Source organism: Nomascus leucogenys, chromosome 3, assembly GCF_006542625.1.
Source record: "Nomascus leucogenys isolate Asia chromosome 3, Asia_NLE_v1, whole genome shotgun sequence".
In the NCBI taxonomy this organism is placed as follows: domain Eukaryota; kingdom Metazoa; phylum Chordata; class Mammalia; order Primates; family Hylobatidae; genus Nomascus; species Nomascus leucogenys.
In genome coordinates, this window is record NC_044383.1 from 29396137 (window position 1) to 29540315 (window position 144179).

At 39.2% G+C, this 144179-nt stretch overlaps 2 protein-coding genes across 2 annotated transcripts; one reads left to right on the forward strand and one right to left on the reverse strand.

Annotated features, from left to right (window-relative positions):
• Positions 1 to 1157: 1157 nt before the first annotated feature.
• CFAP43 (cilia and flagella associated protein 43) lies at positions 1158 to 100618 on the forward strand. Its single transcript, XM_030807387.1, has 38 exons — positions 1158 to 1347; positions 2692 to 2945; positions 7946 to 8042; positions 19083 to 19250; positions 21360 to 21510; positions 25653 to 25812; positions 27447 to 27517; positions 29696 to 29827; positions 35317 to 35433; positions 36434 to 36514; positions 39374 to 39522; positions 41080 to 41183; positions 44941 to 45081; positions 45855 to 46027; positions 47219 to 47368; positions 48196 to 48326; positions 50523 to 50670; positions 53113 to 53205; positions 53931 to 54008; positions 60966 to 61091; positions 64667 to 64771; positions 65778 to 65894; positions 66797 to 67027; positions 69204 to 69410; positions 71111 to 71197; positions 71471 to 71551; positions 72350 to 72475; positions 76877 to 76996; positions 81587 to 81694; positions 83234 to 83320; positions 84014 to 84102; positions 86234 to 86447; positions 87480 to 87592; positions 88881 to 89040; positions 96410 to 96574; positions 98297 to 98377; positions 99008 to 99161; positions 100205 to 100618. The coding sequence occupies exons 1-38, from the start codon at positions 1283 to 1285 to the stop codon at positions 100369 to 100371; spliced, it is 5001 nt and encodes a 1666-aa protein (XP_030663247.1). The 5' UTR covers positions 1158 to 1282; the 3' UTR covers positions 100372 to 100618.
• A 3506-nt stretch (positions 100619 to 104124) lies between these two features.
• Positions 104125 to 108340, reverse strand: SFR1 (SWI5 dependent homologous recombination repair protein 1). The gene is made up of 4 exons (XM_030802343.1): positions 107734 to 108340; positions 107441 to 107562; positions 106421 to 106831; positions 104125 to 105005 (listed from the first exon to the last, which is right to left on the reverse strand). Exons 1-4 carry the CDS (start codon positions 107762 to 107764, stop codon positions 104814 to 104816), a joined length of 756 nt encoding a protein of 251 aa, XP_030658203.1. The 5' UTR covers positions 107765 to 108340; the 3' UTR covers positions 104125 to 104813.
• Between the last annotated feature and the right edge of the window lie 35839 nt (positions 108341 to 144179).

Genomic DNA, 144179 nt, shown 5'->3' on the forward strand with positions numbered 1-144179 from the left:
AGAGCTGTCTGCTTCCCTGAGGAAGCAAAAGGATACATTTCAAAATGTTATGTGGTACTTAAGGGCTTGGAGCTCTAAATTAGGCTAGACCTGCATTTAAGTCCCACACAGGGCCAGGCAAGGTGGCTCACGCCTGTAATCGCAGCATTCTGGGAGGCCAAGGCAGGTGAATCACTTGAGGTCAAGAATTTGAGACCAGCCTAGTCAACATGGTGAAATCCCGTCTCTACTAAAAATACAAAAAATTAGCTGGGCGTGGTGGCACGTGCCTGTAATCTCAGCTACTTGGGAGGCTGAGGCAGAAGAATCGCTTGAACCCAGGAGGTGGAGGTTGCAGTGAGCCAAGATCAAGCCACTGCCCTCCAGCCTGGGCAACAGAGTGAGACCCTGTCTCAAAAATAAATAAATAAATAAAGTCCCACTCAACTTTGTAGCCATGGACAAATTATGTGCTTCTCTTTTCCTCACGTTACTTATCTGTAAAATGGGGCTGATGGGAGATGTGAAGACGTTGCAACAATGTTTGGCACAGTCAGCACTCTAAATGGAAGTCTGTTTAGAAATTTATTAATTTTTTTAAATAATTATTTATTTAGAGACAGGTCTCGCTCTGTCGCCCAGGCTGGAGTGCTGTGGCGTCATCCCAGCTCACCACAGCCTTGAACTCCTGGGCTCAAGCGATCCTCCCACCTCAGTCTCCCAAGTAGCTGGGACTACAGGCGTGCACCACCATGCCCGGCTGCTTTTTAAATTTTTTTGTAGAGATGAGGCACGGGCTAGGCAGGTCTCGCTATATTGTCCAGGCTGGTCTTCAACTCCTAGCCTCAAGCGATCCTCCCGCTCTGACCTTTGAAAGCGTGAAGATGTAGGCATGAGTCTTACTTGCAATTATTGGCCCGGACCTGGAGAATTTTGTTAAAATGCAGATTCTGATTGAGTAGATCTGCTGTGGGAGCCAAGTTTCTGCATTTATAACAAGCTTCCCAGGTAGCACCAATGTCGCGGGTAAACAGACCACACTTTGAACAGCAAGGGGCCCGCCGCTCGCTTGGCTTGCCGCTCACCCATTGGCCGAGAGCGGCCGACCTTCCACCAATCTGCTCGGCCCAGGAGGGAGCGGGCCAAAGCGCAGAGCCAATGGGCGCGGGGCTTACGGTCTCCGGGATACGGGTGTACACGGCAGCGGCGTCGCGGCCAGCAGCCCCGCGGCGGAGGAAAGGTAACCGACCCGCCCTGGGGTGCTGCGTGCGCTGCCCACTCCCGCCTGAGGAAAACACAGCCCATGGCGCAAGGCCGGGAGCGCGACGAAGGCCCCCACTCCGCCGGCGGCGCGTCCCTGTCCGTGAGGTGCGGTGTCCACGGCCCCGCGACCGATCTGGGTCTCGCGGAACCTCCTGCCCCACGTCCCCTCCTCCCTCCTCTCCCTCCGGTTCCTTAGGGCGGCTTTCCCCGCAGCTTCGACCTCTCCCCCTCTGCCCCCAGTGCCTTCCCTCAGCCTCCCTCCCCGTGTGACCTCCCCTGTCCGCTCCCCATTCCCTTGTTCCTTGACCCCGTCCCCAGTTGTCTTTCCCACTCCTTATTCTGCTACCCTGACCCTCCCTCTCTTACCCAGCAACGCCCCCTGCACCCTTCATCTCTTCCTTCTAGCTCAGGATTCCCGCTAGTGATCCGGGTCTCCTGATCACATCCCCCCTCCCCCTCCACCGGGCGACAGCCCGGATCCCGTCCTTGCTACCTTTGGTGATTTTCCCCAAAGTTAGGACCCTGAATCCCTTCCTTTTAACTCCCATCCACTAGCTTTGGATTTATTTGCATTTATAGTGGCCTTTGAAAAGCATCAAGCACTGCGCAGATATAGGTGGCATTTTTTTTTTCTACATTCTAGAGTGTTCCTCCTAGCCCCCACCTCCACTCTATACAGCATCCCCTGCTAGTCCTGGACACTCTAATGTCTCGAGGTTTCACACCAAACCAGTGTCCTTCACTTGCCTTTTCCACCATCTTCAAGCATATCTTTAATATTTAAATAAAAATAGAATCTCCTTCATCTCCTCTCCTTCTTTCTAGCATACACCTAGCACGCACTCCTTACTTGAGAGTATGTTCTTTTTGTGTGCTAGCCTTTCATTCACGTCGCCTTCATTCCTTTTATTTTCTACATTTATCTGTATTTTTAAATCTAAAATATGGCCACATACTCTTCATCTGTGTAAATAAGCAATTTTCCTACTCTGCTTACAACCACAAAGCAGGCTGTCCTATGCAAAGGTGTTTTTTAAAGTTTATTTAAAAAATCAAACTAATTATAAAAGAATGGCCCAGGATGCCATTTTGTTGAGATCAAGCTCTTTTCTCTGTTATTTCACTTTTTGTCTTCCAAGTATAGAAGACCCCAGAAGTCCTTCTGAGACTTTCTCAGGTTTGGTCAGAGAGTTTCCTTTGCTGAAAAAGTTATCTGAAGAAGGCCTGGGAGACCTATGGAACTTTAGGTCTACATTTAAATTTCTATAATTCATTGACTCAAATAGATCTCACAGCCAGCATGTGTGTTCTTTTATCTTAGAAATTGGGGGCAGAAAGGACATGAAAACAGAAATATTTCAAAGATTTTGATGACCCTTTGCTTTGTTAAAAAAAAAAAAAAAGTATTTGAAATGTATTATATTGATGTTGACATATCTTTTCCCAAAGATGGGTGCAAGGATTCCCTAAGCAGAATGTTCATTTTGTCAACGACAACACCATTTGCTACCCTTGTGGGAATTATGTAATATTTATTAATATTGAAACCAAGAAAAAGACTGTACTCCAGTGTAGCAATGGAATTGTGGGCGTCGTGGCAACTAACATCCCCTGTGAAGTTGTGGCTTTTTCTGACCGGAAGCTAAAACCTCTCATCTACATATACAGCTTTCCAGGATTGACCAGAAGGACCAAATTGAAAGGTATTCTGGAGAACCCTTTCTTGGCCCATAATTGAAGGATTTTGTTTAAAGATTTGACTAAATCTATTATAAGTGAAGATTTATTTTTTGAAAGGTTTTTTTTGTTTTTTGTGTTTGTTTTGAGACAGAGTCTTGCCCTGTTGCCTAGACTGGAGTGCAGTGGTGCGATCTTGGCTCACTGCAACCTCTGCCTCCCAGGTTCAAGTGATTCTCCTGCCTCAGCCTCCTGAGTAGCTGGGATTACAGGTGTGCACCACCACGCTCGGCTAATTTTTGTATTTTTAGTAGAGACAGGGTTTCACCATGTTGGTCAGGTTGTTCTGGAACTCCTGACCTAGTGATCCGCCTGCCTCGGCCTCCCAAAGTGCTGGGATTACAGGCATGAGCCACCATGCCTGGCCCTGGTTTTTTGGTTTTTTTTTAATATACATTTTTAAAGAAGGAATCAAGCTGATCACTGAGGATTTAAATTATGTTAGCTAGAGGCTTGCTGTTCAAAGTGTGGTCTGTTTACCAGCAACAGTGCTACCTGGGAAGCTTGTTATAAATGCAGAAACTTGGCTCCCACACCAGATCTACTCAATCAGAATCTGCATTTTAACAAAATTCCCCAGGTGATTCATATGCACATTAAACTTTGAGAAGCACTGGGCTAGAAGACTATTGCCTTTTTCAGAACAATGATTTTTTTTCTTTCCTAATATTTGTTGAAAATCCAGGTGAATTGATGTTTGTATAGGTTCTAAAGTCAAGTCTCTAAGCCTCAATTTCCTCATTCATGAAATAGGGATAAAGATGGTGTCTAATTTGAAGGCTGTGGTGATGATGATAGATGAAATTATATAATATGCTGTATGTGTATGTATGCCAAGTGCTCAATGTTGCCTACCATTTGAATTATTACTGTTTATTTTATTTTAACAGAGTCTGGCTCTATCACCCAGGCTGGAGTGCAGTGGCATGATCTTGGCTCACTGCAGCCTCCACCTCCTGGGTTCAAGTGATTCTCCTGCCTCAGCCTCCCAGGTAGCTGGGATTACAGGCGTGCACCACCGTGCTTGGCTTTTTTTTTTTTTTTTTTTTCATGTTTGTGGCAGAGGATGGGGTTTCACCATGTTGGCCAGGCTGGTCTCGAACTCCTGGCCTCAAGTGATCCACCCATCTCCACCTCCCAAAGTGCTGGGATTACAGGCGTGAGCCACTGTGCCCAGCCTAATGACTCTTTCTTAGATACAGCTGACCCACACTGAGCTGCTGCACGTCTGCTGGAGCCACCAGCTAATGATTCCCTCATTTAATACCCCATGGGCAGAAAGCTCATGCTTGAGGCTGGACTTCGCTCTGTAGTCTTAAGGGTCAAATAAGTGTTTGGGTGAAGTCAGGGAACTTCACTATAATTTATAATACTTTGTTAGTGTTGAAATTTGCATTCTCAACAGTTTAAGACAACTTTTAAAACATAACATGTTGGGGACTATTATACCCCTTATCTTTAAAATTTCCCCAGGTTGGTTATTTGGCTGTAGTTCTGTTCAAACCAATTGAAAGTTAGTTCAAACCAATACCCAAGTGTCATACTGAATAATGAGGCCCTAAAGGAATTCCCAGTAATATTAATCAGTAATATTAATCAGAGAGACCTGTTATCACTATTATTTAATATCAACCTGGAAGTTCTAGCTAATGCAACAAAATATAAAACTGAAAAAATATATAGCTATGGGAAAGAAGATGATGGATAATGCAGTAGTCTGCTAGGACTAACAAAAGAATGCTCAGTGAGATGCTGGTTTTGAAATAAGTACCCATACAATTAGAAGATATACATACTTAGAAATAATTTTTAAAAAGTGTGAGTGACCTAGGTGAAGAAAACTACAAAAATCATTGATTTAAAATATTTAAATGTATAGAAATATATTCCTGGATGGAAAGTCTGGTTATTATAAATGTATTTCTGAGATTTGTCATAGAAAGTAATTTGTAGGTTTATCGTATGTTTTAGACAGCAAAGAGTACTCAAATGATTCCAAAATTCATCTGGGAAAATAAAACATAGAGAATGAGAATAATTTGAAAGAGAATGATGGCAAGGCAGAGGGTCATTTTAATATTATGGTGCCATAGTAATTAGAAGTATGGCATTGGTGCAGGCATCACCAACTCAGTGGGAGAGTTGAAGACTTGGGACAGAATCTAAAATATATAAAAGCTGAGTAAATGAAGAAAGAGGCTACCACCAAAAAGAAGGAGGAAGAGGAGGAGGAGGAAAAAGGAAGAAGAAAAAATATAGATTATTCAATAGTGGTTAAGAAAACTGCATATTTTAACAAAAGTATCAAGTTAGATACTCATGGTCTAGATCAGATGAAAATAAGCATTCAATATAAATAACAAATCCACTTGAAAATAGTAGAAAATATGGGCCGGGCGCAGTGGCTCACGCCTGTAATCCCAGCACTTTGGGAGGCCAAGGCAGGTGGATCACGAGGTCAGGAGATCAAGACCATCCTGGCCAACATGGTGAAACCCTGTCTTTACTAAAAATACAAAAGTTAGCTGGCCATGGTGGCGCGTGCCTGTAATCCCAGCTACTCAGGAGGCTGAGGCGGGAGAATCGCTTGAACCTGGGAGGCGGAGGTTGCAATGAGCCAAGATCACGCCACTGCACTCCAGCCTGGCAACATAGCGAGACTCTGTCTCAAAAAAAAAAAAAAAAAAGTAGAAAATATGGTAGAATAGAGGAGTGATTCCAGGAAGGGGAAGAACTTTTCACACAAAACAAAAACTTAGAAAAGACAGACATATTTGATTGTATATCTATTTTAAACTGATTAACATCAAAAACACCATGAAAAACTAAAAGGGAAATAATAAACCGGGTAAAATATTTGGAACAAATATGATCAAATATTTTCAGAGCATTAATGAAACAAGAACAAAACAAACAGCCTCTTAGAACAATGGAAAAGAAATTAACCCAGACAAATCACTAAACTCCAAATGACCAAAGACATCAAAAAATGTTTCATCTCAAGATTTGTTTTAAAAAGTGTGATTTAAACCAAGATGCTATTTTTCTGCCTATCAAGGTCACAACTTTTTTAAGATCATAATTGCTAGGTAGAATGCAGTGAAATTGGTAGCACTCTTACTTGCTGAAGGTGGGACTATAAATTGATAGAGTCTTTCTGTGAAGTAAATATTGACTCTATTTGACCCAGTGTACTCACTTCAAGATGAATTCAATTTTCAGGAAGTGGTTAGAAATATGGTCAAAGATTTACATGCAAAGGAGTTTAAAAAGCACTATGATAATAGCACAAGATTCGAGCAACCTACATCTCCAATATTATGGATATAGTTAAATAAAATATACTATAAAGGGGCATTATGCAAACATTGAAAGTCACACTTTTAAAAAAGAGTTAAGATAATGATAAAATGGTCAATATAACGCAAATAAAAAACCAATAGGAGGCAACACTATGTTCCAATTCCATTTAAAAATGGATTATCATATATTATATATATATGATGAGACAGAGTCTGCTCTGTCACCCAAGCTGGAGTGCAGTGGTGCAGTCTTGGCTCACTGCAACCTCCACCTCCCAGGTTCAAGCGATTCTCCTGCCTCAGCCTCCCAAGTAGCTGGGATTACAGGTGCCCGCCACCACGCCCGGCTAATTTTTGTATTTTTAGTAGAGACAAGGTTTTACCATGTTGGCCAGGCTGCTCTCGAACTTCTGACCTCAGTGATCCGCCTGCCTTGGCCTCCCAAAGTGCTGGGATTTCAGGTGTGAGCCATCTCTCCTGGCCTCATATATAATATTTAATCTATGGCTAGTATAGCTATAAAAAGCAAAGTTATATTTAAAGAAAAAAATATATATATATGTATTTTTTGAAGTAAACACAGAAGAAAATACTAGAAAGAAATTTACCAAGTTTGGTAGTAGGATTATAGAGGATATATTTTTCTCTCTTTTTTTTTTGGCATTTTCTTCAAATACCATATTTTCTAAGATTTAAAGAATATCTAAAGTTGGTCATCTTCAGTTGTGGGGGGAAACATCTGTTTAGCAAGCATTTAAAAATCATTAAGATCTCTGCCTACAGAAAAACTAGTTTTTGTAGTGAATGCTCAATAAATACATTTTTTCTTTGTTGATTAGACTATGCTAAATATATTCAATAAATGACAAAAGCAAAATTTTAGGATTATATTATGGTCAGTTAAAATGAGAATGAGAAAAAAAGCAGAAAACAGCTATTAAAAATCCACAGAACAAGCAATAGAGACACAAACATACAAAGACAGACTGAGATGAGGGCAAAGCTTGCATGAAAGAACCCCACTGAAGAACAGCAGATGAAGAAGAGGGAAAATCAGACCACTCTGTACTGGGAAGCAGAGACAGGCGCTTCTTGTTTTGGCCTCCCCATGATATGCATTTTAAAACATGTTGTTGCTAAGACTTTGGAATTCATGTTGCTTTTCGTCAACTATAGATACAAAGGAGTATGTCACTTTTTATAGCTGTTCCAAAACCTGGCAGATATTAAGCTAAGGGCCACATATGGCCTAAGATAATAGAAATAAGGAAGTAAGCTAGAATTATTACAACTTCCCAAGATATTTAAAGATGTCTAAATAACTATTCTAATTACAATGTCTCATATTTATGAGATTATTCTTGGGTCATTTCAGACCGTGCTGGGACATACATGGTGCAGTATGCTCAGTTCTGCATTGAAGTCTAGAGACAGTAACCTAATGGTCTTAATTCACTTTAATATATTTTACAAATGGATCTTAACTTTGCTCTAAGCTTTCTGTTCATGGTCTTAGAAATTAGCCAGGATCTTTCTTATTCTAACAGTTAAATGCTTTTGAATTACGTGAAAATCATTAGCAAAGGAAAATAAACTGTAAGACCATAGTTAACTGAACATGGTCTTAACATAATCAAATCCTGATAATGGATTTTATATTTCAGGCAACATTCTCCTGGACTACACTTTACTTTCATTCAGTTACTGTGGCACCTACCTGGCTAGTTACTCCTCTCTCCCAGAATTTGAACTGGCCCTTTGGTAAGTTTCAGCATCCTGTGGAATTCCTTTTACTGGGTTACATTTTCCTCTTACTCTTCTAGATTTTATTGAAGGAAATAGACATGAAAAATCTGAAACAAGGAAATATAGAAGGAAAAAATCTCAATCATAAGTTTTAATACAGTTGCTATGTGTAGGCATAAAATTTAGCAGTCAGAGCAAAAACTATATAAGAACTAAATTAGTTATTGTTCTCTTTTATTAACATGCTCTATGTATTCTCAGATAGAGAACATATTTATAAATACATAAAGTTTCACTTAAAAAAATAAATGGCATCTTGGAGTTGTTCGCATGTTTCCTGCTAATATTGAAATTCAGATGGTCTCTATATTAGAGTTCAGTTTAAAGTAATTGTTGTTAGAGACATTAGAACAATTATATGTTCAAAGAGTGGAACATTATACCACTTTTGCCCAGTGTATGGGAAATCCTGTAGTTAAGACACATTTCTGGTCTTTCCTGGATCATTTCACGTGGCCAACTTTAAGGCTGTACTCCCTTTTCTATCCATGATATAAGCCCCTTCAAGAGGATATTTTTCTTATTAAGGGGAAGTATAAAATATTCCAGAAATGATTAAAGGATAACATACCAACATTTCTTATACAAAAATGTAAGTACCTAGATTCAGGGAGCCACATTTAGTTTATGTAAAATTTTTTTTTTTTTTTTTTTTTTGAGATGAAGTCTCACTCTGTCCCCCAGGCTGGAGAGCAGTGGCGCGATCTCAGCTCACTGCAACCTCCACCTCCCGGGTTCAAGCAATTCTCCTGCCTCAGCCTCCTGAGTAGCTGGGATTACATGTACCCGCCATCATGACCTGCTAATTTTTTGTATTTTTGTAGAGACGGGGTTTCACCATTTTGGCCAGGCTGGTCTTGAACTCCTGACCTCGGGTGATCCGCCCACCTCAGCCTCCCAAAGTGCTGGGATTACAGGCATGAGCCACCGCGCCCGGCCCTAAAATTTTTTAAAAACAGCTTTATTGAGGTATAACTAACAGATAATGAACTGTTCATTTATAAAGTAAATACTTTGATAAGTTTTGACTTATGTATAAACCCATCACCGTAATAAAGATAATAAATACATCCATCGGCCAGGCGTCATGGCTCACGCCTGTAATCCCAGCATTTTGGGAGGCTGAGGTGGGCGAATCACGAGGTCAGGAGATCTAGACCATCCTGGCTAACACGGTGAAATCCCATCTCTACTAAAAATACAAAAAATTAGCCGGGCGTGGTGGAAGGTACCTGTAGTCTCAGCTACTCGGGAGGCTGAGGCAGGAGAATGGCGTGAACCCGGGAGGCGGAGCTTGCAGTGAGCTGAGATTGCGCCACTGCACTCTTGCCTTGGCGACAGAGCAAGACTCCGTCTGTAAATAAATAAATTCATCCATCGCCCCAAAAGTTTCCTTGTGTTCCTTTGGAGCTTCTTCATTAGCCTTTGTCAGTAATGTGGTTTCTGTCACTCCAGTTTGCATTTTCTGGTAGTTCATATACAGGGAGTCACACAGTGTATATTCTTTTGTTGGGCTGCTTTCGTGCAGCATAATTATTTTGAAATTATCTTATGTTGCTGCGTGTATGTGTCAATAGTCCATCCTTTCTATTCCATGGTATGGATATACCATACTTTATTCACCTGTTGATGGATGTACTGTATTAGCTTACTAGGGCTTCTGTAACAAAGTATCACAAACTGAGTGTCTCGAATAACAGAAATGTATTATCTCACAGTTCTGGATACACAGGATAGGAAGCAGCTGGGGAGAGATGACAAGTGCATAAATTCTGATATTTCCAAAAGCAGAAGGCTCCAATTGTCCTTACTAAGAACAATCTGTGAATATTAAAAAAGCAGTGAAGTGGAATGAGCACAAATATGTTAGTGTAACAGACTTAGACCTGAATCCTGGCTCCACAAATTACTAGCTGTGTGATCTTAGAAAGGCTGAGCCTTAGTTTTTTCCTCTGTAAAATGGATACATCAATATCTCCTAAATATGGTTTTTCTAATAATTCATTGAGAGTATGCATCATACCTAATAGTGTCTATTACATTATGTTTATTTAAGTCAGAGTTTCAAAAATGATGATTGTTAGGCTAATTCTGGGCCACCAATGTATTTTGTTTTGGCCATAAAATATTTTTAAAATTGGAAAAATTTAGAGAAAAAGTTATCTGTATAGCCTTTCTCAAACACAGGCAACCCTGGACCTGTATTCCCACATGGTCACAGTCTGGTTGGGCTAGTAAGTGGGTGCTCATTCTAGATGCCCACCACCTTGAGCAGGGGTCGGTAAACGATGGCCCATAGGCCAAATCTGGCCCACCACCTGTTTTCGTAAAGTTTTGTTGGAACATGTTCATTTGCTTATATATTATGTATGGCTGCTTGTGCTCTGTAATGGCAGACTTGAGTTGTAATAGAGCCCATATATGGTCTGCAAAGCTAAAAGGATTTACTGTCTGGTCCTTTATAGAAAGAGCTTGCCAACCCCTGTCCTAAAGGTGTTTATACTCAGTACATTTCATTCATTTACATTAACTTCCTGGCCCCTATAAGCATTTGAGTTTGCTCACTAGATTTAATTCATTCAATAGATTTGTATCTCCTGCTTCCTGCTGGATATAAAATGTGTCTCAGGTACATTTTAGGTGTATCTGAGCCTTCTGTAGAGGGCATTTTTGATAAGCTGAGGTGAGACTGAGACTATGGGTAGGTAGTATCTCCTCCCGGTCCCAACCCTTCCCCTAGATTTGTTTGCATGTCTTAATATTCATGCGCACTTCTATTTAGGAAATTTGAGTCAGAGGGGAGAGACAAGGGGGCAGGAGTGAGGAGGGCAGGGGAGGACAGGGTAGATGCTGTGCGGAGGACCAGACACTGCTCTCTCATGAGGAGATCCTCAGTGAGGCTCTGCGGCAGCAGAGGTGCCCTGGGGCCCAAGAATGAGTATGAACAGAGCTGGGAGACAGACACTCCTCCAGCCTCTGCTCTGGAAACTCAAGATCAGAAGCTTTGGGAGCAACCCCGATGGCACCCTCGGGTGCTGCATAGAAATGTGAGTGCCATTTAATCCTGTGATGAGGCCCGGTAGTCCTCTTCACCAAGTAGCTTTGCCAGCAGTGGGCCTAAATACGAGGGAGCTAGAAGATGAACAGGGAGGAGGATGCAACTCACTTGGTGACAGCAGTTAGTCCGTAGACCCTGGGGACTCCCAGAAATAATTTAGTAAAAGTTCAAAAGAGGTGAACTTCTGGAAGTCAGACCAGGAGGAGCTCAAGTGCCATGATTTGACTCCTGGAAGTAAATTGGTCTAAGAAGACTTTACCTTTAGTTCTAATGTTTTAAAAGAGCAGAATGGATTCGTATATTATTTGTGTAATTAAAAATAACAATTTTGAAAAAGAATCTAAAATAGGTGGGGAATGGTCTCATGGTTGTAGTCCCAGGCTGCTGGGGTCTGGGACATCTGGGGTTCATAAACAAAGACAATGTGCTATACACCAGCAATACTACCACCAGCAGTTTCATCAGAGAGGCATTCACTGAGATTTCCAATGGGTTAGTGCATTTAATCCTTGCCTCCCTGCAACAACCCCCATGAGACATCTATGATGGTCCTCGTTTTAAAGAAAGAGACTGAAACTTCAGAGAGATGAGATGTTAAAGCATAATTTTCAAACAGATTGTAAGACGTAAGATGGTTTTATATAACTCCTTAATAATGGAACCAGCAGGAAAACAAAAGAAGCTGGTCCCTATCTTAGTAAGCTGTTGCAAAATCCCGTGGACTGGGTGGCTTATAAACAGAAATATGTTTCTCACAATTCTGGAGGCTAGAAAGTCCAAGATCAAGGCACCAGCAGCTTCAGTGTTTAGTGAGGGCCTGCTTCCTGATTCATGGATGATAATTTCTACCATGTCTTCACATGGTGGAAGGGATGAGCTAGCTCTCTTGTATAAGGAGAGATGCTTATAAAAGCATCTCATCTCAATCATGAGGGCTCATCTCAATCATGAGGGCTCTGCACCCTTGACCTGATCACTCCCCAAAAGTCCTAATACCATCACCATTGGGGTTAGGATTTCAACATATAAATTTGCAGGGGGAGGCGGCACACAAACAGACCATAGCAATTCCTGAGTGCTTAAAAGAACACACACACAGCTGGGCATGGTGGCTCATGCCTGTAATCCCAACACTTTGGGAGGCCGAGGTGGGCGGATCACCTGAGGTCAGGAGTTCCAGACCAGCCTGGCCAACATGGTGAAACCCCGTCTCTACTAAAAATACAAAAATTAGCGAGATGTGGTGGTGGGTGCCTGTAATCCCAGCTACTCAGGAGGCTGAGGCAGGAGAATCACTTGAACCTGAGAAGCAGAAGTTGCTGTGAGCCAAGATCGTGCCACTGCACTCCAGCCTGGGTGACAGAGTGAGACTCAGTCTCAAAAAAAAAAAAAAAAAAAGAACACACACACACATGCTCATTCACATAGAGTTAGAAAAAGGAGTGGTTACATAAAATTTCTAGGTTAGATATATGAATGATTATCTTTCCAGAGGTCTCTAAAACCTTAGCATCTTAAACTTAACTATTCTGCCAGGGCATACAATCATAGCATTGTACATGTTCTAGAGTTTAACCTGTAAAAGCGTGCCTGCCTTTATCACATCGGGGCTGTTAGTATATATTATGACAACAAAGTTACATTCCCCAGGAGTGTCAGATACAGGGGCAAAGCAAGGTACAAAGTCTGGTTTTTGTTCAAGGAGGCTTGTTGGAAAATGTTTCCCAGCATGATATGAGAAATCAAGCCAACACAATTTTTCTTTTTTCCAAGTTTCATTTTTTTTGTTGTTCTTATAGCTACTTGCCTAAACTTATATAGTTGGTGAGTTGCTGACTGGGCTTTAAACTCATTTGGTTTCTAAGCTCTTTTATAGCTTTCATTGATCTAAGGCACAATGGGAACATGTAATAGGGGCACCTCACGTAGTCTGATGGTGGAGGGGAATGGTCAGGGAAGGCTTCCTGGAAGGAGAGGTAATGTTTAAGCAGATACTTGTATTAATTAGCTAGGCCTGCCATAGCAAAGTACCACAGACTAGGTGGCTTAAACAGCATACATGTATTGCCTCCCAGTTCTGGAGACTAGAATTCTGAGATCAAGGTCTCAGCAGGGTTGGTTCCTTCTGAGGGCTGTGAGAGAGAATCTGCCCCCACGCCTCTCACCAACTTCTGCTCACTTGTTTGCTGGCAGTCCTTGGCTTACAGACACATCACCCAGATCTCTGCTTTTATTTTCACATGGCATTCTCCCTGTGTGTGTCTGTCTCCAAATGTTCCCTTTATATAAGAACACCAGACTTACTGGATTAGGGCCCATCCTAATGACTTCATTTTAACTTGATTACCCTCTGTAAAGACCATATTTCCAAATAAGGTCACATTCTGAGGTGCTGGGGGTTAGGATATTAACATGGGAATTTGGGGGAGGCACAGTTCAACCCATAGCAATACCTAAAGGATGAGCAGGGATCAGCCTTATGACGAGAAGAAAGAACATCCCAGGCAGAGGAATGGCATATGCAAAGGCCATGAAGTAGAAAACGCACAGCAGGTTTCAATGAAAAGGTCATAATAACGGGAACAAGAGATTTGCCATGAGAGAGGAAAGCTTGGAGGGACAGTCAGAGGTGAGCTCATGAGCAGCCCTATATGTAGGTGACCATGTGGTTTATCATCCAAATCAGCATGCTTTTGAGAGTGAAAGAGGGTATTGCTGATGAATGCAGGGCACTTTAGCCTAAACTGGGTTTCTCCTAGGCATACTGGGAAGGATACTCACACTCCATATAAGCTATGCTAATGGACAAATTCTTTATCCTAAAGGCAGTGGGGAGCTACTAAAGGTTTTAAGCAGGGATGTGACACAATTATATCTGCATTTAAGAAGACTCCTTTCAGCCAATTATTTCCAATGAAAGTATCTCCAATACTTTCATACTGTGGAAGGCATATTGGAAGGAAACAAGGCATGAGCATCAATTAGGAGGCTGTGGTGGTCCAGGTGAGAGATGACTGTGTCATGCACTAGGGTGGGAGTAGGGATGGAGGGAAGTGAAACTGGGAGGTGTTTAGGAGCTAGCATCATGGGACTTGTAACTGACTAAATGTTGGGTGTCGTGCCGAGGAAGAGGGATGGGTCTAGGGTTATACCCAGAGTTGTGTGTGACTTGGGCAACTTAGGGACACTCTGGTGCTATTCAGAGAGATACTGAGGGCTTGGGGGCAGGGAATTTAGGGGAAGCAATGGGGGAAGATGAGCTGGGGGACAAACTGAACTGAGAGTGCTTGAGATGAACAAATGGAGATGTCTAGTTGGCAGCTGATATATCATTTAGGACTTAGGTTCATTTGTGGTCACAGAAACCCAAATCACCAACACATGTTTCCTTCTGTCACACGCAGTTGTCTGGGCACGAGCAGCTGTGGATGGTGTGGTGGCTCCTCGGGGTCAGCGTCCAGTCTCCCGCTGTCATGCTGCTCTGCTGTTCCTAGGGTGTTGCTCTCATCTCTGGTCTATAATGGGGTAAATAGTAGAGATGAGGGCAGCACCCTAGGAACAGCAGAGGAACCCTAAACCACTGGTGTATTTTGGGAGCCAATGGGGAGGGAAAAGGATGAGGGGAAGGGCACAAACCTTCTGTTGAAATGCATGAAAGAGATCATTGCATGACTCAGGGACTACCTCAAGGGCTTTTGGTGAGGACAAGTGACAGTAGGAAGATGCAAGAGCCTTTAGTACCAAGGTTCTGAACACTGACTACATGCTGGAATGACTTGTGAAGCTTTTTAAAAATGTTAGTGCCCACTCTTCTCCTCTCCCCCTGGCCAGTTAAATCAGAACCTCAGACAGCAATATGCCTTGAGATGCCTTGACCCACTGCTTTAGAAGGAAGGACAAACACATTATTACCTTGGAAGAATTGCATAAGGCTTATGACTTGAAAAAAAATTCTTTTTGGGAACACAAGCATTTCCTTTTTTTTTTTTTTTTTTTTTTTGAGATGGAGTCTCGCTCTGTCACCCAGGCTGGAGTGCAGTGGCGCGATCTCAGCTCACTGCAACCTCCGCCTCCCAGGTTCACACCATTCTCCTGCTTCAGCCTCCCGAGTAGCTGGGACTACAGGCACCAGCCACCACGCCCAGCTAATTTTTTGTATTTTTAGTAGAGACGGGGTTTCACCGTGTTAGCCAGGATGGTCTCGATCTCCTGACCTCGTGATCCGCCCGCCTCGGCCTCCCAAAGTGCTGGGATTACAGGCATGAGCCACTGCGCCCAGCCTTGGAAACACAAGCATTTTTTTAAGAATGACCAGATGTTGCCATATGTATTTATGGCACAAGCAAGTGTTGTCTAAGCAGTTTCTCTGTCTGCTTGTCATAGTGGCATTTAGAAACTCGAACATGCTTTCATTTATGTAAATGGTTTATGAAGCTTTGACAACAAATGTAAACAGAAATGAAATTATAAATCTGCTAAATTTGTATTAAGGGTATTCATTATTGAGAGAAAGTCCCCTTCCTGCACACTCAACTCCTATGGCAATTATGAACTCCATTTTACCCAGAACACTGAAGTGCCTCAGCATCTGTATGTTGTAGTGGAGCAGGTGCTGGCATAGGTACCAGCTGACATGATGTATCACTAGCCCCTGCAGGATGATCGCCACATACATGGAACACCTGGGAGTGCTGGAAATGTACCAGGATCGAAGCTACAAAGTGTGTTTTCATTCGCAGTGGAGGCTATGTCAAGCAAGGGAAGGTCTAGCCCTCTTGCGAGTGTGGTGAGAGGCTCTACTAGCAAAGACACGGGTGCTGGAGTGGGTCCCATGTAGCATGCGAGTGCTGTAGAGAAAATTCAGTGATGTACATGGCTCTGATCCTGGACACAAAATCTATACTGGAGAGGAAATGACTGCTGAAATAAGGAAATTGTATGAATATTTAAAATGCCTGGAACACTAAAGTAATGATATTTCAAAAAAAAAGAGAGAGAGAGAAATAAAGGAAGGAAGGAAAGAAAGAGAAAGAAAGAGAGAGAAAGAAAGAAAGAAAGAAAGAAATGCAAGGCTTGGAAGGTGCACACATGACTATCACTTACATTCATTGACTGGCTCGGCCATAAGCCACAGCCAGCTTCAAGGGCGGCTGGGTAATATTAGGTCCTCATTGTGAGTGGCCATATGTGCCTGGCTAATATTCAGGGGGTTCTGTTACTCAGAGGGAGAAATGGAGAATACATGTTGAGGGACACATGCCTTTGCTACAGATATCCAGGACTGGTGCTCAGAAGAGAGGGCTGGAGATAAACATTTGGGAATAATTAAGTCAATGGATAGCCAAAATGCTAAATGTAAGTAAGAACACCTCAAGAAGAGCCCAGGGTGGCACCTAGAGGAATATCAATGGAAGGGACCCACGTAGAAGACTCATAGGAGTAGCTATGAAAGGAGGAAAGACACTAGGCAGGGAGGGTTCCAGAATGTGCCTCAGCCTGGGTTCCACGGAAAGCAGAGGCTGAGGCAAGAGCTCATGCACCCCACCTTTAGCAGGGTGTGTGATCCCAAGGCAGGAGAGCCAGTATACGGGCGTATTACCTTGCTGGCCACCACTTGGTACCAAGTGCAATTGGTTACTCTATCTTGAAGGTGGTCTTCTGAGAGGTTCTATGAACTGCTGTGAATCAGGACAGTCCTCAGGCAGTGACAGACTGTGGGTGGGGAAGGGGAGAGGAGGAGATGAGAATTTATCCACCAAGTCCTGTATCCCATCAATCAAAGCTTCACTGCACAGGGTGGTAATTCCTTCACACTTTCAGGTTTGTCGTGATTGTCCCCAGGAGCCCCAGTGAAGCCCCAGTGAAGCCTCTGGGCCTGTGAAGTGGGTGTGAGGCGAGGCACAGGTGGGGTGTGCCTACATGAAGTTAGTCAAAGTGCACACACAGTTGGACAGCCATTGAGTCAGCGAGGCAGAAGAGGTGGTCAAGGGCCCAGACACAATTGAGAGGATCTGTGGTGTCCCATAAGAGGTGTGTGACAGAGAGTCTAAGAGTGATTCCAGAAGGTGGTTGTGGTAAACAGTGCCCAGTTATGCAGAGGTAAAGTTAGATAATGACTGAGAAGTGCCTTTTGGATTTAGGATGAAGGCAGGTATCTGTGGATATAGCTATGTCAATGGAATGGTGGTGACAGGATGCAGATATCCTGGGATGAGGAAAGTGTAGCTGAGGAAGCCATGGCGGTGACTTTAGAACAACTTGCTCAAAAAGTTTGACTCCGAGGAGAGGGGAGAGACATAGAAAGGTGAGACTGAGGGAAGGCTTCTTTTGAGGATGGTATGGATGATGAGCACTTGTGTGTTGGCAGGAAGAAGTCAGGCTAGAGGGAGAGTTGGAAGATGCAGTTATCATGGGTAAACCAATGTCCCTAAGAAGGCAAGACTGTGGGACCCAGAGCACAGGTGGTGGAATTGGCCTCAGGTAGGAGGAAGGACACACCTTCCATTGTAAGGGGAGAGGAGGCGGAGAGAACCATGCAGACCCAAATGGGTAGTTATACTTGAGAGCAAGAATTCTCAGCTGATAGCTTCTATTTTATTCATGGGAATCAAAGCCATTTACTGAGATTGAGAGGGGAGTAGGGGGGCTAGAGGTTTCAGGAGAGGGGAGAATATTTTAAATGCCCATTTTAGAGAATGAGAGAGAGAGAACTGGCCAGAGAAACATAGCAGGATTGGAGATCCTATTGAGGGTCTGGTGGGGGTGGCAACAACAAATTTATGGTGTCACTGCCATGCACAGTCCTGTAGTCTTTGTTCCCATGTCTCCAGCAGCCTAGGCTTTCAGTTGTCTCCATCCAGGGTTGACGGTCTTTGCCAGGTACCTGATGCAAAAAGTCAAAGGATCAAGGGAACTAGAGATTCCAGCAAGAGTGTGGTTGATGTGATGGGCAGGGTATTTGTGATAGGGAATGAAGGATGAGGGCGGGAGGGAGTGGAAGACAAGCTAAGCTCAATAAATATTAGCTCCACTTTCCTAATCACAACTCTGAATGGAGTTCTGGCCCCTCATTTGAGGGCATAGCTCACATTTAATTTTTTTCTTTTCTTTCTTCTAGCAAGGGACTTTGTTCATGGTAGGAGTTCAGGATATTCTCTTAAATGGGTAAATGAATAAATCCATTTTAAAATACACCACTTTATTTATTTATTTATTTATTTATTTTTGAGATGGAGTCTCTCTCTGCCGCCCAGGCTGGAGTGTAGTGGCACAATCTTGGCTCACTGCAACCTCCACCTCCCAGGTTCAAGTGATGCTCCTGCATCAGCCTCCCAAGTAGCTGGGACTGCAGGCGTGTGCCACCACACCCAGCTAATTTTTGTATTTTTAGTAGAAACAGGATTTCACCATATTGGCCAGGCTGGTCTTGCACTCCTGACCTCGTGATCCACCTGCTTTGGCCTCCCAAAGTGCTGGGATTACAGGTGTGAGCCACCGCACCCGGCACCACTTTAATTTTAAAAACTCAATAAATGATCAATCAGCATAGATGAGAACAGTACCCCCAGATCCATGTGGAGTACTCACATGTAGTACTTACAGATTCAGGCACTTACACTTGTTTTGTAGCAAATGTGATGATATATTTCATTTTCTAGGTTTGGCTGAGTTAAATTGCAAAATTATTAAAGAGGATAAAATAGCCTTGGTATAGCATATGACAGTATAATGTTTTTAAAACATACAGTTATTTTGCTTTCTTAGGATACAATACAATGATAAGCATAATTATTTATAAATTTGACATTAAGGTCATCGATTATATAAATTGTATCATAAATTATATCCCAATTTATGTAAATTAAAAAATAGATAAATGTTCTAAATACATGAAATTCAAATGAACTTTTTTTCATCAAATGCTATTTTTCTCTAAGGAACTGGGAATCGAGTATCATTTTGTGTAAGAAATCACAGCCTGGAATGGATGTGAACCAAATGTCTTTTAACCCCATGAACTGGCGCCAGCTGTGCTTATCAAGTCCAAGTACAGTGAGCGTGTGGACCATTGAAAGAAGTAACCAGGAGCATTATTTCAGAGCAAGGTAGGAGGATTTGTTACAACAGTAACAACATGGTGGTCTTTGTTTGCATTCATGTAATGTGATTGGGTCAATTTGATGAATTAAGTGGCTTTATACATACCTACATATATATATATGCATACACACACACACACACACATTCAGTTATCTTGTTATAACATCTTTCTACCTGCGTGATTACCTTGGAGTGGTTGTTTGCATTTCAAAAGAATTCTCTATGACTTGTTTCCCCATGAATTTATTTAAAATATTAAGTTCTCTGAGAGCTTTTTCCAACATGATCTAATCTTCTAAAATTTTATTTGTCCTTACTATTTTAAAACATGCCTGTTGTATAAAAAGGAGAGTTAAGACTTTTGCTATTACTCGGATACCCTACTGGAATTTCAAAAATAAGAAACGGTTAGATATAGAAAGTATGCAGATTGGCCGAGTGCGGTGGCTCACGCCTGTAATCCCAGCACTTTGGGGGGCCGAGGCGGGCAGATCACAAGGTCAGGAGATCGAGACCATCTTGGCTAACACGGTGAAACCCTGTCTCTACTAAAAATACAAAAAATTAGCCAGGCATGGTAGCACATGCCTGTAGTCCCAGCTACTTGGGAGGCTGAGACAGGAGAATCGCTCAAACCCGAGAAATGGAGGTTGCAGTGAGCTGAGATCATGCCACTACACTCCAGCCTGGGGACAGAGCAAGATTCCGTCTCAAGAGAAAAAAAATATGCAGATTATACATTCAGACACATTATCCACAAGCAAAAGAGTAGTTGTGTATAGTGAAGCCATGGGAGTTACCTATTTAAATAGAACTGGGTCAAAGAGAAATTCTGTGACAAATGCCGTGGTGATAATGGGTGCTTTTGTTGAGAAAGAGCTCGGAGACTCAAGGTGCTACTGAGCTGACCATTTTCAGTGTACTCCATGAAGTCAAAATTGAAGAGATGTTGGATCTCTTGATTTTTAAGAGATCTCAAAAGTATTCCCTTGAAATTGCAATTTTTGATAAATCGCCCTAAGAGAACCTAAAGCTAGTAAATAAAGCTTTTGAAATGGAGAGCCTTAAGAGAAGCACTTATTTCTGCTCAGTGCTCTTTATGTCTCAACTTCTTTTTCACAATAATCCATTGAATAGCCAAATCTGTCTGTAGTGAGAGTTGACAACACTGCACCTTTTAATAAAAGTGGGTGATATCTCTATCAGATCCTTGTGAGGGCAGGCAAGTAATTTATCACACCCTTTTCTCCCTTTGCCTCCCTCAAACATTCTACTCAAGTTCTGAATACTGAGTTGTGACTTTTCTATAAGCAAATAAAATGGGAGATAAAACGAGTGGATTGTCCTAGTTCACAAAGCAAGCAGGATTCAAACACACTTCAGCCTTACATTTGAGTAGTAGGTGCTGTTTTTATGTGATTGTTTTTCAAAATTGTTTATCATTCATAAAATCTAGGCAAGGAAGTTTTGAATTTAATGCATGAAACCACAAATTCTCTAAATTAACCTTTATAACCATATTATAAATTAAAAGTATATATGATAAATTTGGAAATGAACTCAATATCAGAGATTAAAAAGTAGCTGAATACAGCCTGAATATATGTTTAAATATATATTTATTTTGGTCGACAGTGTTTTTCATTTGAATTAGTTGCCAACATTTAAAGTTTGAGAGATTTCGTATAAATATCCGGGTTATAGTATTCTTTTGAAATTTTGGAATCAACATTCTCACATGTCAACAACCCTCTTGGCTTGAACTGAGTGGTCCCTGCCACCTTGAGGAGGGACAAATATTTTCCCATTTTCCACTATCCTCACCAGTCACATATCACCTGCCTGACCCTCATCCAGTATTCAAATTTACAACTCCTGCTTTAGATATTAACTTTCAAAAATTTTTATAATCCCTCAGTACTTAATTTAAAACTGTATAACTTGTCTTTTTACAACCTGTTATATATTTTTAAATCTATCATTTGGCTTTTATCTTCTTATTTGATTTTTATAACTTATAATACCTCCCCACCTCACTTAAACTGATATGCAGTGGTTGCATCAGTAAGAAGTTTCTGTTCATCTGGTTGTTCTGATGCCTCTTTTGTCTACAGGTCGGTGAAATTACCTCTAGAAGATGGGTCATTTTTTAATGAAACGGATGTCGTTTTCCCCCAGTCGTTGCCGAAAGATCTCATCTATGGACCCGTGCTGCCACTGTCAGCCGTCGCCGGGCTGGTAGGCGAAGAGGCAGAGACTTTCCGGGTAACTACCTCGCACCTCTTCCTGTTTGCCTAATGGGTTGAGGTCTAGGAAGCCTGATCTCATTTGATTGTCATAACCATCCCATGAGAAATGCAGGATACAGAGGATCATCTTGGTTTTTAATATAGATTAGCCACAGAGACTGTGAGAGAGTTGAGTTTGGACGACTGGGATTATGATGGCATTGCTAACAGAAACAAGGGGCCCAGGTGTGATTTCCATTTTGGGCATACTCAATTTGGGGTACAGGGAAGACACCCAGGTGGAGATGCTGGGTGGAAGTTGGGAAAGTGGACCTAGTGTTAGGGAGGAGAGGTGGGACTGTCAGTGTCATTCTCACAGATAGGACGGTGGGAGCACTGAGGGGATGTGATGAGCAAAGAGAGAAAGGGTGCAAGGGAAGAGAAGAAAGCCAGAGCCAGCTGACTGCTGAACTCAGGGGCGAAAGGAATTCTGAGAAGGCGCAGTCACAGAAGTAGGAGCAAACCTGGGAGGGAGGAACAAGGCCATAGGAAACAGCAGAAGAAAGTTTCAAAAGGGAGTTTGCCAGGTGTTACACACCCATTCATTCATTCATTCAACAGAGATTTATCAAGTTTCTTCTATGTAGCAGACACTGTTTGAAGCAATGGGATTCGTATGGTGGCCGAGCAGGCTCCATGTAATTCTCATGGAGCTTACATTCTTGTCAGGGAGACAGAACAACAACAACAACAAAAGTAAACAGTATTGTTCTTTTGTAATAATTATCACATTTTGCAATGATATATTAAGTCATTACAAAATGTGGTAATTATTACAGCAGAATAAACGGAGACAGGGCAGCAAGGAAGGGATGGGCTGGTTAAGGAAGGCCTCTGGGGAGATGACACTTAAGCTGAGATTTGAAGGACAAGGAGGCATTACTCATGTTACAAGCAGGATAAAGAGTGTTTCCTTTGGGAGGCTGAGACGGGCGGATCACGAGGTCAGGAGATCCAGACCATCCTGGCTAGCACGGTGAAACCTCATCTCTACTAAAAATACAAAAAAATTAGCCGGGCATGGTGGTGGGCACCTGTAGTCCCAGCTACTCGGGAGGCTGAGGCAGGAGAATGGTGAGAACCGGGGAGGCAGAGCTTGCAGTGAGCCGAGATCGAGCCACTGCACTCCAGCCTGGGCGACAGAGCGAGACTCTGTCTCAAAAAAAAAAAAAAAAAAAAAAAAAAGTGTTTCACGTGGACCTGCATGTGCAAGGCCCTAAGGGAAAAAGAGAACTTGGTATGTGTAAGGAACTGAGAAAAGATGCATATGGCTGGAGCATGATAAATGAAGAGGAAGTGAGGTGGGGGGTGCTATTCAAGAGACAGGCAGGGAACAGAGGGCAGCACCTGCAAGACCTTTGGGATGAAGGGAGACGCTCCACTTTTTTGGCCCTCTTGAACCTGCTATGCTTTACCCTTGTGTTAAAAATTAGCTGGGCATGACGGCAGATGCCTGCAATCCCAGCTACTTGGGAGGCTGAGGTGGGAGAATCACTTGAAGCCGGGAGGTGGAGGTTGCGGTGAGTCAAGATTGCACCATTGCACTCCAGCCTGGGTGACAGTGAGACTCCATCTCAAAAACTAAACTAAACTAAACTAAAATAAAAATAATTCAATGTGAGGATTAGTTCATTAAAAATCTCTGTGGCAAGCAAGAGAAAGGGTTACATGCCCTTAATATTTCCTCTAATGAATGACAATTATTCACCTTTTTAAATTATGGAAAGAGATTATAGTCAGTCTCCTGCATTCTTGGGTTCCACTTCTGTGTATTCAACCCACTGCAGATCAAAAATATTCAGAAAAAAGTTGTATGGTTGCATCTGTACTGAATATATACACACTTTTATTCTCGTTATTTCCTAAACAATACAGTATAACAACTATTTATAAAACATTTACATTGTATTAGGTATTATAAGTAACCTAGAGATGGCTTAAAAGTATATGGGAGAAAAAATAAAATAAAATAATTAAAAATAAAAAATTTACAGGGGGATGTATGTAGGTTATATGGAAATACTATGCCATTTTATATAAGGAACTGGAGCATCCACAGATTTTGGTATCGGTGGGGGGTCCTGGAACCCGTCCCCTGTGGATACTGTAGTTCCTTTTATAGCACAGGAGATATAACTGCATTCAGCCACAGTGGGGCAGCAAAGTAAGAACAAAGAGATCAGCCATCAAGGTTTGCAACTCAAATTTTTCTGTTTAGTATTTGGTCTAGAGCCCCTAAATTTCTACTATCTCAAATTGGGTTTTTCTGGGCAGAAAATATGTGTAGGAGCCCTTGTATTTCACATTTTGTACAAACATAATGAACTCTGCATAAAACATTTAAAATTCAGGCAATCGTCCTTGTCATTTGAGAAATGCTATGAAATGCCTTCTTTAAATACTCAAATGTGGAGTTACTATTTTAAAATGCTCATAATAGCCATCTTTATTTTAAAACCTTTTTTATTTGTATAAATTTTAAGGGGTACACATGCAGTTTTGCTATGTGGCTATATCGTCTGGGCAGACATCTTTATTTCCTAGGACTTGTGCACTCAGTGTATTTTAAATTTTTCCGAAAGCAGAAATGTAATATTATAGTTTGACATCCCTAAATCATTCAGGGATTATTAATAAAGCCATATATTTTGTATTTAAGTTAGGCATTTTCCCAGTAGTTTACTTTTTCATTTTATAGCAAAATAAAGTGAGGAAAATGTTTAAAACATTAATTAATGTCTGTACAATGAGTGAAAGCATAACCAAAAATAGATCTCAAATGTCTTGATTCTATTCCCTCCTTCAGTGTCATTTCTCGTGACCTGGGTACCAATCGCAAGGGAATCAATAATGACTTGATCTATATAAGGTCTTAAAAATGGATAAGTTGTGGGCTTTTAAAAAATTACAAACATTAAATAATCCCATTATCTATTCATAGCTAATGCCAGAAGGGTACATTACAGGCCTTTAAATAGCCCTGAGTCACGTTACACAACTTATTTAGGGCATTAGAAATGTATCCAGTTTTAAGTGGTAGCATGGGGGAAATCAAAGGCAGATGTTATCTGGGCAGAAATTGGATCCAAGATCATGAACTTAATCTCAAGTGTCTAATTTCTTTTTTCCATCTACCTTTTTAATTTTTTCAAACAGATGTTGCTAAATAGGAATCTCTTTTAGAAACTCAAATATTTTGAAATATATATGAATTTTCACATTTTCTAAAGCAGGATTAAATTGGACTGCAATTTTTCATGTTTTGTCATCATGTGATCAAAATGATTTCTGATTCTAGAGGACTGAAAAAGGAGATGGTCTTATCAACAAACATTTCTGAACACTACTGGTACCTTTTATTTTTAAATATCTCAGAATTATAAACTATTGTTTCTGCTTACACAATCCATATACTCACATTCACTTTTAAATGTCATCAAATATATTTATTGATGAAAAAGTAATAGGAAGACAAGCCTAGGTTTGTCTTAAAGAAAAAAAAGCCACATACAATACTAGTTTAACATACCAAGGCCAGAAAATTTCAAATTTTAATCTTCACATTTTGTTTTATACACACAGATTCACTGGTATTGTGCAAATGAGAGACATGGTGTTTTTTTGTTGTTGTTTTGTTTAAGATTTTGATCCTATTGTCATTCCAGATAAGTCTGTCTTTGTGATTTATAGTTTAAGGTTAGATGTCATAAAAAAAACCTCAGGAAACTTTTCAATAATCGTGATAACGGTGAATAACTCTTTTCCTTGTGAGTCAAATCTCAATCAGACACCACAGAAGTGTCATTATTCAGCAGCAGTTTAATTTTTTGGAGTGGGAAAAGTGGTTTGCCTTTTTCTTCATCTACTGGGTGACCAGACTGTTACCCAACTGTTTATTTTATAACTATCTAAGGCTATGAGGGCATGAAATGTACAAATAATAAATTAAAGTCAATCTGTCCTTTAAAAAAATTATTATGATGAGTGCTTGATGTTCCTATGTTTTCTGTGTCTATGGGGTTAAGGATGGTTCCTTTTTGTCAGTTGTTCTGGTGAGTATTTCTCAGGCTCTTAGCCGTGATTGTTTTCTTAACACAAGGTTTTATTCTCTCTCTGAAGCCGAAAGATGATCTATATCCTTTGCTTCACCCAACTATGCATTGCTGGACTCCAACAAGTGACTTGTATGTTGGCTGTGAAGAGGGTCATCTTTTAATGATTAATGGAGACACCTTGAAAGTGACTGTACTTAATAAGATAGAAGAGGAATCACCATTGGGTGAGAAACTGTCCTGCTTCATATTCCTGTATAGCCATGGCTGTTGGTTTTTTTGGTTTTCCCTGTTTTTCTCTTTCTTGGAGACATCTTTGAATCCTCCTTCTTTTTAATCCTCTGGCTGTTACTATGCTGTTGGCATTCTACCATCACTTTAAATGCATATTTCATGTAATCCTCAGAACAACATTATGAGGAGAGACACATTAATCTCCATGATACAGAAGAGATACATTAGGAAACATGGCCCAGTCCACATAAACTGTGGAGCTGACACCTGAACCCAGGCAATAATACCTCAGAGTCCAAGTTCTTGGCTACTGTGCTGTATCCTTTTCTATACATATGCCCATTCTGCTTAGTCTGCTAATCATACCCTTTCCTGCCCCCACCCCAATCCTTTTCTCCAAGCTGATCATCTCTTAAACCCAAAAGCCATCTTGAAAATTACCTTACTATTGCTCAGTTAGAAGTGTTGTTTTTTTGTTTTTTTTTTTTTAGACAGAGTCTCATTCTGTCACCCAGGCTAGGATGCAGTGGCACAATCTTGGCTCACTGCAACCTCCGCCTCCCGGGTTCAAGCAATCTCATGCCTCAGCCTCCCACTACCTGGAATTATAGGCACACACTACCACGCCTGGCTAATTTTTGTATTTTTAGTAGAGATGGGGTTTCGTCATCCTGGCCAGACTGATCTTGAACTCCTGACCTCAAGTGATCTGCCTGCCTTGGCCTCCCAAAGTGCTGGGATTACAGGCAGGAGCCACCACACCCTGCCATATTGCTCAGCTAGAATTTGAAAGAGAACCTGATCCATTCTGCCTTAGATATAGTGTCTATTCCTGACCCCATCAGCTGTGGCCATGGTTGGGCCTGGGTCACAGGAGCCACTGTTCGCTCATTGAGCAGTAGATGTAGACCCTGGGAGGAGGGGGCCTTGCCAAGACAAGCTCCTCAAACCTGTCCAAAGCACTCTCTATTTCAACTGCTCTTACTATTTCACACTTGATTTCTGTAACAACGTTAGGATGGACTTCACTGACCTTAATCTACATCTGACCCAAACTAGGCAGCTTATCTCTGTCAAATTGCCTTTTTGAAGGCCACTTTTAACACCCAGCTCAAGAAGTGCTCTGCCTTGATTTCACGTTCTCCCTAATCTGATCCTACCTACTCCATTAATATTATTTCCAACTATGCCCTAGTATGAGTTTTCTGAGCCAGTCATTTATTTTCACCATTTCACAGACGTGCCTCTAGCCCATTCCCTTGGCACTTATTGTCTCCGAATCTGCCAATGCCCAGCTCAAATACCACCCCCTCCAGCAAGTTTTCCCCATTGCATTGTCCCTCATCTGCCTTTTTTCCTATTCTCTGACTCACTTTCCCTGTAAAACTGAGGCCATGAGGTTTGACTTCCCTCCCTACTCCCTTTCTCTCTTCCCTTTACTCCTACTGTACCCTCCAGCCTTGCTCCTCTCTCTAATCTAGCATCTATGTTAGTTACATAGATCTGATGATAGAGAATTCAAAAACAATTTATAAGACTTACATCAGTAAAAGCAGCTTTTATTATTCATTGTTACATTGTACTTTTAATTACATGTCACTTGCTTTACCTTGTTTTTCTTTTCCAGAAGACAGAAGAAATTTTATCAGTCCAGTAACCTTGGTATATCAGAAGGAGGGCGTGCTGGCTTCTGGAATTGTAATGTATTCTTTTTTACAAAATTAATTGGTTTAAACAAAATTCACAATTCCCATTTGTTGCCATTTACAATTATGAGCCATATTTTAGGATGTCAGATCTGTCACATTATTAATTAAAATGTTTTCCTCTTTGGGTACTATTAAAACAGATTTATTATGAATAGCTTCAAATCTATACAAAATAGAGGGAACGATATAATGAACTACCATATATTACTGCAAACAAACACAAATAGAATTTAAAAATCCATTGCCCTTCCGCAATGAAAAAATACCTAATATCTGTAACCCAGTTCCGTGCTCATTTCTACACTTAATGTATTAGGTTATCAGACACCAGTTTGGAACCCTTTGTCTAAGCTGCAGCTTAGACTCTTGTGAATGCCCATTTAACTTACATGTATCATAATGTTATTGTTGATATTCAAATCAGTATTAATAGCCTCCATTTACCTGGTGCTTGCTTTGTGCCAGGCACCAAACTAAGTACTTTACTTGTATTATCTTATAGGTCCTCACAACAACCTTATCAAATAGAAACTATTGACATCCTCCTTTTACAGACAAGGAATCTAATCTTACAGAGTTCACCAGCAAGTAATTGGAAGAGTTAGGGCTTGAACATAGGTGTATCAAACTCCAAAGTCTTTGCTGTCATTTATTAGAACTCAGCCTCAGTAAGTAATAAAAGGGGTCAGACCACGTTTTTCTTTTTCTTTTGTTTTTTTGTTGTTTTTTTTTTTTTTTTTTTTTTTTTTTTTGAGACGGAGTCTTGCTCTGTCTCCCAGGCTGGAGTGCAGTGGTGCGATCTCGGCTCACTGCAAGCTCTACCTCCCGGGTTCACGCCATTCTCCTGCCTCAGCCTCTCCAGTAGCTGGGACTACAGGTGCCCACCACCACGCCCGGCTAATTATTGTATTTTTAGTAGAGACAGGGTTTCACCGTGTTAGCCAGGATGGTCTCGATCTCCTAACCTCATGATCCGCCCGCCTCAGCCTCCCAAAGTGCTGGGATTACAGGCGTGAGCCACCGCGCCCGGCCCAGACCATGTTTTTCCATGGTTTTACATTTTAATCAATGTAAACAATGCTAAGGTGTGGAACTGACCTATACTAAAACCTAGGTCTAGTTGTAACTATCCCAGATGTTAGCATAGTCCGTTTCACTGCCACAGATGACATCTCCAGGACCTTGAGGGTACCTAGGCAGTGACATCAGGGTGAGAGACATTCTACCCTCAGGAAGCCATCTGGAGCACATACACCTACACTTAGCTCCCCCAACCTTGCAGTGGACAATCCCCTCCTCCACTTCCATTTAGTCTGCATTTGTGGCCTTTTATGACTCTTGTCCTCTTCAAGACCACCCTTGATGTTTGTTTAACCCCCTTTAAAGGAATTATTATAGCATTTGCTCTGGTGAGTGATGGAGAATGGAAATGAGCTCAAAAAAAGCACCTTGCCTGCTTTCCCTTCCAGGGCCCAAGCATTTGAACCCAGCCATCTAAAGTCCCCACTCTTAGTTATAACAGATCTATTCTAGAAAATGATAAGTAAATTTCCTCAAAGTGTTTTCACTATTGTAAAAATAACTCAAATTCCTCTTGAGAATAATAAAATTGGCCTACATCTATTCACAACCAGCCAATCAACCAACCCATTTATATTGGATACTTGCCATGTTCTACTACTGTATGAGGAACAGAAAAAGAGGATCTGAAGGGAATAAAAGGCACACTGCCTACCCTTGGGTGATTTAGGGAGATAAGAAATGCACATAATAATGATTAAAGAGCATACAGGAGGGCTAGTGTCCTTTGAAGGAAAGAAACTGCTATATACAAGCCACACAAACTCTACTTCATTTTTCCTACCTCCTGTGCAGTGAAGAATGTAGTAAGAAGAGGGATACTAGAGAAACTCAAAAAAAGGAGAGGTCAGTAAAGTTTTAGGAAATTGAAAAATGTATCACAAAAGAGATCAAACTGAAGCTTGACCAGGGAACATAGTTAAAAGTTGTCTAAATAAAAATGAGAGGACAGTGCATCTATGCAAACATAGGTGATGATTCCAAATAAACAGTAGAAGTAATCAATAAGCCTTAGCTTGTCTGATGAGGCAAGTATACTATGCATTGACTAAGACTGATTTTCTACATTTATCTCACTCATCTCTAGGATGGCTTTGTGTATTCTTTTATTATTAAAGATAGAAGTTACACAATCGAGGATTTTCTTGAGATTGAAAGACCTGTAGAACATATGACATTTTCTCCCAATTATACAATGTTGCTGATTCAAACAGACAAGGTATGTTGGATGGTAATTTCTTGATATGTGATTTTCAGATAATATTATTATGATCATTACATGACAGGAATAAGGAGCAGAGTATGCTGCACAGTGGTACTCTACTAGTCAAGACTCTAGGTTGTAAATGAAAAAATACCCAATTTAAAAGGCCTAAATTACAAAGAGCTATTGGTTTATTTTTGTGCATGTAACTGAAAGGGCAAGGAGTGAATCTGAATACAAGAGTTGCCATGATGCCACCATGCCTTGTTTTTTTCCATCTCTTGGCTCTGTTTCCTCTCTGCTGCCTCCATTTCCACGCAGACTCTCCCCTTGTGGTGTTAAGAGTTATATGCAGCTCTAGCTTATATTTCTGCCTGCTTGATGTCCCTGGTGGAAAGATACCAGCTAGAAAAGAAAAAATCTTGGAATCTAGACTCATTGCACTAACTGAATCACGTGTCTACCCCTGGGTCAATCACTTGTACCATAGGAATCCTAAGCTCTGATTGGCCAGGCCTAAGTCACATGCATAGCCTTGGATGTGGGTAGAGTCAGCCCACTTAAATGAGAACTGAGATTGGGGCATAGGTTGTTCTCCAAAGAAAATGTGGGTTCTATAAGAAGAAAAATGAATTATTGCAAGATTAAAACAAACATTTACTTCAATTATACTGCTAGAAAGATTCCTAATTAATGGAATGATCTTCAGACATCAAGATTAGCAGATATTTATATTGCTAGACAATCATTTTAGATGAATTGCAAACAAATTCAATGATTTTCTGCCTGAAAGAAACTTAAATTTAAGTATGGAAAGACTTTTGTTTCTAATAATTACCAGAAGTTTTTTTAAAAAAAAAAACTATGCTAACTTATGTTTTAATAAATAAATGACTAGCTTAAAATATCTATGGAGAATAGGAAACTAGGAAAAAGATATCATAAACGAAGGAGGAAAGACCCAAATAGAACTTCTAAAGAAGAAAAATACACTAGCAAAGTAAAAATTAAATGAACATGTCTGACAAAAGGTTGGACATAGCCAAAGAGAGAATAAATGAATTTGAAGATAGATCAGAAGAAGTTATTCAGAATGTCACCTAGAAAAGCAAAAGGGTAGGAAATACAGAAGGGAACATAAGGGATAAGAACAATAAAGTGAAAAGACCTAACATATGCTTGATTAGAGTCCAGAGAGGAGAAAGTGGGACAGAGGCAATAATTAAAGAGATATTGACTGGGGATTTTCCAGAATTGCTTAAAGACATGAATTTACAGATTTAAGAGGTCCAGTGAATCCCAAACAGAATACATAAAATGATATCCACACTTAGACTTACCAAAGTGAAACTGTTGAAAACCAAAGACAGAGAAAATTTTAAAAGCAGTCAGAGAAAAGACAGATTACTTCTAAGGAATTTCAATTAGACTAATAGCTGACTTCTCTGTGGCAATAATGTAAGCAAGAAATAGTGGAATAATATCTTCAGTGTAGTGCAGGGATCAGCAAACTGTGGCTCCATGGGGCAAAACTAGCCTGCTGCATGTTTTTCGAATAAGATTTTATTGGAACATAGCCACACCCACTTACATATTGTTTATGGCTTCTTTCACACCACAATGGCAGCATTAAATAGTTGTGGCAGAGACTACATGGTTTGCAAAGCCTAACATATTTACTGTCAGCCTATTTATAGAAAAAGTTGATGACCCCTGATGTAATGAAAGAAAATAATTACCACCTAGAATTCTATACCCAATGAAAACATCTTTTCAGTATGCAGGTGAAAAAAGACATTTTAGACACTCCAAAAGAGTGTGTCAGCAGCTGACTATCACTAGAGAAAATTCTAAAGAATTTACTTCAGGCAGAGGAAAATGATCCCAGGTGGGGAGGTCTATGATGCAACAAAAATAAAGAGCAGTAGTAATGGGTGGAGAATGACACATTGTAGAAGATGTACGGTAAATGAACACTGCATACAACAGCAAAAAAAAAAAAAAATGTGAAAGTAGGTTTAAAAATAATATTGAACTAAAATCCCAAATAACAATAATATAAGTTGGGGGTGGCAGGGGAGCAGAGTATATAGAATAAAGTGTTCCAAGGATCCCATATAACCCAGGAGGAGAATAAAGCTTAAAGTAAGTTTTGATGTTGATATATTAGGTATACATGTTACAACTTCTAAGGTAACCACTAAAAGAATAGGAGCAGTAGATGAAATTTCCAAACTAGAGAAAGTGAAATGTAAAAAAAAAGTTTAACCCAAAACAAGGTAAAAAAGAGAAAGAAAATGAAATGCAAAACAATTGAGATAAACAAAAAGCATAAATTAAAATCTATGTTTAAACCCAAATATAAAAAGATGGAAAAAGATATGTAAACATTAACCAAAAGAAAACCAGTGGAAATATATTAACATTAGACAAAATAGGTTTTAAAGTAAAAATCATTACTAAAGATAAATGGGCTTATTTCAGAATAATAAAATATTAAATTTACCAGGAATATATAAATACTTAAAATATGTATGTGCCTAATGGCATAGCCTTAGAGATTTAAAACAAAACATGACAGAGTGACAAGGAGAAACAAAGCTTTGATATTAATGGAACATTTTAATACACTTCTTTCATTACATGATAGAATAAACAATGTATTCTCAATATAGCAGCCAAGGTGAGCAAAGCATTTGTCTCTACTAGGCAGAGCCCTCCAGTGATTTCCTGTCATTCTGAGAAAAAGCCAAAATCCTTACTATGTTTTTAAAGGCCCTTTATGACATGGACTCCAGTCCCCACCTCTGGCCTTATCTGCCACTACTTTGAACTCTTGTCCATCCTGCTCCAGCCACACTGGCCATCATGCTGTTTCCTTGAACCTGCCAGACATGCTTCTCCCTCAGAGTCTTTGTACTGGCTTTTCCCTCTGTCTGGAATGCTCTTCCCACAGAATCTACATGGATTGTTTCCTCATTTCCTTTGGGTCTTTTTTTTTTTTTTTTTTTTTTTTTTTGAGACAGAGTCTTCCTCTGTCACCCAGGCTGGAGTGCAGTGATGTGATCTGAGCTCATTGCAGCCTCTACCTCCCAGGTTCAAGTGATTCTCATGCCTCAGCCTTCTGAGTAGCTGGGACTACAGGTGTGAGCCACCATGCCCAGCTAAATTTTTGTATTCTTAGTAAAGATGGGGTTTCACCACATTGGCCAGGCTGGTCTCAAACTCCTGGCCTCAAGTGATCCGCCCGCCTCAGCCTCCCAAAGTGCCAGGATTATAGGCATGAACCTTCAAGTCTTTTCTCTAAAGTTACCTTTGTTCCCGGACCGAACCGAGGGTTGGGCTGTTTGTTCTTCTGGCCCAATGATGAGATGCAGATGAACTGGGAAAGAAGGGAGTTTATTTCTATAACTGGATACAGGGAGAAGGCTGGGAAAATGTCACTGGACCAACTCAATATTACAAAGCTTTCCAGAGCTTATATACGTTCTAAACTATATGTCTACATGCAAGTGTGCATTCATCTAAAGACGTAAGTGATTAACTTTAATATATAACTAAGGCCTGAGTCCTGAAGACCTTCCTCTGGAGCCTCAGTAAATTTACTTAATCTAGATGGGTTCAAGTGCCAGGGATGATTACCCTTATTTTGTCTCCTGCTAAATCATGGAGGTTTGGGGAGTTCCTTTAGACCCCCAATAAAGCTTGTTTGTGGAGGTCTGGGGAGTTTCTTCCGACCCCCCAATAAAACTTATTTAATCCTAAGTGAGTCCTGTTAAGAATTCCTTCGTTATCTTGTCATGCTTCAAGGCCCAGGAAAGGCCTAGGCAAAACTCTTGGTGGGGTTTTGTTACATTCAAGCGTTTGTATAAGGGCACTGGCTCTATTAGCTTTTAATATTTAACTTAACCACTCAGTCATTGCTGAAACAGTTGTCATGGAGGCCTGCCTGTTCAGCTGTTAGTGAGACCTGGCCTGCCACACCTTCTCACTGAAGTCTTTCTTAAACACGCACTTTAAAATTTCACCCTCTTATTTTGCTATATAATGTTCTCCTTCTCTGTCATATTTTCTTTCTTCTTACAATTATCACTGTTTAACTTACAGTGTATTTTATTTGGTTATATTATTTATTGTCTGAATCTCCCAGTGGAAGGTAAGTTCCGTGATCATATTTTTTTAGATAAGACCAGAAATATTTATGTTTAACTCAAGTAAACACGAAGAACTTGTGATTAGGTGAAAGCAGACTTCTTATTCCTGGTTAAGTGACCATATTATATTACCAGCTACTTGGTAGAGATGCATTCATTACAGAATAGATTTTTTTTTAGAGGTGAGTTTGGGAGCTGAAAATAATAAGCATAAAGTGACAGCTTCAGCCATACCTCAACTATTTCTACAAAGGCTTGTTTAAATGTTTAGTGTTCCTTCCATTATATTTAGCATGTGGTAGGATTTAGTACATCTTAACAACTTTTTGGGTTTTCCACATTTTCCAAATTTTCTACATAAATAGATATTATTTTTGAAACAGGAAAAAATGTTTTGTTATGTTCTGTAAATTAAAAAATAAATGTCTGGGAGACCAGGCGTGGTGGCTCATGCCTATAATCCCAGCACTTTGGGAGGTCGAGGAGGGTGGATTACTTGAGGTCAGGAGTTTGAGACCAGCCTGGCCAACATGGTGAAACCCCGTCTCTAGTAAAAATACAAAAATTTGCTGAGCACAGTGGCGGGCACCTGTAATCCCAGCTACTCAGGAGGCTGAAGCAGGAGAATCTCTTGAACCTGGGAGGCAGAGGTTGCAGTGAGCCGAGATCCCGCCATTGCACTCCAGCCTGGGTGACAGAGGGAGACTCAGTCACACACACAAAAAAAATACAATTTAAAAAAATTAAAAATAAAAAACAAATGTCTGGAATTGAAGAAGAAAGTCTTATGGTTATTTATGAGGCCAGGCACAGTGGCTTACGCCTGTCATCCCAGCACTTTGGGAGACCGAGGCGGGCGGATCACCTGAGGTCAGGAGTTTGAAACCAGCCTGACCAACATGTCGAAACCCTGTCTCTAGTAAGAATACAAAATTAGCTGGGCGTGGTGGCGCATGCCTATAATCCCAGCTACTCAGGAGGCTGAGGCAGGAGAATCGCTTGAACCTGGGAGGTGGAAGTTGCAGTGAGCTGAGATTGTGCCATTGCACTCCAACCTGGGCAACAATAGCAAGACTTTGTCTCAAAAAATTAATTAATTAAAATAAAATAAAATAAAATGATGAATAAGTGAATGAATGAATGAATCAACGAATCAATCAATAAACAAACAAATAAATCAAGTGTCTGGATTTTAAGCCCTTCAGGGTCAAGGTCTTACTGAGTTGATCTGTGATTTCTCATCTTCTGTTTCCACATAGGGCCTTGGTTACAGTAGGCATTTAATAAATATTTGTTGAACTATATACACAACAATTACAATATGTTTCTTTTCTTTTGTGTGTTTATCAGGGATCTGTTTATATCTACACTTTTGGTAAGGAGCCAACCTTAAATAAAGTCCTAGATGCTTGTGATGGGAAATTTCAGGCAATTGACTTTATCACACCTGGAACCCAACACTTCATGGTAAAGAATATTTTACTGTGTCACAGTAGGACTAAAGATACGATGATGTTGCAAGATTTAAATCCCTGTTTATATGTTATTGGCTAACTTTGAAAGTTCATGGGCAAAGCAATGCGAATAGGAGGCAGAGGCTGACCTTGAAGACTGTGGTGGAGATGCCAGACACTTCCATCCTCAAATCTACCCCCTGGTTAGAATGATACCCTCATATTGTGACTTCATAATATCATCTTCTGAAAACAGCCAACACAATTGAGATCTTAGGAGCCATCTTTTGGTTTTCACCACCCAAGCTCTGCAAGCCAGGCTTTAATACGTTTTAAAACACATTCATTGCTAATGAGTCATCAGCACTCAGTAAGCTGTTAGTATTTATTTAGTATCTTCTTTTCCGGGTAATGCAGCAGTACCACCTGAGGTTGAAAATGAAATACTTGCCATGTACAATACATTAATTCAGTCTAAGGAGTCAATAATAATATGTCAATATTGGCTCATCAATTGTAACAAGTGTACCACACTAATGCAAGAAGTTAATAGTAGGGTAATAGGTGTGTGGAGGGGAAGGTGAAGGAGAACTCTCTGTACTTTCTGCTCAATTTTTCTGTAATCCTAAAACTGCTCTAAAAAAAAAGTTCTAGTAATTTAAAAAAGAACAATGTATAGTTTCCTGTTTCTACATTTGTTCATTAGGCAATAGTTTTACTGATTTTTATAAGCAACTTTTATCTTTAATATGTTACATGAAAAATCTTTATTTTACTTTTCTAATACTAGTTATGTATTACTTAAATTGCATTAAAAATAATAGTTAATATTTGTTCAGAAACAAAGCATTGGCGTTGAAATGATAAAATAAGTATTTTTAATCCTTATTATTTACGTAAATAAAATGAAATTTTATACCAAGTCATCGACACACTGGAAAGGGAAGTAGGACGTGCTTCCATAGGAAAGTCTTATTTTCCATGTAGAGTTTTTGTTTTTCTTTTTGTTACAGACACTTACACATTCAGGGGAAATTTGTGTTTGGTGGCTGGAGGATTGTGCTTGTGTAAGCAAGATTTATCTGAATACCCCAGTAAGTATACTTGATAAATGGATTTTAAAAAATATATTGAATTCTAATCCAGTCTACCTTTTCATATTCACATGTCAATAGTCTGTAGAAATACTTGTTACAGAAGCCTCACTGCATTTTTGCCTTCTAGATTTAGAGTAATCCCTGTGTGTAAAGTATATGCCACAGCCCCAAGAGTGGAACCATAGCATACTATATTGGTTATAGAAAACAATAAGTTTTTCTGTGGTGGCAGTTGTTTTTGAAACCCCAGTAGTTTATGTCTTACTCATGCCATAAGTTCATTGTGGATTGGCAGGGGTCCCTCTTGCACAATCTCTCAGGGAGCCAGCCTGATGGGGGTTCCACCAAAGAATACTCCCTCTGTGCTGTGCGGCAGGAGAGGAAGAGAGTGCTGAAAGGTCTTTTGGAGGGAGAGGGGGTGCTCTTGAATCAGCAAGTAAGTGCTTTTTTTCAGAAATGAAATATCCCTTTGGCCATAATTGGTTAAATGGTCCCATCTAATGGGAATCAATTAGAAATGAAAGAAAGTTGCCACTCTAACTAGCTTAAGCCAAAATTAAAAAGTAAGTGTTATTGGCACAATCAACTATAAAGTACAGAACTTGTCTGGCCTCATGTGTGCCTCAATCCAGCAGTTTAAATGATATACCAAGGACCTTGTCTTTTTGTCTCCACACTATGCCTTTAGTTTCATCTTAGGCCTCATTGAGGTGCACCCAGATACCACAGTTGCCAACCTCACATCATACTGTCAGAGAGGGAAGAAAAATTCCTGCTGTAGGAGAAGGAAGAACAAAGATGCTTCTTCTTTCCAGAAGGTTCAGTAAATGTCTTGTAATGTCTTAATAACATCTGTGAACTAATCATATGCACAGGGGATGAGAAATGCAATTAAGTGCATAATTAACACACAAACTCAGCCCTGGAAATAGGAGTTAGATTCATTCCACTCATCCCTGAGGATAGGGGAGGGATAATTTCCCAGTGAATATTCAAGAGATTTTCCAGAAGGAGGGCGTATGGATGCTGAGTTGCAAACCACACTGCCCACAACACCTATCACAATGTGATACCATTATTTCTGCCATGTTCACAGTGCATTTTGCATAAAGTAACATTTTAAAAGGACCAAGAAACAATGGTAATGCTTTCTTTTTTAAAAAATAATATTATTTGCTGCATTACACAGTTCTAGTTGAGAAATGGATCTTGGTATTAGGTAGGGAAGTTTCAATCCTTCCCTTTTATAAAACTAAAATCTTAATTATAAAAGACTAAGCATCATATTTTACATAAGATGCAAAAGATACGTAATTCAATGTGATAAATAAAACTCTCCCACAAAAGTAAAGATAAAATTCTTACTGAGAAAACTTGAAATATGAAAAGACTCCATAATCTATGTGACAAAGGGTTATATGTATTCATTTCTATTAGAAATAGTAAACTAGGAGAGATCTTACAAGTGCATTTAATCACATGTCCTTTGACACATTAGAGACATATAAACATTTAACAACTCACCCAGGGGCCCATACAATCAAGATATACCTTGTTCCTCTTGGGCAAGGAGGGATACAGGTACCATTACCCTACAGAGAATTGATCCAGACACAGTAATGCTGATGCCAGGTCTCTCTGCCTGTGTCTGGGACTGTGTTGCCTTCCTTCAGGCAGTGGTCCTGCGGGATCCCAGTCCAGCAGTACAGTGTCAAGATACCTGGACACTAGCAGCATCCCCTGATGGTACCTGCAAGGGTACATAAGACTCCTCTGGCCCTTGCTGTACATTTTCAGACTAGCACACCATTGCCCTGGAATGAAGGAGAATTTCAGCTGATTATTTTTATTTTGGGAACACATACACACACACACACACACACACTTCCCATAGAGGTTTTCAATTTTATAAAAAGCCCACTCAATTGGGAGACTGTGTGCATTCTAATAAGGCAGGACACCTGGGTGCTTCATCTGAAGTTTGTCACCACATATGGGATCCTTGGGCAAGCTGCTGGACTTCCTTGGCCTGTGTTTTCTATTTTGCAAAATGATCTCTTATGTTCTTTTTCAGTCCTACGTTCCACGATTTTATTCAAAATAATCTACAAAGTGTTTATAGAGAAAGAATACTGATTTCACTAGTATTATAAAAGTCAATTTATTCTCTTAGAACATCATATTCTGTATAAATCATTGTGAGATAAATGGGAATCTGTTACGCATTTCTTTGGTGACTGAATACATCTTCCAGTGATATAGTTATTTTCTTAAGTCTTAGTCATACCAGCATCTCAGGATCTATAAAAATGTTTTAAGAAGCCAGGTGTGGTGGTTTGAACCTGTAATCCCAGCGACTTGGAAGGCTGACACAGTAGGATCACTTGAGCCCAGTAGTTCAAGACAGAGCAAGACCCCATCGCTAATAAATAAATACAAATTTAAAAATGTTTAAAAGATGCTAAGAATTTCTTTTAAATTTCTTGTTTTATTTTTCACTATTATTGGTCTAGTTGTTTCACAGTCACTTAAATAGATTATTGGCATAATCATTTCATCATCATTTTGTAAAATTTAGGGATTAAAAATGATGCCATGATTTAAATTTCAAGAAATCTCTCTATAATTTTTATTACTGTAATTTTAGGATAAAAGAATAAGATGTACAGATTCCTGTGCCATCTTATGCAGTTGATCAGCTCAGGAACATTGAGGCTATAATTTGAAAGACCCCACCACACAACTCTTGCCACTTTTCTCATCCTGCAGGCTTTTCAAATACATTGTATAATAGCATTCTTACGTGTAGGAGAGCAGGCACAATGGAGATACACATCTGAGGTTTATTTTAAACAGGCGACGGTTCTGGCTTGCTGTCCGTCCTCCCTCTCTGCAGCTGTGGGCACGGAGGGTGGCTCTGTCTGCTTCATCAGCGTATATGATAAGGAATCCCCTCAGGTCATGCACAAGGCCTTTCTCTCGGAATCATCCGTGCAGCACGTCGTGTAAGTCCCTTCTGCTTCCAGGAGCGGCTCTGTGTCACACCCGTCTGTTGAAAATTCTAGTGAAGCCATCCTTTCTTTTAATTTTAAGTTTAACATGTTTCATTTGTTTTGAATGTTAATATATTCACACAGTTCAACACTCAAAAGGTACAGAGGGCTGTGTAGTAAAGTACCCCCCATACCCAGGTCTGTCTTTGCAGGCAGCCTGGTACCAATTTCTCATGTCTCTCCTGAGATGTTTTATCCATGAACAAGCAAAACATAATAAGCACTTCTTTTTATTTGTATCAATGGTCATCAAGTGTGTATAGTGTGCCAGGCACTTCTGCTATATTAACTCCATGAGGTAAATACTCTTGTTGTCTCTGTTTGACAGGTGAGGAAGATGAGGCACAAAGATTTTAAATAACTTGCTCAATAGTACACAGATAGTGAATGGCAAATGTTGGGATTTGAACCCAGGTAGTTGGGCTCCAGAGTCACTGCCTTTGCTCTTAAAAGGAGAAAACTGTGTACAATGCCTCATTTCTTTTTTCACTTAATGGTATATCTTGGAGAATGTTTTATATCCACACATAAAGACCAGCCTGATTATTTGTATAGCCACATAGTATTCTATTATATGAATATACTATCATTTTTTAAAAACAGTATATTAATGAACATTTAGAGTATTTCAAAACTTTTGAAGCAATACTTTTAAGATGACAATATAGAGACAGTAGATTTGGACTTGTAGTTGCTATCATTATTACTCTTTCTTTTTAATTTATTATATTATTAGGTATTAATAAGAACAGACATTTGTATTCTGCTTTACAGCTTGAGATCACTGTAGCTTATGGAATGTGATCCTCAAAACACCAGTCAGAAAGGTGTTATTCTTATCCCTATTAGACAAATTAGGGAATTCAGGGTGAGAGAGGTGAAGAAAAGCATTGTCCAAGATTACACATTACACAGCTAGCACACTGAGGAGCTGGCCCTGCCACTGTGGACTGCCCAGCTCCACCACCCTAGCTCAGTGGGGAAGGATGGATAACCTCCTTCCATTTATCCCCCACCTTTCTGCACTGTCATTTTTTGTACCTTTCCTTTCTCAGATCCTCTTATTCTAATTTGCGTCTTCCCACTTTTTCTAATTTGATGAAGTTGTAGACATGTTTCACTACATTCTTCCTCCCACTGCCAGGTACCAGACACAGGGTAATGAAATGTCACACCCACTACTAATTTGAGAATTGCTTATATGCACTTGAAAATCAAGAAAGCTCTACTGACATGTTTCATTCACTTATGATGAACCAACTGCCCATCTTTACTGAATCTTCTTGACTGTATTTATTAAAGTTGCAATTTGGAAATAGCATTGGCCTAAAGTACAATGATTATATCCACATGTAATCACTCCACTTTTATAAGGTCAGAGAATATTAAAAATCGCAAACTGTAAAAATGACTGGCTTTGAACATATCTCTGTGGCCATTCAATAAACTTGTTCACCGTCTAGCTGGTGAAACAATTGGGATTTGATCATCACATTTCTTCTTTTCTAGTTATGATCAGCGAGGAATATTTCTGTTAGTTGGAACGTCAGAAGGAAAAGTCTTTATTATCAATGCCAACTCCTCAAGCTCATTTCAGATTATTGGATTCACAGGTACAACATAGAATGCTGATTAATTTAAAATATTGATTACTTTATTTCAAAGAATTTAAGGTTATGAAAATGGAATTATATTGAAACAATTATTTATGGTATATTTTCTGAAAGAGAAACCTTTAAATAACAGGTTACTTAGGAGAATTCTCACATTATATTTTGATGTATTTGGAATATTAGAGTTATCTGCTTGGTACATAGTTGATAATAAATTTTCTTGAATCAATTATTGAATACATTAATGAAATGGCTGAACATTTCTAATATTAACATACAGAGAAGTTGGGTTGATTTCTCTGGAAAATATTTTTTAATATTTTATCTCTAATAAAGAATTTTCTCATTATTTTCTCTCTGGCTTTACATGCCAACTATATATGTGTTTCCCCACACACACACAATTTTTTTTTAATTCTACTTAAAAATTTTTTTTTTTGCTCCTCACACTTTGCCAAGTCCCACTCCTAAATTTTTAAATTTGTTTATCATTGACTTATAAAAATTAGTGAGTGCCTACAAGGTGCAAAATGCCAAACCTAGGCCTTGTAGGGGGATGAAAATATTAAGGAGACAATTTAGTGGAGGAGGAAAGTGCAGAATGGTGTGTAGGCTGAGATACAGCAGCAATTCATTCTGCCAAGTGTGAGGAGAGGAGTGGAGGTGAAGGTGGGCACTGGTCAGGGCGTGTGGAGGATTATAGGAGAGTTTTCCAAGGGCTTAAAGTAGTGGGTTTGAAGGATTTTCATAGGTGAGGGATAGGACATGTTAGTATTCCTGCTCAAAATAATAACCCAAACAAAGGCACTTGGAATGGTAAAAAAAAGTCTGGTATAACAGGTAAATGGAAGAGTTTACTAGAAGATGACTGGCAATGAAGTCTGAAAGAAAAAGGAGCTTGAATATCATTCCAAAGAGTCTGGAATTGTTATGTGGTTAATGAGCCATCATCAGTGGTTTCAAGATGGAGCTGGCATGATTTGACTTGGTTTTTAGAGACTGACTCTGATACCAGTGTGAAGGATGGAGTAGAAAGGCAAAAGAATGAAATTAAAAAGATAAGATTGGAAGCTATAATACTAGCCAAGGCAAGAGATGATCATAGTCATAATCATAGCAACAGCCAACACTTATTGAGGAATACCTATGTGGTAGCCAGTATTCTAAGCCCTTAGCATGTCTCCACCCATTGAATTCTTAGACAACTTTCATGAAATTGATACTACTATTATCCCTTCACATGAGGCAATTGAAGCACAGTGAGGCTAAGTACTTGTTCAAGGCCATGCATCTAGTTAGTGGCAGAGCCCAATTAAGGAAGTCCAGTTTCAGGGCGTGTGCTCTTATCCACAATGCACAAACTCATGCTGCAGTTACAGAAAGAGAAGAGGGCACAACCATGAGTGATGGAATTGGTAGGACTTGGTATTTGATGCGAAAGGAAGGGATAAGCGATGACTCCAAAATTTCTGGCCTGAATGGTGGAAGTTCGCAATGCCATTAGTTGAAGAAGAAAGTTATAGAGGTTGAGGAATAGGTTGAGCTGATGAGTTCCGTAGGTTTAAAGCCAATAAACTCTTCATTTGGGCATATTTAGAATAAGTTTGGAAATCAGGATATGTAGTTCAAGGCTTAATGATAGAATTCTGATCTTGAAATCATGGAAGCTGATGAGATGGCTCAACAGAGTAGAAGTAAACCTAGATGCTTAACGGGGCAAAAGAGGTAACTAAATATGCAAATTAGATGGCACAGTGTGGTACAGCCTGTGGCTGACCTCAGAGTGGATGTATATCCTGCCTAAATATTCCATTTCATTTCGTTTATTTTATTTTCTAGAGTCTTGCTCTGTCACCCAGGCTGGAGTGCAGTGGTGCAATCATAGCTCACTATAGCCTTGAATTCCTAGGCTCAGGCAATCCTGCTGCTTCAGCCGCCTGGGTAGCTGGGACTACAGGTTTATGCCCCAAAGCCTGGCTTGTTTTCTGTTTTGTTTTTGTTTACTTTTTTTTTTTTTTTTTTTTGAGACAGAGTCTCGCTCTGTCACCCAGGCTGGAGTGCAGTGGTGTGATCTTGGCTCACTGCAAGCTCTGCCTCCTGGGTTCACACCATTCTCCCACCTCAGCCTCCTGAGTAGCTGGGACTACAGGTGCCCGCCACCGTGCCAGGCTAATTTTTTGTATTTGTTAGTAGAGACGGGGTTTCACCGTGTTAGCCAGGATGGTCTTGATCTCCTGACCTCGTGATCCGCCCGCCTCGGCCTCCCAAAGTGCTGGGATTACGGGCATGAGCCACCACATCTGGCCTTTTTTTTTTTTTTTTTTTAGTAGAGAAAATGTCTCTCTATGTTGCTCAGGCTGGTCTTGATTTCCTGGAGTCAAGCGATCCTCCCACCTCAGCCTCCCAAAGCATTGGGATTACAGACATGAGCCACTGTTCCCAGCCCCATTTTTAATGTATCTGTTTGGCCAGAGGGTAGGATGGAAGAAGCTGGGAATAGAACCCTGGTCCACATTTTATATTGAAGCTGTGGACAGAGGAAGATGAGGCAGTGAAGAAAACTGAGGCTGGGCCAGAGTAATAAGAGAACTGGGAGTCATCCTCTCTAGAAACAGCCTAAAGAAGGAAGGCGGATGAAAGTACAGGCTGACACAGAAGTGTGGGTAGGGAGAGGGCTGGGATAGGCTCTCATATATTTGCCAGTCAGCAGGTGATCCCTGAGAGAGCTACTTCTTTGGAATGAAGAAGGTTAGGGAGGGAATAGAGGTAAGAAAATTAAGTCAGAAAGTGCCAAACCTACTTTAGGAAGTTTGCAGTGGAGAAAAGAGAGTCAGATGGTAACTGTTGTGAGACAGCAGAGTTGGAGGAAGGTTCTTATTTGAAGACAGGGGAGTCATGAGGGCTGAATAAAAGGAACCATAAGGGACACAAGAAGCTAAAAAGAGGTGATTGATAATGTATGGTCCAATAGGAGATTGGAGGAATGGGCTCAAAAATCACAGACAGGGAGGGGTTACATTTTGTTCCTACATCAATGTCAGGAAATGAAGGGAGAAAATGGAAACAGACAGGGGGAAGGTGTGAGTCTCAGGATAAGAAAGTTGAGATTGAGTTTATGTAGATGTCCTTGGTCTTCCTTGTTAAGGAAGAGGGAAGGACATCTGCTGACTGCCTGGGGAAGGGCCTGAGAAAGTGGGCACCTGCAGCACAGTCCCATGAAGAGTGGAAGAGTGAATCTGGAACAAATCCAATATGGGCTTCAGGCCTGGCACACCTTGCAGAGGTTAGATCAGCTGGCTTTCTAGTGGAGCAAGCTCATAAAGTCACATGTTTCTACCACACCCACAGTCCTTGACCACAGATGCAAAGAAGGCCGATGCCTGAGTTTACCCACTCTTAGGATTAGGTAACCTGGCTGGAGTGGACTTGTGGGGACCAGCTCATGCAGATGCTGGTTTGGAGGGATAGGCGGTGGAGATGGTGCACTCTGGGGCCACCCTGGCTGGGAAAGAAACCCAGACAGACTGGGCTGGTTTGAATTTGCTGGTCTAGACATCTAATCATGAGAATCCCTCATCCATTCATCAAAAATGTCCCTGTAACTTATGTTTAAAGGTCACTTTAAATGTCCAGCAAATAATTTGATTCTAAAGATTTAGTGAAGGCAAGTCCATGGGTGATACCTTAATTGGAAAGGTAAAAGATCATTTAAACTTATCAGTAACCACTTGTGGTGTTGATTTCTGTTTGCTTTCAGAGGTGGCCAAAGACATTTTACAGATATCCACAGTGTCTCTTTTAGAAACAGACATAGTGGAAGTGATGGTGCTTTCCTCGCTTCCAGAAGCAGGGAGAAGCAGGTTGGAGATGTTCACACTGCCTACATTACTGCCACAAGGTAAGGAAAACATAAGCAGCCAATTCTGCTCTTGAGCCCAGATACATCATTGTTACTGTTTTTTGGGTTTGTTTTGTTTTTCTCTTGGCATGTGAAGAGGTAAAATGACTACCTTTTGTCTAACTTTACAAAGTAAAACCAAGGTGCTAAACAGTTTGAAGTGTGGACTTTTCCTCTGGGCTTCCTGACTCATGAGTCTGCTTTATTACCATAGGAAAAGAGATAGGATCAACGGACACATCAAATTGATTTGTTATTTTTGTGATGTCTCTTGTTTTGTAGCTTTGAATAGACAAGGTTAAATTCAGATAGATTACAGTGTAGTTCCCTTCACTGACAAAATTATAAAGAAAGTTTTCTGGATAAAAAGGTATGAGAAAATAGATACTCTTTCCTTGTTTTAATGACAAATACATCAGGTTAGCAGTTTTGCAAATATGTAGTTATAGAGCAGAAGAGAGCCGACAACCTCCAAGTACTTTTATGTTTTTATAAGAATCTCTATACTACCATGGGTTTCTTTTAATATGTCTCTAAGTTAATTGATTAAAAATTAAGGCATTACAGAAATATTTTACCCACTATCAGTCATTTAATACTCAAGTATTTCTAGGGAGACAAGTGTTTTTAAATCATTTTTATCACCTACTAGCTTCCGCAATATTAATTGAGCATTTAAATTTTATTTTGCTTTTCATAATTGTTCATAATTTTAAAAAACCAAAATTAATATATGGTGCAAGTGATTTCTCTTCTTTTTCCAAATCTAATAGTTTCCACAACCTTTGCTGATGAAAGAGGAAGGCTGAAAGATGAAATCATTCATAAGTACCTGTATGAGTTGGAGCACACTCTGTCCTCTGCAGTCTTGGGCTTTCAAAGTAACCAAATATATGGCTTCTGTAGTCAAGTGCCATACATCTGTAGCTACCTTCTTCCTAAAGAAGTATGTCAACACTTAAGTGTGCTCTCGTTTATCTTAGCAATCAAGATTGACACATTTTACTGATTAGATGTGATCCTCTTGACCACTTTAACAGAATAGTTCAGTTAACAAATGCCTTCATTATATTAATATAATTCCCTTGAGCTAGATATATAGTGTTATTTGTTAATCCATCATACAATATATTTGAGCAACCTGATACTTTTGCCACATACATCATCTTTGTCAGATAAACGTGCAGATGACACAATATTAGTTTAGTGCCTTAAAAAACAACCTAGCATTAGGAAATCTATTCTACATATGCCAAGGGCTACAAGGTAGATGATTTGGTTTGCAGTGGAACTTTGCATCTAAGCCATAACCAAAATTACAAAAAATAAACTGTGTTTCTGGCATTTTTTCATTACACTCTCTTCAGACTTCTCATGCATTGTGTCACCTCTTGCTGCACATAATGGCCCAGTACCCTCCTGCTTGCTGCCCCTTGACCTGTCAGTTTCCCTTGATGTCTGTCTACCCACTTTGATAAGGTCTACCTTCCTTCCTCTAAATTCTTCAGTCAAAGCTCTTCTTTGACAGAGTAGCCAGGACTAGACACAGAGAAGGAATAAATGATTAGTGGCAAGAGAGATTCAAGAAAAGTTTCATGAAGGAAGCAATTTTGATCTGGGCTTTGAAAAGTAAGATTTAGACATGGAGAGATATTGCATACAATTTTGGTGGGCAGCGCTCATATAGAGAGGCAGGGCAGGACTGGTGGGGATGGAGTAGAGAAGGGCATTCCAGACAAAAGGAAGGACATGTGCAGAGGCTTGGAGGTAGGAATGCGTGAAACATACGGGGAATATTGACTACATTATTTTGACTTAAGCACGATGATATATGAAAATGATTAGTAAAAGCAAAGATTATCAGTATAGGCTAGGATTTTTAATGGCAAGTAAACAAATAAAGAAGACTTTACTTAGTTGGCAGAAACAAACTTTTATTTGCAAAAATGGGAAACATGATGCAAACGCAGGTGCCCACTTTATCCTATATCAGTTTATTTACAATGACAATGTTTGCACTTTATCCCATATCAGTTTATTTACAATGACAATGTACAGTGGGCATGTACATCTGCAAACCCAAAGGTGCTGCTCACCTGATCTTTTCTATAATGTGGTTATTTTCTTTGACTGGCAGGAACATATCGGTATCTACGTTCTTAAACCATACAAAAAAGTACAAAGCAGACAGTATGGACCTGGAATGCTCTATCTGTCTTCACATGGATTGTGGCTCATAACAATAGCTAAATGTGGAATTCTGTGTATCCGAGACGTTTATACTTTGGTAAGCTGTTTTCTTAAAAAAAAAAAAAATTGCGGGTGTATATATTGATCTCATATAGAGAAACATTTTATATGTATATAAAAATTTGCTTATATATGCATAAAAACTCTGAAAAGATATTGAAGGTACTAGTTACCTTGCTTGCCACTGGAAGTATTAGGTCATGGGAACAGGAAGGAGATTTCACAGAATACTCTTTTATAATTTTTGAATTTTGAACCATTTGAATGTACTGCCTATTTTAAAAGCTAAATGAGAAAAGGCATCATGGTTGAGAACCAGTATGACTCAGAAATCTCAGTTTTTAAATTGTTGCCCTGTATACCAAATTGATGATGCATTTTGTTTAAGTTCTGATCAAACTGGCTTAGTTAGCATCCTTCAGAGCATGTTATCTTCCATTCTTCACAGTGCTCATCACCCTCTCTCATTACACTCAGCTACTTCACACATAAATAGAAGCTCCCTGACTCTTGAAGCCATCGGAACTCACCATCTCTGCTTCCTGAAGGCCCCTTCCCTAGCTTTATAGACTTCTGCAATCCATTCACTTCTCTGTGTCTGATTTCCTATTATAAATTGGTGATAATAATCCCTGTCCTTCCATACTACACAAAGGTAGTGGAAGAACAAATTAGTATTGGTGAATGTGGTTTGAACTGGGGATTTTAAATGCTATGTATTGCCAATTGGCTACTTCCATACCAATTAAAATGCTGTTAGCAAATAGAAAATGATTCATCCACAAAAAAGGGGAATATAACCCGATTAGAAAAGCCACGTAGTAGAACTGCATTTGTAATTTTTCTGCTTTCTTAACTATTGAGGAAACATTTGCTCGGTGTCGGAGTCATTCTCACCAGGGTCATGGGATTCAGTCAGTGAGAATTTCAATGGATGGACAAAACATTCTGGTGAATGGGAGAGATGATGGCACCCTTGTCTACCTAAAGTGGAAGTACGTACAGTATTCAGTAAGTAACCCCATGTAGTATAGTGTTTTAAAATAAAGATTTTATTATTATTTAAGTACAGCAAGGCCAACATGCTGGGAGACCACTGCCAGTGCAAAGAAAGTTTGTTATACTCACAGATCCCAAGAGAAGAGTACACTGCATGCGCGGGGACCTCATGGGGCAGACCTGGGGTGGGTCAGGAGGCTGAGAGAGGGAGGAAAACATGGATGAGATCCTCTAGTATGGTTTTCACAGGGAGGATTGGGCAGGTTTAGGATTGGCTAGTTTGAATATTATCAGTGGGTTCTGAGGCATAGGGGCTGGCTGTAGTTGTCTCATACTTGGCCCTCGGGTGATTAGGGTGGGGAAATGGTGGCCCTGATTGGGGAAATGGTGGCCCTGACTGTGAAAGCCCACTAGAGGAGGTGGTTGGGGGGTATGGTCTCTGGATTGGTCGGTTTGCATTTGAAAAGCATGTTCCAGAGCAAATTGTTTACTATCTTTAAAGACTGGCTAGCCTCCAGAAGTCAGCAAGGCCCCAGATATCAGAGCATCAAAATACAAAAAAAAAAAAAAAGACATAGTTAATATATGTCTGAGAGTGATCAGTCCTATCTCTCATAACATAAGAAACGTGGACAATTCTGACGCTCAGATAACTTTAGAAACTCCTGTTTATCCCTGACATATACATGTATATATATACACACACACTTTCCTAATTAGATTTTGCTTAGATTATATCAAAGACAGTTTCAGTCCCCAAACAAGCAGGGGATCCGTTTTAGGGAGGTACTATTATCATCCTTGCTTCCAAGTTAAACTATAAACTAAATTCCTCCCACAGTTAGGAGGAATGAACAAGAACATCCAGCCTGTGAGACTAGAAACAAGATGGAGTCAGCCATGCTAGACTTCTTTCACTGCCGTAATCTTTGCAAAGGTGGTTTCAATCATGCAATTCATTTTAGAAAAAATAATATTTCATGATACCTCCTGTGATCAAAGCAGTAATAAAATATGGCCCTTCTCTGCAACATTGTGAAAATGTTAAATGTGGTGGAGATTTTGTATCATAACAATTTTGCTAGCCACTTACCTCAAAAACTCATTTGAGGATTGCATCATCATGCCCATTTTATACATGGGATTCTGAATAGAATATTAACTTTTATCTCACTATATAAGTCCTAACATATTGTTTATAACCAGCGAACAAATACTATCTCAGGCAACAACAAACAAGTGCTGGAGCCTTATTTATGCATCTCAAAAAGAAGGACATTTTGATCCATTGGTAATCACCCAAACTTATGACTCAAAACAAAGCTAGGTTTAAAACAATGGTCTAGGACTTTTGACTTTGTGACCTTGGCATATGACAACCCCTCTAAATCATCTATTACAGTGTTACTCAAGGTAGGGGGTCTGTAGCATCTGTGAGCTTGTTAGAAATGCATATTCTTGGATCCCATCTGGACTTCCTGAGTCAGAATGTCTGCAAGTGGGGCCCAGGAATCTGTTTTTAAACCCTCCCAGTGATGCTGATGCGTCCAAAGTTTGCAATGCCCTGGTGAATTAAGTGGAAGTAATAATACCACTCTCAATGCAGGGTGGGGTGATGAGGGCCACATGTGATTATGTGTGTGAAGTAGCACACTGCCTGGTGCATTCTGAGAGCTCAGCCAGTGTACTGGCTCTTCTGTGCAATGGCCAGGGCAGGTACAGAGGGCATGTTGAGTAAGGGTATGAGGACAGTGCGAGGAGAGGGTACCCTAGAAAGGTCAAGAAGCTTGTCATGGCCTGGAACCCATGAAAGGTTCTCCTGTAAGAAGCAGAGTCCTTTAGCCATGCATGGTGGTGTACCCCTGTAGTCCCAGCTACTCTGGAGGCTGAGGTGGAAGGATCATTTGAGCCCAGGAGTTCGAGACTGCAGTAAGCTGTGTCACTGTACTCCAGCCTAGGTGACAGAGCAAGACCCTTTTTCTTTAAAAAATAAAAATTAAAAAAAAAAATTCTGAAAAAGAAGTAGGCACTGAAGAAGAAGTTTCCACAAGGCACTGAAGAATTGTCCACATATTTCCTTGGTTAGTTATCTATAAACTGAAATGGCTAGTTACCTGAAAATAATACAGCTAAATGTGATTTTTAAAATTATGATTTTTGTAGCCTCTGTGTTTTCTTTTTTATTAATATAGGCAATTTGGAGAACACCTAGCCAGTGAAATTCTGGACTATTACCAGAAACTATTAATTTCCCTGAGCAGCACCATGGACAAGGAGAATGATTATTTAAGCACAACACCAAAAGTTTCCGTAGATTTGGGATCCGATTCTGAACACACAGTTGAGTTCCTATATGGCTAGCTTGCTTGCTTACATTTCTTTCTTTGTAAATCAGAAGTTTTCGGTTTCAGTTTGTGGTTTTCTTTAAGCAGGTTTTTAGTAATATTTCTCTTTATCCAGGTATCTCATGATTTTCAAAAAGAGAATAAGCTACGTCTGAGAGAAAATATTCAGCCTTTCTCAAAGCAATTGCAAATAGTACATTTCAGATCTCATTTAAACCATAGTACAAGATCCAAGCTTGCCTGGAAAAAAAAATCTTCTACCCACACTCGTGCTTGGTCAAAATGGTCTCTCTATACTTTCATATTACAGATATTATTTAGGAAGTGTCTAGCTAAAGAACAGTATTCACTCATTCAATTAACAAATATTTATAGAGTGCCTACAGAGTGCTAGGCTGTGGGGGATATAGCCATGAACAAGAAAGAAAAATTTCTGCTTCCATGGAGTTTACACCCTGGAACTCCATGGATGGGGGTTGGAGATGGGCAGGGAGAGACAGATAAACAAGCAAATGCAGAAGAAACAATGAGATAGTAACAAGTTCTATTCAGTGAATAAAAATAGGTTGATGTGATAGTATTGGGCTGGATAGCCTCTCCAAGAAGACATTTAAGCTGAGATCTGAATTAAAAGAGAACACCACCATGCAAAGACAATGGGAGGGTAGCAAGAGTATTCAGGGCAAAGGGGGAAAGAGCTTGGCGTGTGGTATCTTAGGACCTAAAAAAGACCTGTGTGGTTGAAGCGAGCAAGGGAGAAAGTGGTGGGAGGTGAGGTCTTCAAAGTGGGAGGAGACCAGATAACGAAGGGCTTTGTAAACTAGGTAAAGAGCTTGAATTTTATTTTACATGTAATGAGAACTGAGTCAGGTATTCTGAACAGAGGATTAACAAGGTATAATTGACATTATTGAAATGACTATTTGATGCTGTGAGGAGAATGTTTCCTGTAGGTGATAAGCAGGATAAGAAGCAGGGACATTGCTCAGGAGGCTAAGGCAGAGGTTCAGGTAGCAATGATGGAGGTGGCGGAGTCTTGTGCCAAGGAGAGAAGTAGTGGATTCCAGGTGGGTTTCAGAGGTAGGGTTGATAGAACTCACTGATGAATTTGACATAGAGAGAGAGGAAAACAAAGGGCCCAAGAACTCCTAGATTGTTTTACTTGAACATTTATGTAGAAGATGGTGTCATTCATGGAGATGGGGCAGACTCTGGGGGAAGGGGGCAGCTATGAAGAGAAAGAAGGGAATTCAAAATCAGTTTTACCCACGCTAAGCTGGAGAAGCCTGTTAGACATCCACGTGAAGATGCCAGTTCAGCTGTTGGATAGATGAACTTGGGTTCTGAGGAGAGGTCGGGACTGGATATGTTGATTTGAGTCAAGGGCATGCGGATGGGATTTAAAGCCATAACAGTAGGTAAGGACATCATGGAAGCATGAATGGCAAGAAGCAGAAGAGCACCAGGACAGAGCAACTTCTGGAGAGCCAGGAGAAGAGTTCAGGGATACAGAGGACCCTGAGGAGGGGTAGCCAGTGAGGTTACAGGAGAACCAGGAGAGCGTGGCATCCCAAACTCTTTCAAGACATTTTGCTGCAAAGGGGAGCATAGAAACGGTGGTAGGCCGGCGGGGACAGTGGTTGGCACACACCTGTAATCCCAGCACTTTGGGAGGCCGAGGTGGGCATATCACGAGGTCAGGAGATCAAGACCATCCTGGCTAACATGGTGAAACCTGTCTCTACTAAAAATACAAAAGATTAGCCAGGTGTGATGGCACGCACCTGTAGTCCCAGCTACTCAGGAGGCTGAGGCAGGAGAATGGCATGAACCCGGGAGGCGGAGGTTGCAGTGAGCCAACATCATACCACTGCACTCCAGCCTGGGTGACAGAGCAAGACTCCATCTCAAAAAAAAAAAAAAAGAAATAGGGTGGTGGCTGAAGAAGAATGTGATGGTCAAGTGAGAGTAGTTTTCCTAAGACAGGAGATAGTAGAGCATGTTTGGATGCTGTTGGGAAAGATCCTGTAAAAGGGAGAAATTGATGATACAGAAGGAGATGGCATTGAAAAAAAGTTTTGTTAAGTATTAAGACTTCAAAAAGAAGAAAAAAGATCCTAAGCACAGATGGTGGTACAGGCCCTGATGGGCAGGAACATTTGGGTCACAGTAACAAAGAAGGCAAAGAGTAGTGACAGTGTGACTGGTCTGATCATCTCTGCTTCCTCAGTGGAAGTTGTGGCTAACATAAGGGCAGACTGGTAGGACTTACCTGAATAAAATGTTACATCTTGGGTAGACGAAATGTTTGAGATTATTTTCAAAAATGCAACAAATGCAAAGGAATTCAAAGCAGTTACATGTGGTAGGGTGGGAGGGGAAAAACTTGATGAATTTTAACATTAAGACACGTCTGTCTTTTTCTAACATGTATCAGAAACAGAAGGCAAGCACTGACTCATCACAAGATGAATTAGTTCTAACTGATGTTAAGAAGGAAATTCCTTGGATACAACAAAAAAGCCAAGAGGTATTTGTGAAACATGGGGTAGGTTTGAAATAGTGCTCTGTAGATGCACCAAATAGATTAGTTTCCTATAGAAACCTACTGGAAAGTTAGAAGATGGAATGAGACACCACTTGGCAGAGCATTACAACATACAGGTGTAACTTTTCTGAAAGCAAATAAACACCCTAAACACAGCCCAATCATTTAGATCAAGTTATATGAGCTTTAAGAACTGTACGTAGGCTGACATGCACCCCAACAATGGTGTCCAGGTAAGCCACAGCAGAGGATGAACTGCAGTACTCCACTGTGGAGTGAGTTTTAGGGGATGCTTGTCTTCCTGTGTCCTGTGGACCAGGAACAGGGGAAGGGATGCTGTGGCTGCAGCTGTTCAGGAAGGTGACCGACTGATTACAGCTCGTGTCTGGATTTAGCCTATTGATCTAGTCTCAAGTTCCCAATAAAAGTGCATACTGGTTTTCCTTAATCAACTGTTCACTAATTTTTCACTACTTAATTATTTTCTTTCCATTGGCCATATAATTGACATCAGTTTCATGTTGCTTTAATGTCACTTACGTAGTAGCAGTTAGATTTAAGCAAGGTACTGCAGTGGTATTACTTCATGTACACTTTATATTAGTCTTTACAAATTTTAGTTTCTGTTTCTAGAGAATTGCTCTCTGTCTGTCTCTCTGGCTGATATTTCTCTTGCTTTGTTAAGTGATACACTTGTTCTGTTTCAGGCCATCAAAAAGGAGATTAATCTGTTTTCCAAGAAAAGGAAAGAGATAAAACAAGGAATCAAATCACTTTCCAAAACTGTAAGTGTTGTAATTTCATATTCTAATACATTTGGCCCTTGTTCTAAAATTACTTTCTGAACTTAATTTTGTTCTACCCTGAGGAACTATATCTCCCTTTTCTCTGCTTGTAAGCTCAGTTTTCTGAGGTTCTTTAAAGATAAAATTTCTCCAATTCACACTCCATATCAACAGTGGTTTTCCCCATCTTCCCCCAAATTACCGTCTTATTTGTCTTTATAACTGATTTTTATCAAAGTTATGCATTTGTATTTTTACAGATTAAATAATACTGAGTTATGTAGTTAAAAATAATATTTTTTAAGCAGCAACTGCCCTATTTCTCTGGATTGATTCCTGTACTCCTGAGGTAACTGTTTTCTCTTCTTTCTACTTTTTCATTTGGGCTGTTTACCTCTGTCTAAATAGTCTTGTTAATACTGTTGTTATTTCTTGATATTTCTGTTTTGATGCTAACTATGGGCATCCTGGTATGGAACATGAGTAGTTATGCTTGTTACTCCTCCCCATCCCCACTATAGCACACATATAAATCCATGCTTGGAATACACACTATGATAGTTATTTGAATATTCTTCAATGCTGAGCCACATGGTATATTATTATTACATTTCTGCTTTTACAACTTGATTTTTCTTAGAATTAATAGTTGCCTTTGTTTTGGGTAAGCCTTTCTATGACCTGTTCAAACTCAAAATGCTAACAGCTTCTTCTCAATACAATCAAATACCTGAAGTGATCAATCTGTGAGTACATTTTTTGGGCAACCTCCCTTCTAGAGCTTTCCATCCTCCAGCTCCAGTCAAAGCACCTTGCTCTTGCTCTGTAGACCAGCTGTATGGCTGCTGTCCTAGAGATCTGCCTCTTAAGTCAGAGCTCCTGTTTTGTGAGTCCTATGTGATTTTCTTTGTCTTCTTGGTGTGTATCCTTCAGTAGCTTCCTATGCAGGACTGCTGTGCTGTGCCATGCTTGGGAACATCCTTTATAACAGCTGTGCTTCTGGGGTGCCATCCAAGTGGAATCCATTGTGAATGATGCCCTGCTGCTAGATCTGTCAGATGCTTTGGCTCTGTTCTTGAGAAAGGGTACATGGGAGGTACATTTTGTGAGATGTGGTTTTTCTTAAAATGTGATTATCCTACATTCATATCCATTTGATGGTTTGCCTTCAGAATGTTGAAGGCTTGCTCCATTGTCTCCTGGCTTCCAGTGTTTCCTTCAGAGAATCCAGTGCCTGACTCCCAATTCTTTGTAGGTAACCAGATTTTTATCTTTGGAGACTTACAGGATCCTCTCTTTATCCATAGTGTTTGGAAATTTACAGTTATGCACCTTTATATGTTCAATGGGTATTCTAGGTTTGCTGGTGCAAACCAAGACTCTCTTCCCTTTTCCACTCTTCTTTGAGCCCCAAGAGGCTGGCCTTTATGGGCAGTAGCAATGCACTCTCTTGCCTTCTGGCTTTCTCTTGGGTTTAGGCAATAAGTTGCATCAGCAGGAGAACCCCATTGTTGCTGTTCATGAAGGCCAGCCTCTTGGGGCTGAGAGCATGGATTGCAGGGCAGGAGACTAAGACCAGGGTCCTCATTCTCCCAGTTTCCTCCCTGTAGGGTTATGAGTTGTCAATGACCGCCATCCTTCTACATTTATGGGTCTCTCCAGGTTCATTAACCACTCCCAGCCCTTGCTCTTCAGACCTAGGAGCAGAGATGGCTTCCCGCAGTTGGTAGCCTAATGCTTTATCATGTGTTGCTGGCTCTCCTTACTCTGCCAAATCTTTTTTTTTTAAGTTTCTCTCTTCCAGTTTTTTTTAAGTTTCTCTCTTCCAGTTTTTTTTAAGTTTCTCTCTTCCAGTTTTCCCATTTGAATGTGTTACCTTTTCCTACCAGGACCCTAGGTGTTTTCTTCTTTGATGTGCTAGACTTCGATGGGCATTTTAATAGGAAACCTTTGTCTCTCGGTTTTAGAAAAAGTTCTTAAATCATTTCCTTGGCCTTTGTTTTTATTTTCCTGATTACTAATAAGGCTGAGCACCTTTTCATAACTCTAAACACTATTTGTATTTCTTCTCTTGTGAATTTCCTGTTTATATTCTTTGCCTATTTCCTTATTGAATAATTGGTCATTTTCTTGTTGATTATAGAAGTTCTTTATTTTTATTTTTTATTTATATGTATTTATGATAATTAGAGTTAGCTAGCCTATGGTAACAAACTCAAAAAAACATAGTGGCACAGTGATGAGAAGGTTATTTCATTCCCATGTAACCATCCTGGTGGGTCTTTAGCTCAGCAGCTGCTCTGTTCCATGCAGTCATTCAGAGACCCAGGCTGTTGGAGACCCTGCTATCTGCAGCTCAGGGCTTCGAAGATTGCCTTGCTTGATCTCATTTGAGTCAGTTGGGAAGGAGAAGAGCATGGAAGTGTGAATGGGACATATCTAAAGGTAGCCCTTATTATTAGGTGGAACTTCATGCAATTGCTGTTTTATATGGCTCAACCTACAAATATTTTCTAGAAAAGCATATGGCTCATCCTACTATAAATACTGTCTTTTAACTTTTATAATGTGCCAAATTTTAAATAATTTTATTATAAAGCAGAATTTTAAAATTATGGCATGATCCAAGTTATTGATCATTTTCTTTATAACTTTTGGGTTTTACATCTGATTTTAAATGACCTTTCAAAGTCATACATATTTTCTTCTAATACTCTTTGATTTCACCTATAATTTATTTTCATGAATGGTATGACATATAGTTCTAATTTTATTTTTTCAAATAAATAGCCCATTTCCCCAGTCTGTTTTATTTAATATACTATCCTTTCTCTGCTGATTTGCAGTGTCTCCTCTATCAGTCCCTGGATATAGGATTATTTCTGGACTCTGTTCTAAGATTGAATATTGATTTTTCTTGAGCCAATACCAAACTATTTTAATTACTATAGCTTTATAATAGTTCTTGTATCTTGAGAATAATTCTCCTTTTGCCCTTCTTTAAAAAAAATTGGCCTTTTTATGTATACTTAATTTTCCATTGGAATTTTAAAATCAGCTTGGCAAACTCCATGAAAAACTCTGATTTGATTTTGATTGAGAATATATTGCTTATAGTTTGATTTGGAGAAGAATTTATCTGCCAGCTCTGAACTGCAGTATATATATCAATATGTATGATAAAACTTTACTGAAGAATATTTTTTAAATTGAATTAAGATATATACAGACAGTCCCCAACTCACAGTGGTTCAACTTATAATTTTTTGACCTTATGGTGGTGCAAAAGCAATGCACATTCAGTAGAAACTTGGGCGTGGTGGTGCATGTCTGCAGGCTTATTTTGATCTTTTCCCAGAGTAGCAATATGTGGTACCATACTCTCTCACAACGTTGGGCAGCAGCAGTAAGCCACAGCTCCTAGTCAGCCACGCAATCATGAAGGTAAACAATGAATACTCTGCAGTGTACTGTGTTGCCAGCATATTTTGGATATCGTGTTTTATGTTTTCGCAGCCCATCATGTCTACAAACGCCCCTTTTGACATGATATTTTCATCTTATGATGGGTTTGTTGGGCCATAACCCCATCATAAGTTGAGGAGCATATATTTATATATTTACATCTTTCATTTATTTATTTAGAGACAAGATCTTGCTTAGTAACCCAGGCTAGAGTGCAGTGACATAAGCGTAGCTCACTGCAGCCTTGAACGCCTGGGCTCAAGCAATCCTCTCACCTCAGCCTTCCAAGTAGCTAGGCCTGCGGACATGCGCCACCATGCTCAAGTAATTTTTGTATTTTTCTGAAGAGACAGGGTCTCCCTATGATGCCCAGGCTGGTCTTGAATTCCTAGCCTTCTGCCTTGGCCTCCCAAAGTGCTGGGATTACAGGCATGAGCCACTGCACCAGGCCTGTGTATTTATTTCTTTTAAAATATATAACTTTTAAAGTTATATTTTCTTTTTGGTTTTTTTGTTTGTTTGTTTTAGACAGAGTCTCGCTCTTACTCTGTCACCCAGGCTGGAGTGCAGTGGCACGATCTCGGCTCACTGCAAGCTCTGCCTCCCAGGTTCACGCCATTCTCCTGCCTCAGCCTCCCGAGTAGCTGGGACTACAAGCGCCTGCCACCTCGCCTGGCTATTTTTTTGTATTTTTAGTAGAGATGGGGTTTCACCGTGTTAGCCAGGATGGTCTCAATCTCCTGACCTCGTGATCTGCCCGTCTCGGCCTCCCAAAGTGCTGGGATTATAGGCGTGAGCCACCACGCCTGGCCAGTTATATTTTCATTAAATATATAATACTTACATATGTGTATATTATATATTTATTTATCTTTATTCAATTTTAAAAAGGTAATCTCCAGTGAAAGTTTATAGTTTCTCTGAAAGTGACTTTGTATAAATTTCTTTATTAGGTTTATTTTAGGTATCTTATAGTTTACACCATTTTTGTGAATGGAATATTTTTCTATTACATTGGTGATATGGTTTGGCTGTGTCCCCACCCAAATCTCATCTTGAATTGTAGCTCCCATAATTCCCATGTGTTGTGGAAGGGACCTGGTGGGAGATAACTGAATCATGGGGGCGGGTCTTTCTTATGCTATTCTTGCAATAGTGAAGAAGTCTCAGGAAATCGGATACTTTTAAAAAGGGGAGTTGGCCGGGCGCGGTGGCTCATGCTTGTAATCCCAGCACTTTGGGAGGCTGAGGCGGGCGGATCACAAGGTCAGGAGATCCAGACCACGGTGAAACCCCATCTCTACTAAAAATACAAAAAAATTAGCCAGGTGTGGTGGCGGGCGCCTGTAGTCCCAGCTACTTGGAGAGGCTGAGGCAGGAGAATGGCGTGAACCCAGGAGGCGGAGCTTGCAGTGAGCCAAGATTGTGCCACTGCACTCCAGCCTGGGCGACAAAGCGAGACTCCGTCTCAAAAAATAAATTAATTAATTAATTAAGTAAGTAAATAAAATAAAAAGGGGAGTTTCCCTGCACAAGCTCTCTTCTCTTGTCTGCTGCCATGTGAGACATGCCTTTCCTTTCACCTTCTGCCATGATTGTGAGGCTTCACCAACCATGTGGAACTGTAAGCCCGTTAAATCTCTTTCTTTTGTAAATTGCCCAGTCTCAGGTATGTCTTTTTCAGCTGCATGAAAACAGACTAATACAATTGGTATATGTTATATATTGGTATATATTATTAGTATATGTGAATGTTATTGATTTTTTTCTGACCACCTTGTTGAATTCTTTTTAGTTCTACTATTTTGTCACTTGATTGTCTTAGATTATCTAGGTAGACTATCATAACTTTTGAAAATAACATATTTCTCTCATCAGTCTTTATACTTCATTTCTTTTTCTTGTCTTATGATTCTTTTTATGAAATACAATATTTTGCATCCCTAGTTACTGTAAAATTATACCCTTCTCGCTTAATTAACTCTTTTCTTTTGGGCAACAAGTCTTCTATTTGTTGAATTTATTGTCTCTCTCCAGTGGTCTTGTTGTTCCCCAAATATTTAGTGATTTATTGTTATTATTTCATGGTTGTCTCTATAATTGAAACTCCCTGTTATAGTTCCATGACACCAGCTCAGTCTACTTTGGAAGAAGTGTAGGAGATCTGACTTCAGCAGGTATTCTGTCTGCTCTCAGTAAAAAGAGAAGGGGTGGGTGATGTTGGGAAGTGTCTTGGCAGCCCATTGTGTGGTGGGGGTTGTTCTCTATTCTTTCTAGCCACTAACAGATTCCTTGGGCCTTGCCCTGTTTCTCCCATCCAAATATTCATTCCAGTTTCTTCTACCTGGAGACAAACACTCCAGTTACTACTGCTGGACCCTAGGGAACTTCACCAGGTGGGGGTACAGGCAGGTTCTACTGTCTGTTTCTGATGCAGCACCCCCAACTAATCAACCTGCCAGCACTCTTAGGTAAACCCTTGTTCCTGTATCTGGTGTAGCTTCCACCTGTTGTTGAGTGCTGTGCTGAGGGCATTCGGGGCTGTGATGCATCCTGCTGATCCATCTGATTTCCATCTTTCAGTTGTTATAGTTTTCATGCTCCTGAAGGATTCCTTTTTTCCTCTTCATCGAGTGATGGGTTTATCTGTGCTATACTTCTTTTCTCTTAACTTTATATTTTGGGGCAAAAAAGAAAAATCATTAAACTCATTCTCAGTCCACCATTTTGAAACTGACGTCCTATTTTTTCTATCATGTTGTCAACCTTGTTTTTGTTTATTTGTAAGTGCTTTTTATATATTAAAGACATTAATATTTTGTCATATGTGTTGTAGTATGTATCCTTTGCCGCTGAATTTTTTTAAGTTATGAACTTTTAAAGATAATTTTTATTGTATAGAAGTTCAAAATTATGCAAAATTGGAGAGAATAATATAATACATCCAATGGCCAATATCATTTCACCAATGCTTCCATCCATTACCCCTCCCCTGATTATTTTGAAGTAAATCCCAAACATCATATCATCTTTAATTATTTCAGTATGTATCTCTAAATGATAAAGACTTTTAAAACACATAACCACAATGCTGTTAGTGTACCTCAAACTAGCAACGGTGCTTTAATATTATTGAATGAAATGATGAGCTTATATATTTTCGTAGTTTTTCTTATTAGATGAAAGAGTTTTTAAGGATGAAATCTTAAAACTTCAATAACCACAATAAGCCCATAATCTAATTATTCATGTTAGGAGCATGAAAACTATAACAACTGAAAGATGGAAATCAGATGGATCAGCAGGATGCATTGCAGCCCTGAATGCTCTCAGCACAGCACTCAACAACAGTTGACTTACAAAATAGTATTACTACTTTGATAAACAGAACATCTATTTTTTATTGATTGCTGCCTAAAAGAAACTAAGAAAATTATGTTATTACAGTTTAATTCTTTACTTGTCACCACTCTTTTTTATTTCAACATTCAGATTCTGAATATGATGGAAGAAAATGACAAACTAGAAAATATTGCAAAATTAGACCAACAGGAATTTGGTCTGGATCTTGAGGAACTAGAAAGGCTTCATGATGAAAGTCAGGAAGAAGTGGCAAAGGTATGAAAAAGTGTAATTTAAACACCATAAAGTTATGATGAAAGAAGTAAAAAGATAATAGGAAAGGGAACTTTTTCATAATAATGTGAATATGACAAAACCTTTTCCAGTATAATGTGAATAAAGCAAACGTAGTGCATATAAGTGTAATGAATCAGAGGATCATCGAATTTGGGGATTAGGAGCAGGGAGAGCATCTAGGCCAGCCAGACATCTGACATTTGCTTCCCTTCCATGACATTCATGCCAGCCATATGTTTGAACAGTTTTGGAAGTCTTCTCAGCCACCTCATGCCAACTTTGGACGCTTCTGGTTTAGTAAGCCCTTTCTTAATTAGAGTTGAAATCTTTCTTCCTGTACTCACTGATCCTTCTACTCTTTGATCACTTCCTACTCTATGGCCCCTCTGAGAGTGGTAGAGGATTAGAAATTTCCATGTTCCCTGTGGATCTTCTCCTATCTGGGCTAATTATCGCAGCTCCTATGACCATCATATATTATAGTTTCAATAGCCTCGTCATCATCATGCCATTTTCCTCTGGATTAATTATATTTGCATATGGTACCCACAGAATAATTCAAATTATTTTCTGTACAGTGTAGAGAAAAACATAAACTGAAACCTCCATTCATACTATACTTCTATTAATTCAGCCTTTGTATTATTTTCTGGCAGTCACATCAAATTGTTTGCTCATATGGATTTTATTTTAAATAAAAGCCCTAAGTGTGTTTTACACAGGATATTCTGAAGCTACCTCTTTCTCAACCTGCTAGTACAGGTTAATTTTTTGAATGTGCAAATATAAAAACACAGGAGAATGAAAGATAGCTGAATTCAAGTACAGTTAAGGTGGATTATAATAGATTAAACAACTACACCAAGAGGAGGTTGATTATTTGACTGATGCCTCTAGGAGGGAGGTTTCCACCATGTGCCCCAGGCCTTGGCCCTGATAAACATCTTTATTAATGACTGGGGTGAAGATACAGAAATGAGGAGATTTGTCAAATTAGTGAATGACATGAGACTGAGAAGGTGAGGAAATGTAGTGGATAACAGTTAGGACAAGAGTATCTCAACAGACTGATTTAGTACAATAAAATTTACCTGGGATAATCATTCCTTCATTCATTCTGCAACATTTATTAATGTGCTGGGCATATTAATCTAGGTGCTGGGAATACAATAAAGAAGACAGACACATTTCTGCTGTCATGGGGCTAATGTACTGAAGAAGACAGGCCGTAACCAAATCTCTACATAGTATATGATGGAAACAAACTGGATGCTGTGATAGATGTGGGAGATCTACTTCTGTGCTCAAAGAAAACCACTTCAAAGGGCTGACATTTCAGTTGAGAACTAAAGGGAGAGAGAGAGATCTGGCTGTGCAAAGATCTGAGGGAAGAGAATGTCAAGCACAGGGAGCAGCAAGAGCAAAGGCCCACAGGCAGAAATGGCTTGGAGTATTCCAGGAACAGCATGCCAGAAAGGCTGAAGCATGGTGGATGGGAGAGAGCCTCATGGAATGAGGTGGGGGAGGTAGGCAGAGGCTAGCCCCTGAAGACCTTGTATATTGCAGTAAATAATTTGGCTTTTTTATTGACTGTGCAACAGGAAGCTATGAAAAAAAATCCCATTTTCTTATCACAAGAGGTAGGCACCAATCTAGGAGCTTTTTGAATGTTATTTATTTTGATCGTCACAATCAAAAAAGGCAGGTAATAGTTTGCCCCACTTGAAAAAACTGAGGCTTAGATAGAGGCTTAGAGAGATACAGTCCCTTGGCTAAGATCAGAGCCAGGAAGATCCTGACTCTTCCTCCTTGGAGGCTCTTCCTCCTTGGCTCTGGTTTGGCTCAGGCTTGGAATGCCCCCTGCTATTCTGCACCAGGTTCTCCCAGCCCACTCATCTTGACCACTCAGCAAAGTGTGTGGGTTCGGTGCCTGCCCCCTTCCTCACCGTATCTTTGCTTCTCTCTCCAAGCTGTATATAACTACTTGACATAGTGAACCTGCTCCCCTGGCCCGCTGAACTATTTACCATTGCCAAACTCATCCTACCTACCCCACCGCCACCCTGTGCCTCTGCCCCAGATGCCCCTCCTTGCCACTTACCAAATTCGTGCTCATACCTCAAGAGTTCTCCTTGATCCTCTGAGGCAGGATTTGGTGCAGAGAAAGGCCTTCCATATGCTAGTTTCCCTCATATTGTTTATTTTTTTTCTTGAGCTCTGTGCCTTTGAAGAGATATTAACACCAGATTAGGTACAATAGTGGCCCAGGAGAGAACAGTGTTAGCAGATGGCACCATAAACTCAGCTGTTTAGGAGCTTTCAGCATGTTTAGGATCAGAATACTAGTCCTTGGGAGGAGTTAGTGGCACCTGCCAGTCAAGGATGTGAATGAGAGACTAGGCTACTACCCTACCCGAGCCAGGATCCCAATGATAGGAAAAAGACCAAAGCCCGATAATGACAATCTGGACACAGTATTAGGGACTGAGTTTGGAGGAGTTGATCAAACAGCCTCAGCAGTGGAGAGAGGAGGGCCGAGTGGGCTGGGAATCAGGCAGGTTCTGACAACTGATATGCCAAGCCAGCTGTCTATTTAGAAAGAAATAATTTAAAACTATATTAGCTATTAACTCACTGGATCAGAATCAAAAAGAAATGAATTGCAAATTAAAGTCATTTAATCAGACAATAAAATAAATAGAAATTCACAAGAAGTACTAAAAAAGACATTTTAAATCTGTGAGATATTATTCTTAGCTAGTTTGCTAATAATTCTGCCAACAAAATGAAGTGCACAAAGGTCCTGAAGAGGATCCTAAGGACTAAAGATTGTTAGATCTCACTTTCACACCAGGCCTTTCAGCAAACTCTATTAAAATAAGAATACTTAGTTAAATAATAAGCAATAAGATTATGTAAGCAAGTAAAACTAACTGAAGTAACATGTTTTTAAGTGGAAAAAAACACAAATTGTATGATCCCCAAGAGTAGTAGAGGGTTCTTTTTATTGTGGACATAAATAATAGAAGAATTAAGTACAGTGAAGACTCCCAGACAGAGGTCACAAACTGGCACTTCAAATGTATGTTGGCGAGATTTCAGCCAACATTTAGATATCTGGCAGTTTCACTTAAAAATATGAATTCCAAACCTCTCTAATAAAACAGGAAGACTTTGCTCAGTGGTTTTGCTTCCCTGCTGTTCCAACCAGCAGGCTTTGTGCACATTAGCCATGCAGCTCACCACCACAGTGCATCCATCCTCACACGCCACTTCACTCATGTATGCAACCCGACCATCCTTAGAGGTACTGTGTGTCCTCAAGGAAGAGAATCCAAGCCTACAGACAAACTTCAGGAGACGTTCTCAAAGGCAGAGATGTGTTTTCCGAAAGTGCATCTCAGTGCAAGGTGGCTCAAAGTGTTGGAGAAAGACAACTAAACTCTACCACTGAGGGTGCAGTTAATGACTACTTAATGAGTTTACAATGGAGATTATTATTTCTGAGGCCACACTTTCATTTTTATCTTTTCCCTTTGTCTGTCTTCTTCAAGATGATAAAGGATGTAGAGATGCATAACTTAGCCAAGAGCTATTTGGCTGAACTTATCAAAGAAGAATGCTGGAATTCGATGGCTGTGAAAGGTCGAGCTCTTAAGGTAACAGATAGAACCCTAGGTACAAAACCTGATGAGAATTGTCATCAAAAGCTCAGGAAAGTTTTAAAGATAAATTTAAGAAAATTCGGGCATAGCAAAGCACTGAGAGCATGGCTTGCCCCTTCCTATACTGAATTTCACCTGGATGTGTCCCTGTCTCTTGGTTCCTTCCCTCTGTGCTCAGGCCCCGTGTGCTTCCCAGCCAGCATTTCTGAAGGTCCGTCTTAGCATTCTTTTCCTCCTTTCCTCTCAGACACCCCCTGCATCTGGGTCTTAATAGCTGTCTGCTCACTCACATTTCACACAGATTGAAAGGTAGACAAAATCTGGTTCATGTTGCTGCCTGTGCCTGCCGTCCCATTTTCTAAGCAGCTGTTTCTCATTGAGATTCCCTCCAATATAATTTCCCTCTTTGTGTAAGGTGACCAAAAGTCTCAGGTCTTGTCTGCAATCCCAGAGTAACTATCATCAGCATCCTTTTCACTTTCAAATATGCTCCCAATGTGGACAATGAAGTATACGGCCACCCTACATTTTATGTAATGGAGTATTGCTCTAAAACAGGGTCCTCATGAGCCATACATTTTGGGCTGGATCATTTCTTGTTGTGAGGGCTGTTCTATGCCCTGTAGGGTGTGTAGCAACATCTCTGGGCTCTATTTGGAGACAGTAGCATTGTTCGCCTCCAGTAATTACAGTAAAAAATGTTGCCAAATGTCTTGGGGGAAAAGGATAGGGAGAGAAGGGGGGAGAAAAATTGTTCCTAGTTGAGAACTACTGACCTAAAAATCAGCCCTTCACCAAAGCACAGTATTTCATATAAAGTTTATACCAATACTCATGGAATACATTGTTTTATTTTTAAAAAGGTTTCCATTGTCAATTTTACTCATGCATGATAACCTATGGGTTAATTTTAATCACAGAAAACATCCCCTACTCAACCCCAGATACACACAATTATACTACAAATGGATTTATTTTGTCTTGCGTTTTTTTCCCCAAGTGTTTTCATATCCCCTGTGTGGTTGAAAACTTCCCAATGAAAGCGCGCACGGTTGAAGAGCTGAAAGAATTGGAAAGAGTTTTACAGCAAAAGAAGATTGAAGCAGAGTGTCTTAAAGTACTATTTTAAATATATGTGTGTTTATATAAGTGATGTGCTTTATTTTAGAGTCTCCTTTGCTCAGATTTGAGTTGGGATATAATTTAAGTTTACGTATTGTATGTATTTATATTTTTATTTCTTGTTAATTTGTAGAATATATTCTAATGACTATAGGAGCCTATATCCACACAATAAATCAAGGAGCCTGTATCCTATACAACACTGGCTAGCCCTCAAATATGAGGATATAACTTAAAAAATGAGATTTGGGGTTTTGCTCTTATCCTGCACAGAGGTTGTCTTCATCCACACATATCCTTTTCATCCTCCGTTGTCACTAGGGATTGTATTTTAAGATAATTGATCAAGGATGAAGGAGAATTTGTTTTGATGGAATTATGGTTTTTCTAAACCCCAACTTTTTAAGCAATAATCTCTGTCAAACCACTAAAAAAACACTGCCCTTCAGTGTAGTTTTGTTTTGGTCAGAACTTTGCACCCACTCTTTCTCTGAAACAAAAAGAAGGCATGCTTAATTCGTGTTAACCTTCACCCACCAGTCCTTTGTTAACAGGTTTCTTTGTAAAAGATAAAGAAAATATATATTTCTTAATACTTAAGTACCAAAAAAGACTCAAACTATTTACAGGCAGCTGCCATACTGACAGAAAGATATAAATATTACATACCATCCAGGACAATTTTTATTCCTTTGATTTATCCATCGTTTATCAGTTTCTGAAGCTTTAATCTCTTCTGCAGCAGTTCTAGGATCTATTCATCACTTTGAATTCAGTTGTTGGCAAGACAATTCAACAAATTAAAATGATTGTTGAAATAATTAAGTTGTCACAAAATTTCCCTTTAGAGGATTCTTATTATTGCATAACTTCTGTGTCATCTTTTTCTACATTTAGCTACGGAAGGAAATTGTAGAGGCTCAGTCTGGAGTTGTGTTGGTTAAAAAGCATCATGAAGAGGATGATGAAGAAGAGGAAGAGGAAGACAAGACAGTAAAATATAGCAATTTGCCCAATTACCTGCTTGGTAGTCTGAGTACTGATTTTGGGGTAGATACCTCTTTATTGTCAAGCCAATTGGAGCTTCATTCCAGAGAAGAGAAAATCAACCAAATTATATTACTGAAAGTGGGTCAATTTTCTTTTTAACCCTCAAAAATCTCTAGAACTCCCCATTAGGTGGCTTTCAAGGCCTCACATTGAAAACTAATGCCAATCAAATGAAGATATAAAAATACATAGAGGAGGCTGGGCACAGTGGCTCATGCCTGTAATCCCAGTACTTTGGGAGGCCGAGGCGGTTGGATCATGAGGTCAAGAGATCGAGACCATCCTAGCTAACATGGTGAAACACCGTCTCTACTAAGAATTTAAAAATTAGCTGAGCACGGTGGCGTGTGCCTGTAATCCCAGCTACTCGGGAGGCTAAGGCAGGAAAATCGCTTGAACTGGGGAGGCGGAGGTTGCAGTGAGCTGAGATCATGCCAGTGAGCTGGATCTGCACTCCAGCCTGGCGACAGAGTGAGACTCCTTCTCAAAAGAAATAAATAACAATACATAGAGGAATATACAGATACTGTCCATGTCCTGTAGACAGATCTTGTGTACAAGAGTTGCATTCAACCATTTGGACTAGGTTACTGTGATACCAAGTTTTCTAAAGAACATTCCACAACAGCTGACACCACAAACCATTCTGCTTTAAACTTCAGTAAGCTCAGAGAAAAGAAAACACTAGAATTCCGTTTTCTCAGTATAGCCAAATGTCAATTAGGATTTCCTTGTAAGATCAAGATGTTATTGTTTATCTATCTGCTTAACCTGGGGAAAGACAATTTCCTCTAAATTTCTGTAAATTCTGGGGTTCAAGGATAAGGTGTGGGGTTCCTCTGGCTCTAAGCTCCTACTCCTTAACTTCCCACCAAACAGTCTCAGAATACATCTATACATGTAGAAACCCTGACTGAAGGTTTTTGAAAATGTAATGACTGAGATTGTGCCAATGAAGATAGTTTGAATGCTGGCAATCCCTATTCCTGAAAGCCCTCCAGCCACGTCTGCAATTTGAATTCTAGTCTCCTGCCATGTTCTTAGCTCTCTCTTCCTATCCTTTTCTTTTTCTGCTCTAGCCCCTGAAATTTCTGTTCATTTACACTTAGAGCTATTTAGCTACCTCATTTGTTGCTCAGCTTCTGTCTTCAGGGTCTCACCTTCTTGCTGCTTTTAATTAAGGTGTTTTCCTACAAGGAGGTAATTTCGGCCCAAGAGAAATTTTCATGCTAGCTGTTAAGATCATTTTTTTCACCCTGCTTTAATGGTTTCATCTTCAGTACAATAGACATAGACTAAACTCCCATGGCAACATAAAGGCCACTTTGGGTTGACCCATCAGCAGGAGTGGAGGCAATCCAGTTGGTCCCACTGGCACCTTAGGAATTGGTTACTCCAGCTGGCTAGCACAGGTTTCTTTCCTACCTGAGAATGATGTGTTCATACAGAAGAAGAGTATTGTGTGTGGTGGTAATTCTCTGGCAGGTTCTCCAAATACTTTCTACAAACTATCTCTTCCTTTCCACATCTACCCCAACCCAGGTTCCAAAGAAAAGACATGTGCCAACTTAAATCCTATATATTGCTTTTTAAATATTTTATAGTGGATTTTGTACAAAAGTAGAGAGAATAGCCCAATGAGCCTCTAAGTACCCATCACCCACTTCAGCATTTGTCAACCTGCACATGGAGTTACAATTTACATTTCAGGAAGTAGGTTATAGTCTAACAATTATGTGGTAGCCTTAATCCTACCCATACTTGGATGCCACTGTAGATTATTGAGCCAATAAATGACTTAATGTAAGTAGTATTCTAGAAAGATTCATTTTACCCTCTTAAAAGATAATTTGTAGGGCCGGGCGCGGTGGCTCACACCTGTAATCCCAGCATTTTGGGAGGCCGAGGCAGGCGGATCACGAGGTCAGGAGAACAAGACCATCCTGGCTAACATAGTGAAACCCCGTCTCTACTAAAAATACAAAAAAAATCAGCCGAGCCTGGTGGCGGGCGCCTGTAGTCCCAGCTACTCAGGAGGCTGAGGCAGGAGAATGGCATGAACCCGGGAGGCGGAGCTTGCAGTGAGCAGAGATCACGCCACCGCACTCCAGCCTGGGCAACAAAGCGAGACTCCATCTCAAAAAAAAAAAGATAATTTGTGGAATGATTTTAGAGGGAAAGTATAATTGTGGGATCATGTTACCAGTAAAGATATAATATGTGATGTGTTTTCAGTAACATGTTAATATTTCAGGATATCATTTACAAGGTAAAAACTGCTTTCAATAATGAGTTTGACACTGCATATAAACAAAAAGAGTTTGAAATTGCACGCGTGAAGGAAAGAAATGTTCGAATTCGAGAAATTATTTTAGATCTGGAATTGGAAGAAGCAGTCTGGCAACCAGAATTTGAAGACTGTGAGAAGCCAGAGAGAACGCTTGTTGTGCAAGATGAGGAGGTACTGGCTAGCTGTGTTCTCCCTTCCCTTCTTTCTCAGGAGACTTTCCCCAGCTCCTACTTGTTCACCTTGGTTACTCTGTGGGAAGTGATTGTACTGGGTAGCACTCTCAGTTGCAGGTAACAGAAAGAGGTGATGTAGCCTCAGCAATGATGAGAATTTCTTTTATGAATCCTGTGGAGTCCAGGAAAGATTTGGACACTGAGCCCAGGAAGAAGCAGAAACAGAAGACTAGAGCCTCATGGGAGGTCCAGAAGCCTTCTGTCTTCATCTCTTAGTTCACATCACTCTGCATTTCTACTTCCTGTAGCAATTTCTACTTTGTATCTTCTCCACATGAGAAAGTGGCTGGTCTGAATTAGAATCTCTTAGTCCCAATTCCCAGTTCATTTGGGACGGGGCTCCTTGGCCCAGCTGGGGTCCAGTGCCTCTACCCAGAGTGGCTGGGTCACATTGCGGGAACGAGGCCAGTGGAGCTCCAGTAGTGATCTAGGTCATTCAGGCGGTGTGGATCCCAGAGAAAGGGGCTCTCCGGACAGCCTTCTTTAAAGGTTTTGGCACAGAGGCAATTGAAAATAAATGCCTAAAGAAAACAATTAAAATCTGACAATATTTCATTTTCTAAAAGTAAAAAAAAAAAAATGCTAAAGAATACTTAAAGACCTTTTCTCACGTAAAACCAACTTGACTCCTGGGGGCAAAAGATAATAGTGGTGTTTAGAAGTAATAGAAAATATTTTAACAGTCTCTGCTGGATGTTGGCTGGGCACCATTCCCGGTGCCCTAGATGGAGTGAAATGAATTTATCATTGTAAGTCATCATAAGGTAGGTACTGATATTACTTCCATTTTACAGATGAAGAAAGTGAGACACAGAGAGTTTGAGTAGTTTGACCACAGTTACAAAGCTAGTAAGTGTCATTGTTGGGGGTTTGGACCCAAACCATCATGCCTTAGAGTTCATTCTCTTAACCTGTGCACTCTGCTGTACTTGTTTAAGCAAGTCGTTTTTCCTAAACCAGACTTTCACTATGTGACCTAAAACTCTGGAGCAAGGTGACAGCAAGGACCTAACTCTGCTACTCTGCTGCTCTCTGGAGGGCCCTGCTTGGGGCAGTCACTTTGTACCTACTTCTCCTTGGGCTCTAATCCATCCTACATTTAGGAGAGTGCTCTTGCTGCAAGCCAAACTTACTATGTCCCTTCTCTGCCTCACCCCTTGCAGTGGCTGCTCACTTCACTTGGGATAAAGCCCATGAGCCTCCTCCTAAATGCCCACCCCCACCCCCTTTCTTGCCCAACTGCTCTCCCACCTGGCTCCATTCTGGTCACAATTTCATTCACACAGTCCCTTGAATGCCCCAAGCCCTCGACCTCTTAGGACCCCCATCCTTCAGAATTTGGCTTAGATGGCACTTCTTTTGAGCCCCCCTCCCTCCCCTCCTTAATCGGTCAGGTTCCCTGTTAAAATCTTTTTAGTGGTGGACAAAAGCTTTGAGAGTTAATAGAGAAGTAAAGATCTATTTTTCCACCTCTCTCATTTTAGACCTCATCTTATTCCAAAACAGAAAATTGGGTGCAAAGTCTGCAGAGTCCCTTTAATCCCCTTAGTATCTTCTAGCCTCCTCCCAGTTTGTGGAAGGAAAATTTAGTTTGAATTTTGTAAGAATAATAGCAGGAAATGACATTTTCTCTTTCAGATTACAGCCCACAAACACATTAAGCCGTGGCACAAAGCCAAAGAATTGATCGTGAATCATGAAACGGAGCACTGGCTTCTGATACAGGCATGCAGCTTAGCTTACACAGGACCTAAGACCCTCTTTGCTTTAGGGATACTCCTTCCTAGTTTGGTGTAATAACCCATCAACACATTTGTCATGGTCAGTGGTCACTTGAATCTCATTGGCCTCCTTCCCCCTTCTCTCCTCCAGGCACTGCCTACCTTCCCCAATCCCAAATGCGGTCATTCTAATGTTGGGTGGGAAGCTGCCTCTGGAGCCACCTGGAATGTCAGGTCTCTGTCTCAGCATTCCTCTCTGATTCTGGCTCTTTCCCAGGGTGCCAGCACAAGACTCCGAGCTCTGATGGACATGATGGGAGGAGTTCTGGAAGTCAAGAAGGAAGATATTTTGAGAATGGTGATATTTCTGTTCATCCTTATAGAAGGTGGAATGGGGTGGAAAGAGCTACTTAAGTTTTACCATTTTTGTCCTATATAAACCTGAGTTTTAGAAGTTCTACAGCAACAAATATTATACAACCTCCATAGTACCTTATAAACCTACCACATTAGGGCTTGGTGTGGTGGCTTATGCCTGTAATCCCAGCACTTGAGGAGGCTAAGTGAGGAGGCCAGGAATTCAAGGCAGGAGGCTAGGAATTCAAGGCCACAGTGAGCTGTGATCACACCACTGCACTCCAGCCTGAGAGACAGAGCAAGACCCTGTCTCAGAAAACCAAAAACATACCACATTAGACAGATAATAAATTTGAAAATGCAGGTTTGCCTTCCAATCTGACAAGACACAAACAAATCAACAAAAATAAGTAACTACAGTGGTTTTGGTCTCTATTGAAGGCAGGAATACTGCTTCATCAGTAATTATCCAGATATACGAGGAAACATTTTCTTTGATACCTGACATAGGTGTTCCTGGAGCTCAGGGGTAGTTCTCGCTATAAAGATACCAACACACTCCTCTGAGTCTATCACCTAAGAGTCCAGGTATATCCCACCCTGCTCACCTTCACCTAAGTCACAGAAAAACTGTTTTAAAAATTTAAAATATCTTTTGCCCAAGATGTCAGGTCGTTGTCCTTGCCAATGTGAAGGACTGTATCCTTTTAAAGGGCTTTAAAAAAAAAAACTCTGAGCTTTTACTGTACTACTGCATTTACGTTTGAGCTGAAATATATGCTTTTCTTCATATCTTCAGGTGATTCCTCAGCCTGCTTTCATGGCAAAACCTGACGCTGTGTGGACTGAGGAAGAAAGAAAACAATTCAAAGATTATGAGAAAAAAGTAAAGGAGTTAAATGAAGAAAGAGATAAGTATAGAAAGGTCAGAAGGCAAAGAATTAATATAACCTATCATATCCAGAGTGCTGTTTAAATATCTTTTCAAATGTTTTCTATTTTCTCGATATCTTTAATAGCTTAAGGACAGTGTTTCAGCTTAAATTCTCAAGAGTATTTAGAGAAGTAGGTGGAGATAAATTTAAGGAGTTAAAACAATTTTAAAGCAAGGAAACATATGGCAATAGTTTTTTTAAAGCTGTTATTGATTTCAGCATTTCCCATGTCATTACAATTCATTTGGCCCTTCATTCATTCTTCAGGTGTTCAATGAACACCTAATACAACATGTTCAAGTCACAGCAAGGTATTGCTCTGTGTTGTGTACATTTATTTGAATTCAGTAATACTTTTGCTTGATTTGTTCTCCATCTCAAGAAAAGAGTTTGAAGAACAAATGGCACAATCAATGCAGTACATTATTTACAACTCAAATTCAAGGTTTTTACAGTGCAGTTCTGCTACTTGTATCCCCGTCCATCAGAAGGAAACACTGTCACATTAAAATTGCTCACAATTACAGTAGAGATATAAAAGATGATGATGTGCAGTCAAGTAAACAATATTTATTCTTCTATGAAGGAAGTAAAGTCATACCATCATTCAAGGTAGGACAGCTTGCCAGCTTGCTAGTGGCTGTATCTCATGAAGAGCTTCTTTGAATCTGTTGTGAACCTGTCCACATTTTTATTCACTGCGGCCCTGTAGGGTCCCTTATATTTTAACCTAAAATGGTTCTTACTCAAAGCCAAAATCAGTAACACTGAAAGAAGTAAAGATTTCAAAGAGTTAGGGAGTATAGATGCCTGAGGAATAAAAGCTGGTGACCGATCAACTACATTTACTCCAGAGTTTTGTGTTGTAAGATAGTCCACTGCCTGCACCCTCATGTCCCTGCACCTTCTTCTTACTCACCTGCTGAACCCCCAGCCTTGATTAAATCTGATACTCTGCCTTCTCTGCACCTGCACCCATGAAGTGGCTAAAGAAAAACTATTGACTGGGTTTACTACAAATTATGACCTTAATCTCAATTGGGTCCTTAGAGCTGGTCGGCAATGCTACTCCATTTTTCCCCTAGCCAAGTGCTCTCACACTTGAATGCGAATCTGCATCACCTGGGGGATTTGTTAAAAATGCCGGTTCTGATTTCATTGTTGCTCTGTGAAAATGGAAGGACGCTGAGATTTTGCACTCCAAATAGGCTATTGCTGGCCAGTGGGCCCTACTTTAAGTAGCAGGATCCTAGAGTACCCTTTCATACCCATTGCTCATCTCCCAAACTTTCAACACCTGACACCCTCAACTCACTCTCACCTTATTTTCTATTTTACTAAGAGAAGAGAGACAACTAAAAGTGATTTCCCTTACTCCTCTACTGCTGCATCCACCCACCAGCTGCACTGAATCCATGGCGTCTGCCTTTCTGCTTCTTAATGGGTAAAATGGCCTTGCATCCACCTAAGCCTGGTCCTCTCCTGGTGCACTAGCCACCATCCCATCTCACCTACTCAATGTCATTACTCATCAATTTACCCTCTTCTTTCCTGCATCATCAATTTTTCCCACCCTGTGGATTTTCCCTATCAGTGTAGACATGTGCTATAATTGTATACATCTCTCATCTTATTAAAAAAATATTTCCTGGAAGGAAATGCTAGAGTTCTTTCTACTGTTCTTGTGATATTTGGGTCAGTATAAATTTATTTCAAAACAAAAAGGAAAAGGAAAAAACTCAACTCCTTTGGCCTCTCTTTCCCCCTGGGTCACTCAATGTCTCTGCTCTCCTTTACTGCAAAACTCAAAAAAATCTATGTTGATGGTTTTCAATTTCTCTCTCTCTCAATTAAAAAAAAATCTTGTATCATGGAAAATATCAAACATGTATAAAAATAGAACAGTATAATGACCCCTTTGTCCAGCTTCCACAATTATCTACTCATGGCCAATCTTAATTCATTTTATACCTCCACTTACTTCCCTAACATTGGATTATTTTTTTCACCAATTTTTATTTTAGAATTATTCAAATGTACATAAATGTTACATGAATAGTACCATCTATATACCATGTATTTGTACCAATAGCATATATATTACATATATGTTATATATATATATTATATATATGTACCTGTGCACATCAGTTTTTTATATTGCCACATTTGTTCTCTTTTTTCCTGAATAGTTAGAGATAAATCACAGATATCATGATATGCCTAAATAATACAGCTTAAATCTCCTAAGAACAAAAATATTCTTCTACATAACCACAGTAAAATTATCATACAAAAGAAGCTTAATATAAATATGATTATCTAATTAAGCCCATATTCAGATTACCCTGTTGTCCAAGTAAAGTCCTTCATAGCTTTTTTTGTTGATGTTTATCAAAAAATCTAATCAATTTCACTTAGTTTTTAATGTTCTTTAATCCAGAACAGTTCTACAACTTTGTTTTCCATGACATTGACATTTTTTTTTAAATTGAGGCTGATTTTTTCGTGGAATGTCCCCCATGTTGAATTTGATTGGTTTCTCATGATTAGATTTAGGTGCAATATTTCTGACAATCATACTAAGTAGATGATGCTGTGTCTTCGGTGCATCATATCAGGAGGCTCCTGATTTCAGTCAGTCCCACTGTTGGTAACATTAAGTATGATCACTGGAAAGAAGGTTTCTCCAGATTTCTTTATTATAGAATTTCTCTTTCTCCTTCACGTGTAATAACTAATCTGTGGGGGTGACATTTTGAATCTGACTCTCTGTTCATTCTGTCTTTTGGCATCCATTGATGAACCTTGCCTGAATCAATTATTACTATAGTGATTGCACAATGGTGCCTTTCTAGTTTTTAATCATTTATTTTGTACTTATTAGTTAGTATTCTTCTGCAAAGAAGAGTTTTTCCTCTGCCCTACCAGAGGCATACTCTAACTTAATGTGTTTTAATCCATGACTATCATTATTATTTCTGTTGTTCAAAGTGTTTGGAGCTTCTTCAAGTTCTTATCTGTGTCCTTTTCATGTGTCCTCATCAGTTTTTGAGCACTTTCTCCATTTCTAACACAGCAAGATGTTGTAGGCACCAAGAATCAGCTATTTTTCTTTTTAGAGAATCCTGGATTCCTTTTATTGGCAATTGGTATTTAGAGACCAAGGGTACTAGATGTGCTCTTTGCTCTAGGGATTAGGAGTCATTCTCTCTCTCTCTCTCTCACACACACACACACACAACACACACACACACATCCAGTTAGCTCCAATTCCAACTCAATTCCAATTCGACAGCACAGGGTTCTTTTCTCTTTCCTTCATTTAATATTTAGGTCTCCCCTTTTCAGTGAAAACTCTAGTTCCCAAAATATAAATATACTTACTGATTTGCTCAGTCCTACAATGTACATAAAATACCTCTGTCAAAAATGCTGTCCTATCTACCCGCTATGTTTTTTTCACCAAACTGTCTCTGCCTCTTCCTAGAGATTCCAGCTGGGCTAGAGACTGAGCCCCTTTGGTAACAACATTTAAGGGAACATGAGCACAATGCATAATGTCCTTAAAAGCGTGTTGTGATGTGCACATTTTGTAATTACCTTTTTTGTTGTTTTGATACAGGCATGCAATGTGAAATAATCACAACATGGAGAATGGGATATTCATCCTCACAAGCATTTATCCTTTGGGTTATAAACAATACAGTTACACTCTCTTAGTTATTTTTTAATATACAGTTAAGTGATTGTTGACTATAGTCACCCTGTTGTGCAATCAAAATTTTACCTCATATTTTGATGTTGTTCTCTTTAAAAATATAAATTTGTATTTCACTTATGTTCTGGTGGAATTTTTTAAAAAGAGAGGACAAGGGAACATTTTCCTTTTGATATAGAACTGTTTGGAGAGACAAAACATACAGAAAACAAGAGAGTACAAATATATAAATATACATATATATACATTCACTTCTTATTTCCTTAAAATAGAAATAATTCCATGAAAATGACCAGTGCTTGAAAACAATAAAAATTTTTTAGGGCTAAATCATGTGTCTGGAGATTGCTGCCCTATATAAAGAGTGAGGATTTTCTGGAAAGATTTGCTGCAATTTGCTTTCCTAGGCCTACTTCTGCCTGTATCATTAGCCATGATCAGTAATTTTAAGCTTTTTTTCCCAATGTAATATTTTCTAAGCAAAAATCTCAACACACAGTATATTAAACAGATCCAAGTGGGAGCATCTCTGGTTTAAGAGAGTACAGAGCCCAGAACACCTTGCAAGGGCTGCCCTCCATCTGCCCCTCCCTTGTGGTGAAATGTAAACATCACTCCTAGGAGCCTTTAATACTCCTAAACATTAACTTTACTATTGTTTTCTTTTTAGTCATTAGAAGCAGAGCTGAAGAAACTTCAAAACTCTATTCAAGAAAGCACACAGGCCTTTGATGAACATTTGAAAAGACTTTTTGAAAGAAGAGTGAAGGCAGAGATGGTTACCAACCAGGTAAAGAAAAGTTTTACTTATGTGACTTTTAAGGAGCTTGCAGGGCCCTTCCATAGTTCTTAGGATGAAGATCAACATCCTTAGCAGGTACTAAGATCTTGTATGCTCTGGGCCCTGGGTCCCTCTCCAGTCTCATCTTGTGCATCTTCCCCTTTACCTGTCACACTTCCTCTTTCAACATCTTGAACACACCCAATACCCTCCCTCCTCATGCCTCTGCCAACTCTGCCAGTTATACTGTCTACCAACACTTCTTTGCTTCCTGAACGATATTCATCCTTCAGATCCCAGCTCAAAAATCAGTTCCTCAGACTAGGTAATATCTTCCCATTATATACTATATTTTTTCCTTTCTACCGTTCATTGCTACTGAATTGTAATTTATGTGAGATTATTTTCAATGTTTTCAAGACTAGATGCTCCATGAGGGTAGAGACTAAGTCTGTCTTGTTCACCCCTGTATCTCCAGCAAATAGCAAAGGGCTTTGTTCAAAGTGTATGTTGAATGAAAAAGTAATCCTCATGTCCCAAAAGATCAGGTGAAAAAAAAATCTGTCTTAATTATCTCCAGCAGTAGGGATAAAAATGAAGTATGCAGTAACTAAAAGCAAGAAGATCAAAGAGTGATGCCCTTAAATTCTGAGGAAAAAATTATTTCTAGCTTTGAATTCTATACCCAGCCGAACTATCCATTGAGTTTAAGAAGAGAATAATGATTTACTTAAATATAAATGTAAACTCCCAAACTATAAAAATCCTGGGAGACAACCTATGCAATATCATTCTGGACATAGGAACTGGCAAAGATTTCATGATGAAGATACTAAAAGCAATCACAACAAAAGCAAAAATTGACAAATGGGATCTAATTAAACTAAAGAGTTTCTGCACAGCAAAAGAAACTATCCACAGAGTAAACAGACAACCTACAGAATGGGAGAAAATATTTGCAAACTCTGCATCTGACAAATGTCCAGCATCTACAAGGAACTTAAATTTACAAGAAAAAAAAACAACCCCATTAAAAAGTGGTCAAAGGACATGAACAGATACTTTTTGAAAGAAGACATACATGTGGCCAACAAGCATATGAAAAAAAGCTCATCACTGATCATTAGATAAATGAAAATCAAAACCACAATGAAATACCAGATACCATCTCACACTAGTCAGAATGGCTACTACTAAAAAGTAAAAAAATTACAGATACTGGTGAGGCTGTGGAGAAAAGGGAATGCTTATACACTGTTGGTGGGAATATAAATTAGCTCAACCATTGTGGAAAGCAGTATGGCAATTCCTTAAAGAGCTAAAAACAACTACCATTCAACCCAGCAATCCCATTACTGGGTATATACCCAAAGGAATATAAATTGTTCTATTATAAAGACACATGCATGCATATGTTCACTGCAGTACTATTCACAATAGCAAAGACATGGAATCAACCTAAATGCCCATCAATGATAGACTGGATTGAGAAAATGTGGTACATATACACCATGGAATACTGTGCAGCCATCAAAAAGAATGAGATCATTTCTTTTGCTAGAACATGGATAGAGATGGAGGCCATAATCCTTATTAAACCAACACAGGAACAGGAAACCAAATACGATATGCTCTCACTTATAAGTGTGAGCTAAATGATGAGAACACATGGGCACATAGAGGGGAACAACAGACACTAGGGTATCTGGTTTCCTGAGGGTGGAGGGTGGGAGGAGGGAGAAGATCAGAAAAAATAACTATTGCATACTAGGCTTAGTACCTGGTGACAAAATAATCTGTACAACAAACCCCCATGACACAAGTTTACCTAGATAACAAACATGCATATGTACCCCTGAACCTAAAATAAAAGTTAAAAAAAGAGAATAATGATATTTTGAGAAATGCCAGGTCTCCCAGATTTACATGCACTCATTTGATGAGAGCTTTTGAAAGATGTCTGACCAAAGCAGGGGGCTTAATGAGAAAAGATGGTGCAACACTGGAGAGATGTGAAGGGAATCTTCAGGAGGATGACTATATCCCCAGGATCCCAACAGGAATGGTACACTGAAAGTGTTACATTTACATTCCCTCAGTGACTTTTTACAGAGGTATGAGCAGGGTTAAGGGAAACAGCAAGGAGTGGCAAACGTGTTGTAATTAGAAACAATGGGAGGCCAGTACTATCTCTAGAGCTAAGAGGCAGGGAAAGAGCTGTTCCCAGAACCCAGCAAGACATGTAGCCTTGGGAAAGGGGCTGCTCTTGGGAGTTGTGGCCACAGATAGAAGAATGTAATCACTGGCCAGGCAGGGACTGGATGTATGGATATACTGGGAGTGAGGGGGAAGATTGGGAATGAATGCTCCAGCCTAACAGCAGCATTAGTCATAGCCAAAAGGTGGAAACAATCTAAATATCCAGCAGCTGAGAGCAGATGAGTAAAATATGGTGTATCCATACAAGGGAGTATTATCCCACAATAAAAAGGAATGTGCTAATATATGGTACAACATGGATGAACCTTGAGAACATGCTAAGTCAAAGAAGCCAGACAACAAAGGCCACATATTATATGATTCCATTTATGTGGAATCATATAGTTTCTAAAACAGGCAAATTTATAAAGACAGAAATTAGAAAGTTGTTGCTTTTGTGGGGAGGAGGAGGCCTCTAGGAGGTGACAGAGGGGCAGATGGGAAATGACTGCTAAAGAATTTTGGGGGAATGATGAAATGTTCTAAAATTGATTGTAGTGATTGTTACACAACTCTGCAAATATACTAAAATACACTGAATTGTACACTGTAAATGGTGAATTGTATGGTATGTGAATTATATCTCAACAAAGTTATTTTTTTAACGGTATGCTGAGATCCTCTTGTCATATAAGATAATGAGGAAACTAACAGACTACTCAGTAATATCAAAATAATTCAGGAGCTAACTTAAAACATTTCCCTTGAATGAGACAATTTAAGATTCAAAGATGATAACAGTTGCAATTAATTAAACCCATCACATTTGTTTAAATTTATGAATTTGTGATATTTTAAAAATAGAAGTGCCAATCAGTCACTTTCAGAGGATGAAAACAAATTCATTATCTAAAAACTGATAAAGAGAAAGCATCAAGTATTTAGTCTGCCTTTCCTATATGAACTGAAGTGTACCACTTTGAAACCAAATAGTAGATGATGAGAAGCATCTCTTTATAAAAGTAGTTCAATTAATAAGTGAAAAGGGAAACTAAAACCAGATTTTCACCATTTTGCATCTCTCAACGGATTAATGGACCCAGGCATTGAGTATCTGCAGCTGCTGACATCACAGAAAGAAAGACAATCAGATGATATATGTCTCCTGATCAAAGAACAGAATACCACCTATAGTCTTGTTAAAAGGATCAAACTTAGATTTGATCAGGCCTCTGGACCCAGCTGCCATTTTTCAAGAAATAAAAAGGATGAAGCCTCGATAAACTACACCATGAATGTACAGGCATTAAAACCAGACTCTGCAACGCTACAGAGACTGCTGATAACTCAAATAAATTGTGAGGAAAAGAAATGAAAGGGAACATGAAGATTATAAAAGATTTATTTTATTTTTAACCTTTAAGTTCAGGGGCACATGTATAGGTTTGTTACGTAGGTAAACTCATGTCACAGGAGTTTGTTGTACAGATTATTTCATCATCCAGGTAGTAAGAAGAGATTTAAAAGACATGAAAAAAAAATTATGAATAAGTTATACTGTAGTGGCTAGGTTTCTGTCTTAGTCTGTTTTGTGTTGCTATAAATAATACCTGAGGCTGCATAATTTATAAAGAAAAGAGGTTTATCTGACTCATAATTCTGCTGGCTAGAAGGTTCAAGATTAGGCATCTGATGTGGGCCTCAGGTCGCTTCCATTTATGGCAGGTGAAGGGGAGCTGGCGTGTGCAGAAATCACATGGTCAGAGAGGAGGCAAGAGAGGTGCAGGGGGGTGCCAGGCTGTCTTTAACAATCAGCACTCAGGGGAACTAATAGAGTATAAACTCACTCACCCTTGAGGGAGGGAATTGATCTATTCATGAGAGACCCCTACCCGTGACCCAAACACCTCCCATTAGGCCCCACCTACAGCACCAGGGATCACGTTTCAACATACAGTTTGGATGGGGCAAATATCCAAACTACAGCATTATACACCCCTGGGTAATAAAACTACAAAGAAACACAATATATAATAAAAAGTCAAGATAGTGTTTAGTACTGGGGTTGAGATTTTGATGAGGACTCCTGGAGGAAGCAACTGCAGTCGTAAAGTTCTGTTTCTTGTGATAAGTGGTGCTAACAAGGGTGTTTGCCTTTATAATAACCCATTAAATTATATGTTCATGTTATGTATTTTTTGTATATGTGATTTACCTTACAATGAAATTATGAAAAAGGTAAAATAACTGAAGTTATTGCAATAAGCTGTATTCCTTTTTCCTTTAAAATATTTCTCTTACCTGTATGTCATAAACTTGCTTGATTAGTGCCAAGTCTATAGAAAATATTGTCTCAGGTAGAAGTATTTCTGCCAACCTTTTTCTTAAATATTTCTACAGGAGGAATTGAAAATAAGTAACCTTGCATTTTCTTTATTGTTGGATGAAGAATTAAGCTCCAGAGAAAAATTCCTGAACAACTACCTTACAAGGAAACAGCACGAGAAAGTAAGAATAGTGTCTGAAATCTGAATAAGCATTTTCTGATAGACATACCCCTCATTTAGCAAGAGCTCACATGTCTAGACCCCTCCTTCCTTCCTTCTACCATTCCTACATAACCATGTGCATCCCTTGGCTCCCTGTCTGGAACTTTGCTCCAGGGCCAGGTGAAAGTAACCATTCCAATCTGTTAATAAAGTTATGTGATTCTGCATCTGCAATCATTTAGCCAAAAGAACTGTGTAGCTTTCATATGACATGGTTTATACAATGAGGCCATATAGCCTCATGGTTGAAAGCACTGGCTGTGGGACCTTGGACAAGGCATACAACCTTTTAAGCTGCTTACAAGCTCTTATTTAGGGAATGTTTTTCTCTCTGGACACGCTAAGATTTACTAAGATGTAAGCAATGGGCTCGCATATAGAATGAAAAACTGTTGTATTATGAAAAACTCTAAATATGAGCTTGTATAGATATGGTTCATTAAAAAGACTGTGAATACAAAATGTTTATCACATAATGTTTCAACAAATGTCAGCTTTTGTTAGTAGTATTAGTAAAGAGCATTTATGAATGTGTGACTTATAAATGACATGAACTTAACTTTTTTCTAAGAACCTATTAAACAGCATATGCAAAACTTCTTCTAAATATAACTTTACATATAGCAACCCTGCAGCATACTAGATTTCTTTCACAGATGAGGATACCATCTCAGAGAGTCTGGGTAACATGCCTAAGTCAGCCACTAGTGTGTAATAGAGCAGCAGCTGGAACTGTGGGAATAAGTGAAGAACATCCAAATGCAAATGAGCAGACAGCTGTTTATTCAGAGCTTGGCACAGCAAGGGACTCATCCACCGTCAATTACTTTTGGCAGACTCAAAGGCAGGAAAGCAGTAGGAAAGCTTTATAGTGCAAAGAAGAGAGGGCTTCAGGTGCAACATGATTGGAAGTTTTTGGCATGAGGAAGCTAGAGGCAAACCAATCAGAAGCGGGACAACTCATTTGACTGATTTAGGGAACATATTTGGCTTTCTCTGGATGGTCCTAGGTTGGAAATGGGGACAAAGTTATAGAAGCTGGTGGTTATGATCAAGCCCTGAAAGTTTGAGGCCAATCCTTAAAAAGGCTGCGATTTAGTTTCCCAGCTGATGATTGTAGAGGTTGTGGGTCAGAGTTCTGTTGTTACATATGGTCTGGCCCTTGTTTGCATGTATATCCAGTCTCTCAGAACCCAGGTCCATGTGATTCCGAAGCCTGTGCACTTTCATCCTCCACACTGACTTACCAAGATGCAGTGTGCTCCATAGACACTCACACACTCATACACAGAGTTGGCTGTACTTAGAAACAGGTGATTGGGTGTTCTTTCGAAGTCCCCAATTGGTTTGTTTTCTTCTATAAATCTTCATGAATGAATACTTCACAGACATATTTCTCTTGTACTAGGAAATTCCTTGCTCTTTTTAGTATCCCCAATATTTTTATTTATGCTGGAAAGTCTCCAGTTTCAATCAACTATTCCTGATGCTGTTATAGAGCCAAACTTCAGAAGCTGTTCGGAAATCTAGAGAAGACCTGGATGTGTACAAGGAGCACTATGACAACTTACTGGCAGAAGACAAAGTGAGAGTCGTTGTCTTACCCACTCAACAGTGCAGTAGAGTTGTTGCTGCCTAGATTGGAGGAAGGTTAAAGGGGATATAATATAATTTTCTCACAGATTTTTCTCCCACTTAATTCTCAGCTATGGGTGAACTTCATTCTATGCCACTGTATATTTTTGAAAATCCATGTGTAAAATGAATTTTTATAAGCTTCTCTGGTTTAAGCTTTCTCTTATACAAAATACAGGGAAATCATCTAGCCTTTAAGGCTTTTCAAACTTTAGGTTGCAGACCCCGTTACTTGGCCATGAAATCAATTTAGTATGACCAGCAGTTTTATAATGGAAAAGAATAGGATAGAATAGCATAAAGAAGACAGATGGAAGAGAATGGAATAGAAAAGAAAAGAATAGAGTAACATGCATGTTTTTTGGGTAAATATATTTTGGGACACTTCTTTGGGAAACTTCTGGATGATTTCTAAGACCTGTTATGTGAAATAACATTTTTGATACACTTAGATGCTTCTTATCAAAACAAATCTTTGAGAAATCATCGCACAGAGAATGGTTAATGTCTAACAACTTTATAAATCAAAGTTTCATGGATTTTTAAAACCAAAGTGCTACCACCTGTATTTTGAAGAGTACTGTCAACAAATAAAAGGTTTCCAAACCAAGTTGCAATCCTCAAATGTCATGTTTGTCCTTAGGTTATGGATCGCAGCTTTAAAAAGGAATTTTCTGAAATTCCCGGTCATCAAGTGGATATACTCTACAAACTTTTTAAACGCCGACCAAGGTTTGTTTCTCCTTCACTATTGTGTTTCTGAGAAAAAAGTTTGCAAATAAAGAGGAGTGTTACTAGATTTCAGCTTTTTTCTCCCAATTAAATGGAATTATTCAGTATAATATATTTTAGGTGGAGATGTTTAAGGGTTTTGATCCTAATTCAGTTTTTGTTTTTTTTTTTTTTTTTTTTGAGACGGAGTCTCGCTCTGTCACCCAGGTTGGAGTGCAGTGGCGCGATCTCGGCTCACTGCAAGCTCCGCCTCCCAGGTTCACGCCATTCTCCTGCCTCAGCCTCTCTGAGTAGCTGGGACTACAGGCGCCCGCCACCACGCCCGGCTAATTTTTTGTATTTTTAGTAGAGACGAGGTTTCACCGTGGTCTCGATCTCCTGACCTTGGGATCCGCCCGCCTCGGCCTCCCAAAGTGCTGGGATTACAAGCGTGAGCCACCGCTCCCGGCCTAATTCAGTATTTTTTGAGATTATGTTTATATCTTAAGGTAGAGAATAATGATTTATTTTCATTATTTAAAAATAGTTAAGGATCTGTGTAAGCATGATGCTATTGTAGGTTCTGCTTTGTACATTAAGGAAGTTCCTCTTACATCATAGATGGCACACAGATTTAAAAACAGTTTTTTCTAAAGTGCGTTCAAACAAACGCAAGTTCCCTGATGTATAAATCGGAACTACTTGTAATAGGCTTCCAGGACTAAATAAGTTTGGGGAAAATACTGGGTTAAAAAAAAAGGAAGTTAAGCAGCTTTTCTTTTACTGCAGAATGTATTATTGGCCTTTGGATCTCCAAGTATAAGAAACAGAGTAAGCAGTGTTTTCCAAACTTATTTGACCACAAATTGCTTTTCCTCAGAGTATCTCATGTGCTTGTGCTCAAAGTTTGAAAGATGCCAGTATAAATGGTTGAAAATAACCATTTGAAAAGAGTTCTAAGAAAGTATCACTGATTTCCACCATTATAAATGCAGATTTCCAGTTTTCAATCAAATGTAATCTAGAAATCATGGAGTTTGTCACAAAGATGTAGTCGGCTAATTTGTGTTTGAGATACAAACTCTGACAGGTTACAGGCAACCTAGGGAATTTAACCTAGAACATGCCTCTTTTTTTTTTTTTTGAGATGGAGTATCTGTCTGTCGCCCAGGCTGGAGTGCAGTGGCACGATCTCTGCTCACCGCAACCTCCGCCCCCTGGGTTCAAGCATTTCTCCTGCCTCAGCCTGCCAAGTAGCTGGGACTACAGGCGCGCGCCACCACACCCAGCTAATTTTTGTATTTTTAGTAGAGACGGGGTTTCACCGTGTTGAGCAGGATGATCTCGATCTCCTGACCCCGTGATCCACCCGTCTCAGCCTCCCGAAGTGTTGGGATTATAGGTGTGAGCCACCTCGCCCTGCGGTTTTCCTGTTTTTAAAAGAGTGAGTGATAATTAGCCCAATTACATACTTCTCCTTGTGGAAAAAGAAGTGAGACCTCCTGCAGCAGTGGGAAAAGCACAAGCTTTCTTGTCAAACAGAATCAACTTTAAATCCTAACTCCATCACCTGTCAGACTGATAGCCCTGGGCCATGAGCTTCTCTCCCAGGCTGACTTTCCTCATCTAGAGAATGGGGATGATAATATAGTTTCAACCTCACAGTGTATTGTAAAGCATCTTGATAGTGAGTGCCTCGCCCAAATCTTTGTACCCTTCTTCCCTTTCCAGCTGAAGCACAGGGAAATGAAACTAATCTATTAATGTAGATAAAAATAGAGTTGGCCAGGTGGTGGCTCACCACTGTACTCCCAACACTTTGGGAGGCTGAGGTGAAACGACGGGTTGATTTATTTGCCTGCTTACAGTATACAGAAAGGAAATGTGTCCTAGCACAGGTACAACTGTCTGTCAGTGCTGACAATAGTTGGAGACATCTGTAGTCTAGCCAAGGTCACGTCTGAGAACCTGGAGAGTATGGAGGAAGGGCAAAGTGGATCCCTTTATCCGTGGAATAACCCACCTACCAGCCGACACATGCCAAAGGGAAGAGCCATACAATGTGTTATGCCTGTGCTAAGGGCCTAATTGTTTCACATTGATGTTTTTGTGAGAATGTGAAATGTTGATGGGCTTTTCTTGGTAATACCAGGATTTCCAAACAGAAAACGCACTCAGAAACAACCAGTGTTGTCCCTTTTGGAGAACTACCAGGATCTGGCAAGTTGAATAAGGATGCCTTTGCCCAGTTAATGAAAGCCATGGATGAGTTGGACAATATTAGTAACATGCCAGAAGGCTTGGACCCTTTGGTCTGGAATCATTTCTGCATGACAAGACGAGCAAAAGTGGAAAATGAACAGAAAGTATATACTATTTTAACTTAATTTAATTTTTAGTGTACTAATATCAAATACATAGTTTACATTGGTCAGTGTAACCGAAAAAGCTAATTATTTAGGTTTTCCTGCTAGGGTAGTATTTGGTCATAGTAATAAGATAATGAAATACTATATTAACCCTGGTGCTACTGAAGGCTAAGTGTAGGCCTGTTGCTTTTAAACTGGTGCCATTCAAAATAGTGTCCATTAGCCACAAGTGGTTATTATGCACTTGAAATAAATATTGCCAGTCCTAATTGAGATGTGCTGTGAGTGGAAAACATACACATTAGAAGGCTTAGTATGAACAAAAAGAAACATGTCTCATTAATATTTTTATATTGATTATAGGTTGAAGTGATAATATTCTGGATACATTGAATTAAAATATATTAGTAAAATTAAATTCATCTCTTTGATTTCACTTTTTATAATGTGGCTACTACAGAATTTAAAATTACATATGTGACTCACGTTTATGGCTCACATTATGTTTTTCTTGGACAGCACTGTTGTAGGTTATCTCATTTTGCATAGATTAGAATTACATTTGGCTAAGCAGAACCAACTTTATAGTTTTGCTAGAATGTAGCAACGAGTAAAAATTTAAGAGTGTCTTTATTTGGGAAGAGAATCCTTCCTCTTGTTGCTTCTTGACCACTACCCCAAATTCCCTAAATTTAATGCCCACATGCATCAGGCTGGCATATTTTTGTTAGAGTACCTATGATTCTATAATTTCACTTAAAATGATGAGAACAAATTTTAAAAATAAGATATAAAAGAATTTATAGTTGCTTGCATACTTGATTTTCACCAAGAAGCAAATTTGATACTTTTCAAATCGTTCAAATTGTTACATACCATGTAAGTTTTAGACATTTAAATTTAAATGTTTATTACTTTCTTTGGAAGGTAGACCTGTTAAGGTTTTTAAATTTAAAAAGTTAAAAGATGTATGTTGTCTAAAATTGAAGCTCCATATGTTCAGACATGTTTCTGGCTCGCTTTCTTTAGGTAAAGCAGAAAGCCGCTGACTTATTGGAAATGGCAACTTTCCTCCGGAAGAGAGTTGAGGAGGAAGAGAAGGTGCAACAGGAGATTGAGAGAGTGTTCCATGAACTCATCCTGTAATTTGAAGCTTTCTTTCATGTTCACCTATTCAAAGTCTAATTAGGGCTAAATCAGGTTGTGTTATCACTGGAGAGAATGCCTACTGACTGCTTTACAGCTATCTCCCTTCCAGCACTGTGCTTTAAAATTTCCATTTTAAAAAGTGTGCTTTGTTACATAGACCTTGATTCAGGATGGAAATTTCCCACGTTTTGTTGCTCTTATTACAAATAAGCAAGTTTCAGAAAAATCTTAGTATTGTTTTAAGTCGGCCCCTTCCACATAAAAATGCAAAGAACCTGTTTCTTCCAGTCAGTACTTTGGGGCTCAAGGCATATAAGCTAACCGTGTGGAAAATTAAGCAGATGTCTAAGAACTTTCCATGTAGACACCCAGCCAACTGATATATTTTTCTTTAGGGGAATTTGTTGTTGTTTACTAAGTGATTAAGACATTTAAGTCCTTGCTTCATTTTTTGGCTATATTTATAGCCTCATTGATAAATACTTCTCTGATGTTCCCAAATTCATTGTTGCACATCATTTTTAGATCTAGGCTATAGCGAGGATATGAATTACCCAGAAATAGATTTGTTAAGTAACTTACATATTAAATATTGTAGTATAGTATCAGAAATCAATAAATAAGTTCAGAATTTTAATAGAGTTATTTATCTTATTTTATTTATTTATTTTGAAATGTAGCCTCACTCTGTCACACAAGCTGGAGTGCAGTGGCATGATCTCAGCTCACTGCAATCTCCACCTCCCAGGTTCAAGAGATTCTCATGCCTCAGCCTCCCAAGTAGCTGGGATTACAGGTGCCTGTCACCACCCCTAGCTAATTTTCGTATTGTTAGTAGAGATGGGGTTTCGCCATGTTGGCCAGGCTAGTCTCGAACTCCTGACCTCAGATGATCCACCCACCTCGGCATCCCAAAATGCTGGGATTACAGGCATGAGCCACTGCACCTGGCCAGATTTGTTATTTAAAAGCGTCTCTATTTTCTTCATTTTTACTTTACTTTTATTACTGTCAAAATTATACAATCTTTTCTTAATCCTAAAGTAAAAATCTAGAAATGTATTTCTGTCCATACCATTCTTTGAGCAACCCAGGTGTAATTCTGCATCAATAGGAAGAGGTTTCAGAGAGACCTCTAGGAAAGCTCATCATCAGGAAAATATTCTCCACACTAATCTCCAGCATGTTTTCCTTAGCTGATTTGATTTTTATATTCTCAGATAAATAGGTGAAATTTGAAATATATTACAACTACTTGCTTTGAAGTCCTTTTCAATTTAGATTACAGGAAGAGAAAGTGAGATTCCAGTTGAATTTGACAATTCAAATTCTTCTTAAACAAGGACAAGTAGAACTGGAAAATTTCCAGCTAGTACTGGAGTATTCTGATGCAATTCTCATCAACAAGAACATAATTGAAGATTTGAATTCTGTGATTCGGGTAATTACACTTTTTATTTTTATTTTAATTCAAGGTCTTGCTTTGTTACTCAGGCTAGAGTCTTGTGGCACAATCATGGCTCACTGCAGCCTTAACCCTTGGCTAGGCTCAATAGATCCTCCCACCTTCACCTCCCAAGTAGCTGGGAGTACAGGTTCACACCACCACACCCAGCTAATTGTTTTAAAATTAGTTTTTTGTGAAAACAGAGTCTTAATATGTTGCCCAGGCTGTTCTCAAACTCCTGAGCTCAAGTGATCCTCCTGCTCTGGCCTCCCAAAGTGCTGGAATTAATAGGGGTGAGCCACTGCACATGGCCAATTATACTTTTTTAAAGACAAAACATATTGCCTGCTGTACCAAATATTTTACATTATTCTCCCATTTTCATAAGTAATTTTAATTCAGTTAAGTCAGTGGTTTCCTAACTGTTAGAATCATTTGAAGAACTTTATAAATGTGCCCAGACCCCACCCCCAGGATGAGTATTTTTCAAAAGCTCCCTCCATAATTCTAAGGTTCAAGAAGGATCACAGAGCTAAATGTCCATTCTAGTATGCCATCGTTTGTTAGGCCCAGCCTACTCAGGCAAAGATAATCTTAGATAAGCTTAGTTAGTTGATTTCAGACCTTACTTCTTTTCTAATATGAACATTTAATGTTATTTCTCTATAAGCTTTAGGTATAATTGAGTCCTAAAAAAAAATTCCCTATAAGCTTTATTTTATCTGTATTCTACAAATTTTAATATTTTGTGTTTTAATTTTCTTTTAAATATTTTCTAATTTCTGTTGTGACTTCCTATTTGATTCATGAGTTATTTAAAAGCATGTTATTTAATTTCTAAATATTTGGGGATTTTGTGCTATTTGGGAATTAGGTGATAATGCTACTGTACATTTTATTTTTACAAATGCTATAAACACAAAACATATTGGTATTATTTTTGCTTTAGATAATTATCTTTTAGAATAATAAAAATGTGAAAAGAGGTGTTTTCTATTTACCTTAATTTTCACTATTTCAAAAGATCTTTATTTCATTGTGTAGATCCAAATTTCCATCTTGTATCATTTACCTTCTGCTTAAAGAACTTCCTTTAACTTAATTGAAGTACAAGCCTGCTGGTAATGAATTCTCTCCATTTTTCTTTATCTGAAAAAGTTTTTAATCACCTTCATTGTTGAAAGATACTTTGCTAGATTCACTGGATTGCCAGGTTCGTTCATTTGTTCTCTCTCTCTCTCTCTTTTCATTTTAAAGATGTTCATTTTCTTCTGAACATCTAGATAGTTTCTGACAAGGTTTCTGGTATATTTTTTATCTTTGTTCATCTGAATTTAATGTGTCTGGCTTTGAGATTTTTTATCTTTGTTTTTCAGCAGTTTGAACACAATGTGTCTAGGTGGGGATAGGGGGTGGTATGCACATGTGTGCATGAGATTCTTGAGGTTCTCTGAGCTTCCTCAATCTGTGATTTGATATTTGTCATTATCTTTGGAAAATTCTCATTGATTATCTCTGAATATTTCTTCTGCCCTGTTCGCTCTCTCTTTTTCTACTGGGATTCCAATTACACACGTGTCAGATTGTCTGATACTGTTCCACATCTCTTAGATATTCCATACTCATTGTATTTCACTCTTTGTTCTCTTTATGTTTCAGTTTGGGTAATTTCTATTGCCCTATATTCAAGTTCATTCATTCTTTCTTATGCTGTGTCTAGTCTGATAATGAGCCCATCAAAGGCAAAATATCTGTTACCATATTATTGTAGATAGATAGATAGATAGATAGATAGATAGATAGATAGATAGATAGACTTACATTTAGTATTTCTGTTTAACTTATAGTTTCCATCCCTCTGCTGAAATTCCCCATTTGTTCATGCATGTTGTCTATCCTTTCCAAAAATTTTTGTTTTAGAAAAGTTGTAAAGATAGTACAGAGAATTCTCATATACCCCTTATCCAGTTTCTTATATTTTTATTATTTTCCATCAGTATGGTACATTTGTCACAACTATTGAACTAATATTGACACATTATTATTAACTAAAGTACAAACTTTATTCACTTTTCCTTAGTTTTTACTTAAGGTCATTTTTCTGTTCCAGGATCTCATCAGGATGCATTTTATTTAGTTGTCATGTCTTTCTTTCTTTTTTTTTTCTTTTTTTTTCTTTTTAGACTGAGCTTTGCTCTTGTTGCCCAGGCTGGTGTGCAATGGCACTATCTCAGGTCACTGCAACCTCTCCCTCCTGGGTTCAAGCGATTCTACTGCCTCAGCCTCCCGAGTAGCTGGGATTACAGGCATGCACCACCACACCTGGCTAATTTTGTATTTTTAGTAGAGGCGGGGTTTCTCCATGTTGGTCAGGCTGGTCTCGAACTCCCAACCTCAGGTGATCCGCCCACCTCGGCCTCCCAAAGTGTTGGGATTACAATCGTGAGCCACCGTGCCACCGGCCAGTTGTCATTTCTTTCTACATAGTGACAGTTTCTCAGTTTTGTCTTGTTTTTGATGACCTTGACAGTTTATTGTAGAGTAATAGTCAGTTATTTTGTAGAATGTGCCTCAACTGTGGTTTCTCTGATGTATTTATCACTATTCACCTGGAGTATGGAGAAAGAGAACACAGATGCCCTCTCAGCACATGATTTCAAGGATACATGCTATCAACATGTCATCACTGTTTATTGAATCTTGACCACCTGAATTGAGGTAGTGTTTTGTCAGGCTTCTTTACTATAAAGTTACTTTTTCTCCACTGTTCCATGCTATACTCTTTATAAGGAAATTAGTCATAATTATTTTAAATTTCCCATCTGATAGTTCTAACACCCGTCATCTCTGATCTAGGTGTGTTGATTGCTTTGTAACTTAGTTTTTTAGAGATATTTTTATTGTGGTATAATACACATAACATAAAATGTACTATTTTAACCATTTAAAGTGTGCAAGTCAGTGGCAATTAATACATCACAAAGTTGTGCAGCTAGTACTGCTATCTAGTTCCAGAACATTTTTCTTTTGTTTTGTTTTTTGTTTTTTGAGACCGGGTCTGGCTCTGTCATCTGGGCTGGAGTGCCGGAGCATGATCTCAGCTCACTGCAATCTCCGCCTCCCAGACTGAAGCCATTCTCCCACCTCTGTAGCTGGAATTACAGACATGTGCCACCACACCTGGCTAATTTTTATATTTTTTTGGTAGAGATGGGGTTTCACCATGTTGCCCAGGCTGGTCTCAAACTCCGGGGCTCAAGCGATCCTCCTGCCTTAGCCTCCCAAAGTGCTGGAATTACAGGAGTGAGGCACCCAACCCGGCCTCAGAACATTTTTTATCATCCTAAAAGGAAACCCCACACTCATTAAACAATAATTCCCCATTCACCTCTTCCCTTAGCCCCTGGACACCACTAATCTGCATTGTCTCTATGGATTTGCCTATTCTTAGTATTTTGTATGAATGGAATCATACAATAGGTGGCCTTTGTTTTCTGGCTTCTTTCACTTAGCATGTTTTTAAGATTTAACCATGTTGTAGCATGTATCAGTCTTCATTCTTCTTTTATGACCAAATCATATTTCATTTTATGGATATACATTTTGTTTATCCATTCATCAGCTGGTGAATATTTGGGCTATTTCCACCTTTTGGCTATTGTGGTGCCTATAACTGTTCAGGCACAAGTTTTTGAAAACCTGTTTTCAGTTCTCTGGGGATATATACCTAGAAGTGGAATTGCTAGATCGTATGGTCATTATATGTTTAACTGATTGAGGCACTGCAAACTGTTTTCCATAGTAGCTGCACCATTTCATATTCCCACCAGCAAAGTATGTGGGTTTCACTTTCTCTACGTCCCTATCAAAACTTGTTATTTTCTCTCTTTTTTGTTGTTTGCTTGCTTGCTTTTTAATTACAGCCATCTTAGTGGGTTTATTCTTGATGTAAATTTATCTAATGACTAATGACATTGAGCATCTTTTCATATGCTTGTTGACCATTTGTATATCTTTGGACAAATGACTACTGAAGTCTTTTGCCCATTTTCAAATTGGGTTTTGTTGTTGAGTTATAAGAGTTTTTTATATGTTCTGGATATTAAACCCTTACATAATTTGCAAATATTTTATCCCCTTCTATGGATTGTCTTATGTTTTTGGTGTTAAATCTAAGAATCAGGCCATGTGCGGTGGCTCATGCCTGTAATCCCAGCACTTTGGGAGGCTGAGGCAGGCAGATCACCTGAGGTCAGGAGTTTAAGACCAGCCTGGCCAAGATGTGAAACCCCATCTCTACTAAAAATACAAAAATTAGCTGGGCATGGTGGCAGGCACCTGTAATCCCAGCTACTCAGGAGGCTGAGGCAGGAGAATTGCTTGAACCTGGGAGGCGGAGGTTGCAGTGAGGCGAGATGGCGCCACTGCACTCCAGCCTGGGTGACAGAGTAAGACTCTGTCTCAAAAAATAAAATAAAATAAAATAAGTAAATATCTAAGAATCAAATCTGAAGTCATGAAGATTTATCCCTGTTTTCTTTTTTCTTTTCTTTTTTTTCTTTTTTTTTTTTTTTTTTTTGGAAATGGAGAAATGGAGTCTCGCTCTATCTGCCAGGCTGGAGTGCAGTGGTATGACCTTGGCTCACTGCAACCTCCACATCCCGGGTTCAAGCGATTCTCCTGCCTCAGCCTCCTGAGTAGCTAGGATTTACAGGCGCCCACCACCATGCCCAGCTAATTTTTGTATTTTTAGTAGAGACAGGGTTTCACCTTGTTGGCCAGGCTGGTCTCAAACTCCTGACCTCAGGTGATCTGCCTGCCTCAGCCTCCCAAAGTGCTGGGATTATAGGCGTGAGCCACTGTGCCTGGCCTCAGTCCCTGTTTTCTTCTTTGAAGCAGGGAAGTGTTAGCCATCCAACTTTTTGTTTTCAATATTGTTTTGGCTATTCATGATCCTTTGCAGCTTCATATGAATTTGAGGATCAGGTTTTTCCATCTGAAGAAAAAAAGCCATTGAAATTTTGGCAGTGATTGCATTAAATCTATAGATTCCTTTGAGGAGTACTGTCTTAAGTCTTTTGATCCAAGAACATGGGATGACTTTCCATTTATTTAATCTTTATATTCTTTCAGCAATATTTTGTAGGTTTCTTTGTACACACACTTTTTAGATAAACTTTATTTCTAGGTTTTTTCTTTCTGGTATTATTGTAAATGGAATTGATTTATTAATTCTTTTCCAGATTTTTCAGTGGTGATGTATAAAAATACAACTGATTTTTGCATGTTGATCTTATACTCTGCAACTTTGCCAAATTTATGTATTATCTCTAGTAGGGTTTTTGTGGATTCCCATATGACTTTCTCTATATATATAGACTCATTAATCTGTGAATATAAATTGTTTTACATCTTTTCAGTTTGGGTGCCTTTTATTTCTTCTTCTTGCCTAATTGCCATGGCTAGAATTTTTATTACAGTGTTGAATCAAAGTGACAAAAAGTGGGACATCCTTGTCTTGTTCCTGATCTTAGTTGGAAAGCTTTCAGTCTTTTATCATTGAGTATGAAGTTATGATGGGTTTTCTGTAAATTCCCATTATCATGTTGAGGAAGTTCCCTTTTATTCCAAGTCTGTTGCATATTTTTTTTATCATTAAAGTGTGCTGGATTTTGTCAATTTTTTTTTCTACATCAATTGACATGATCATGTGAGTTTTTAAATTTGTTCTGTTAATGAGGTATATTACATTGTTTGATTATGCAGACTGCTCTTGCAATCCTAGGATAAATGACACTTGGTCATAGTTATAATCCTTTCAATGTGCTGCTGGAATCAGTTTGCTAGTATTTTATTGAACATTTTTCTTTTTGTGTATGTATTCATAAGGGATATTGGTCTGTAATTTTCTTGTGATGTCTTTCTCTGGCTTTGGTATCAAGGTACTGCTGGCCTCATATAATATATTAGAAAGTGTTCCCTCCTCTCCTATTTTTTGGAAGCATTTGAGTAGTATTGGTGTAATTTTTCTTTAAATGTTTGATAGAATTCATCAGTGAAGCCTTCTTGTCCTGGGCTTTTCTTTTTTGGGAGGTTTTTGATAACTGATTCAATTATTTACTTGTTTTAGGTCTATTAAAATTTTCTGTTACTTATCGAATTGGTTTTTATAATTTGTGTGTTTCTAGGAATTTTCTATTTCATCTATGTTATCTAATTTGTTGGCGTAGAATTTTCATAGTATTCTCTTATAATCCTTTTAATTTCTGTAATATTGGTAGTAATATTCTTGATTTCATTTCTTATTTTAGCAATTTGAGCCTTTGTTTTTTCTTAGTCAGTCTAGCTAAAGGTTTGTCAATTTTGTTGATTTTTTAAAAGAACCAACTTTTGGTTTCATCATTGACTATCGTTTTTCTATTTTCTTTCTTTCTTTTTTTGAGACAGGGTCTTGCTCTGTCACCCAGGCTGGAGTGCAGTGGCATGAACACGGCTCACTGCAGCCTCGACCTCCTGGGCTCAGAGATCCTCCTGCCTCAGCCTCCTGAGTAGCTGGGACCACAGGCGTGCACCACTATTCCAAGCTAATTTTTTGATTTTCCATAGAGTTGAGGTCTTCCTCTGTTGCCTAGGCTGGTCTCAAACTCCTGAGCTCAAGCATTCCTTCTGCCTCAACCTCCCAAGGTGGTGGGATTACAGGCATGAGACACCACACCCAGCATCAGGTGGGAGGACAATGAGTAGGGATACAAATGCATATAGGTTGGTAGATTGGGTGATGGCAAAAAAAAGTTCCTGCCTAATTGTTGACATATAAAGTAAATTGGCTCTGCTATTTAAATGTATCTTATAATCCCTTCTGTTTGGTGACTATCATGCTTTATAGTGATCAGATTTTGCCCAAGAAGCCATTTTTTAATGTCTGTTTCTTAAAAAGAAGATAGAATTATCTCTGTGATCCAAGTGTTTTCAAATATAGCATTCAGCCTCAAATATTCTATGTTCTTTTTTTTTTTTTTGAGACGGAGTCTTTCTCTGTCCCCCAGGCTGGAGTGCAGTGGCGCGATCTCGGCTCACTGCAAGCTCCGCCTCCCGGGTTCACGTCATTCTCCTGCCTCAGCCTCCCGAGTAACTGGGACTACAGGCGCCCGCCAACACGCCCGGCTAATTTTTTGTATTTTTAGTAAAGACGGGGTTTCACTGTGTTAGCCAGGATGGTCTCGATCTCCTGACCTCATGATCCGCCCGCCTCGGCCTCCCAAAGTGCTGGGATTACAGGCTTGAGCCACCGCGCCCGGCCTAAATATTCTATGTTCTATATGCAGAATCATATTATATGGATATCTAATGTACTTTTTTAAAGACTCAAGGACAAAAGAAAGTTGCTAGCATGATGGAAAGTAAAGACGTACACAAAAGAATACTTCAGATTGAGTGGGAACATAAGAAAATGGAGATGGAAAGGGAAGATCTAAACCAGAAGGCTTGGGATATTCAGATGCTATTTTTTTCAAGAGATCGTCAAAAGGTAAATTCTCCCTACCCCCCTACATAGTTTTAATTTTATTCATTAATGTATTCATTCATTTAACCAGTATTTAATAAGAAGCCTCTGTGATATCAAGCATATTTTAAGCCAGGAGTGTTTCAAAATATATCTGTGAGTTATTTTTCTTCCAGTAGTTTACATTTGCAGCCTCCAGTTCTTCATGACCCATTTAGTAGAATCATTCTACTCAGAGCTCACTAAGGATTTCCTGTCAAACCCAGTGATCCTTCAATTCTCTGTAGCATTTAACCATCTTAATTTCTCATTCCTTTGGCTTTCGTCACCCCAAATTAATTTTTCTTCCAACATGTCATACCACTCTGCCTCTTTTACTGGATTCTCTTTTGCCTCTAACACTTCAATATAGCTGTTCTTCAAGATTTTGCCCTTAGCTGTTTGTGTTTCTTTCCATACCTCTCCCTGGGTGATGTCCTCTGTTTTTCCAACTTCAACGATCACTTCTACAAACTAATCCAAGTTCTGTGGCTTCCAAGCCACGCCCCATTTCTATAGTTTTCACCTCCCAGCAGCTCTTCTTAGTTTGCCTTTTTTGTACATCCCAAATCTACTTTTCAAGGTCTAGTTTAAATACCACTTTCTCCTTCATAAAACCTTTCTTGATTTCCCAAGCCTGGAGAAATTCCATCTCATTACAAACCACCTTTGAATTAGCATGACACTCTACATGGCTTCTGGCAACCAATCCTATCTATGTGATCATTTTCCCATGAAGACTAGGACATGTTACCTATCTTTGTATCTCCCTCAGTGTCTTTAACTAGGACTTTGTTAATGTGGGATGCAAGTGGAACACTTAAATGTTTGGTGAGTTGAATAAATGAATGAATGAGAAAATAAAGTAGGCATTTGTAATAATTGGTGCTTTGATGTAATAATTAGTGTACATGAATGTATTGATGGCTAAATACAGGGAAATATTATGGCACAAAAGCCAAATCAATCTTTTTTTTTTTTTTTTTTGAGATGGGGTTTTGCTCTTTTTGCCCAGGTGGAGTGCAATGGTGTGATATCCGCTCACTGCAACCTCCACCTCCTGGGTTCAAGCAATTCTCCTGCCTCACCCTCCCGAGCAGCTGGGATTACAGGCATGTGCCACCATACCCGACTAATTTTTTGTATTTTTTGGTAGAGACAAGGTTTTACCATGTTAGTCAGGCTGGTCTTGAACTCCTGACCTCAGGTGATCCACCTGCCTCAGCCTCCCAAAATGCTGGGATTACAAGCGTACGCCACCACGCCTGGCCAAGCCGAATCAATGTTAACTTACATAGATATTTGTTATGAAAAACAGTAACTTTCAAAGCTAAAACAACCTTTATAAAGTTATCTATTGCCGGGCACGGTGGCTCACGCTTGTAATCCCAGCACTTTGGGAGGCCGGGGCGGGCGGATCACAAGGTCAGGAGATCGAGACCACGGTGAAACCCCGTCTCTACTAAAAATACAAAAAATTAGCCGGGCGTGGTGGTGGGCACCTGTAGTCCCAGCTACTCGGAGAGGCTGAGGCAGGAGAATGGCGTGAACCCGGGAGGCGGAGCTTGCAGTGAGCCGAGATTGCACCACTGCACTCCAGCCTGGGCGACAGAGCGAGACTCCATCTCAAAATAAATAAATAAATAAATAAAGTTATCTATTGAAAGAGAGAAAAATATCCTTACATTTTTTTTTTTAATCTCAAAGTACCTAAATGAACCAAACTATGAGGCTCTGATTAGTATTCAGATTGGAATAATGGAACAAACCATTGCTGTTTTAGATAAGGTAAGTCTCAAAGACATTGGTTATTATATCCTAACAGTTGTAAATCATTTGAGTAAAGTAATAGTGTTTCAAATCATGAATTTATCTAGACCCTAATAAAATCTTGGTTATTTACTAGTATTCATGAGGTAATTAAAAGTCCCTAAGTAGTCTTTGCAACCGTAACCAATGAAATAAAATTAAGCACTTCCTTTAATATTAGAATTAATCCCTGGGGACATATCTGAGTGTGAGTGGATTTTCTATTTCACATTAGGTTAGGATTGATGTAATAGGAGTGTTGATAGTCTTTCCTTGGCATTGGAAAGGTTTTATTTAATCATCACTGAATAAAAATGGTCAGTTTTTATCATGTAGCATATATTAGAGACAAAGCAATCTCAAGCTTTTAAAATATTCTCTCAGTTTAAGAATATACAAAATGTTTTTTTCTAAAATTTGTTATTAACATACCATTCTACCTTTCAACAAATAACTCGAGTGCCTACTATGCCAGGCACTACAGATATGGTGGTAAGATGTTATCTTAATGATGATAATGTATTTAAAATATAAGAATAATGTCTTTATAGGATAAATTACATTTTTCAAAATTAATTTTGTGGGGTGTCATGGGAACAAAAATTTCAGACCCACAAAAAGAATGTGGAAAACTGCAAGAAACTACTCAAAAAACTTGGAAAGTTCAGCAATCAAAAAGATATAGCAAATTATACCCTAAGCTGCAATCTACGAGAAGAGTTGGTAGCTGTCTCAGAGAGAAAAGACATCTGTAATGCAATGGGTAAGCATGCTTTTTTTTCTTTAACCAACTGTAGGTTTCTTTAAAAGTAATCAGTAATCCTAAAATGTATACAATAGTTAAAAAGCTATCAGCATTTCTTTAAAAATACATTGTTTAAAATAATTTCAACGTTTATTTTAGATTCAGGGAGTACATGTACAAGTTTGTTACTTGGGTATATTGTGTGATGCTGAGGTTTGGGGTATGGAATGATTCCGTCACACAGGTACTGAGCATAGTACCCAATAATTTTTCAGCCCTTCCTCCCTCCTTGCCTCCTCTCTCTAGTAGTCCCCAGTGTTTCTTTTCTTTTTCTTTTTTTTTTTTTTTTTTTTTTTTTTTTTGAGACAGGGTGTCCCTCTGTTGCCCAAGCTGGAGTGCAGTGGCATGATCTCGGCTCAATGCAACCTCCACCTCCTGGGCTCAAGTGATCCTCCCACCTCAGCCCCCTCAAGTGCCTGGAACCACAGGCAGGAACCACCATGCCCAGCTAATTTTTGTATTTTTTGTAGAGAGTGGGTTTTGCCATGTTGGCCAGGCTGGCCTTGAACTCCTGAGCTCAAGTGGTCCGCCCACCTCGGCTAACCAAAGTGCTGGGATTACAGATGTGAGCCACCACACCTGGCCTCCCAAGTGTTTCCTGTTACCAACTTTATGTCCATGAGTACCCACTGTTTAGCTCCCATTTATAAATGAGAACATGTGGTATTTGGTTTTCTGTTCCTGTGTTAATTTGCTTAGGATAATGGCCTCCAGCTACATCCATGTTGCTGCAAAGGACATTATTTCATTTTTTTTTTTTTATGGCTGTGTAGTGTCCCATGGTGTATATGTACCACATTTTCTTTATCCAGTCCACTGTTGATGGGACACCTAGGGTGACTCCATGTCTTTGCTTTTGTGATAGTGCTGCCATAAACATACAAGTGCATATGCCTTTTTGCTACCAGCATTTCTTCCACGTGTATGATTCTGAGTGCTGCTTCTGTATTTGAAAGTATTGATAAATAATCGAATTCCTTTCTTCTTCATTTTCGGGATAGGGTCTAAACTGACTTGTGAAAAGATTGTCAAAGAACGGTATGAAAACATGATGCAACAGCAGAAGTTAACAAATATTTCAAAACAACAAGCTGAACAGATTTCAATATTACAGACTGAAGTTGAAAGATTAAGGATGAAAACATTTCCTGCTCTTGTTCAAATGTAAAAACGCTGGCAGGAAAACACAAGGCCAAATCAATCATTTAAAAAATCATTTCATTTGGGTAAAATGATTTCCTTTTCTTTCTTACTGGGAAATTGAGTTAGCATGTCCTCTGAGTTGCATGTTTCAGATGAAAAATTGTTTAATTTTAGCCTTAATTGTATACAAATTTTTGTCCTGCATGAATGTGTAAAATACCATGAATTGCTGTTTTTATTCAAGAATAAACAAGACTTGAAGTCAGAAAGTATTCAAGATCTATTTTACTCATTTAATCTGAGTTGGATCAAAGATATTTTCATAGTTATGGTATAGAAAGTCTTAAAAAGAAATTCTTTGCCAAACTAGTATTTCTAATATTGTAAAACTGTCAGAAAAGTTATGAGATTATGGATTTTTATCTTTATGCTCTTCTGTTTCTCATTTTCTTCAGTAAGCATTTCTTTCATAATCAGAAAAAAATTACTAGAGTATTTAGATTATTCCCTGCTTCACCAATGAGAACAAAGCTAAATTGTTAGCTTTTTCCAAGCCTTGTATCATTTGTAAATTACAACATATTCTGGCCGGGTGCGGTGGCTCACGCCTGCAATCCCAGCACTTTGGGAGGCTGAGGCATGTGGATCATGAGGTCAGGAGATCGAGACCATCTTGGCTAACATGGTGAAACCCCATCTCTACTAAAAATAAAAAATAAAAATAAATTAGCCGGGCATGGTGGCAGGTGCCTGTAGTTCCAGCTACTGGGGAGGCTGAGGCAGGAGAATGGTGTGAACCCGGGAGGTAGAGGTTGCAGTGAGCCAAGACCGTGCCACTGCACTCCAGCCTGGGCAACAGAGCAAGACTCCATCTCAAAAAAAAATTACAACATATTTTAGAGACATCATCTACATTTCTTTTATGTTGTAATAAAAAATTCAATTTTGTGCTCTACCGAATAGGGTTTAACAAACAGAAAAATACTTTCTTAATTCCACGAAGTAGTTTATCACTTGTAGATGGTGATAATTATATAATGAGATGAATAACTGGCCAGAAAACTGCTTTGCCCTTCCATAACCTGCGGACTGCTGTCCACAGGGATCATGGACCACAATCTCCAAGTGATGTCACTGTCTCACTGTTCTGCAATTTATGAACTCAACATTAAGTTTAATCCTCAGTACCATATCCAATATACACTGATGTAGAGAAAGCAAGAGAGCTATTATAAAATCTTCTGTTTAGAAAAAAAAAAATCTTTAGAAGACGTAATTGATCACCCACATAGTGATCTGTGCTGGATGGGGATGGTAAGGGAAATGATAGGACCAACATTTTGATGATTCCCCTCCTTTGTACTAGACTGACTCATGAAGTAGTCAGTTTGGCTTATTCAGTAGGGAAGTGCCCATGGGTACCATTTCCTACATCTGGGGTCCTTCAAAATTATTCCTGAGATGAGAGTTGTGGGGACAGACCCTAGGGTAGGGGTACAAATACTTTATACTTGAGATGGTATTGCCAGTTCTCTGTCCTGTTGGTTTGAGTCAACCATAGATGTACTAAACTTGATTTTTTTTATAATCTTTTCTGGTGACACAAACTCCATTTTCACCTAAGTTAGCTGTCTGGAGACTCCATTTGCTAGTAGTCAGTGCCACAAATTTCACTAGATAATGCTCTGTGGATTCCCAGGTCTTCACAAAGCAAACAGCCAGCAGCATTTCTATTTCTTAGTCATCAACCTTTGTTGACTCTGGCAATGCTCCTTGCTTGACTGCCTTACTTTGAGGCATGGATGGAGTGGGGCTTAGTGGGCACCTCTTGCCATCAAACCATATTCCAGAAGCCCTTTCAACGGGAGATACCTTCTGGTTTGGGGGCTTTGGAAGGACATGTGGGTCATGCACACTAACTCCTCTCTTAATACTGTTCATGGTATTGACTCCTCTCAGCTTCTGCTGAACAGCAAATACATTCATATTTTATAGTCCTTTAAAATACCTGTATTATCAACTAGTGATATAATTAACTGGATCAGACACAGTATGGCTTTATGCATAGGAATTAAAATTATAGGATCTATTCCTGGGCTTCAAATCTTGGCTCTGCCATTTGAGTTTTAAATAACCACTTAATTTTGAAATAACTATCTTAAATTTCTTCTTCTTTAAAACTGGAACTAATATTCTAGTTTTTTAAAATTAAAAACAAGTGCTATGTTGCATTAGCTCTCATTTTTATAAGTAAAGCTGTCATAGTCAGTGGTTTTTAATAAATGCATCCCATTAAATTCAACAGAGCAGCTGCTGTGCTGTTGGAACCTCAACACCCAGTCATTGCCTTGGAAATCCCCATTACCATGCCCCTAAGCTTTCCCAGAACCAGAGTCTCACTGATGCTGTATTTCCCACAAGTGGATATATATGGGTGGCTCCAGGTGATGTGCCTGTCAGCAGTGGGCAGCTGCAGCCTCTGAGATCTGGAGAAGTACCATAATGACCTACCAAAATGCCAGCACCACCACAAGGGGCAACATTTCCCCTCCCACATTTAGGCCCCTGGTTGGCAGCAAGCAGTGGTAAGAGGCTGGCTGGTAAGTACTAGAACAGTAGAAGTCCACAGGGGTGCCCATCTAGGAATCCCAGTGCCAGAGGAGGCTCATATGAGGTCTGGGCCAGTCTCCTCTGACTCATAATGGCCAACAGCACAGGAATTTGTGTATGCGGGCAGGGTAAGAGTTTACTGGCATGGCACTAACAATTAGAATGGACACAAAAGCAGGGCCCTGGCGTCTCCTGCTGTGCCAAACATTCAACACTGGTTAGATTATGTGGAGGGACTGGACTGAAAGTGGGATGTACTTGAGGGGGGTTCAGAGGAGTGCTAAACTAGTAGGGAAGTGCTTTTGAAAAAGCTAAGTAAAGCTGTTTTAACACTTAAAAGGGCCCAAAAGCAGAAATCCAGAAAGCTCTTAAGAATGACTAGCAACTAAAACCAGGAAGCCACTGATCCATAAAATTCTCTCCTATCACCTCTGCCTTTCTCGGTAAGCACACTCACTGCCCTTAAGCATGTCAGCTCTGCTGCTTCCAGGTATATATACAATAGCTGCAGTCACAAAAAGACATGGGCTTTCTTTTCCTGAGCTAAATTCCAAATTTTCAGGGACTGGCCCAGTTTGGGTCCTATCTCCATATATGGCCAAAATGATAGGTATAACTGTATAACTTGGCAGCAGAAACCCAACCCTGTGGAGGTGGGTTCATAAATAGAATAGACAATCTAAATTTAACCCATTTCACAGATGAAGCTAGAAAGGCAAACAAATGCAAAGAACCTTATATGCCATGATAACTTCATGTGGGTGGGAGATAAGAAAATGTAGTTTTATAAGAAATAGATGGTTTAGCCGGGTGCAGTGGCTCACACCTGTAATCCCAGCACTTTGGGAGGCCGAGGTGGGCAGATCACCTGAGGTCGGGAGTTCAAGACCAGCCTAACCAACATGGAGAAACTCCATCTCTACTAAAAAATACAAAATTAGCCAGGGTGGTGGCTCATGCCTGTAACCTCAGCTACTCGGGAGGCTGAGGCAGTAGAATTGCTTGAACCCCAGAGGCGGAAGTTGCGGTGAGCCGAAATTGTGCCATTGCACTCCAGCCTGGGCAACAAGAGCGAAACTCTGCCTCAAAAAAAAAAAAAAAAAAAAAATAGATGGTTGTTTCACTAAATGATGAATATGAGAAACACATTTGAAGAGACAGGGAAGAATATGGTTTTGGACATATGAGTTTAATTACCTGCTAGATTGTCAGATGGAAATATGTGGTAAATGGATGGAAACGAGGTGCATAAACTTAGGACAGAGGCAGAAATTTTTAAACTTTAGGGTTTAGACATTCACCAGATTGGACAATTTTTAACATTTAAAATAAAACTTTTTGTCATAGAAAACAAAACAAATTTATTAAAACTAGTTTCCAGAACTGCCCAAATGACTTTTTAAACATGATTTAAATGTCATGTTTTCTTTGTCAAATCTATCCAAAATACTAATTTTCCTTTTAGAACTTAGTTTATAATTTAAAGTGCCCTTAATTTTATCATCAGGATACCTTCCTCTGAGCCCTAATAGTTTTGGGAGGCCTAGGCGGTGGATCACCTGAGGTCAGGAATTCGAGACCAGCCTGGCCAACGTGGTGAAACCCAGTCTCTACTAAAAATGCAAAAGTTAGCCGGGCACGGTGGCGGGCGCCTGTAATCTCAGCTACTCGGGAGGCTGAGGCAGGAGAATTGCTGGAACCCGAGAGGCGGAGGTTGCAGTGAGTCAAGATCGCACCATTCCCACTCCAGCCTGGTGACAAGAGCGAGACTCAGTCTCAAAAAAAAAAAAAAAAGTGCCTAAGTATCTTTTAATTAATTTGTCATTCTCAAAGATATTCTGGAGCAAAAATCAGGAATTAAACATCTATAAATTCTTCTTCACTTCTGTTATAGTGTAGCAATTTATCATCTAACCCATAGTGGTCTATCAATTGAGTAAGGCTTAGTTTCTTGTTCTCTTCAGACACAGCTGACTGCAACTCATAAAGCAACAGCTGGCTACAGCTTCTCCACTTCTTTATTAACAACTGTAACTGAGACAGATCATTCTGAAACAGAAAAAAATATATATGTATGTCAATAACTAGTCATGCTAGTTCAACTTAATTAAAGTTGTTAAATTAGTGGATGTGCAGGTTTAAAGGCTAACATACACAGGGATGAATGGGACTTCTATCTAGGAAAAAGTAGGATGATCATATGTAGAATGGTTACAATGTCACTCAACTTGAGTTCTATGGCTATTTTGTTGGCTTAAGCTCTGGGCCATCCTTATGATAAGGGAAAAATCAAATCATTAAATAGGGACAAAACTATGTCAAGAAGCAATAATACATGGAAAAATCTACTGTATTACAACTGTACTTTTTAAAAAATGTCACTATGCTTTCCACTAAATGTTGCTATGAACCTAAAACTGCTCTTTAAAATTACAATATTCAAGTTAAAAATATTTTTTTAGGCTGGGCACGGTGGCTCACACCTGTGATCCCAGCACCTTAGGAGGCCAAGGTGGGAGGATTGCTTGAGCCCAGGAGTTCAAGACTACACTGTGCAAAACAGCAAGACTCTATGTCTACAAAAAAATAATTTTAAAAAATTAGCCAGGTGTGATGGCACATGTCTGTAGTCCCAGCTACTAGGGAGGCTGAGCTGGGAGGATCACTTGAGCCCAGGAGTTCAAGGCTGCAATAAGCTATGACTGCACCACTGCCCTCCAGGCTGGGCAACAGAGACCATGTCTCTAAAAAAAGAATGTATAAATAAAATATATTTTTTCAACATTCAATACTCCTAAATTTTATTTTTTAAAAACCCTAAAATTTCAAGAGAACAAATGAGATACACTATCCCATCACTAATTCCACATAGTTCAGGGAAAATGAGCTATTGCATATATGTATGAATTTTCCAGGTAATAAAGGTTATTCTCCTTCCAAGTACCCAAGTTCTATTTAATTCAACCTTATATGGGTTGAAATCTAAAATATAATATATATATATATTTTTTTTCTCAAATAAAATGGCTGAATCACATTAATTATTTGGGGGAGACACAAGATCATTACTAAAAATACCTTTTATTGTACTCTACAGCCCATTTTTAGTTTTACTAATTCACTGTCAGCTTTCACTTCTGTTCCCTTTGTACTTGCATCTAACATTTAATACTTCTAATATTGCTGTGGGCTAGAAACTAGAGAGAAAAGTTTAACTGCATATTAAATAAGAGCTGAGATTCTTAAAAAGTTTTACCTGGTGTTTAAGGGCCTTTTCTACTCTAAATCTAGAGTTGAATTAAAGTTGTTGGAAGCCAGGTTTCTGAATATTTGGCTTATTGCTTATTATGGTAAAAAACAACAACAACAACAACAACAAAAACCTTATTTTCTGTTTTTGAAATTACTTTCCTGCAATTTATGTAAAAATAAAAATTATGCAATGGTCCTGAAATTCTTCTCACCTTTGATCTATACATTTTGACTAGTTTTAGCCTCCGAAGAAGGTCTTCTTTCTCCTGAACCTGCTTCACCAATTTGGCTTTTTCATCGTTTAATCTTTGTTTAGGAAGCTTCTCATTCACAAACTCATTTTGGAGAGCACTGCATGATCCAGAATCAAGTGACTGAGATTCACAGACACTGAGATTCTTCAAAGTATTTTTCAAATTTGTATTTTCTTCAAATTCACTGTCTATGTGTTTAAAACTTTCTTGAAATTCCAAACAGTTTTTCTCTGTGGAAGATGCTGGTTTCTCTGAAAAGGTCTGATCATTTTCTTCTCTCTCTACTTTAAGACGTTTCACCACATTGTAACAGGAATTAAATGAAAATCTTGTTTTCCTCAATCTTTCTCTAAGTGTTGCACTCATAGGCTATAAAGAGCACAAAACATTAAAAATGTGAATCAAGAAAAACATTCTTGATGTCAATAAATCACCAGAAGTAAAGGCCTTCCATTTCTATGCTAGACACCACTAGATGGCTTTCTGTCTCCACATCTAAAGAAGGCATCACAAAATGACTTTAATTTCTGGAAGCTCCATTTGTTTTATTTCCTTTTTACTTCAGCAAGATCAACACCTTTCTAAAAGTGTCGAGAGGTTTATCCCAGTAATCAAGGAACATTTGTTCAGTAACAAGTACATGCCTGATAGTACTCCAGGTGCTTCAGAATTACAGAGTAAGGAAAAGACAGACTCTGCCACTAAAGACCTTCATAATAATATTGCATAGATTCAAACTTTCTCCATTTGGAGTATGTAATAACCTAATCTGAAACTAACTGAATTGATTCAAGAGGAAAATATGGAAGGGGGGTGGTAGGTGTCATGTATGTCACCTTAGAAAAAAACAAAATTATTTAATAAAATATCTACTTATTTATGCTACACATTAACAACCTTCCGTAGAATTTAAACCACCATTGCCACAATACTTAGAAACACAGAATGGATCCACTGGAAGAACAAAGATTTTCATACTTGTTTTCGGGAACTATTTGTATAGGGAGATGATGGATTCGCAGAGGCCTGAGGAGTGCTAGGTAAAACCACAGCTGAGTCTGACGGACTTTCCATCTTGAAAGTGAAATCTTGGTTTTTCTCTAAAAAAGAAAAATTATAAAATAAGAATCAAATTAACCACACCTTTCTATAGTCGACTTTTATCAAATTATATATTTTATTGGTGTACAAAGCATCCACAAGTAAGCCAGATATTTCTTCTAATTTCACTTTGTAATTCACTCTTGCTCTTTTTGCAGTTTTCCAATTACCTTCCCACATAGGGACCACTAAGTTTTTCATGACACATCGACCAGCTAGTATCTCAGTCACCAGACTCTCCTTGTTTTCGTTTCATCCACCAAAATATATTCAAATTCTGCCTTGGAAAGAGGGAAGAATAACAGCTTTAGATAATCAGGAATTATTTATTATGACAGCTTCATAACTCAAGAAGATATAGCCGAAACCTTGACTCAAGAACAGTAAGACCTGAATGTCACCCATCCTGAACTCTACAAGCTGTACTAGAACCCGTTACCCCGCCGGCCCGAGGCGTAAGAAACACAGCGGAGATGCATTTACGCCCGTCTGTAGCCTTTTAGTTTAAGCAGCGAATAGGGACTGAAAAGGAGAGTGGACTGAAATTGCTTCCTCCGACAAAGGCATCAACTTTTGAGGGGCAAACCAGGGGCGGGAGTCGTCCCCTCCTTCCCCCCATTGCAGAAAGCCCACTAGTTCCCCGGAGACCCCAGGCATAAGGTGAGGTTGAGTTCCCCAGACCCGGAAAGGGAGCTCAACTCCACTCCACAGCCGACTCCCGGGGAAACCCACGTCTCAGGGATTCCCCCTGCCCCTCAGCAGAGTACCTCCCTCCGCCATTCCCAGCGAGAGCAAAAAAGCGCGCGCACCTGCGGCCGTAAATCGACGCTGTGGCAGGGGCGGGGCCGTGCGGGAGGCGGAAAAGACACGCAATTGGCCAGATTGACTGACGCGCGAGGCGCCGCTTCACTCAGCGACTCAGAGCGGCCGGACTGCGCGCGCGCCTCCGCCAGCGGGCGGTTGGGGCGGGGCTTGGCCCACACGATGGGCGGCCGAGACGCAAGATTGGCAGAATTAACCGGTGCGCGCGGCTCTCCCCGCCCAGCGCCCGAGAAAAGGGGGAGTGCGCGCGCGCGCGGCCGTGATTTGCAGCAGGTCTTCGGGGCGGGCGAGGCTGAGCTTCGGAATGTCAAACCAATCCTGAGGGGGGCGCGCTTCCGTTCGCGGCTTCTGTTGCCTTATTTTCAACCGCCTTCCCTTCAGGCTTCCTTGGTTTTGTGCGTCTGTGAAGTGCGCCTGAAAGTGACTCCCCCCACCCCCGCCAGCCCGCCGCCTCCATTCTCTGGCTCCAGTCAGTCTCGTCTCCCCGCTCGTCACAGAAAAGGCTTTACTCAGACCTGGCTCGGCCAGAAGCCGCACGGCTGGCTGCATGTTAGATTTACAGCTTGTAGACTCCCCAGAGGCGAGACCACAAAAGAACAGCGTTGGGTTCCAGCCTATTGAGAATGAAACATTTTAGAAATCTATCCGAGAGTCCTGGCACTTTAGCTGAGCTCATCGCTAGCTTTTTTGCTGCCGCAAACTCGGCGGTCCCGTCGCTAGGTTTTTTTTTTTTTGTTGTAAACAAAAAACCGTTTCTGTACCTCAGTATTCAGGCTCCTTAGCGTGACCTCAAATCTTTTACTCAAATCTGAGGGAAAATGTAGCCCAAGGAAATTTGTTGTGGCGCAACACAGGAAGCAGAACAATCACGATATGAGATTGTGTCGGTCCAAAATTCACGTTTGAGACCGATAGGGCCCTTGCCGGCCACCGGGCAGCAACATCCTCAGTCGAGAAAATCCCCCCCCACCCCCACGCTTCCAGTGTGGCGAGGCTCTGTTGCTACGCGACGACAAAGTTAGCTACACTGGGTGGAGCACTGGGTTTAGGGAAAGAGTTGAGTAACTTCTGAGTCACGTGGAAGTTGGGAATTTCCAGGGGCCAGTGTTTTCAGTCCTTTTATTGAATGGCCATTTTAAACATTGATATCGTCTCTTTACTATTAATAACATCTGACAGTAATGGCTTAGAAGTGGCCAAAAGGGAGTTACCTGAGTCTTAAGCAGTCAGGTATAATAATTACAGAACCTGAGGACTACCTAAAGGAATGATTAGGGGCGTAGACGTTAGAGTCAAATTGTCTAGGTTCAAATCCTGGCACCATACTTTATGTGCTTCTTAATGAGGTGATTCTGTGCCTCAGTTTCTTCATCTCAATATGGGATTGGAGAATTAAATGAGAACTGGTGAGAGGCAGCTGGAATAGAGCTAGGTATCTAGGAAGCACTCAGTAGTTATTTTATATATGCAAGTGTATTCACCATTCCCTAATTGATTTAAGGGAATGTATCACCTTCAGTTTCACCCCTTGATTTATCTCCCATCCCCAAAAAAAGCACATATATTTTTAAAAGACGCTGTGATCTGTAAGATCCCACAAAATATAAACCATAAATAGCAGAAAATGTAGAGCCTCACATATGATTAATAATACATATTTCACTCCTAACATTTTTTAAAATTACATAAGTTAACCCCAAGGAATCTACAAAGTGGAAGAGAGAACTCATGATTTTGTGATAAAGGTGTTACTCACCTCACCAAGCTGCAGGTCTCAGTCTGTACATTTATTTCTCCCTTTACTCATCCATTGGCATCAGTTAATCTCAAAGAAAAAGCAGAATGATTTGTTCTGACACTAGAAGCACAGTGCAGACTCTGCATATTCTTTATACCTCCTGGCATAAGGGCGAGTTGTTTTTATGAGTCTCTAAAATCAGCTGCTCCCAAATCCTTTTACCGTTACAACCTAAGCTTAGAGCTGTGTTTTTCCTGGCTGCAGAAAGGAAAACAACATTTTGCCTTGCAAATGTTCTGACTTGCTTATTATGTGAACTGGTATCTTAAAATGGGATTGTTTGGCAAGATTTTCAAAGAACTTTAGAACAAATGCTCAGAAAAACCCGTATTTCAGAAATGTGCATTTGTTGATCTATGTCTCTGGCTTTCATGCATTATTAGAACTGTATTATCTCCCTATACGTAAGTTTGTATTTTACCTAACCTTTTCACATAACAAATTGAAAACCCAGTTTCCTCTCGGTTTCATTTCAGAGATCTGGAATATAGCCCCAATACTTTTAATTGTACCTTTAGATAAAGCATAGCGTACATTTCAATGTCTTAAGTGACTTGAAATCTATTAGCCTGTGAAGACTTTGGTGTTTCTGACACAGGACATTGTATGTTTCGTATGAAACTTTTCAGGCAGGAAAAAATACTAGCCCAGTGAGCCAGGAAGCAAAGACTCCTTACCCTACCATAGAGAACAATTTAAGCAATAGAATCCAGTAATAATAGTAATTAATATCAACTTAAGTCAGGCTTTCCGTGTGTTTTAAAATTTCTTCAATACCCAAGGCTACTGTTGGCTACTTTGTTACTCATCAGGGAGTGGTAAAATGCATCGTTCTTGTCTGTAATTATTGTTTGTGGGATGATGATATAGACCTAAAATCTTTATGAGGTTTTAAAAAAATTTTTTTTATTCTTATTCTTGTCTAATGGCAAGAATAGTAAATAGTCTCTCAGTTTCTCTCTGTCTACCTATACAAAAATGCACAAACACACGTACTTTTTAGCCACAATTAAAATGTTCATTTTAATTTTTAAATTCTCAGCTTTAGTACTATTTTTTAATCAACAATAGTCTCAAGGTAACCTAAATTATATTACCATATACTTTTCTGTATTGACAAAAATTTTTGTGTCATGTGGATATAACTAGTATCCATAGGTTTGTTTTTTTTTAAAAAAAAAAAAAGAACGACATAGGCCAGGCGCAGTGGCTCATGCCTGTAATCCCAGCACTTTGGGAGGCCGAGGCGTGCTGATCATAAGGTCAGGAGTTCAAGACCAGCCTGGCCAATATGGTGAAATCCTGTCTCTACTAAAAATACAAAAATTAGCCGGGCGTGTTGGTGGGCGTCTGTAGTCTCAGCTACTTGGGAGACTGAGGCAGGAGAATTGCTTGAACCTGGGAGGCGGAGATTGCAGTGAGCCGAGGTCACACCACTGCGATCCAGCCTGGGCGACAGAGACTCCTTCTAAAAAAAAAAAGAAACAAAGATAAAAATATATGCTTCTGAAACTAGGATTAAAATCCACTTGGGTAAGGAATTGTGTAAAATCCGCATGATTCAGATGATTTATAATGTCCGTTAGGACAACTTAAACAAACTAAATTTAATACAAATTTATGACACAAGAAAATCTGCCAAATTCTCTTAACTGACTTTCAACACTTCTTACGACATTTGTACATAAGTTGAAAATGCCCTTCAAAAACTCTTCTCTGGGTTTCTCTTGCCGTGAATTCAAGTCGCATCTTATAGACCCATCCATGGTAAAGTCATGTTTTAGCGCTCTGTAATTTCATAAATTTCTCTTTGAGAATAATTGACAAATATTTCTATTTTTTTCTCTATTACCTTAAATATCTCACATGAAATTCCATAATGTGTAATGGCTGCACTTGTAGAGACTTTGTTACCAAACATTGACCTTTATGATTTAACTATTTCATATTCTTTAGCCAAGATATGCAAGAGAGGGTTTTATTTTCAACTTCAAGAGAAAAGGGCCCTTGACATAGCTGTTAGGCATGCCGGAGCGATTGCTCACTGAGTAGGATGGTTACTTAGAACGTGGAGATACGGAAAGGATCAGTATTATTAGCACAATGAAACCTTTCCATAACCAGGCAGCTAGAAAATGTATCTAATAACTAATATTCAGGACAATGTACTAAACAAGAACCTAAAAAGCTCCCTTCACCTGAATTTCCTGTCCTTTTATTCTCCCAGATCTGGCATTTTGTCAAATCCATTAGAGACTAGAGAGGCAATAGTGTCTATGATTCACTGCTCTTACTGGGTGTGTTCCCTTGGAGAAGAATAGAGTGATTCAGATTAGATTAATAATGGTGAGGGAGAAGGTAGGGCAAGTGGGTGGAGGGGGAGGGATAGTGGCATAGGAGATTCTTAAAAGGTAATGGGAATAAAAGTACTGCTCAGGGCCACATTCTTCTCAGATTCTTTATTAAATGTCACTCCTGCATTTATTTGCAGGGAAAAAAAAAGCATTACATGTCAGCAAATCCTTAAGCAAGAGAACCTGTCTTTTAATCATCTTTAAACACTTTAAAGTTTGAGAAAACAACCCCCGAGATAATTTCACAGTATTGAAATCTGTTTAAAGTGCCGACAAACAAGTCAGCTCAGTTTTCTACCCTTGCCTCTCATTCCTGTTTCAGTCCTGAGGGTATAAAAGGTTTCTTCTTGGTGGTATTTTTTAGATGGGGGAGCAAGGGTGTCTAAAGGTGCCAGGAAAACAAGGAATTAAGAGACCATATTCTAGGATACTACTGATCTTCGTGCTGCTGCTCTTCCACCTCTTGGCAAACTTTGATGATAAGTGTAGTAGTAGAGAAAATCTGTGAATTTAGCCTAACCAGAAATTTTCTGGCTCACGTCAGGAGCTGAGAGCTAGATTGAAGTGTAATCCCTTTCCCACCACTCTACCAATCAGCAGAAAACACTAAGTCTCCACTCCCAAAGGCAAGGTAACATTACACTAACACCATTGCCGGGCGCAGTGGCTCACGCCTGTAATCCCAGCACTTTGGGAGCCCGAGGCGGGCGGATCATGAGATCAGGAGATCGAGACCATCCTGGCTAACACGGTGAAACCCTGTCTCTACTAAAAATACAAAAATTAACCGGGCCTGGTGGCGGGCGCCTGTAGTCCCAGTTACTCGGGAGGCTGAGGCAGGAGAATGGCGTGAACCTGGGAGGCGGAGCTTGCAGTGAGCCGAGATCGTGCCACTGCACTCCAGCCTGGGCGATAGAGTGAGACTCCGTCTCAAAAAAAAAAAAAAAAAAAAAAACACCATCAACCTTTAGGAGCAGCTTCAAACCTACTGAATGCAGAGCCCCTGACCAAGACGTCTGAAGCCCCCATCAGGACCGGGTGGAGAGGCATGATCAAAGACGGGCAAGGTGGCTTGAGCAAAGAAACCTCTTCATGGATCCTCTCCCTTCCACCTCCAAGGTTGTGTCGAGTGCTCGTGTCCCCTATACTGTGTCTAAATTATACCACTTGTCAGTGACAGCAACATCACTCAGCTCTCCACCTCCTGACACATCTGTGGCTACCAACAAATAATGTATAAAGTTTAATGATGATGCTGGTGATCCTCAATTGGCAAGTGATATTATTACTTTTTGATACTAAAAATATGTCTTTCTTACAGATACAGGATCTTGGAAAAGAAGTATAGAATAAAAAATCATTCACTCTGACATAGTCCTCTAAGATTTCACCCAGCTATTTAGACTTTATTAGCGCAAGATTAAAACAGATAATACTTTTCCTTCAACAATGTAAACCTTTAATTCAAACCTTTCCAAACTGTCCCACCCCACAAAGTTTCCCCTTATGTTCCACTCTGGTTGTTATATCATCTATCAAGCACATTAGCTAAGCTATTTTTCACTTGATTTAAGTACCTACCTCTGAGTCAACTTGTCCTCTTCTTACAGCCACTTTCAAACCTTTCTTTTATTATTATTATTTTAATCAAGAGAAGGGTGATTTAAACAGTTGGTTTCCAACACTCCCTACTGCACGGGAATGATGGCTTAATATATCTCCATTTTGCTGTTTACTCCCTTTCTTCTGCTCTGGTATGACATGAATCTACACCCTTCTATGAATGCTATTGATAGATAGATAGAATGCTGTGATATTGAAAACACACCTCTGTTGCTGAAGGTCTGGTGTGAAGGGAATTCATACTAAGCACAGGAATAACACTCACCAGCAAAAATGGTCTTTAGGATGGTCAGGCTTTTGGAGGCCTGTCATTTGGCATACAGCATCCCATGATACCAAAGAATACAGGTTTGGGTTTTGGAGGCCAGGCAACTAATCACGTCCACATTTGTCAAGCAAATTCCTATGAAACTATAAGGTACCGATAAGTTAAAAAAAAAAAAAAAAAGCAAGCGTTACTACAGTTTGGCATTGTCTGAAATGCTTTCCTAGTCTAACTCTGGAGAATTAAAATAGAGATTTTAAACCTGCATGTACAAGTTTAGGATTTTTGTAAAGCTGCCAAATCTTTAATGTAACAATAATTAGCATAAAGCTTGTGCAATTAATTTGCCCTGAAAAGAATGAGTTTGAATCTTTTGCAAGATGTCTCTCTTTTTTAAAAAAGCAGTTTTACCAGTATGTATTATTTTCACTCAGAGCTGTTTCCCACAGGTTTTGAAGAGATGTAAAGCTGACTGTGTTTTATTTCAGTAATTGTCTGCAAGGATAGCAGTTTATTTTCAGTCACTAGTTTTTGGAATGAATCAATCAACCACATTTGCCCACCAATATCTCTATGAATACTTTTCATTTTTATAGTTGAGAAGAATCAGTTTTATTGCTCCCCTCAATCTAGATAAAATTCCTTTGTGCTCAGAATGGGATTAAGTCCCCAAATCAAATGTGAGAAAGAGAAATTCAGATATATCAAACACTAGATGCAGTAAGCCAGTACCTATAGAGACTTGATTTTGATGGGTGAAAAACAGCATGTTATCACAGGTTTGAACCACTACAGGTAAGAATTACATGGACTAATGAGAATACTTACGAAGCTGAAATTAAACATTTGCATACTAATTAGCAGTTCTCAAGGCAAGTCTTAGAAACCCCTCACCTTCCAATCAATAACTGCTCAAACTGAGATTACAGGAAGCTTTCTTGACCACTGCTTTCATAACTGAAGTCAGTTGTCATGAGTGTTCAAATATTTTCTGCCAATAATTATGCAAGAGGAGAGGAAAGAATTGAGGAGGTGGGGCAGTAGGGAAGGAAGGGAGGGAAGGGAGCTATATTTACTACATGTTTCTTGCCCTTAAGCAGAACAAAAACTACTGTTCTAAAATGATGTTTTTCATAACAAATTACTAATTACTAGGCTTGTTTACTCCATACTAAAGTTATTCTGCAGATTTGACCTGTGTTTTGAGGCCTCAGCATCAGCTCAAACACCAAGAATCCTGGGCACGCTTAATTTGGGCTAAATTCTGACAAAGTCATGATTTCTTTCTTAATGAGAAATGTATTCTTCATGTTCTTAAGGCCTTTTGATACATTTGAATTAAAAGGATTATGGAAGTTCAAGATTTTGTGTTTAATACAGGTATAAGCATGCATTACAGATACATGTGTACTTTCTTAGCACTGGTGGAATATTATAATGATCAGGTTAAACTTGATTATACCTTGTAACTTAGATAAGCCATTTCAGAGTAGGTGAAATTTTGAATGGGTAAAGCCATAAAGCCACAGACCTTACTTAATTTTTTTTTTTTTCCATTCCAAATCTTTGTTGAGTTTTTTTGCTGTATGGAGTCAATTGGGGATGAAATGGGCTGTGGTCACAAACTGTGAAGGTGAGGTTGCTTAAATTTGTACTAAACATGAGATAATCATGGGTTGTCAGTTTAAATTGAGGAAAATGGGGAAGTCTTTGGAATTTTTGTTTGAATACAAGTTTTGGTGAATAAAAATGACACTCATTGATGTTTACATTTTTCTCCAAGTCATTCATTCTCTTGGAAATATGGCTGTAGCAAGGGATAGGCCTGAGTCAGAGCATCTGAGTTATTTACTGACCCTATCACTAAAAACTAATGAGCTGTATTGACTTTGGGGGGTTCAATTCCGTTTTCTCATCTATAAATTGTGAAGAGAAAAGTGATCTTTCCCTGGCTCTGAGTGAGTTCCTACAATTCCAGGTGGGGTCATTTACACCTGAAATTACCACTTCCCACCAGAGTGTTAAATGAAGTTATGGGTAAAATTCTCTATAGAAATAACCATTATGATAATATGATGGAAGATATATTAGGTGCTGTAGATGGAAAAATAAATATAATCTTTAGGAGTTTACAAATGGACACCAGTATTTATCACATTGATTAAACCAGAGCCAGCTCTGGGGAAAACTAGCACACAGAGGTTTTGTTTTTTTTTTCAGTGACCTTTCTTCCCTCTTCGCAGGCCTCCCACATTATCCTAATCAAACCTTTTCAAGCCCAGGGTTTTAGGCTAACTCTCATCAACCACCTCTTGCCATTGCAGGGCATACTCCCAGTTATTTTGCTTGCTTGTACTGTCATCTTCCGGAACTCATGCCCCTGTCTTTATTAACATTGGATGCATAGAGTTGGCGCTCAATAAATGTTTTGAATGGGTGAATTTCAGAATGAATTGATTAATTATTTAATCAGTAATTCAGAAAGCAAGCATCCCAAAGTAAGAAGAGGAAATGATGCTGTAGCAGTCTGCAGGGAAGAATATTTTTGATGCAACTGATACCTTGTGGAACAGCTTCTCTAAGGGGAAAACTGTTCCTCAAATCTAATATAAACCTTTCAGTTGTATGTTTTCTAATTATTTCTTATCATTGCTTTGTATTGTTCTGTCATTGGACCAAGGAAGATTACTTTTACCAGAGTAGAAACATACAGGAAACATGTGGTTCCTTTCCAGATGATGATATTGGCCATCTTTGAAAGTGGTGCCTTTTGTTCACAGTGGGATGGGTTTTAATAGCTTTGTCTTTTCTCCCCCTTACCCAAATTCTGTGAGAGGTAGTATAATTTTTAGTCTGTGTAGCCAGGAAATAGAGTGAAAGTAAATCAAGTTTGTGGAAACCAACCATAACTTCAGCCTAAGGAAAACAATTCAGATACTACAGCAGGAAGTAGATATATGTTGGGTGGTATACAAAGAATACTAATTTTTATTCCACAATGTATACATGTATCAAAACATCACATTGTACCCCGTAAATATATACAATTATTATTTGTCAATTAAAATAAAATAAAAGTTTAAAAATGAATCCTGATATTATTAATTCTGCAAACTGTGCTGTATACCTGTAGTACAACTTCTGAAAAAGGTGGAGAAATGTGCATCCTTTCAGGGATAACATAACAAGGTAAATAAGTTTAATTTTTTTATCTGAAAAATTGAGGTTACTATTTGATTTGCTTCATTTCTCCACTTTATTTGCCTGCATATGTCCTGTCTCTCACTCCTCTTCAACATCGCTGCTGCTGTTCGAGCTCAGGTCCGGTCTGCCTGCCTACAATAGCCTCCTGACTGGTTTCCTGACTTCTGGATTTTTCTTCCACTTTTCCTATACCATCCCCTTTCCCATGCCCATCAGTTCTCTTCATTGCTGCTAGAATGATCTTTTTAAAGATATTAAAATCTTCCAATAACTCTCAATTCTCTTTAAGATAAATCCAAATTCCTTACCAAATCACTCATGCATATCTTTCCAGCTTCATTTTGTGCCACTCCCTGCCACCCACCCTGCACACCAGCTTTACCGAATTATGTACTTAAAATTCCCAGAACGGACCAAGCTCTTCTCCTTATCATCTTGCTACTTCCTTCTGCTTGGAAGACACAGGCATGTGTATGCGCACGCGCACACACACACACACACACACACGCTTTCATCACCTGGCTAATGTCTACTCCCATCTCAAGATTAGGACCTTGTGTCAAAATCCCCACTCCCTCTCACTTGCTTCCCAGTGGCCCACATTCTCCTTTTATTCTTTTCCTGCTCAGAATCTTCTGGCTAGAGTTAGATTCCTTTCCTTTTCCATGATACCCTGTAGGTGTCATAATACATATTTACCATGAGCTATTTGAGAACAGGAACTGTGTCTTTGATCTCTATATCTGCAACCCCCACAACAAAAAGCTTAGCAGATTTTTTTGGATTCAAGCAGAAGATGAAGTGCTAAGAATACACAGGGAAAGTCCTAAGGGAGTTCAGAGAAGGTTGAGTCAAGGAAGACTTCATGGAAAAAATGGTATTTGAGTTGTATTTTATTGTCTCCACAATAATCTCGATAGACTCTTTTTGCTTTTCAATCAACATTTTTAAAAAATTGTTAAAACTAACTCTGTAAAATATATTCTATAAGTATACAAACCTGATTACAGAACACAGATCTCCCTTGGGTGATATAGTAATAGATTTATGATTGAGAGGTTTTTAAACACCTTCCTAAGGGCTGATTGACAGATATATATAACATCATAGGTTGGTATTTTCCACTCTTGTTGGGTCATAGAGAAGAAAGCACAAGGTAGCAGTTAAGGGAATGTACACTAGAGTTAGACGTACCTGGATTTAAATCTCAACTCTGCCCTTATAAAGTCTATTGATGATAATCTCCCTAAATGTTTTCTCATATATTAAACGGGGTAATAGTATCTACTCCATTAAATGTGATGCTGCAAATAAAGCGATTAACACACAACTTGGCATATAGTGACACTCAACATAATGGTGGTGAAGGTCATGGTGGTAGAAGTGGTGGTTACCTTGAAGCCACGGATGGAGACAGGTGGATGGGGCAGTACAAGAGAGAGATGCTTGATGAGAGTTTTCTTATCTCTTTCATTTAGGCACAATGTCTCAAATTGTGCTCCAAGGGCACAATGGTTCTATGAACTGGTCTAAGGTGTTTCATAGGTAAAATAAAATTAAGGTGATATTTTCCAGGCTTGTAGAAAAAATTAAAAAGAAGTAGAATGTTTTCTATTTTAATTTTTTTCGATGTCCTTTCCTTAAAACTTTAGTGTCTGCAAGTGAAGGACAGCAGATAACAGAATGGATAGGTTACAAATAAATATTAAGAAGAAAGATCAGTAAACTGATTTATTTAGTTTTTTTTTGTTTTTTTGAGACAGAGTCTCACTCTTTCACCCAGGCAAGGCTGCAGTAACACGATCATGGCTCACTGCAGCCTCAACCTCCCAGGCTCAAGGAATCCTCCCACCTCAGCTCTCCAAGTAGCTGGGACTATAGGTGCATGCCACCATGTCAGCTAATTTTTTTTTTTTTTTTTTGAAACAGAGTCTCACTCTGTAGCCCAGGCTGGAGTGCAGTGGTGCGATCTCAGCTCACTGCAACCTCTGCCTCCCAGGTCCTGGCTCAAGCAATTCTCCTGCCTCAGCCTCCTGAATAGCTGGGATTACAGGCACGCACCACCATGCCCAGCTAATTTTTGTATTTTTAGTAGAGATGGAGTTTCACCATGTTGGCCAGGCTGGTCTTGAACTCCTGACCTCGTAATCTGCCTACCTCAGCCTCCCAAAGTGCTGGGATTACGGGCATAAGCCACCGCACCTGGTCCATGCCAGCTAACTTTTTAAATTTTTGTGGAGATGAGGTCTCACTATGTTGTCCAGCCTGGTCTCAAACTCCTCGTCTCAAGTGATATTCCCTCCTTAGCCTCTCAAAGTGCTGGGATTACAGGTGTGAACCACCATGTTCAGCCTGATTTATTTTAAATGTTTGTTCAACATTCAACAAATATTTATTTTTTAAAAGGTTGTGTGTGTGTATCTGTTTTGTAAAGATTCATACACATGTAAGTTTAGTCATTTTTCTTGCTAGTATTATTGCTCCTAGTTCATTCAACAAAACCAAATATGGCTGCATTTCATGCTGTTCTGCAAAGAGCAATATGACATCCCCATGCTCGACCAGGAGTATGTGATCTGCTAGCCATCATCCCATTGTCTGAAGCTTTGGAGCCCTGGTTTTTAAGACATACTTAAGATTTTATTGCAATTTCTATGGAGAGCCCAATCATTCCTCTCCTCATTCCTCTTACATTACAGGAGCACTTCTTTACAGATACAGATTTTAAAAACAAAGAAAATCTTCATTGCTGCATGTATTATTTGTGCCATATACCATGAATAAAAGAGTATGTCTATACCTCCTGGAGTCACTGTCCACTGGGATATTCCAAAGAGTTGGAATAAGAAAACATGGGAAATAGAAAACATGCCCTGCTCCAGCCATACTCTGTACCAGTGATCCCCAAGAAGAGAAAACCAAGCTGTTCACAGCTAATGATTGAACAAGGTTTGGAAAACACAAATGATAAATTCTTGACTCATCTTCCTCTCAGAAATCCTCTGAGACTCAGAGTAACTTGTCTATTGCTTGTTCTTGATAAGGAATGAATCTAGAACATTTCTATGTGTTGACAAGCCTGACGGATTTCTGAGGACTGTAGGGAGCCAATCTGTCAAATAGCCCTGGGCAGCTCTCATATCATGGTATGGCTCAGTGTTACTTCTTCCGTGTTTATCCTAGTAAGTCTTCTATGTTTATTCAGAGGTATGGAAGATAAGAGATTGGGAAGGCTCATTATCCAGACACAAATGGAAAGGCTCAAAGAACATGGCATAAATTTTTGGACCCAAGTCCAGTTTTTCCAGGTGTTCTCACCCTGCTGAGGGGCTGGATGGACCTTACTTCAGTTTAAATGAAGTTTCATTCTAGCAAGTGGTTATTTACATTCAGGAAGCTATCATAGTCATAAATTTAATTTGTATTTTTATTAATTGCTTGTCTCAATTGCTGGCTTTACTGCATTAAAGTGAATCTAATATGCAAACAAAAGCTAGGAATAGCAACCCATCTTCCTAATGCTTCTGTACCTAGACCACAGTTGGATTCATTTTTAAAAATCCAGATGGTAAGCTCTGGTTTGAAACAAGAATAATTCAAAACGCTTTTGGAAAAGTTTCCTGGAAGACTCATTTTATTTATTGTAGCTATGTGAACCCTGATATTGTTAAATAGACCACAAAGAAATCCTTAAGTCCACAAAATCTTTTTCTACACTTTATCAGCTTTGCGCTTAAGGAATTAGAATCTTAACATTTTTTATTCCTAAACAAAAAAACTAGTCAAATCTCTAATGTATAAAAAGAATGACCAGGCCGGGCGCTGTGGCTCACGCTTGTAATCCCAGCACTTTGGGAGGCCGAGGTGGGTGGATCCCGAGGTCAGGAGATCGAGACCACAGTGAAACCCCGTCTCTACTAAAAATACAAAAAATTAGCCGGGTGTGGTGGCGGGCGCCTGTAGTCCCAGCTACTCGGAGAGGCTGAGGCAGGAGAATGGCGTGAACCTGGGAGGCGGAGCTTGCAGTGAGCCGAGATTGTGCCACTGCACTCCAGCCTGGGCGACAGAGCGAGACTCCGTCTCAAAAAAAGAAAAGAATGACCAAACTGAGTTTATTACAGGAGTGCAAGGCTGGTTTAATATTTGATTATCAACATATTAACAGAATAAAAAAATTGAAAGTTATATGATTATCCAAATAGATTATTAATAAAAAGCATTAATAAAGCTCAACATTCATTCATGTTTTTTAAAAAAGCAAACTAGTGATTAAAAGGAACTTCTTTATATGATAAAGATTTAATCAAAAGATCTACAATAAATGTAGTAATGAAATGTTGAAAGTTTTTCCCCTAAACTTGAGAATGATAAGGATGCTTGTTATTATCATTTCTATTCATCGTTGTACTGAAGTGCCTACAAAGTATAATAATAAGAAAAAGATACAAAATGAATAAGAATTGGAAAGGAAAAAATAAAACTCATTATTTGCAGGAGATATGATCGAGTATATACAAAATCTGAAAGAATATACAAATAAATTGCTCAAAGTAATATGTGAGTATAGCAAGTTTACTATATACAAGGTGAATATACTAAGAAAATCTATTAGACTTCTAAAAGAAAATAAAATTTCAAAAGACATTGTTTCCAGTAGAATCAAAAACATGAAATACTTAGGAAAGACATAAAACCTCTACGCAGAAAGCTATGAACGATGAACTATAAAACATAAAAACGATGTATTTATAAAACATGTAAGTATATAAACGATAAACATTAAAACATGTAAAATATATGCTCATAACACATATAAACTATAAAATACATAAAACACTAAAACATTATTACAAAAAATTATAGACCCCAATAAATGGAGGCATAGACAGGGTTCATGAATTGGAAGACTATGTTTTACAGATGTTGATTCCGGCTGAACACAGTGGCTCATGCTTGTAATCCCAGCACTTTGAGAGGCCAAGGCAGGCAGATCACTTGAGGTCAGGAGTTCAAGACCAGCCTGGCCAACATGGTGAAATCCCATCTCTAGTAAAAATACAAAAATTAGTTGGGCATGGTGGCACGCACCTGTAACCCAGCTACTTAGGAAGCTGAGGCAGGAGAATTGTTGGAAACCAGGAGGCAAAAGTTGCAGTGAGTGGAGATCGTGCCCCGCACTCCAACCTGGGCAACAGAGCAAGACTCTGTCTCAAAAAAAAAAAAAAAAAAAAAAAAAAAAGATGTTGATTCTCCTCAAATTGATACATTGATTTTGTGCCATTTCAATTTTTAAAAATTCTTGACAGGTGTGTGTGTGTGTATGTGTGTATATACATATGCAATTGACAAGTTGATTCTGAAGTTTAAAATGCAAAGAACCAAGAACAGCCAACATGTCTTGAAAAAGAACAAAGGGGAATAACTTGCTTTACTAGATATCTTAATACCTAGGTGGTGTGGAATTAGAGCAAAGACAGATGAATAGCAGTGAAACAAATAGAGTCCAGTAACATACCCTTGCACGTGTAGGGACTTCATTTGTGATAATGGTGGCACTGCAGAGAAATGAGGGAAAGAATTATCTTTTTATAATGGTTGTAGGTCAATTGAATAGTCATATTGAAAAAATGAAACTTGACCTATACCTTACATCATACACAAAAATCAGTTCCAAGAGGATTTAGACCCAAATGTGAAAAAAAATTTTAAGTGACAACTTAGGAGATTTAGACAAGAGAATATCTTTATGACTTTGGGAAATGGAAGGATTTCTAAAGTAGAACACAAAACACATTGATCATTAAGGAATTAATTAAGTGGACTGTATTAAAATAAATAATTCTGGGCCAGGCACAGTGGTTCACACCTGTAATTCCAGTGTTTTGCAAGGCTGAGGCAGGAGGATTGCTTGAGGCCAGAAGTTTAAGAACTGCCTGAGCGACATAGCAAGACCTCATCTTAAAAAAAATTTTTTTTAATTAAGAATTTTGTTTATTGAAGACATTTTTAAAAGTTGAAATGGGAGCCACAGACTGGGAGAAGGTATTTACCACATATATAGCTGATAAAGGAAACGAATAAGAAAAAGACAAACAATCCCAACTTTAAAATGGCCAAGAGAATTGAATAGGCACTTCACAAAAGAGAATATCCAAATGATGGCCAATCAATGTATGAAAATATAGGAAACCTCATTAATAATCAGAGAAATTCAAGTTAAAACCACAAATAAATACCACTATACACCCACCAAAATGGCAAAAATGAAAAAGATTAACCATAACAAGTGTTAATGTGGAAGTAGAGCAACTGGAACTATTGTGGAAGATCTGGCATTATTTACTAAAGTTAATATATGTACCCTAATATTCAGTAAGTATAACCCTAGATATAAATCCAGTGAGAATTTTGTACATATATTCAACAAAAGACATGTCCAACAATGTTTGTAGCATCATTTGTCATAATAGTCAAAGTCTGGAACTAACTCAAATGCCATCGACATTGTGAAAGCAAAATAAATCTCGAGACCCCAAAATCACTAAGCCAAAGGGAAAAGTCAAGCTGGGAACTGCATCAGGCAAACTGCATCCTATTTTATTCCAAAAAAGAGAGCTATAAAGATTAAAAAAAAAAAAAAGCTACGTACCTTCCCCACATTTTGCCCACTAGGAAATTCCTTGTGGGCCCTAAGGTCTTTACCCTAAAATGGTTCTGTTGAATTTTACCCTGACAATGTATATTGATTGCTTATCTTCACAGGTGTGGGGCAGAACTGGAAAGTCATGCCTCTGCTCACCTGACACAAATGCATTATCTGTCTGCTTCCTCTAATGTAAAATGTAGATTCACTGAGCTAGGTGAATGTATAAGTGACTATTTCTCTACCTACCTCTCACATGTAAATTGTTATTTGGTCAAAGGCTGATCAAAGACTCAAAAGAATGCAACCATTTATCTCTCTTATCTACCCACGTCTCTTACAAATGTTTTCCTCTTTCGCCAGTATCCACCCTTTCCCCTTTAGATATTGATGCCCTCAAAATCATGTTTGGAGAAAGGTACAGGCCTACTTCCCTGGCACGCATCCTGAACCTTGGCAAAATAAACTTTCTAAATTGATTGTGACCTGTCTCAGATACTTTTGGTTTACAACATAGAATATATAATAAATTTAATGTAATACATTCATACAGCAGAAAACTTCACAGCAACAAAAATAAATTACACACAACAACATGGATGAATCTCATAAATATAATGTGAAGCAAAGGAAGCCAGATACAAAAGATTACACACTATGTGATTCCGTTTTACTATTTCAAAAGCAGACTAAATTAATTTATTGTGTTAAATTCTTCTAAAAAGTGGGCTTCTGAGGTGCTGATAACGTTTTATTTCTTGCCCTAAGTGGAGGTTACGTGGGTGTGTTCACTTTGTGATTATTCATAAAACTCTATACTTATGACTAAAATATCTCCCTGTATGTGTATTATTCTTCCATATTTAAAAAAGTATTTTTAAAATGTCACAAGATTTATTCCTTTTTTGAACTTAGGCTTTTTGAGGCAGCGATAATAATATATGTTAGATACATATTTTACACATAAAGTGTTTTTCTCTTTGTTTTGTTAATAGACTTTATTTTTGCAGCAGTTTAAGGTTTACAGAAAAATTGAGCAGAAAGTACGAAGAGTTCCCATATACCCCTTTACCTCTAGCCCCAAACACAGTTTTCCCTACTAATAGCAACTAGCATCATTACTGTGGTGAGACAATACTGATATATTATTATTAACTAAGGTCCATAATTTACACTAGGGTTCACTCTTTGTGTTGTACATTCTATGGGTTTTGACAAATGCCTAATGATACATATCTACCATCACAATTGAATGAGTTTCTAATTTATTTTTAATTTGTTAGTGTTTGGTTTCCTAAATTCATACCATTTCCATAATAATTATTCCTTCACATTATTGATTGATTTTGTCTTCTTTATAATTAGTGCTATTTCTGAAAGAGGATATGCATTTCTTTTTATGCCATTAGCCAATGGCTTAAGTCAAGTAACACCAAGATAAAGATTTAAGGCCAAATTCTTGGGCAAAAGATTTGCCCAGGCCTAAAATTTCTAGGATAGCTGACTTTCCACTTATCTTTGGCAGTTAGAAGATGTGTCAACGTTATAGTGAAAGATTCTATTACAATGCTTCAGGGAAGATCTGCCATGGGCCATTCTACCCTTGGCCTCCACATTAGGGATCACTGAGTCATGCTCTGAATCAACATAAGACTCAAGACAGGATGTGTAAGTCCTGCTCCAGCACAGTTGTCTCAAAAGGCCTAGCACACTTTAATAAGCGAAGATCAACCACACCCAACCTGGAGTGGGTCTCACAGCAAATTTCTTCTCCTGCTCCTCCCTCTGTATTCGAAGCATCTCAGAAATGACTAACACTATGTAAGGAAAGGAAGACAACTGTTCTCATCTGTCTTAGTTCACAAAGAAGAAGCAGGTAGAAGTGGCTTCTAATAAATACTCAAGACTAAAGGAAAAACTCTAATGACCGCATTTTAGTCTTAGAGTGAACTCTGTTGGACCTGTAACTATGAGCACTGGATAAGAGACAAACCCACTTATTAGTCCTTAAATATAACAACATACAGGGAGTGTTGATTATATGTTGGAAGAAGAGAAAGCAGATATACTCAAAGATGTTTTAAAATAACCAAAACTGAACTCCAGCCTAGGCAACAGTGAGACCCTATCACAAAAACAAAAACAAAAGGAAACCACAACCAAAACCCTTGTCACACAAACACAATCCACAAATAGAACTGATGAATTCTAAAGTCAAGAAAAACATCAAAGGCAGCTCAAAGTTGTCATGAGATGGGCTTGCCAACATTTTAAACCAGATGATATCAAAATGACCACTAGCACAGTCTCTTCATAATGCTAACTTTACTAAATTGAAGCACCTTACTAAATCAAAGGGAAGGATTAGATTGATGTTTACCCTAGGCTTAATGAGCTTTTCTTCATGGAAATATTAAAACAATAAGATTGTGGAGAATTATATAGAGCTCTAAGAAAATGAAATTATCATTAAACACTTTAATATCTATTCATACACCTACAATCATGATGATAATTACCTACTCAGTAAAACAGTGCCTCCAAGAGCTACAACAAAGCAATGTGGGTGGTACCTGAGTTTCAGTTACTACAAAACAGAAAGTCAGAAAGTAAACTCTGGACCTTGGTTAATTCAGATTTTCTCCTATATCATACTTCTCTGCATGAAGCTCACAGGAGCTCTCAGAGTAGCCTCCTCTATCAGTCATCTTTGCTGTTATGTAGAGATTTCCATTCACCATATCACAAGTCTTATTTTAAAATGGTAAATATATAAAATTATCCTTCTTTTCTGAACACACTCTTACCTGATGTTAAATCAAGACCTGTGCATTCAGGTGTAGCTGAAAGGGTCTTTGAGATACCAACATGCTTCCCTTTATGAGGCCAAGTTGAGTCTGCTCTCTGATACATGCTGTTAGCTGCTTTCTACAGCATAGAGTTCTCAGAAGTGTTTGGGTAAATAGAGCTGCACAGATATCAACACTGGAAATGGAATACAGGGTTTATCCATGGGGTTAGCATGATTTGTGGACTATCAGGACCCATGTAAAAGTGGGCTCTGTGCTCATTCTATTTGCTGTGTGGTGTCATTTGCTTTATTAAGAAAGGATGTGTTGTTTTTATATGAAAATAATTCTTGCCTTTGACCTCCAATGTTTTAGGACAATCCTCTGAGTTGTATGGAGTTGTTGTGTCCTAAACCACACTGTTGCCATATTTCCTGTGAGCACCATGCCTGAAGCTGTGTTGTACTTTTAATATTCATTTAGACTAGACACCTAAAGAAAACTCTTGATAGAGTTTGAACAGTGTAAATAATTTATTTCTAGGAGTACTTGTAGTGTTTGCTTAAAAGATTGCAAAAAAAAAAAGAATATGTTTCAAGTCTCTGGGCCATCCGAGGGTTCAGCAAGAAGAGACCTCCTGTTGATGACTGAGGGAGTTACTTCACAAACTCTTGCCATTTACATTTTAGTAAAACTCTTCCTTCCAATAGGAGAGGCTCTCCCAAGGATACCAGAAGCTGTGGTGTGTAGATTGATAGCATGTGAGGACAGCTACCTTAAGAATAGCAGGTGCTTTCACTGGGTTAAAAAAAAAATCACAGGAGTCTTCTAAGCTTCTTTTCAGAACAAGTGTTGAAAAAAATAATTTCTCTGGAAAACGCTTCTTTCATAGATCTAAGTGCCCTTTAAAACTACCAGATGTCAGCATGCCAAGCTCCTTACAATGACGGAATATTTCTTATAGTTTTCCCTGTGGGCTAGAAAGTTCCTCCCACAAATAAAATCAAGGAGTGCCTGCATCTTGCCTTTATCTGAAAATGTCTTGGGGTTACAGTTATGACATGTCATCACTCAAGGAGACTAGAGCATCAAACTTAAAATAAGCTGGCAACAGAACCCCAAAAAGAAAACATAGAGTAAGTTAACACTATTGTAAAAAGTCCAGGGCCAGAAGAGCAAGGCAGGGCTTGCCCCTTTACCTACCTAAAGCAAAATGGGGATTGTTCCCCATGGGAAAGACAAATGAACCCCAGCCCCAGGCTCATTTCAGAGCCTCATCTCAGGAACTATGAGGTTAGGAATGAGGCGTCTGATCACACTTTTTACTTTGTCCACTGTTATAGAGTCATAGTTCATAGTGAAAAAGAATTCAGCTGCTATTATCTGCAGGAGTGGCTGAAAAGGGTGGAAGTGTGCCCATAAGTCCTTTCTCTCACCACACCCACAAAACATTCAGAGTTTAACCCAAACTGCATGAAGTTAAGAAAACACTGAAAGGGAAGAAGAATGAGATGAAAAATTGTGCTTTTCTGTAAAGCTCTTGCTTGGAGGGCTTTAGATTCTTTCTACCCCTCTTGGTTTGGGGAAAACCAACCTAAAATAGTCTTCTTACTCTTAGACACCTTCTTCTTCTCTTTTTCCCTCGTTCTGGCCTTCATGACTTCTTTATTTTACTGTTTTTTTCTCATTTTTTTTCCTGTCCTTCCTTTCCTCATGTGTCTACTCATTCCACTTTCAATGAATACTTACAGTGAGCCCAATACAGAGAGGCCCTGCAGACACAAAGATGGCTACAACATCAGAGTCATGGCCAAGCAGAGGAGAGGAAGGAGGAGAAAGAAGTAACAGGTCTGGTTTTTAACACGTTGAGTTTGAAGTACTTGCTGGACATCTATGGAGGTAGACAGTAGTGGTTGGGAATGCTAAGCGGGAGCTCAAGAAAGAGGAAGTTTTATTGAATACTATATGTACTGTGTTTGGAGTTGGGAATATAGTGAAAAGATAAAACCTGTCCGTTTTTCCAAGGGCTTTAAGAAAACAAGCAAGAGCATTAAAGTGTTTTAGGTGCCCAGATAAAAGCATGGGCAGATGCTGAGGAGATACAAAGCAAAGCAGTCAGCTCAACCTGAAGTGGGGGAATGGGAAAAGCCAGCCAGTCCCTTGGCTTCATAGAGCCAATCAGCCAGGAGGGTCTCTGTAGGCATTATGCGTGGGGTTGGCACTTGACGCTCTGTTGATGCTAAATTGTTCCAGCCAGGCTTACCCACGGAGTGTTAGCTTTTCAGATTTGTGTTCTCTTTTCTCTAACTGGATATTGATCTTCCCTTAGCAGAACAGTTTCCATCTCTAGATGGGGAAGGGAAACCCTTGGTCTCCTTCCCATGAGTCTTAACACTACACTGATTTGGCAAAATAGCCCATGGTCTCTTACATTTCTTCCTATTTTATAGGCCCAAGAATAAACCCAAGGGTGTTCTGGGATAAGTGTGCAGACTTAAATAAATTTGGCAGTCTGATTGGCTGCAAAAATTTTCTGAGAGAATAAGAAGATCATTGCCATGGAGTTTTCCATCTTGTGAGATCTAATGAAATTAACTTTCTACTTCAGAAACACTTTTCAGTCTTTGTGATGAAATCCCTTTGACCATTAACTTTTCAGATCTTGAAGCTAATGGAAATTCTCCCACCCTACCCCACCCCAACTCTATTTGTGTGAGCATCAGAGAAAACTCCCATGCTTTTCATCAGCCGTCCATTTGTGTCTATTCCTCCTAGCCTAAAAAATCCTCATAGGCCAATTAAGTAAATTAAGATTTACACAAACAACTTGGTTCTCCCAGTCCTTTCTCAGCTGCCTGAGTTAACCTAGGCAAACTAAAAATGGAAACCCAAAAGACATAACAGTACCTACAAATATTTGGTGCATTTTTAGCCCTTTAAAGGAAAACTCTCCTTTTGTGCTTTTTCTGTGGCAAGAACATTGTGCTCTACTCACAAGTTATTGCTAACAAAAACAGACAGCTTTGCACACTGGCTTGGGTTTCCACATGGGGTAAATCTATACAGCTGCAGTCAACTGGGATATCTTTTCCCAGTGATGTCTGGGTTTGTTTCTCCAGGTTTTCAATTTAGATTGTTCACTTGGTTTCAAAATTACCTATTAAAATGCGTAATTTAAATTATGGTCATATGTTATGAATCACTTCTTGAACCTTATTTAGGATATTCTTGCAAGTTCCGCAGGATGATTATAAATACTTATCTTGAAGTTAACGTTGCTTCTTGTTTGTTCTAGGAAGAGAGAAGAATTGCTTCTTGAACGTCTATGGTATTTAGCTCATTTAAAAATTTAATTAAGTATGTTAGCTGCAGGCCAAAGAGGCAGGATTTGAGATATTCCAAAATAATAACATTTTCTTTTAAATGTTAATATCTCATTTCAGGTACTCTTCCTGCTGTTGCTGTTTCACCTAACATTGATGAAATGAACACAATCTGATTAATGTATGGTATATGGCAAAAAACATTATCTTATGAAGTATATTTTATTACATGACTTCCTAACTGTGCTGCCAAGTATTCTATAAGTATATAGGCTAGCTGAGCCTAGTTCTTACTTCCAAGAGGAATGAGTGGATGGTAAAGACCATCAAGAATAGGGTTATTCTGTCTGGGTGCGGTGGCTCATGCTTGTAATCCTAATACTTTGGGAGGCCAAGACTAGAGGATCATTTTAGCCCAGGAGTTCAAGACTAGCCTGGGCAACATAGCAAGACCTCATCCCTACAAATAATAAAAAAAAAATTAGCTGGCATGGTGACGCACGTCTGTGGTCCCAGCTACTCAGGAGGCTGAAGTGGGAGAAGAATTGCTTGAGCCCAGGCAGTCAAGGCTGCAGTGAGCCATGATCACACCACTGCACTCCAGCCTGGGTGACAAAGCAAGACCCTGTCTCAAAAACAAAAAACATACAAACAAAAAAACCAGAACAGGGTTATTCTATTTAAGTTCATCATCACTATCACATTTCATTGAGAATTGCTGAAACTTGCACAGCATTTTAGTGGCATAGATTTGCTCTGTAAATTTTTGATAATTCTTTAAGTTCCTCATGATTTAGGATAACTAAGAGCCTGGAAAATTATTTTAAACAATTTTACAGAATGGCATAGGAAAAACAATCAAGCAAACAAAAAATCTTTGCATACTAGTCCTGACTGTGCCATTAACTACCTTCAGCACATTATTTAGTTTACCTTCTCACTTTGCAAAGTAGGTGACCCAAACAAGGTAATCTGTAAGGTCTCCTTGAGCTCTAATATTTTATGATATTAATATTAGAATTATGCCCACTTTTACTAAAATTACTCTCGAAGCTCCTAATATCTTCTGAGAGTAATCTCTTCATGGTACTTTTAAGTCGTGGGTGTCTACGTGGCCTTTATCAAGAGGAAGTTATAGTCTTTATATATGGGGTGAATCACTCTCACCCTTTGTAAATGTGAATACCTCTCTGTGAAGTCAAAATATTTTGCAGTTTCACTTGATGTAACTTGTACTTCTGTAATCAATTGATTGAAAAATTAGGCAATGCCAGGGCGCTACTCCAACTCCAGTAACACTTTAAATGAATTTGTGTTTATTATTCATAACAGTACCTACATATATTTGGAGAATACTATTACTTATTATTATGAACCAGTGAGGATGCTTTCAAATTTAATAACTGAAAATACCAACTCAAATTGGCTTAAATGATAAGGAAGTTTATTATCTCACACACAAAGAATCCAGAGGTAGGGTAGTCCCATGGTTGTTTATTCAGGCTCTCAATGTTGTCACTGAGGAGCAAGGATGTTTTCATTCCTCATCTCCTCACTGTGGTGATACCCTTGTGAGTGTAATGCATTAGCATGTCCACATCACATGCAGATGTACTAATGTCCTGAAAAAGAAAATGGCTGTTTCTGCTTTTTCTCCTTAGAAGCAATAAACTTCTCCTAAAAGTCCTGAAAACACTTTTCCTCATCTATCATTGGCCAACAAATGAGTCACATTTCTTCCTAAATCCACCACTAAAAGGAATGGACGAAAATTAACAATTTTGGGGGCGGAATGTGAAGGTAACCACTATGATCTCAATAATGTATAATATAATATATTCGTAGTCCATAGATAGTGCTTGCGTACAGATTCCTTGTCATAATGCTACATGTACTGAACACTTCTGCTCCCAAACATTCTGGAAATTCTTGGTCAATTCCTCACTCTAAGACCAAAGCCCATTACCGTTGCTACACTACTAATGATTTGTATTCTGTGGGGAAAAAATGAAATTAATGGTTCCGAAGTAAATCACCCTAACTTGTGTGTATGTCTTTCCTAGAGGATACATCTCAAATATTGCAACAAATAGAACATATGATGTAATTCTATAATTTAAGTGAAATGGATGAGCTCTTGAAAGACACAAGCCATCAAAGCTCACTCAAAAAGAAATAGATAACCTGAATAATTCTGCACTATTAAGAAAATTTTATTTGTAGGTCAAATCTTTCTAGAAAATAAAATGCCATGCTCAGATAGCTTCACTGAAAATTCTATGAAACTTTTGAGAAAGAAATAATACCAATTCTACACAAATTCTTCCAGAAAAATAAAGGAAAAATGAGCAATTCCCAGCTTATTTTATGAGACCATTATTACCCTGACCAAAATGAGGCAAAAAATTTACAAGAAAGAAAAATCTACAGACCAATATCTCTCATAAACAAGGACACAAAAGTTTTTTGTAAAACATCAGCAGTAAAATTCAGCAATATATTAAAGGAAAATATGTCATGTCCAAGTGCAATTTATTCAGAGAATACAAGGTTGATTCTACATTCAAAAACCAATCAATGGATAGAGAGGCCTCATCTCTAGAAAATAAAAATAAAAATAAAACAAAGTAAATAAATCAATGGGAGTTATATCAGTGAAAATGATAGAGTAAGAACCTATTTTTTTTTTTTTTTTTAGCCAGAGTCTCACTCTTATTGCCCAGGCTGGAGTGCAATGGTGCAATCTCGGTTCACTGCAACTTGTGCCTCCCAGATTCAAGTGATTTTCCTGCCCCAGCCTCCCAGGTAGCTGGGACTACAGGTGCCCACCACCACGCCTGGCTAATTTTTTGTATTTTCAGTAGAGAAGGGGTTTCACCATGTTGGTCAGGCTGGTCTTGAACTCCTGACCTCAGGTGATCCACCCACCTTGGCCTCCCAAAGTGCTGGGATTACAGGCGTGAGCCACTGCACCTAGCCAAGGACCTCTTAATATTTTCTCTTCTATGAAGTAATGGGGGAAAGTGGGAAAAATAGTCAGAACAACTTTTTCAGAACTCTGAAAATTAACCAAAGTCTTGCAGCAACCTGGGAAGTATTTATTCAGGAAAATGGCTCAGTAAGAGCAGCAAGCTTTGTGGCATTTTAACTTGCCCTATTCCATTCCCTCCCAACTCTATGGTATCTTTGAAAACCCGTAGCCCACAATCATGGTGAGAAGCAGGAGGCTGGCAGCCACTGGAGTGGACAGAATGAGGTCAGATTTCCTTCAAAGCTGTATGCACAGAGCATTGTCACTATTTGACCTGTCTGGTGGTTCTTTGGAAGATTCCACTTACAAGATTGTCTTTATTTGACCTGTCTCAGAGCTCATTCAGTGTGAAAAGCCTTTTCCATGGGGCATTTGTCAAAAACAATTCAATGCAATTGTCTAACATCGTGGCTACCCAAGGAAATGGATAACAGTTGAGGGAAATAAGAGGCTAACCAAAAAGCTTAAAAGGAAAAACTGGGAATAAGATATCCATAGTGGCTTTTAAAAGTTCTAACATATTTCTGGAAATATAGAAGACCATGTACATGCATAGACATGTGTACATATCTAGGGCTGTGTGCATGCTCAGGAAAGACCTAAGAAGGCCCTATGGATGACTTCGAGGCTCTGTGATAGCAGAAAGTGAAGGCTAAGGCAGAGCTGTCAACTGGCTGGCTGAATCTTGAATGTGTGTCCTTGCATGCACACAGAATCGCTTGGCAAAGATTCAGAGACTTATTGGTTCAGGGCATTTAAGGAAATCTCTGTCCTATTATTAACTGACCACTGAGCTAACTGGGCAAAGACTTTAGTGGCCACATGTAACAAAGAATACAGACTTTACAGAATTAGTCCAGGAAAATCATGGCCAAAATATAAGAAAAAGTAGCAAACAACAAAAACAACAAAATCTGGAGAGGGAGGAGAATCTGGTTTTCAGAGTTGCCATATTATATTATTTGAAATGTTGAGTTTTCAAAAACAAAATAATTATGAGACATGCAAAGAAACAAGAAATTATAACCCATATAAAGTTTTAAAAAGTAATTAATAGAAACTGTCTTTGAGAAAGCCCAGACATTAGATTTATTGGACATAAACTTTAAATCAGCTATTTTAATATATTCAAAGAGGTAAAAGAAACCATATCTAAATAACCAAGAGAAAGTATGAGTACATACTTTGTTTGGCTCACCAAACAGAAAATATCAACAAAGAGATAGAAATTATAAAAAAGAACCAAATTCTGTTGAGGGAGGGAGTATAAAGGTAAAAAAAAGATATAAATGTATTATCACTGAAATGCACACTTAAAAGTAGTAAAGATAGTAAATCTTTTTTTAAAAAATTTTGAGACTGGGTCTTACTCTGTCACCCAGACTGGAGTGCAGTGGCATGGTCACCACTCATTGCAGCCTGAACTGGGCTCAAGTTATCTTCCCACCTTTGCCTCCTGAGTAGCTGGGACTACAGGTGTGCACCACCATGTCTGGTTAATTTTTAAATTTATCTGTAGAGTCGTGGTCTTGCTTACATTGCAGAGGCTGGTCTTGAATGCCTGGCCTTAAGTGATCTTCCTGCCTTGGCCTCGTGAAGTGCTAGGATTACAGGTGTGAGCCACTGTGTCCGGCCAAAAAAATTTAAAAAAAAAAAGAGAGAATTTGCCAATCTGTAAGCTCTCTGAGATGTAGCAGTAAATAGTTAAAAAGAAACAAAAAGAAAAAAAAATTTAAATAAATGTAACCACCATATCAACAGACCAAAGAAGACAAATAATGTAATTATTTTAATAGATGCAGAAAAAGCATTTGACAATCAACATGCATTCATGATTTTAAGAAACCAAACTCTCAAGAAAGTAGTAATGAAGGGAGTTTTCTCAACCTAATAGTGGGGATCTGCAAAACTCCTATAGCTAACATGATACTTAATGGTGAAACACGAAGTGCTTCTCTTCCCAGATGGGAATAAATCAAAGATGTCCTCTCTTACTACTCTATTCAACATTGCATTGGGGATTCTAGCTAGTGTGCAAAAAATAAACAAAGGGTATTTCTTTATTAGAAAATAAGAAATAGAACTATTCACAGATGACATGACTGTCTATGTAAGAAACTCCAAAGAATATCCAAAATTGTACTAGAACCATTGTTTAGCAACATTACAGTATACAAAGTCGATATATAAAAACTAATTGTACTTCTACATATCATTGATGAAAAATTAGAAAATAAAGATTTTTTAAAAAGCATTTTAAATGCCACCATAAAATATTAAGTACTTTGGTACAAACCTAACAAAATGTGTGTAAAATCTGTTTGCTGAAAACTATAACACTAATAAGTCAAAACGATATATGTAAATGGAAAAATATGCCATGTTTGTGGATTAAAAGACTTACTGTGGTTAAGATGACATTTATTTCCTAAATAGATCTATAATTCAATGCAATCCCAGTATATTTACAAACAAGATTTTTTGTGGAAGTCAAATTTATATGAAAAAACAAAGGAACTAGAATAGCAAAACCCCGAAGTTGGACGATTTACACTTTCTTGATTCAGAGTCCAGAACATACACCACTATGCAATGGAAAACATTCATAGGATCTGTACTTTCTGATTTCAAGACTTAGTATATTGTTACAGCAATTAAGGCAGTATGGTATTGGTGACAGGTAGACACATAGGTCAATGAAACATAACAGAGGTAAGAATAAATCCTTACTTATCTGAGTAGTTGATAAACAAATCCTTACTTATGTGAGTAGTTGATTTTTGACAAATTTCGAAGGACAATTCAATGGAGAAAGGATAATCTTTTAAATACATGGTTTTAGAACAAACAGACAGTCTTATATTTAAAAATGAACCTTGAGCCAGGTACAGTGGCATATGCCTCTACTCCCAGCTGCTTGAGAGACTGAGGCCAGAGGGTCACTTGAGCCCAGGAGTTTGAGCCCAGCCTGGGCAACATAGGAAGATCCCATTTTCTAAAAAAAATTTCTAAATTTTTAGAAATGAACCTTGGTCCACACTTTGCACTTTAAACACAAATTAGCTCAAAAAGGTCCATAGGCATAAATGTAAAGCTGAAAATATTAAAATTTCTAGAAAAAATATATAAGAAAATCCTTGGCTGGATGGGGTAGCTCATGCCTGTAATCCTCACACTTTGGGAGCCCAAGGCATGTGGTTTGCCAGGTCCCAGGAGTTCGAGACCAGCCTGGACAACACGGTGAAACCCCGTCTCTACTAAAATAGAAAAAATTAGCCAGGCACGGTGGTGCATGCCTGTAGTCCCAGCTACTCGGGAGGCTGAGGCAGGAGAATTGCTTGAACCTCAGGATGAGGGAGGTTGCAGCGAGCCAAGATCGCGCCACTGCACTCCAGCTTGGGCAACAGAGTGAGAATCCATCTCAAAAAAAAAAAAAGAAAATCCTGTGAATGCAGGTTAGGCAAAGATTCCTTAGACATGACATCAATAATATGATTCATAGTAGGAAAAAAATGACAAATTAGACTTCCTCTCCAAAAGACCTTGTTAAGAAAACGGTCATCTAGCTGTAGACTGGGATAAAATATTTGCAAAAACATCTATCTGATAAAGGACTTGTATCCAGGATATATAAAGAACTATCAAAATTCAATAATAAGAAAACAACCCAGTTTTTAAATGGGCAAAGATTTGAACAGACACTACCAAAAAAGATATATGAATGGCAAATAAGCATGTGAAAAGATGACCCACATCATTGGTCACTAGAGAAATGCCAATGAAAACCACAATAAAATATCACTCCACACTTACTAGAATTGCTAAAATGAAACAAACTGATAATGCCAAAAGCTGACAAGGATGCAGAACACCTAGAACTCTTATACACTGCTAGTAGGAATGCAAATGGCATAAAACTTTGGAAAACTGTTTGCCAGTTTCTTATAAAGTTAAATATACATTTACCTAGGCAAGCATTTTACTCCTAGGCATTTACCCAAGAGAAAGGAAAACTTATGCTCATGTAAAATATGTACATGAATGTTTATAACAACTTTATTCATAATTGACAAAATGGGAAATAATCCAGATGTCCATCAACATATAAATGTATAAAAAAACTATAGTTCCACACAATGGAATATTACTCAGTAATAAAAAGAGATAAATTATGATGCTTACAACATAAATGAATCTTAATGCTAGTTCAAAAAAGCCAGACTCAAAAGGTTACATATATTGTATGATTCCACTTATATGACATTTTGGAAAGGTAAAACTATAGAGATACTGCCAGAGACGGGAGATGGGAGTGGACCACAATGGAGCATAAAGGAATTCTACGGTGCAATGGAACTGTTCTATATCCTAAATATGGTGGTGGTTACATAACTATATGCATTTGTCAAAGCTCCTAGACCACTAAAAAGTGAATTTTACCGAATGTGAGTTTTCTGATTTGCATCTGACTCTGGCAACTTGCTGACACTAGGGTCCTCAAAAACACACATTGGAAACCACTGGCATAATGACAGTTCAAAAACTTTTAGATGACTGTTATAATCAGTAGAATGTTAAGTCAATGAGTATGTCAGGCAATGAGACCTGATCCCCAGCATGAGTTCATGTACTACAGATACATCCTTGAGGAAAATAGTGGCAACCACAAGCCAGGTAATAGGGTGCGGTCTTTATATTAATGAAGATAGTCCCTGTGTAGACATGTTTTGTGAAAACTAAGCACATCTCCTGAACCATGGCCTGCAGCATAAGAGAATGCTCATCCTTATGCAGACTTTTCAGCTCTCTGGCAAATCCATCTATCAGGTGGCTTCCAGCTGTTTTGCTGAAATTTTTTGTTGCCCCTCCAATAGGGATCAAGCCTAACACAAATTTCAAAGAACTGGTCTATTTATATAAAATAATCAGATTTTGAGAGCCTATCTTTTTCTGTGAGCAGTATTAAACTTTTCCTCTTCTTGCTGCTCCTGACATCCCTCCCATGTCATTTCTCAGCAAATAAAGTACAGATGACTTGGCTTGCCCCAGTTCTTGGAGAGGCCTAACTCTACCAGGGTGGGTAGGTAAACACTGCCAAGCATAAAACTAGAAGTGACTTCCCATCCTGACGGGAGGATTTTCATTTCTTCTGCTAATAAGGGGAATCTTTTGGAATCAAAGGGATATTTTTCTTGGATTATAAAGGGTGTCCTAGTCTGATTTGTGCTGCTATAACAGAATACCAGAGAGTAATTTATTTAAAAAAACATTTCTCACAATTCTGGAGGTTGGGACGTCCAAGATTGAGGGGCTGGCATCTGGTGAGAGCCTTCTTGTTATGTCATAACATAGTAGAAGGCCTCATATGGGTGAGAGAGAGAGAAGGGGGCCAAACTCATCCTTTTATAAGGAATCAACTCCAGAGATAACAAATCCAGTCTTGAGATAATGCCATTAATCTATTAATGAGGGTAGAGTCATGACCTAATCACCTCTTAAAGGTCCCACCTCTTAACATTGTTGCATTGAGGATTAAGTTTCCAACACATGAACTTTGGGGGACATATTCAAACTCTAGCAAAAGGGGAACTGCTAAGGCTAACACTTCACAGATTTTTCTTTGGCTCATTTTTGTCTTTTGATAAAGCTAATTTATAATTGTTAAATTATTAGACATAAGTTACAGATACTTTAGTAGGCCATGTGTTAGAAATAACCTATGGTAGCTTTAATTAAATGCATCATCTATAGGTGATATATTCTAATATAATCCTATAGTTTTAATATCTAAGTTCTTCAAGTCCAGAGAACGGAAACTTTTTTTTTTTTTACACATCTCCCATTGATAATACATTAGGTGGTGAACACAGGACAAAATGGGAGCAAGGAAGAATGCAAACCAAAGTGAATAAACTTTTTGTGGTTGTTATTGTTTTTATATCCTCCACTAGAAGGTAAGCTCTAACATGGGGACTTTTGAGAAAGGTAACTTGGCAGAGAAGGGGAGAGAAGTGCTGTAGTCAATGGTTGGCTTGGAAAAATCTCAGCTTGGAAAAATCTCAGCATCATCCTAGGCCTTGCAGTCTCCCTCATCTTTTTTTTTTTTTTTTTTTTTTTTTGAGACGGAGTCTCGCTCTCTCACCCAGGCTGGAGTGCAGTGGCGCAATCTCGGCTCACTGCAAGCTCCGCCTCCTGGGTTCACGCCATTCTCCTGCCTCAGCCTCTCTAAGTAGCTGGGACTACAGGCGCCCGCCACCACGCCCGGCTAATTTTGTGTATTTTTAGTAGAGACGGGGTTTCACCGTGGTCTCGATCTCCTGATCTCGTGATCCGCCCGCCTCGGCCTCCCAAAGTGCTGGGATTACAAGCGTGAGCCACCGCGCCCGGCCGCAGTCTCCCTCATCTTAACAGCAACCACTAAATATCATTGTCTCTGTCCAACCTTGCTGATCTTGCGCTGCTCAGTTCCTTTTTCTTTTTCATCCTTGCCTTGCTAAAGCTCAGGCTCTTCACTAAACCACTGCCAGAGCGTTCCCATCAGTCTATCTTGCCTCTTTCTGTTCTACTCCACTGTCTACACTATCACCAAATTTATCTTTGTTCAGCCCAGCTGAACCTTCGGCAACTCCCCCTCACCCTCAGAATGACATTGACATGCCGCAGACTGGCACTTCAGACTCTCTCTGAGGGGTAGGTGCGTCCTACCCTCCCCACCTCTCCTCATCTTCTCTCCTTTCTCACACTATGCTCCACCACTCTCCACCCAAGCCTTCCTCTTTCCTGCATCTGTACCTCTCGTGCTGGACTCTGTGCTTGAAATATCTTCTTCAGCCTTGGCTTCTCACCACCCCGATGCTTTAAGGCCCAGCTCAAAGGACACCTCTTTTGTGAAGCTTTGGCTGATGTTCACAGCTGAGAGTGGATTTTCATAGTTCTTAACTGTTCTCTTGTGGTTTATATTCTTCTGTATGTTGTAATTATTGGTATATGTGGTGACTATGTTCATATATTTTTTCTCTTTGTGTTGTAAATTACTGGAAGGCAGGTTTTATATCTCACCCTCAGCTGTATTTCTACACCTCATGCCTTGCTCATGATAGACACTCCATAGGTGGTAGTCCACTCACTCAACAAATATGTATGAGTTTTGAATGGAAAAATGAGTGAATAGATCTGAAGTTGGGAATGGAAGAAAAGGAAACCAGGGTGCTTTGTTATTATAATCAAGGCAGCAAGGAACACAACTGGCGATAATTCAAGAAGCCCACATGGGAAGGGCAGGAGTTCGTACTACTCAGCTATGTCCTTCCAAAAGCCAAACAATTCCACACACCATGACATATGATGCTGTCATAATTGTGTATAGAGAAGTCTTATCTAGTAGCATATGCTAAGCAAAGAAGCCAAGCCAGAATATGGTCTTCCAGTCTTAGAACAGTAGTAGACAAGTAACAAATAATTGCTGTATTATTTTTATTTAATATGTGAGAATTGGTTTTTAAAAAAAAAAACCAGTGGATTTACTGTCCAACGAAAGAGCTGAATCAACAATTGTAGATACTGGAATTACCTCAGTAAATATAAAATTATTTTCTCTCACCTCCCTCTCAGAGAACTTTATTTCTCATTGTCTCTTGAGAATGGAGGGCAAAATGTGTCCCAAAGCTATAGGACACCTCGTGAAAGTATCATAAGCACATCATGGCACTATCATGTGATACTGTTTTTATGAGAAAAGAGTTATAGAATAGGTAGAAATCCACCTATTGGATACACCCCTTTAAACCAAACACATAAAGAAAATATGCATCTACAAAGATTCATAGGTAGTGAACAGTCACTTGGCAAAAGCACTCACCCTGGTCACCAAAAACAAATCCCTTTTCAGAAACACATCAGCCACATAAAGCAGAGTCCGCCTGTACTCTCGCTGCTCAGAGTGATGCGTCTGGTCATTTGGTGCCAATCTGGGCCACACGTGAAAAGACATTCTTTCTCCCTAGCCTATTTAAAAGTCAGTAGATAATTTTGGAAGTATAACTATTTTTCCAGGTTGCCTTTTAAGGGACTTTCCTTTCTAGTCCATCAAAAATGGATTAATGTGACTCATTAACACAGCTCCAAACGCAGTCAGAGAGCAAAAAACACCTTTCCGGTGTCTTAGTCATTTCTGTTTCCTAAAGCTGACTCTGCTTCTTCATTTTGGCAAAAATTTTGTTGTTTTCTGGTTAATTTAAAAACATTTAAAAGACAGCTCCCTTACTACCAGGCATATGGTAGGAATTTAATACATAAATGTTAAATGAAGTTTCTTTCACTGTATGTACCACGTCTTACTCACAGATTTGCCAAGTACAATAAACTGTGAACATTGAATAACTAGAATGTGAGTACTTGAATTCTTTTTTCTTCTCCCCCAAAGTGCCTAATATAGGACTCTGCAAACACTACTCACACATGCACATCTGAATATGTGAGAACCTGCACATGCACACACAGACATGCAGTCTTATTAGCTGTTGAGTTAGCTTAGAGGATCCTTGACTAATTAACTTTGGGGGTTATCTTTATAGATCTGACTGTTCTATTGTACCTGGAGAATACCAATATTTTTATAGGAACCCAAGGGGAGGAAAAGACAATCCATGCTGATTCTGATGGTTGTTTAGCATGTTAGCTTTATTTTATTTTTTAATTTATTTTTATTTGTAGATATGGGGTCTCACTATGTTGCCCAGGCTACTCTTAGACTCCTGGCCTCAAGAGAGCCTCCTGCCTTGGCGTCCCAGAGTGCTGGGATTATAGGCATAAGCCACAATGCCTGGCCTGTGTGTTTGGTTTTATATAGTTGTTATAGTTGAATAATTGATTGGTCTGTGGTTGCTGAGTTCTATAAACAGATTTCTATCTAAAACTATCAATAAGTTATTCCAGTACCATACTGCTGTTAACTGAAAACATCCCCACTGTTCAGATGGTTTTGGTTTTTTTTTAGTTGTAATTTGCCCTCAGCCTGATCTGTTCTAATATTGTCTATTTTCTTTCAGTTCAAAGCTATAGGCAGTCCTAAATTTTAATAATACACAAGGCAGTGGGAAATGAAGGTTCAAGAGTCAAGTGGAATCTATTAGACTCTGCCACTTATGAGATGGAAGTCCTTTGGCCTGTTTCTCAGCCTCTCAAACTTCACTTTTCTCAGCTATAAAATGAAGATAATAATGGTACACACCTCTCGGAGTCATGGGGATTGTGTTAGAGCATGGATGTAAAATATCTGGCTTACAGTAGTTCCAGAAAGCATTAGTTGCAGTCGTTCTTCTTTCCTGGGATCAATAATCTGAACACCCACACAGTGCCCATAGGGAGTTGCTCCTTAATGTCAACTTAAGAACATTTGCCACATAACCCAAAACATGTCCCTCCACAGCCTGTGAGGCCCTGTGTGATCTAGTCCTGCCTCCCTTGCCAGCCTCTCACCTGCTGCCTGCCTTCCTTCACTTGATGCTTTTGAGCAAATTGGCCTCATCACTCTTTCCCCATCTCATCATGCAGCTTCCACCTGAGAGACTTCTCAGAGACTCTTGCCCCATTTAGATATTAGAACACTCTCCACCCTGACCTTCACCTGTGTGATCTCTTTTCAACCTTCATGTATCACTTATATAGCAGGACTTTTCCTAATACCCCTCTCCAAGATTATGCCTCTTCTTATCCTCTCACAGTAGGCAGTACTCTCTCTTTCTGATCTTGCTCTGTCACCCAGGCTAGAGTGCATTGGTGCCATTACAGCTCACTGTAACCTTTATCGGGGAATCTGCCCCGATATTCACATAGGTTCTTTTCTATTTTCCTTAAGCATCAGCCAGCTTGAGAAATAAAGGGACAGAGTACAAAAGAGAGAAATTTTAAAGCTGGGCATCCGGGAGAGACATCACATGTCGATAGGTTCCATGATGCCCCACAAGCTGCAAAAACCAGCAAGTTTTTATTAAGGACTTTCAAAAGGGGAGAGAGTGTGCAAATAGGTGTGGGTCACAGACATCAAGTACTTTACAAGGTAATAGAATATCACAAGGCAAATGGAGGCAGGGCGAGATCACAGGACCACAGGATCAGGGCGAAATTAAAATTGCTAATGAAGTTTTGGGCACCATTGTCATTGATAACATCTTATCAGGAGACAGGGTTTTGAGATCAACCGGTCTGACCAAAATTTATTAGGCGGGAATTTCCTCTTCCTAATAAGCCTGGGAGTGCTATGGGAGACTGGAGTCTATTTCACCCCCGCAGTCTCGACCATAAGAGACGGCCACGCCCAGGGGGCCAGTTCAGAGACCCACCCCCAGGTGCGCATTCTCTTTCTCAGGGGTGTTGCTGAGAAAAAGAATTCAGCGATATTTCTCCCATTTGCTTTTGAAAGAAGAGAAATATGGCTCTGTTCCGGCTCACCGGTGGTCGGGGTTTAAGGTTATCTCTCTTGTTTCCTAAACATTGCTGTTATCCTGTTCTTTTTTCAAGGTGCCCAAATTTCATATTGCTCAAACACACATGCTGTAAAATTTGTGCAGTTAATGCAATTATTACAGGGTCCTGAGGCGATACACATCCTCCTCAGCTGACAGAATTAAGAGATTAAAGTAAAGACAGGCATAGGAAATCACAAGGGTATTCATTGGGGAAGTGATAAGTGTCCATAAAATCTTTACAATTTATGTTTAGAGACTGCAGTAAAGACAGGCATAAGAAATTATAAAAGTATTAATT

What these genes read in the sequence shown, in the direction of transcription:
- CFAP43 (XM_030807387.1), top strand. Translation starts at nt 1,283, where the DNA reads ATGGCGCAAGGCCGGGAGCGCGACGAAGGCCCCCACTCCGCCGGCGGC. An exon ending in CAAGGAAACAGCACGAGAAA is followed by an intron (nt 81,695 to 83,233) that starts GTAAGAATAGTG and finishes ATGCTGTTATAG; the next exon opens with AGCCAAACTTCAGAAGCTGT. An exon ending in TTTCAAGAGATCGTCAAAAG is followed by an intron (nt 96,575 to 98,296) that starts GTAAATTCTCCC and finishes TTAATCTCAAAG; the next exon opens with TACCTAAATGAACCAAACTA.
- SFR1 (XM_030802343.1), bottom strand. Translation starts at nt 107,764, where the DNA reads ATGAAAAACTTAGTGGTCCCTATGTGGGAAG. An exon ending in AGTGGTCCCTATGTGGGAAG is followed by an intron (nt 107,563 to 107,733) that starts GTAATTGGAAAA and finishes TTTCTTTTTTAG; the next exon opens with AGAAAAACCAAGATTTCACT. An exon ending in TCAAAATGTATAGATCAAAG is followed by an intron (nt 105,006 to 106,420) that starts GTGAGAAGAATT and finishes TTTCTGTTTCAG; the next exon opens with AATGATCTGTCTCAGTTACA.